General features: G+C 43.1%; 4 protein-coding genes across 7 annotated transcripts in view; 1 reads left to right on the forward strand and 3 right to left on the reverse strand.

Moving 5' to 3' along the window:
• PSMA3 (proteasome subunit alpha 3) overlaps positions 1–3323 on the reverse strand; it is a 38197-nt gene extending 34874 nt beyond the window's left edge. The window contains exon 1 of the mRNA XM_018562305.1: positions 3180–3323. Within this exon, the coding sequence (XP_018417807.1) occupies positions 3180–3200 (21 nt within the window). The 5' untranslated portion in view covers positions 3201–3323. The remainder of the gene's footprint in view (positions 1–3179) is intronic.
• A 6164-nt stretch (positions 3324–9487) lies between these two features.
• On the reverse strand, positions 9488–24413 carry ACTR10 (actin-related protein 10 homolog). Its single transcript, XM_018562295.1, has 13 exons — positions 24265–24413; positions 21095–21167; positions 19437–19519; positions 18431–18539; positions 17164–17271; positions 16018–16085; positions 15021–15100; positions 14896–14931; positions 14218–14297; positions 14062–14135; positions 13006–13087; positions 11136–11337; positions 9488–9929 (listed from the first exon to the last, which is right to left on the reverse strand). Exons 1-13 carry the CDS (start codon positions 24339–24341, stop codon positions 9748–9750), a joined length of 1254 nt encoding a protein of 417 aa, XP_018417797.1. The 5' UTR covers positions 24342–24413; the 3' UTR covers positions 9488–9747.
• A 2080-nt stretch (positions 24414–26493) lies between these two features.
• On the reverse strand, positions 26494–30143 carry TIMM9 (translocase of inner mitochondrial membrane 9). 4 transcript variants are annotated; one of them, XM_018562510.1, is made up of 3 exons: positions 30077–30143; positions 27967–28062; positions 26494–26641 (listed from the first exon to the last, which is right to left on the reverse strand). In XM_018562510.1, exons 1-3 carry the CDS (start codon positions 30113–30115, stop codon positions 26594–26596), a joined length of 183 nt encoding a protein of 60 aa, XP_018418012.1. In that variant the 5' UTR covers positions 30116–30143; the 3' UTR covers positions 26494–26593. The 4 variants fall into 4 exon arrangements, with proteins under 4 accessions (XP_018418012.1, XP_018418003.1, XP_018417994.1 ...); XM_018562501.1 differs by having other exon boundaries at positions 26494–26656; XM_018562492.1 differs by having other exon boundaries at positions 26494–26659.
• A 2505-nt stretch (positions 30144–32648) lies between these two features.
• On the forward strand, positions 32649–100363 carry KIAA0586 (KIAA0586 ortholog). The gene is made up of 32 exons (XM_018562187.1): positions 32649–33339; positions 36246–36307; positions 38789–38870; positions 40528–40597; positions 42759–42936; positions 45221–45457; positions 48660–48804; positions 50444–50590; positions 52738–52858; positions 56640–56763; positions 57573–57611; positions 59922–60142; positions 60563–60635; positions 62885–63142; positions 66850–67027; positions 67682–67873; positions 70958–71145; positions 72935–73051; positions 74773–74850; positions 76666–76847; positions 78174–78289; positions 78993–79130; positions 80006–80161; positions 80968–81175; positions 83374–83615; positions 84788–84864; positions 87041–87175; positions 87433–87613; positions 89927–90066; positions 93154–93241; positions 93735–93737; positions 100278–100363. The coding sequence occupies exons 1-32, from the start codon at positions 32649–32651 to the stop codon at positions 100361–100363; spliced, it is 4953 nt and encodes a 1650-aa protein (XP_018417689.1).
• The last annotated feature ends 14230 nt before the right edge of the window (positions 100364–114593 follow it).

Consider the following 114593-nt stretch of genomic DNA (forward strand, 5'->3'; position numbering starts at 1 on the left):
GTCGAACAAGCAGGCTTGAAAACCTGCCGGGAATCGTACGATTCTCGGCGGGTTAGTGGCCTGCTTGTTCGACAACTGCCGAACGGACCGGTGTGCGCACGCGCACACTGCCCGTTTGCAATCATCAGAAGCCCGCCCCTCATTGCAGTCATCGCAAGTACGATCTGCCTGTCCAAGATGTGCAGATCGTACGTTTTTTTAAAGTACTTTACAACCCTTGCAAGGCAAAAAAAGTCTTGTGAGGGTTGTAAAGTGTATGGGCACCTTAAGAGAAATATGGAGGCTGCCATTGCTGGCTGTTCCTTTAGCAAATGCCACCTCCCTGGTTGTCATTGTGTATTAATCCAATAGCTGTAATCATTTGAACTAATGACCTCTAACAAGCTGACCAGTTTTTCCTTCACTGCCTAAATATTTTCTTTTCGATCGGTGTTTTGGAAGGTATCGAAGCCACAGGATCAGCATGACAACCAGGCAACTGACATTTTCAGTTGTTTCTTTCATGATGGGCTTCCTTTAACCAGGAATAGATGATAACATTTTATTCCACAATCTGTACACTACACAAGTGCTGTAAACCAGATTGCATCACGGCACACAAAGGATCAACACACAGTATGAATCACAAGGGGTTTCCCACACACAGCACAAATACAGAAGATCCCTCAGCTCGAGTTCAGAGCCAATTGATTTCATTGTTGGGTGCGTACTGAAAGGTTGTATCAGCTGCCAACTAGTGTTTCTGCTCCACACTTACACAAGGCCTTAATGAAGATGTCAATGTCTGTCCGGACATTCATATTACTGGGTTCTTTTCACATTAGAAGATTCTGCTTATAAAATCTCCCCAATAAGGGCTTGTTCACACCGAAAGCGTGTGCGTTCCAGAGCGGCAGCTGTTGGAACGCATTGCGATCTCCCCCTCCCACCCCAAAATGCGGGGGGAAGTTTCTCAGCGATCGCGGTGTGTTCCAACAGCTACCGCTCTGGAACGCACACGCTTTTGGTGTGAACAAGCCCTTACACCACACATGTTACACATCACCCCGAACGTTGCAGTGAGAGGAATAATTCTAGGCCCATCAACCACTGATGACACTAAACTGATGAGCGGTAAAAGCTTTTAAAGCGTCGCCTATGGCCAATCTTGGGTGTGGTAGTTTTTTGCGATTTAGCGGGTGCACGCAATTTTATGGCTTGACATGTTTGGTGTCTACTTACCCGACGTGACCCCGTCCTTTATATTTTACCAAAAAAAATGGGTAAAAATTGTTTCCTAACATAATGTAAAAAATTGTTTAAAAAATTCTAACATTTTTTTCCTTAATATAGAAAAAAAAATAAACCCCCCAGTGGTGCTTAAATACCACCAAAAGAAAGCTCTATCTGTCCCCAAAAAATGGTATAAAATTCATTTCAGTACAGCGCTGCATGACGGAATAAACGTCAGTCAAAGTACCGCAGCGCTGAATACTGAAAAATGCCCGGGACAGGAAGGGGGTGTAACACCACGGTCGGCAAGTGGTTAAATAAAGTTTTTTAATTATTATTCTTACTTTTGGGACACTAAGTAGCACCGATCTACTTCTGTAACCTCAGATCACACTGAGGAGAGAGAGAAGCAGAGGCAGTGCTGACAGCCAATGATTTAATGTAGATGTTTTAGGTTTTAAAGCCCCATTAGGCCTCGTTCACACCAGATGCAGTGCGTTCCGCCCCAATTCAGGCCAAAACGCACTACACCGGATTGCGTCCGGCTCACTATGTTGTGGGGCAGGAGGAGGCGGTCCATTGAAGTGAATGGCACCAAAGCCACGCCCTCTGGCCGCACGGGAATGCAAGGCACATTATGCCTGCGGTCCGGTCCGAACAAAATGCTGCAAGCACTATTGTGAACAAACTGGACTGGCCGGCATAATGTGCCTTGTATTCCCGTGCGGCCAGGGGGCGTGGCTTTGGTGCCATTCACTTCAATAGACCGCCTCCTCCTGCCCCACAACATAGTGAGCCGGCCGCAATGTGATGTAGTGCATTCTGTCCAGAATCGGGCCGGAACGCACTGCATCTGGTGTGAATGAGGCCTTAGGGCTGAGCCTTTTATTGCTGTATGTCCATGCTGGAGAGTGTCCCCTTCTTAGCCCTGGTGACCACTGGCACCAGGACATAAAATGATGGGAAATCCAAAACTGTACAAAGGAAGTGACAAATAAATCTCTTGAAAGGGACACAAACGGCAAAGAAGAAAAAAACCTGACAGGCTATTACCATTCCCTATTCTACCTACAACTTCAAGAACTAAAGCCAAGATTTTTGGGGGGGCTTTAGTCCTCTTTTGGGTCACAGGAACACATTTACTAATGTCCTCCTGTGACCCAAAGTCAGAATCTAGTGGGCTACTGCACGTTACATGCTGAAAGCACAGAGCTCCACAGCCAGAATAGATCCGACAATATTGTCATGATCCACTTTCCTGGTTGATTGACAGCTGGATCTACCTCTCTAGAGCCCGCCCCCTCCCATCTGTCCCTCCAATAAACACTGGAGTATTGGAGAGGAGGGGAATCCCTGCAGAGAGTGATGACTGACAGTTACTGCTCTCTGCAGGGAGAAGACCCCAGCTGAGTGACGGCAGTATGTGATCATTCAGCTCCAGATCTATAGAGCCACAGCATCCCTCACCAGCTCTATGTATTGGGAAGAGTACATTTTACATCCTCCAATACTTCCCCTTTAAATCAGAACTACAGCCAAATATTACAAGATAAAAAATGAGCCGATCCGCGGAACTAGCCGACTGTTATAGCGCTCCCCCCAGTCTGTGCCCTCTTACGCGGCAGAGATGGTATGTCTCACGCTGTCCTAGACGCAGTATCCCGGGATATAGTGCGTGTGTTCCAGCTGTATACTCTCCCCCTCATGCTGTATACAGTCCTATCCCACAGACAGGCCATACTCCTCAGCCTGTATACAGCGATCCTATCTCTACGTACAGGCCACACTTCGGTACGTTCCCCTCAGTCAGCGCCATAGGCTCCCCGCCATACACACACACACAGTTTCACTTTCAGTCAGCACACTGCTCAGCTCCTCTCTCGGACAGGGCTCGTCTACACACAAAGGGCCCTGTCAAGGCCGGAAAAGCTCGCACTAAAGGCTATAGGCCCGGCCGCCACACTCACCCCGGTACCGATGGAGCTCATAGCTGACGGCGTACACTGTTCTTTGGCGGTGAGACGGCACTTTTACTCCGGTCTTGCTCCTGACTTTCACCGGCCAGTATCAAGCAATCTGATTGCGCCGCAGCAGGCCAATCACCGAGCTCCTTCCCGGGCGCATGCGCAGTACTGAGCAATCCTGAGTGGCTGAACAGAAAGCGCAGAGTCATGAGACAATGAGAGCGTGCGTCTCCTGCGCAGAGGATGGGGGCGGGACGTCACGTGTGCGGGTACACTCCTATTGGACAAACGCTGACAATTCTTACTTGCAGATGACATGTACTTAGTCACTTCCGGTATCCATTCCTTAAAGGAATATTCCCCTTTATAAAAAAAATATACATTAAGAAACATGTGAATGTATTATTTATTTTGCATTGCAGCCTTCAGAGCATTGTAACTGCTATCAGTGGGTCATGGGTGCAATGCTCTGACTTCTGGAGACTGTTCTCTCAGCTCCAGGTACAGAACTTTGATTATGGAGCTTAATTAAGTTATGAGTGGACTACAATGGTGGTGACGTCACCGCATTTGTTCTCCTTTAAGAGCTATAAGTCCCATGATGGCACACATGACATGGTCAGTACAGGATAGGTCTATGGATCTGTGAATTAAGGATGTGACAATGTGGGTGGAGCCACACACAGCAAAGGGGGAGGCGGGGGGGCTCTATGGTGGAATTAACTTTAAAGTGTATGTGAACCCCAAAATAATAGGTTTTTTTAGGCCTTTTGTTCCCCTTAAAGTAGTATTAAACTCTCAAACTGTATTTCAATAATGAATCCAGATCAATCAAATATATACAAATATACACATTGTCCAGCAAAGTATTTCTTTACATTTCCAAACAGCTCCAACTCAGCTCAGCTTCCCTGAACTTCCTGTCCAGCACAAGATCACAAAGCACAGAGCAATCTCCAGCAGCCATCCATCTACCAGCTCGGAGAAGGAAGGAGCAGGAGTGTCTTGCCTTGCTGTGTCTGTGTGTTTGTGGAGACACACACAGCTTACTAGCACACACAAGGGTGGCTCTATAGGACCCTGCAATAGAAAGGAGCCGCCCTAAGGCCTCATTTACACTAGAAACGGCCCGCACGTACAGCGTGCAGGGCCGTATCGGGCAGCTGCCGGGCAGGACAGGTGCTGCGTGTGATTGCTTTATAATGTGTCAACAAAGTTCTCTCCGCACTCCTGACCGTTATGTCCCAAGAGGGTGGGTGCTGCAGTGACTGCGGATGGTGCCGCTGTACTTGAAGCTAAAGGAGTTAGTCACCAGCACACCAGTGGTTAAATGTTCAAAATGTGCTTTATTTTATTTGCATAGGCTCATCTTGTCCATAGCAACCTTTTCGGGGCCACGCAGGGTCCCTTCATCAGGAATGCCTGGTGAAGGGACCCTGCGTGGCCCCGAATTTTTACTATGGACAAGATGAGTCTATGCTAATAAAATAAAGCACATTTTGAACATTTAACCACTGGTGTGCTGGTGACTAACTGCTTTAGCTTTATAGTGTGTTCCCACTTTTGCAGACAAATGGGGAAAACATTTACTTTAAATGTAAATTGATATTAGTAGGCGTGTATTTGAACATAGAGAGTAAGATTCCACACCCCAATTTATAATGAAGACTGTGTTGGATAGTTTCCACTTTAAGGTGTGCATATACCAAAAAGGGAAGGGGCTTTAAAGAATTACTGTAGCTCTCTTGATATATAAAAAAATGAGAAATTCATTTATTAATATCATATAATGTTAGGCAAATGATTAAAAACTTAGTAAAACATGATTGGTCTATTGCACATACAATGGTAGTATCATATAAAATTGACAATATAATGAATAATGATACTTAATAGATGACTCATTCAAGTAGCCCCGACATGTTGCACCCTACCGGGCTTTTTCAGGGGGATTTATATATCCTAAATGGGAAAAAGGAAAAGAGAACACGGAGAGCAGATCAGAGGCTGCACTTTTGTACAAAATAAATATACATATGTATGTATAAGTTGTCATATCCATAGATGTTTGCAGGCTTACATGGAGAAGTTCATCGGGATCGTCAGTCGACACCACTACGCACAGATGGAAAGGGACCAATATTACCCTCAGCCCAGGCGGAAGTAATCACGCACAGGAACCGTGTCAGAGGAGCAATTTGCAACACCCACACCCGAAAGCAACAGCAGTAAGGGGAGTGTTTATAATAAAAAAACTGGAAAATATTGGTCCACACTGGTTGGTCCACACTGGTAGTCGCCAGAAGATTTTCCAATTCTTGGCTGAACAGTTACTGCGGCCAATCAGCTCCAGTCACCGTGTATTCGGACGGCTGTGTATGGGGGAATCAAGTGTTTTTTTCTTGTTTAGCCTGCGGGGCTGAACATGAAAAAACGACTATTGAATGGCCAACTTAAAGTGGCCCTTTACCCCCTTTGACTAAAATTCACATCAGCATACAGCTCTGCATGTTAATGTGAACTCATCTTACATTCATTAACTAAACAAACATATTATTTTACTTACAATTTTTTTTTCCACTTCCTGGTCCACTTTGGCACACATGATGTAACTATGCCCAAGTGCTGCATCCTGGGAAGGTTACATCAGCAGAGCATTGCTGGGAAATTTCATCTGTAATCTCATGAGATCTCAATGAAAGGCATTTTCCTCCCTTGAGATGATATGCATGGTCGAATGTCCTAGTGCCAGAGTTCCAGGAAGTAAAGGGAGATCTAGTCATCTGTCCTTAGTTAAAATGGCCACTGTCAGAAGACTGAGGAAGAAAAGAAAATAAGATATGCAAAGAATAAAAAGCCGGCGTTCTATCATTCCATCGGAACCGTGACTTTATCAGACTTCCAGGGGTGTGTGTGGGGGCGTGTGAAGGGCTCGGCCGTGCACCCAAGCGCACTGCGGCACCAGGTTTACCAATCTCACGGACCACCACAGCTTCTATCCGACCCGTGACTTTATCAGACTTGGGGGGGGGGGGAGGTCTGTCATGCACACAAGCACACTGTGGCACCAGGTCCATAAATCTCACGACCAACGCAGCTTATAGGCGGCTCCAAGACCAGATGTCTGGACTGGCGCATGCGTGGTAGTCCGTAAGCGTTCTGGTCTTGGAGCCGCTGATAAGCTGCGTTGGTCCATGAGATGTATGGACCTGGTGCCGCAATGCGCTTGCGTGGGCGACAGAGCCCTTGCCACACCCCACGAAGCCGGAAGCCTTCACACGACCCCGAAAGTCCGATAAAGTCACGGGTCTGATGGAATGACAGAACACCGGCAATTATCTAGAAGTATGTGTGTGTAGATTGTCATTACTAAACATTTCTAAAGGTGTACTTTGTGAGCTGTTGTGTAACCAATATCAGCTCTTTACAGCGAAGGATGATTAGAAAACCTAAAGAAGGGGTGGGAAAACTCTGGCCCTTCGGCTCTGGTGAAACTACAAATTTCATCATGCAACTCTCTCTGGGAGTCATACCTGTGGCTGGCAATCTTGCAATGCCTTATGAGAGTTTTCCCACCCTGCTCTAAAGCAAGAACTGTTTGTGCTGTCCTTTAGATTCACCGCTTTGGATTCCTCATATTCTGGTGCGTTGCAGAGCGGTAGCTGCTAAAAGCAAAGAGATGGCCCTTTTTTTCGATTGATTTGGGCAACAAAGACAGTTTTTATTTCACTTCGATACATTAGATTCATGGCTAACGTGTTAAAGGGGAATTTCAGGGTAAGGCCCGGTTCACACCTGGGCGTTTTGTAGCGCGTTCCTACGCTCTGCAAAACGCTCAAACACCGAAATCCCATTATCTCCTATGGGTATGGTTCACACCTGGGCGTATTACAGGCCGTATGAACGCGCTACAAAACGTCCTACGCCCAAAGAAGTACAGGAGCTTCTTTGGGGCGTTTTTGTCGCGAGTATCCATTGGGATACAGCCAAGTAGCCCTCGGAAACGCGCGTTTTTTTACCTCGAATCGCGCGGCAAACGCACATATTCGATACGCCTAGGTGTGAACCCAGCCTCAAGTGTCAGTGCTACTAATGTATATGTTATTAAAGCAAAACTACCACCAACTATGTTTCTATACCTATATCCAACCCTTGTGCGGGGGACCTGTCACATAGCCCGACAAACCCATCACAACCCCTTTTTAGAGGAGATCCTATGATGTGTAGCAGGCTGGGCTGCAATGGCTTTGTCACATGTCATTTCAGAAGCACTTCCAGAAAATTCTGCATTGCCATATAGACTGTTTATTGTCCAGGACACACAAGCATATACAGTGTTAAAGGAACAGGATTGTTTAAAAAAAAAAAGTTAAACAGGAAAACAGTGCAAAGACACGACTGAAGTTACTTAAATCTAACAAATATTAATACAAACCTATACTGCATCCATCCCCAGACAAAGGCAGGGGTCACACTGGAGCACCGCTGCATTTTCTAGCTATTCAAGATTTAAACCATAAGCAATCTATGCAAATACAAAGTCCAAAGAACATTCAAAGAGCGATTCATAATGCCGCCGTTTTCATGCCTCAGGACACGTGTGGTTGTTAGTGAATTGTTAGGTTTGTATTGAAGCATATTGGTCCACGTTGCACATACTTTGCTTTTGCTGATAATCTACTCTTATCCTATTTGGAAGGAATAATAAAACTCAGTGATTTAAATATTCAATATTCCACAATACTCAAGTTGATTTGGACAGCCTATGCTTGCACGGATGGCGCTGCTCAAAAGATCAATTGCACTATCCACATAAAACTGGCTTCCCACTTCGCCAGGTAGCGTCTGCACAGTCAATGTTTGGCTACCGGATAATTCAGTACTTTAGTAACCATGAATGCTGAGATACACTACACTGTACCCAGGGCAGAGCGCAGCGAAGTGATGTCATTACGATCAGGCGCACGCACTCACATTACTGCTGGTGGTGCACTCTGTATAAGGAATCTGCTGTAGTTCTCTATTGTTGGGCTGAGCCCTTGGATTCTATAAGGTTTTCTTGTATGTGTTTTTATTTTTAGCAATTTCAATAAAGGGAATTTGAATCTTTCTTCTGCGTTTATTTGTAGGATGGGAAGTTTTCTAGGTGGATTAGGGAGGAAAAACGGGATCAGTCCATTGTGATACAGCAAGCACCATCTGACCTGCTTAGTATACGTAAGGGGTCAATATAAATTGGTGAGTTTATTTCCATTTAAGGGACCTCTGAGATTGTGGCACACACAAGATACAGTCCATATACCCATCACATTTAGAACCGCTGTTCCATCAATAAGAAGTGGGTGCAACTGTTGTAGACGGATGGCTACCGCCTCTGTATACAGATAGAAGAATGGACACCGGCCAGTGGCGTCACAAGGGGGTGCAGCCCGCACCCGGGTGACACCAAAATGACTTTGTCATTTTGGTGTCACCCCCTCTAAAAAGTTGGGCACTCGGTCATGGACCGAGAGCCTGACAGTGTCAGGAGGGGACCCGGCGTCATACCTCATCCAATGGGTGAATGTTCCCTCCTCTCTCTGCCGGCGTCCATCACCAAGATGGCCACCAGTAGGCGTCAGATAGCCGCGCATGCACGATGAGGTCACAGGTGTGACCACGCGTCATGGTGAGGTGTCACCCGGTCTGAAGACCGGGTGACACCCAGCCTCAGGATGCCCCTGACACCGGCACTGTGCCTCAGGATGCCCCTGACACCGGCACCCTAATGGCAAATCAAGTGCGTCTATTTATGGACGTGCATGCTGCAAAACAAAATACACTTAGTGCAACGTTTGGGCTTCTCATAGGTGTTTGCCTGATGAAGGGGATCCTGTGAGACCCCAAAACGTTGCACGTGTATTTTGCTATGCAGCATGTATGTCAATAAATAGACGTACTTGATTTGCCATTGGAGTGCCGGTGTCCATTTTTCTATCTGTGGGACACACAAGCCACACATTTAGGATGAAGTGCACAGTTATGTTATTATTGGATTGTTTTTGTAGCACAAGTTTTGTTCACCTTATGGACATTATAAGAAATAATGGACTTTGGCTATAAATGAACACTAAGATTTCTTTTGCAATATATATCACTTGCACACAATTTATTATCTGGGCACATATATGATAGTTTTATATGGGCTTGGTTTTATTAAGGTAACATAGTTTAAGGTATTATATGTTCAAGGGCTGTATTTTTATATACACCACACAGTTTGTCTTGGGGTGAGCACAGCCCATAAGGACATTCAGGGTTGTTCATGATAATCTCATCACCAGAGTGGTAAATTACCTCTACACTGACCAAAGAAAAAACTCTAATAGTATCCTGAATACTTGTTTGCTGTTAGGTAGCTCTTTACTGTAACACAACAAAATGCAGTATCCGCTGTGTAACTAGGCAAAATACTCCACACTCCACAGTCTCCCTAGCAGTGAAGGGTACAATAAATAGTGTTTCTTCCTCGCATATATAGTCTTTGACCAGGGCAAGCTTCCAATACAATGAAATTTCCAGGGTGGCAACATCACTTCTCAGTGGAAAAAGCTCTTTTCATCAAGGGGGGCGCAGACTTTCCAACATCGAACATAATTTCAAGAGGAGGGTTGTTTAAACAGCACCAATCGGGTATACGGCCAGTCTGGTTATAATATTCTTTAGATACAGAACGACTGCCGAGGATATCTTGTAAAGCACCAAATATTGCTCCTATGGAAAGGACAAAAAATTATTAATTAAAAGAGCATTCATATAGTTTGCACCATCATCATACGCATTGCACTTTATCAACAAATCCCAGAAAAATGTGCTTGGCTTAGTGACATTAGACAATGTCACTTTAAAACACCCCCCTCCCCCCAATGCTGCTGTAAGGACTTGCCTTAAATTATGCCTTTTGATCTGATCATCATCTTTTTTCCAATAGTTTTTCAGTAGTCCCTCCAGCGTTGGTGCCGGTCTCTTATCCAGCACTGACTGCTGTGTCTTCTGTGTCCCACGGAGTCTGTCCGTGTGCACGCTGCCTGCATTGACTTACACTGTGTCTCTCCTCTTTTCCCGGCCGAAGATCTCTTTTGTCCATGCGCCTGCCCCATCATGCTGCTCGGCCGCTCGAGAATCTTCAGCTCTTCGGACGGAAGCGAGTGGCGGAGACACAGGTAAGTAAAACCCTTTTTGGTAACTTTTTTTATTTTTCAAAAATGTTTTTGCATAGCTCTACTGCCTAGCGAGAGATTAAAAAGGAGTGCCACCTAACACTGTGACCAGAAAAGGTGCACCAAGATACATTGTGGTAAATGCCGTTCTAAATTCATAGCATATGTGTTGGTAGAAATAAATGTACCTTTTTCTTTAACCATGAATGGAAATGGAAAATGGCCACTTTACTCCTCCTCTCTGCAGCAGTATGTACTCAACTTTACGCACTACCCCACTGCACTGGTTGCCAGGAGTAAAGTGAAATATCCGCCACTTCTGTAAATTTATTTATTACAGGTATTTATATAGTGCCATCCAATTTACGGAGCACTATACATACTATTCATTCACATCAGCCCCTGCCCTCAAGGAGCTTACAATCTAAGGTCCCTATCTCACATGTTTACATTTAAGTACACACATACTATGGCCAATTTAGACATGAGCCGGTTAACCCACCAGCATGTCTTTGGAGTATGGGAGGAAACCTGAATACCCAGGAGAAGCACAGGGAGGACAGGCAAACGCCGTGCAGATAGCGTCCTGGCGGAACCTAAACTTGAGCCATCAGCCGGAACAAAAAAAGAGGAGCAAATTCCCCGAGCGAAGACAAAAAGCAATAAAAATTTGCCAGAGGTTCTCACTTTTCCCTCAATCGAAAAATAAAAAAAATGTCTCTACATACACTTTAGGTTTACATTACTCCATAGACATTACCTCCAAGCCAGGACACGCAGTTTGGTTTTGCAGGAGGAGTGTGAATCTTGAAGGACTTAGATGCCAGAGACTCCTTATATTTAGGTTTTTCCACCAAGTAACGAATCTCTGCCATTAACCGGTGAAGAAATCCTGGCAGCATGGCCGTGCCACCGATAACAACAATGTTTTCTGCCAGTTGTTTCCTGGTGTCTATTGGACACTGTTTAAACAGAGAGAACAAACAGAACTCAGTGGTAAATGAGGGGGATCTAAACAGGAGTTCATATCATTCTCCATGTAATCTCATACAGTAGATATCTATTAATGGAAAAAACAAAAACAAAGGGCAGCTGCAGTTGTTACTCAACTAGATTTCCCATTAAACCCAACAGATGATTTCATGAGGGCTGTTCACTTGTTCTCTAAGAATAAACAGAGGCAGGGCCCCTTCTTAAGATGCCATTGATTAAACTGAAACCTATTCTAACCACTCAACCATCATGTATCATCCTGCTACCTCCTCATGTATCACTTGGGCCTCCCTGTTAAGGTGCCCATACACTGCACGATTATCGTACGATAATCGTATGCGATCGGGATCAAAAATAATATTCTAGTGGCCAGCACACTGAAAACAAACCAACATCAAAATACCAGTACTGCTACTTATACAAATGTCTGCGAGTAGCCATATTGCCCTGGCACATATGCCCTATGACAGCTGCACCAAACAGCCATATATAAAAGATTCTATACTTAAAAAGGTAATACCACTCTTCATTCCGTCCTTCCTGAAGACCAATATTCTGATGGTCCTCTGCCAATCACATTTGCAGTCTGCAAGCTCAGTAACTGTGTCAGGATTAAACAACCAGGCTGCAAAAGTTACTTTTGTGGAACATAAGCTGAAGGTAACAACATAAGTAAGGGCCTGTGTCAATGGGATTCAATGGTCAAATGCAGTATGCTTTTGACATCAGTTTGAGGTGCTTAGGAGATTATTCAGAATTCACTGCAGTTACTGTTCACCTCCTACTGACCTGCTTCAGGCTACTGTACACTCTCACAGAGATGCCGTTCTGAAGAAAAGACTGGTGTGGTCCTAACAAATGTAAAGCCTCTTTTTCTGAAAATTCTAATTGTCTGGTTATCATGCTGACCCTCTGACTTTAAAGGAGAACTATGGGGTTAAGTCTTTTCCCCATAGTTCTCCTTAGAGTAACGGGAGGACACAAACTAGCGTCCTCCCGTCACCCTAGGCTCAGTGTACCGTAGCTCGCGGTATACTGAGACGCCGCAGCTGAAGCGGAATACTGTGGAGTCACTGACCTGGGATACATATGCAAACAAGGATTTTTCTGCAACTTTCCTTATTCATACTTGTTGCAGTTCAGCAACTCAAAATATAAATAAAGCCAATAGGTCAACATGACATAGAATTGATGATGAAGGAGGCGTGTCCTCAGAAACGCGTAAAACCATCAGGGAGGGCGTACAGCCGGCTGGCTAAGTCCCTCGTGTAAAGATCCTTTTCATGCCTGTTTAAACTCGACTTTTCTGAGTACCATTGCACTTGTTTTTATCTAGTTTTAATAAAAGTTTTTAGGCAATGGAGGCGCTCTCTGTGTTTTGTTTAATATAGAATTTGACCAAAAACAGCAATGTCAGCCCGTTTATTTCTAATATGAAAGGTTTAAATCAGAGTCTTAGCTTTAGATTTTACTTCAAGACTTCCCACTACCAGCCACACTGCGGTGTTGTCCTTTAAAAAACATTCAAGGGGTTCTAATTTTTGGCTAATTATGGGGACACTGCCTTTAGACCCCCTTAGTGGTTACACCACTGAAGACAAATTATGTATAAAACAATTGAATTCTTCAGCTGTTACCTGAACGAGTGAATCTAGGATCAATGTGGCAACAGACTTCTCTTCATTATCCTGCTCGAAAAGCAGCTCCACAACAGAGTCCCTATGAAAAGCAATACCCAGAGTTCACACACCTCTGAACACATGAATACATAATAAAAGCACACTGTTTTACCTACACCATACAAATCCTGAAATATACGTACAGTATGTCCAGGCAAAACAATTTTTTTTTTTTTTTTATAGAGTAGGAAAGGATTAGAAGCTCTGTCAGGTATATACTGCTATCCGGGGCTTTGTTAGAGAGATTTCATCTTACTTCCAGTCACCGTGGCAACTGTTTCACCAGACAGGAAGTGAGGGAAAGTCAGGAACAGGGACACAGACAGAAATAAAAATACAACTAACTGGGGTTCTAGTGTTCCCCTACCCTTCTTAAAATTGACCTTCCACATAAATACAAGGTCCACAATAATGAAAGTCCCTCACCTCGCAAAGTAAAAAAAAAAAAGAAAAATCATCTACAAAGGCATTTACAAAAAAAAAACAACTATCACAAGAAAGAAGAAAACTTGTTCTGGCTTCTAACGCTTCCAGGAGCAACATCAACATGCCTCATACCATCCTCCTGGGAAAGCTGGGGGCCAAATATCCAGCGAGAATGTGCTCCAGCTCATTGCACAGGTGCATTCTCAGGAGATTTGGAGTGTCCAACTTTCCTGAAAGGCAACAATAAGGAACAGTGACATCACTTTGATGTAGAAGATTCACTTTAACTCAATTTAAAAAAACCGATATTTTACTTTTCTGTGTTGGAGATTTTCCCACACTTCCTGTCTGGTGAAACCAAGGTCAATGGGATAATAAGGGAGGTGAGATTTGGAGCACTGGATTGAAGTGTAAAATAGACAGAGGTTTTATTTTTCAACTCTTTAAACTAAAAAAATTAAAACGTTTAAAGTCCTGGCTGGACACAAACTCCACTGATTCAAATTCAGTATACAAACATTTACAATGCATTACATATAATGAACTATTGAGGAGAGCTTCAATTTCGGGAAACAAAGTAAGCCAAACCTGATTGCTCCCTTGACGTGCAAAATCTTTTGTCCATCTAGTGGGTAATCAACATCAGGGGGTGGAGCAGGGCGCTGGAAAAAATTCAAGCAAGCAATCAGTAACACAGACATTTACAATTCATCATTACTAATAAACACACAGTGTATGCCCTACCTCTGAGCTGCCGTCAATGTTAAACTTGGCAGCCTGGAGTTTGAGGCCTCTCTGCAGGTCACTTACAAAGCAAACACGCACTGCAACAAAATAGATGAAATCACAGCTATGAAATAGATATTACTTTATTAGAATGTGCTGTGGTCTAATACTGGTGATCCTTCACCTGTGTCTTTTAATCTGGGATCCTTGCTAGTTCTGTACTGGTAGTTGGTTCTGGTAGTGTATATGGAGGTAGTTAAACCCAAGGGATTCAACACAGCACATGGCCTGGTAAGACACTAGCTGCATTGAACAGCTGCCATGCATGTGCACAATGCCACAAGCATAATACTGGTAAGGAAGGGTCAAAGGTTTTCATCACCAGGTAGGACTAAGCCAGGGCTAATGCAACCCATGGATGGTCTGTTACTATCCTTCAATTCCAGCTGCAGGATACAGCGTCTACTCCCTGACAATCAGTCCAAATAAGCAACATCGGCATTCTGAAAACCGAAACCTTGTTTTAACATGTGTCCAAACAAGACTAGAGAACAAGGACATCTGATGTAGCAGGCAAAACTAATGGACAGTAGTAGTAGTTACCCCTGTGAATTAGTATACAAAGGGGTCCAAACCAGACAAGATGTTGTCAGTTAAACTGAGAATCCCATTTAAGAGCTGATAGCATAACAATACCTTTAATCTCCTCCACTATTTCTTCTGGTACATTGCCTGCAAACATAAAACATAAGTTCTTCATCAATAACACAAAACATTACCAAAATAGAGAAGTTCTCCTACAAAAAGGAAAAAGATCTTACTCAATACAGAAGGGAGGCTCTGGTCCTTGGCTGTCCCTGTGTCTGCTGTGCATTGCTCCAACAACTGCGATTCCAGCTCCCTGTACAAAATAAAAATAAATGAATAAAAAGTATTTTTTTTTTTTTTAATTAGATAAACTTTAAAAGGAAAACTATGGGGTTAAGGCTTTTCCCCATAGTTCTCCTTAGTGTAACGGGAGGACACAAACTAGCGTCCTACCGTCACCCTAAGCTCAGTATACCGCGAGCTGTAGCTTGTATACTGAGACGCCTCAGCTGAAGCGGATCCCGACAATTGTGCCGGGATCCGCCCAGCTGCATGACTGACAGCTGGCTCTGCCTATATAGAGGCAGAGCCAGCTGTACCCGCCCCCTCCCCCGTCCGTTCCGCCAGTTAGCGCTGGCAGATCGGAGCGGGGAGGGGGGAATCCAGCCCCTCCGCTGTCACGGCACAGAGCTGTGACAGGATCGAGAGGTGAGCGAACGCCGGTATGTGTTCGCTCACCTCTCGATCTACTGAGCCGACCTGTGACAGTGTCATTGTCACAGGTCGGCTAGAACTATGAGGTGAGTGAAAAGCACTCGCCTCATAGTTCTCCTTTAAGCACACAAACAGATGGCTGTAAATGCCATAAATTAATCTGCAGTGTCCTGTTTTATATCATCTCATCACATCTGAGAAGACATGTCCTGAAGTTTAAATAAGCAGCTCAAAGCAGCGTCCAATCCGATACTGTCACAGATGTCACAAATAATAAGATACATATCATGATTTGAAGTGCTACAAAGCTGTTTCAATTATGGTTTGAGAACACAAATATTGCTCTCATACAAGACATTAGATGACGGCCCCTTTACTCCCTATGTATTTGCCCTTTTTAATTAGGAAAATTAGAACAAATTATCTGAAAGGTTTATTTATGTTATTGGATTCCCTACCCCTCACCTGAGCAACACGGACATAAAATCTTTACCAGCACAATGATTGAACACATACTTGTGAATGGCTTTTCCACCCAGAGGAAGCGCTCCCCAGCAGCTGAGAATTGGAATACCTTCATATACCTGTTACATGTTAAGAAATTAATAATAATAAAATAGGTAAACAGCACATTTAATGTGCATGTCAAGCCAAAACTTTATTTTTAGACAACCTTTTACCAAACAGGATGCGAGAGAAACTCTCCAACAATAAGGTCTTGTTCACAACATACTCAGTGCTTTCCGGCCCGCATGTGGTCGGAATGCACTGGAACGCATTGCAGCCGGCTCAGTTTGTTGTGGGGCGGGAAGGGGCATGGCAGTGCATTAAAGTGAATGTGACCGCAGCCATGCCCTCAGGCCGCAATGCAATCGGCCGCACGGGAACGCAAGGCACATCAATGCCTGCGGTCCGGTCAGAAAAAAATAGTGCTTGCGTTCCCGTGCGGCAGATCCCATTGCGGCCGGAGGGCGTGGCTATGGTGCCATTGAGGTCAATACAATCCAGTGCGTTCCAGCCGTGTCTGGTGTGAACGGGCCCTTAAAATTAATTATTTATTATTATTTTTAATCAGGGCAGAAAAAGGGCACAACCACTGATGGATTTTTATCTCTGCCTGCTGGGACAGAAAATGAGGCAAAATCGTGCTAATGATATGGGGTCTAATCTGTCCCCACTGTATTAAAAGCTAAAAAAAAAAGTTTTTGGCTTGACATAATACTGTACCCTCTCTAGTTTGCGATGGAAGAAATTAATTTTAACCTCTAGTCAAAACTTAAAGTAACACTAAACTCAGGAGTTAAATCTTAAAAAATACATTATAGTACCTCAACTATTACACAAATAAGATTTTCAAAAAAATGTTTTGTTATCACTCGGCTGTAGATCCTCAAATCATCTCTGAATTGGTGCTGACACTGTCCTTCCATCTGCAGGGTGGATACTCCGTGTTCCCTGTGTGTGTTGTAAAGTACTCACCGCTCCAAGCTCACTCCAGTGATAGACTATAACTTCAATACAAATTAGTAAATTATACATGAGATTGTAGTTCATCACGCAAGCTAGCTTGGAGCTGTGACTACTTTACAACACACACAGGGACCATGGGGAACAAAATGTCACCTTATCCATAACCAATGACAGTGTAAGAGAAAAGGATACAGGCAGGACTAGGCTTTCTGCATATCCACAATCCAGCACTATGGCAGAGTTGATGCCAAGTGTCAGAAGAGACATCAGGTGACCCGGAGCAAACAGAACAGAGGGAACCTGTGAAGACAAAAACAAGAACCTGAGCCAACCTGCAATCCATTATAAGTGAATGTGAAATCCTGGCTCCTATAACAGCACCTTCTCAGTACACAGAACCCTGCCGTAAACAAGTTCGTTCTACAGCACAGCAGATAAAAGGCATTCAGTATTCTTGCCTTGTAGCCCTGGCACCCTGAATTCAATTCCCCCTAAGGAACTTTCTGCATTTACAGCTAAGGTAAATGACTTTAGGCCAAATTGTATCTAATGTGTGTAAAGGTATGGCTGTGGTAGGGACAGATTCTCTGAGGTGCTGCACCATTGCATATTGTAAAGCATACTGGTTCTGTATAAATGTGAAAATTAAGGGAATAAGAATCAATAGTCATCTTGCACCTTTTTTTTTTTTTTTTTTACATACTGAAAATGTACAGGGCTGGACTGTTCTCTCCTGTATATCCCTATTGGCCAGTAAAGCAACCCATCATATTGAAGGGTCAATAGGAAAACGGGTGAGAGTGCAAGTTGGGATTTGGGACACCACCAGCGCTGAAGGAGTCATGTAAGTTATGTGCAGGCTTGGTGGCCTAAAGTTAACTTAAGGCTTAAAAAAAAAAAAAAACAACTACTATCTTCTGATATTGTTTAACCCTTTCGCTGCAATTGTCAATCATAAATTGCAGTACAAGCCATTTTGTGACCTGAAGAGCCGGTTAACACCACAAACAGTACGTTCTAGAGCAGTCAGGTTCTGGCATGCACTAAATCGCATTCCGGCTGGCTCCCTGCATTTAGAGGCGGGAAGGGGCATGGAGGTGCATTAAGGTCAATGACACCGCAGCCACGCCCCCCGCAGTGCGATCGCCCAGCACATCAGTGCCTGCGTTCCAGTCCAGTGCAATCTGCAAACATTTTGCAAGAACTAATTTTGCAGATCGCAGTGGACCAGAACACAGGCACTAATGTGCCACACATTCAGCCCCGCCCCTGAATGAAGGGAGGCGGCCAGAATGCAACTCAGGGTGTTCCAGTGCCTGGCCGCTCTGGAACGCACTGTTTGTGGTGTGAACCGGCCCTTAAAAGTAAATTTCCTTTTCAGTCTACAGTCGACCACAGGAACTTTCTCTGCCAAAATAAAATGACACATTTGGTGTCCGCTGAGGTGTAAATTATCTACCTCAAAATATTTGAAGAGAACCCGGGTGAGAGTTTCCCTAAAATGAGAGGGCGAGAGTACAGATTCTATAATCACAACCCGGCGGTCCCGAGGATTCACCAGAAGGTGCCTAGAAAATAAAACAGAAAAATGTAAGTGCAAGAAAAGAGACCAAGTAATGTAAGCATGAAGAATGAAGTAGTTTGACATCGCAGCACCCTTACCTTGTTACAGCTAGTGACAGGCAAACAATTTAAATACATACACAGCTCTGACACACAAGAGACTTGCTTTTACTCTGCTGCAGTTAAGTATCACATGTCTTCTTCCACACACCCCTAACTTGTAACTGGATGGGATGGAGAAGCAGCAGACTCTGTCTCTTCTCTCTCCTTCTATCAGCATGTTCCTTGTTAACACATAAGCACAACTAACTGAGTTTTGTGCTGCGTTACATCCTGGGAAGGTTACAACAGCACAGCATTGCTGGGAAATCTCATGAGATCTCAGGGAAAGGCATTTTCCTCCCCTGAGATGATGTGCATGGTCACATGTCCTAATCACATGGGCCAAAGTTCCAGCAAGCAAGTAAGATATATGAATCATGCCTCAGTAAAAATGGCCACTCTGAGATGCCATGGGGAGCAAAAGAAAAGGTATGTAGAGAACAAAAAGCCGGCAATTATCTAGAAGTATGTGCTTGTAGAATTTCATTACTAAACATTTCTAAAAGGTGTCTTTGTTATAATTTCAAAGATATGAGTAAAGTTCCTCTTTGTGTTTTTTAGATCTGCCTTGAGTTCAGGTCAAAGTGCAAATACATCTAAAGCGGAAAGCTCACTGGCAGAATCTGTTGCTATCTTACAACATTCAGGGAAATCTATTCGGGACCCAGGTCATGACACTCTGCTGTTGCTGATGTCACATATTTACAGCTGAATTCTACATATGACCCAAACAGACAGAAGGAAAAGCCCAGACCTTGCACAGAGTCACAAACATTATAGAAATAATGAGAATGCCTTACCTGAAATATAGCATGTGAATGAACTCTATGAGATACGAATAGAGTTCTTCTGTGTTAATATTGTACTGGACGACTTTGATAGGCTGTAATAAATAAAGGAGATTTCAACGTTAGCACTCAGCAGACATCTTGTAATAAAAAGGAACAAGTAAGTCACCACTGAATGTTTTCTTATTTTTAGGAGAAGCCATAAACCTTCAGATGCCAATATCTCTTGATTTACTGATTGTTATCAAATGAAGATTCCTCCAAGGTAACCTCTCTATCATCCTATGTGAATAAAATTGACCAGGTCTGTGACAGGCTTACTTTAACTGCAAGCATTTGTTCCTCATGAATCTGTATAACAGAAAATCATTATTTTATCTCCACCTTAAATTGCTCCAATCTTGGCTCTCCTCAACAGAAACCACAAAGAGCCTCACAAATAATGCTGGTCAGCTTACATTTTTTTAAAAAAAGCATAACAACCTGTGCAATCATTTTTGCGAATTTCTTTGAGAAACTGACCCAGAACAAGCATGCAGCAAGTGGCATCGGAGAAGTACCAGGCTCCTGATGTGCACACAGGTTCCAGGGCAGCATTGCAAAAACAACTGAAGCCACTAGTTTAGCATGACAGCCAGGGTACTAGGAAAGACCACAGTATAGGTTTCAATTAAAGTGACAGTAAACTCAGGGGTTAAATCTTAAAAATGCATTTAAGTACCTTAACTATCAACAGAAATGTATCTTATTTGTGTATCACTCGGCTGTAGATCCTTAAATCATCTCTGCATTCATGCTGACACTGGCCCCGATATGTGTTGCAAAGTATCCACCGCTCCAGACTCACTCCTGTGATGAGCTACAATCTTATGTTTAGTTTACTAGTTTGTATTGAGATTGTAGTCCATTAGGGGAGGGAGCTTGGAGCGATGGCTACCTTACAACACACACAGGGACCATGGGGAACAAAAGTAGCCACCCTCCAGAAGGAAGGACAGTTTCCGCACCGATTCAGAGATGATTTGAGGATCTACAGCCAAGTGATACACAAGTAAGATACATTTTTGTTTATAGTTAAGGCACTTCCATGTATTTTTAACAGATAACTCCTGAGTTTATTGTCACTTTAAGGTGAAGCAACAGCGCATCCCTTAAAGTGACATTAAAGTAAAAAAACATTTCCCCTCCCCCCCAATGTCAATGTTAGCACCTTAAATGATGTCTCTTAATCCGATCTTCCTATCCTTTCCTGATGTTTTCATCTGTCCCTCCAGCGGTGCGGCGGCTCTCCGATCCAGCGCTGACTCCTCTCTGCTTGCTGGCACTTCCGATCCCGCGGTGCCTGCATGCGGGTGCACGCGTCCATAGACTTACCTTGCGTCTCTGCTCGCCTCCCTGGCGAAAATCCGAAGTGCGCATGCCCCCACCCCAGAATGCTTTGCGGCCGCCCGAGCAGTTTCGGATTCTCAGGTGGGAGCACGCGGCGAAAACAGGGTAAGTTTAAACCGCTGTTAGAGCGTTTTTTTTTTCTTAACCTTTTGCCTATATCTACTGCTTGCTAGCACTAGATATAGGCAAAAAAACAAAAACGCAGGGTTTAGAAACCCTTTAACCAACTAGATTAATAAAAGCCATACTGCATCTGCTTGCAGCTGATCTCCTCTGATTACCTTTGCAAGGCCAGGTTTTCGGATTTCGCTCCGAATAATGCATCTTGGTCCTGTTTCGCCAGCAAATCCACATCTAAAAAAAAATAACAAATTAGATGCAAGTCTATAGCCTAATCTACTTAGCATCAGATATATCTTTTCATGTTAAAGTATATGTAAACTGTTATGTAATGCAGCTTGGTAGCTGCATTCGGTTTTTTTTTTTCAGGCTAATCACGTTTTCTGCAAGTTCAGAAAATATCTGCTGACTTTGCCAGAAACGCAGAATCCTCGTCACTTCCTGTGAGCTTAAAAAATACTTAAACAATGTTATCTTCTTTCCAAGCTCTCTCCTGTAAACAACAAATCCATCCATCCTTCATGTAATGGAATTGAAGAGAGGACACACTTGTAGTCCAAGTCAGAAGGGCAGCCTAGGGTGACAATGCATACCACGTCTCTTCTGCAATAAAGTCTGCTCAACTTCCTGTCTGCTGTCTTCTTGAGAGCTTACACTGAGCTGTGCATGTGCCAGGATAAATTAGTTCCCCCGTGCATTCCCAGGAGTTGCTTCATACTGTGCCATCTAATCAACATGGCCCAAGACGCTGAACCTTAGAGAAGCCTGGGCAAACATGTCATTGCCAGCTCGGAAGCTTGTGAGCGTTGGACTGAAGCGTAGGACAGCAGAGATTATTATTACTACTATTATACAAATTCATATAGTGCCAACAATTTGCTCAGCGCTTTACAAAATAGTGGAGACAGTACAGTTACAATACAATTTACAGTACAATACAGTTTCAGAACAATAAGGTTGGGAGGGCCTTGCTCGTGAGAGCTTACCTTCTAGTAGGAGGGGCAAGTGATACAAAAGGTAATAATTGTTTGGATTGAGTTATTGGAGGAAGTAAAAGCCAGTTATGTTGAGATGAGGTAGGCTTCTCTGAAGAGATGGGTTTTTAGGGATCGCCTGAAGGTGGGCAGCGTAGGAGATAGGCGGACAGATTGGTGTAAGGAGTTCCAGAGGATGGGGGAGACTCTGGAGAAGTCCCGGAAGCGAGCATGGGAGGAGGTAATGAGAGAGCAGGAGGTCTTGAGAGGAACGGAGAGGACGGTTTGGGTGATATTTTGAGATGAAATCAGTGATGTAGGTTGGGGCGGAGTTGTAGATGGCTTTGTATGTTGTTGTTAGTATTTTGAATTGTATTTGTTGGGCAAGTGGGAGCCAGTGGAGGGATTGGCAGAGGGGGGTGGCAGACACTGAACGGTTGGTAAGATGGATGAGTCTGGCAGCAGCATTCATGATAGACTGAAAAGGGGATAGCCTGCTTAGTGGTAGGCCAACAAGGAGGGAGTTACAGTAGTCGAGACGAGAGATTACAAAGGAGTGAATTAGAAGCTTTGTGGTTTCGTTTGTCAAAAAGGGGCGTATTTTGGAAATGTTACGGAGGTTGAGTCGGCAAGATTTGGATAGTGATTGGATGTGGGACTGAAAGGAGTGCTCAGGGTTGATCGTAGGAGAAAAAGAGGAGAAAAAATTATAAGCTCAGTTTTTGACAGATTGACTTTGAGGAAGTGGTGTGACATCCATGCTGAGATGTCACTGAGTAGATTTGAGATACGTGAAGAGACAGAGGGGGTGAGTTGAGGAGTGGAGAGATAGATTTGGGTGTCATCAGCATAAAGATGGTATTGGAAGCCATGGGAGGCTATCAATTGACCCAAGGAAGAAGTGTAGATAGAGAATAGAAGGGGCCCAAGGACAGACCCTTGGGGGACCCCCACGGAAAGAGGAAGAGGAGATGAATTCTACTTTACCTGACACCACTCTATCCTAAACTTAAAAACGGAAGGTTTTGGCTTTAGATACACTTTAATGATGTGGTTCCGAAGAAATAATCTTTGACCTGCTCTGCGTTTTGTTGAGCACAGAAAGCCTGTTGAGACCCATGTGGATTGTAGGCAACAAAGTTCAACAAAGTTCAGCATTCAGTTCAATAAACAAAAGCCTTTCTACTCATTTCTCTAATGCTCCTCCCTGACTCACATCGACTTTCAGGAAAATTCAGACACTTTCAATCAGCTATTGTTAAAGCAGAACTAAGACAACCTGTCATTATTAAGACTGATTACCCGGCAAACTCTGAATGATCTTACAGGTTAGAACAGACTGACGGTAAAGCAATGAGTTGAGGAATCAGTTAGACAATTATCCCATTTACCATCACCCTCAGTCAGGGTTTCTCCAAAATGATTGCCCACCAGTGAATGTATTTGTTTCCTTGAATATTGATAGAATGTCATCTAATGAAACAATGAGATCAGTACACGTTTGCTCACAGTGCACGAGTCTGGTGCTGGAGTTTACCATGCAATGGACACTTACATGTGGTTGGGCACTATGGAAATATGTATCTATAAAGCCCCTGTCCTAGTCAGGCTGGCAGGCCCCATATACCCCAATGACAGATCCTATATATCTGGTGGCCTAATGCACTCCAATGGCAGGTCCATGTATCCTTAGATAGAAGGCTCAGTGTACCCCAATGACAAGCCCCCATGTATCCCCAGCGGGCAGGTCACTTGCACCCCAATGACAGACCCTACGTATCCTCAGCTGGTAGTCTAATGCACTCCAATGGCACATCTCATGTATCCTTAGGTGGAAGGCTCCATGTACCCAAATTACCAGCCCCCATGTAGCCCCGGGTGTCAGGTCCCATGCACCCTATTGCAAGATCACATGTATCCCCAGCTGCCAGGCCCCAATGACAGATCCTAAGTAACTAATTATGATAGGTCCCATGTACTCCAACGACGGGCTTCATGCACCCCAATTACACATCCTATGTATCCTCAGCTGGTGGCCCAATGTACTCCAATGGCAGGTCCTATGTGTCTTTAGAAGGCTCCAAGTACCCCAATGCCAGATCGCATGTATCCCCAGCTGGCAGGTCACATGCACCCCAATGCCAGATGGCATGTATCCCCAGCTGGCAGGTCACATGCACCCCAATGCCAGATGACATGTATCCCCAGCTGACAGGCACTGGCCTCCCCAATGTCAGTTCGCATGTATCTTTAGATGGCAGGGACTGTGCACCCCAATAACTGGTCCTATGTACCCCCAGCTAGCGACCTCATGTACCCCAGACAGGCCCAGCACATGACTCTGCCCGGACACTCACTTAGTAAATGCCTCTCCCAGGTCCATGACCACCGCAGTCTTCTCTCCCCCACTGCCCAGCCCCTCGTACAGCGGCATCTTCTCCGGCTGGTGTTGTGTGCGGCGCACTGACAGGGGAGGCTCCGGAGAAACAGAGGTCCTTCCGGGCACACGGGCTGTCCTACAACCTGCCTGTCCGAAATGTACTTCTCCTGCGTTGGATCGCATTCAATGTCAATGTTGTTTCTATAGATACAGATTGTCAAGTAACGGACAGCTGTAAAACGGTGGCGTTGTTATGTTTTGATAATATTGCTGTACAGGCATTATACATGGTCACCCCTATAGGACGTCTCTTCCGGCAGCGCGAAAAGCACACTGGGAAGTGTAGTTCAAAATTAAATACAGATTCAGAATTGTGCGTTACCTTTACTTCTTGCACTGAAAGCCCAACTCCAGCCAAAACTGTTTTGTATAGGGTAAGAAGGAATATCTTTCAGGTTTAATTGCTGAAGATATCCCCCTCATACTTCCTGTTCCAGTGACAACATTGTCATCCCAGTAACACAGTGAGTGCAAATCTGCACTAAGGATACAGCCATCAATAGAAACCTGATGGGAATTTTATTTTCCCTGAATCAACGAAAGCACTATTCTAATAACTGTAGTAAAGTGTTTATTGCAGTTTGTGTCCAGGTTTGTGCTTTGTCAACATGTCACCAGACAAGTAGTGGGGACAAATCTACCCAACAGGGGCTGCAACAAAAGTGGCAGATCTAACCCTTCCTCAAAAAACACCCACATGACATCAGTCCAAGCTGATTATTATATTTGTTTAGTCCGGATTTGAACTTTAAAACCTCTCAAATATGACATATTGTCTGAATGATGACCTATGGAAAAATAAAATAGTAACTGCAAGGGATGCACCGATACCGTTTTTTCAGTACTCACCGAATACCGATCAAGAAGTCCCATTAAAGAAGCCGAGTGGCGTGTAACGAGTCGCTGCCCAGCTTCCTGATTAGCCGGGGGAGGGGGCAGTCATTACATGCCGCCTGGCTTCCGGATTAGCCGGGCGGCATGTAATGACTCGCCACTCAGCTTCCTGATTAGCCGGGAAGCCATCTCCATGTGACGAGGAAGCATGGAGCCGGCTTTCTGGCCAATCAGGAAGCTGGGGGGTGGGTAATGACTCGCTGCCCGGCTCTCTGATACCGGAAGTTTGGATATCTGGATATGCATAGGGAGAATTTGGGCGACTATTAGTAACGGTACATTCCGAGTAGCTGCACATTTTGCAAAAGTGCCTGAATTTAACCTGGTATCAGCCTTTCACAGTCCCCTGGGCAGCAGGGCTTCAGTGTAAGAGGAAGAAGCAGTTCAAGGAGCCAATCACCTCATCTCCTGACAAGAAGCAAGCTGACAGCAAGACAGAGCAGAATGACAGATGAGCTCATCACTGTGCTGGTTTCTCTTTCACTGTCCAGTCCAAAGCAGGGGGAAGGTACAGGACAACTTGGACTTAGGGAAACTGGAATGGGGGCTCAAGAACAGCTTAATGCAACACTGAACTGCCAAAATAGGTAGTAAAGATGATACAATTTGAAGTGCATCTAAACCCAATACAAAAATGTAATATATTCACATTCATAGTCCTCAGATGTGGTGGCTACATTAGTTTTATTTTTCATTATTTTCCACTGGTGATTCTGCCAGTAACACACTTCCTGTACTAGGGTGACAACATTCACTGTACCGTATCTATGGAGAAGCAGCAGTCACATTAGGACAGAAAGAATGTCAGGACTAAAGAACACCTCCTCTTCTTCTCATCTCCATATCAAAGGGGTTGGGGGTGCTCTGTAGTTCTCAGTGATGAACTGGCCAAGGATGATAGAAATGCTTGAGACTTGGGTGCAATGTTGTCAGCTCAATACAGGAAGTTCAGAGCTCTGGCACAATCACTAGTTATTTTTCCATACTTGCAGCGTTTTTAAAGAGACAAGACATGGCGCAGTGTGCATGTATTGGAGAGATGTACTGCATTTGGCTTTATTTTACTCATACATACACATACATTGATTTTTTTTATCTGTCACATGAAATAATATTTTATTAGAAAAGAATTGGTAATGTCATATTTGGGACTGCAGTTCATATAATCTCCCGCAAAGAAAAGACAAGTCTCTGCCGTTTTCTAATCTTCGTCTGCATTTTAATTCTCAGATTTTCTGCACGGTTGGGGAGTAGATCGGAGCACTATTACCTCTCCCGTGCAGCTTTCATGAGCACCACATATCGCTCTTTGCTAGGACGGTAGAATTCTGATCAGCAGATTCTTCCCACCGTTATCGAGGTTGGCCCATAAGTCCTGCTTTAGATGCCAGAGCCTCGTTCTGTTGTATATGGTACTCCTGAAATCTCATAGATATCCTCTGTGTCATCTTCAAATACTTCTGCAGACAGTGCTCGGAGCAGGAAATCTGAGAATGAAGAGTCAGAGCATGTCAGGTTCATACAAGAAAACACACTCTACAAACGTACAATATACACACAACGCTATTAAACTGTATTGCAGAGGTACATCTCCGAGTGTCCTGAAGCCTTGTCAACTCTTATATCAAACGTACTGCTAAGCAGAAGTGTCTGTCTTTATTATAACCACCTGAGCAGTGCTGTAATAAGTAGAGGTGCACCGAAATAAAAAAAAATAAAAACCGAAACGAAAAAAAAATATGTCAGGTCGAGACTGAAAAACTAACTTTTTTAAATATTTCATAATTTTTTTATAAACTTTTAACATTTTTTTAACTTTACTTTTAGGGGCTTCTGTGAAATATTAGGGGTCTAAACACACCCATGATAATTCCCTTTTAAAATAGAAAAAGAGATTGAGGACAAAGAGTCCTCAATCTCTTTCTCTGCAGCCCCTGTTATAAATGAACAGGAATCCTCTATACTGAGTTTTCCTGTTCATTCATAACATGAGGACAGAGTGTGTTTACTATAACTACAATCATGAATGAACAGGAAGTGATGTAGATCCCTTCCCATTCATTCATTGATAATTGAGGACACAGTAAACATACCCTGTCCTCAATTATTTACAAACACTCAGCGATCACTGACTGCTTGTAACCGCTCTCCACCCTAGATCGGCTACGAGAAGGAGATCTCAATCTGACAGCTGACTCCTCCCCCCCACACCGCAAGCCAGCCTCCTGTGAAAGAAATGAGAGCCGTCTCCACCCACACCGCCGTTCTCCTGATCTGTTATAGGAGGCTGAGCGGTGCGGGGAGGAGAGACGCCGGCCGCTCACAGTGCTCTCTTCCCGCACCGCTCGGCCTCCTGTGACAGTTTCTCTCCTCCCCGCTGGGACGCAGAGCCCAGCAGGAGGAGAGAAAGCACGGATGCACCGCTATTTCAGCCACAAAATGGCACTTTCGCTATTTTGCCAAAAGGGCCATTTTTGTCCGATACATTTTGGCGGCCGAAATGTTTAAATTGGCCCCTCGTACGTATGCATGTGAGATAGAGACTTTAGGGGAACCTTAAAGGGAAGGGACTGATGTGAATGTGCACTGTGTAAAGTGCTGCGTAAATTGTCGGCGCTATATAAATACCAAAAATAAATTCCAGCAAATCATTCAGGTTTTCCAGTGGCATGAATCTCCAGTATTAATTTAGTCTCTCATCAGTGGATACAAAATACACAGATACCTCCTCGGGGTTCACCTCTCGTGTTGTAAAGTCCTTCACACAATGCAGGAAGCAGTTCTCCGTCAATGAATTATACGTCCCAAGAAACTCTTTGAACTGTGAACAAAAGCATTGACTTCATTCATTTCTAACAGCTTGGACAGCGAGATGCACTGAACACAAATACATCAACAAACACTTCAGCGGATAACATATATAACCTCAAAACATTGCACTGCGTACATACATGTGTGTTGAAGTGACCAGTCATTAGCCTTGTACATGGTCTACGATAGCACATACAAGGTTGAGACGGTCTCCTCTTAACCCGTTCTCCAAATTCTTCAGTCTATGTGTGACCATAGCCAGGCAGATGTCTAATTAAAAACTGGCAGTGTGGTCACCCAGCCCATCCTAAAAACCACTGAGACCCGCTGCACTGTAATTCATGACTTGTTCATTGAGGAGAGACAACATATTTCAAAAACTAAAGTACCAGATCCAATCACAATAAGGTTTTCCAATAATATCAGTTTAAATCTTTGCCCAAACTATACAATCCCTTTAATGAAGTCCAGGAAAGGTTTTTTATTAACCCTTGCAGTGGGGCTAACCCCGCACTGCAAGTGTTAAGTGCTTGTTTTGGTCTACGGAGGAAAATAAAGTTATACTCACCTGATCCTCACACCCGGCTTGCTGTTAGACCAGTCCCTGGATTGGATCCTCTCTCCCCCTCCGCTGCAGAGGTCTAAGGTCACTGAGTCATCACGTTCTATACACAGTGAATAGAATGCGAGGACGCTGAGGGACATACCATTGCTGCAGGGAGGGGCAGACAGGATGGAGGGAGCGCTGTCACAGCCGGCCGGGTCATACGGTCAGACCAAAAGAGGCACTTAATCCTTGCAGTGCGGGGGGTAGCCCCACTGCAAGGGTTGATAAAAAAATTACCCAGAATTTTGCTTTAAAGTGGACCTTTACCCCCCATTTACTACAAATCACATCAGTTTGCAGCTCTGCTACTGATTTAAAATCACCTTACATTCATTAGTTAAGCACACGTTTTTCATTTACTTATGAATAGTTAATCTACTTCTTGGTCCAGTTCTGGCACAAATGATGTAATGTGCCAAAGCATTGCATCCTGGGAGGGTTACATCGCTCATGTCTACTGCCGCTGTCAGCTGCACACAGCAGAAAACTTTTACATAGAACAGAGCTGCTGCAACCTTCCTCTATAAACCAAGAGACCGTGAAGCAACCATTCCCATTTTTATTAAAGGAGAACTATGAGGTGAGTGCTTTTCACTCACCTCATAGTTCTAGCCGACCTGTGACAATGAAACTGTCACAGGTCGGCTCAGTAGATCGGGAGGTGACCAAACACATACCGGCGTTCGCTCACCTCTCGATCCTGTCACAGCGCTGACTGGCGGGTCGGACGGGGAAGGGGGCAGGTACAGCTGGCTGGCTGTACCGGCTGGATAGGCAGAGCCAGCTGTAACTCACGCAGCTGGGCGGATCCCGGCATAATTGTCGGGATCCGCTTCAGCTGCGACGTCTCAGTATACGGCGAGCAGTAGCTTGCCGTATACTGTGGCGTCTCAGTATACCGCGAGCTATACTGAGCTTAGGGTGACGGGAGGACGCTAGCTTGTGTCCTCCCGTTACCCTAACGAGAACTATGGGGAAAAGCCTTAACCCCATAGTTCTCCTTTAAGAAAATAAATACCATGAACTGATATTTCTGACATGTTGTAAAATCTCTGGGAGCAATAACTTCTGACACTTGGGCACACTTGTTATTGATCAGGCATTAGCCAATAAACATGTTTGTTACCCTATGCAGTGCTAGAATAATTTAAATTACGTTCAAAAATCAACCGAGGGAATTTATAAAATATGGGGGCAGACAGTATCTGGGGCAGTTTCTCATGGCAACCAATCTGCTTTTCTCTCAAAGCTTAACTGAACAAACTAAAGAGAGAAGCTGATTGGTTACTATGGACAACTGCTCCAGTTTTGATATTCCCCTAAATGACTGTTAGACCTCATTTAAACCTGCAGCTGACTTTTACCATCTTCTGAAAATGTTGTTATTCCCTTGAATATCTTCACAAAATGATATTACCTGTTTAATTTGATCCGACTCTGAAATCTGAGCAGCCATTATCGCTAAGGTTTACAGCCAATGACCTATTGAAAACATAAGAATAATTTAGATGACATTTGCATCACTATCTAAAGCTGAATTCCAAGCAAGCAGCTACATACACAGCTGAAGTCCACATATGTGAACTGTCTTAGCTGGCACAGGTTTAGTCATTCAGAGATTTATGCAGTAAAATTCTTGAACTTTACTGCAAGAAAACAGAAAAGAATGAATGGGTCCAAACACAAAATGAAAATAATATTCACTGTTCATCATATTGAGCTCTTTTATATGTACATGTATATCTAAAATAGACAATTGATGATGACCTTCCAAGGGCAGCAATGTATTTTGTCCTGTGAACATTGCTGCTGAGGAAATCCACATTTTAGTAATACAATTCTACCAGCCTGGTTTTATCCAGGCTGCTAAACTGTTCTCGGCAGTCTTTTCTCCCCTTCGCTCTGGCGGTCTAAGGACCGTTGACACCATCACATCTTATAAGGGGTTTACTGACCTGCATTAGACGTAAGGACGCTGAAGGACATTCCAAAATCAGTAGCATAGGGGGAATGAGGTGAGCGCTAATTGCCATTGGAGCCCAGATCAGGTAAATAAACAGCATTATCCGAGTCCCCTAGACAAAATGAGTGCTTAACTCTTGCCGTTCAGGAGAAGCCCCACTTCAAGGGTAAGTTTTTTTGCCTAGAGTTCTTCTTACATATATGTATTCAGTATAATATGACACTTTTATCTTAATGTCAACCTTCAGCTCATGTTTTTTTTATCTCCACTTACCTTGTTCGCTGGGTGATCGTGAAATGACATACTCGCACGTCCAGCTATTCCAGCGTTGTCCTGCTACAATCCACTGCTGCACACTAGCCCTGTGCTGCCATCTTACTTCATCAGGGAGTCAGCTGTCTCTTCCAGGTTCTTGCAGCCACCGCCTTGATGACGCACATGCGCCGCAGCACGTCTTCAGGGGGGACAGCTGGCCCCCTGATGATGCACAGCAGTGCATGTGCAGTAGAGCACCCCAAGGCCTCCTGGGATGCATGACATCAGTACTCCAAAATGATTGTATGCGAATGGACGTCATTCTCATCTAGCTTGGGAATCCCATAAGTGCTAGGAGGGGTTCCAAAGAAAAAATGTATTTGTTGGGGGAAACAAAATCCGATTAGGAGAAAGCAGGGGGGCAATAAGGAAAAGTGGGTAGGGAGGTTGATGGTCAGCTTTACAGTGATCCATTATAATTTATTTCATCATTAAGTTTGGCTGTTGTAGAGCTACATAGCCAAACATGTCCTAGCCATGTTTGCAAATCTGGGAATGATGTGATCTGTAGTTCCGCTCGACTAAATGCCAGTTGATGTCTAACCTTCATCTATATGAAGGTTATAAGCTAAATGCTGAGCTGACTGTACTTGATCCAATTATTCTGTACTCATATTTATCTCTAAATGAATATAAAACCAGCTGATCTCCAACCTACTGATATCACTCCCCTCCCCCCAGTCATATGAGAGATCAGATCACCCCAATACACACTGACCTGCTTTTACAGCCCTCTACTCTCCTTGCTGCAGGAACACGTGAGCGGAGCGAACACAGTTCGCTACTGCACATTCGTCAAAAATGTCACCTTCACAGCTTGACCAACAAGTAGAATGTAAACTACAATTGAAGTTAAAATTCAAAACACGTTGATTCATTCTTCATATGCTATTTACGAATTATTTTTGCTTTCCATTAAATCACAGTGCAGGAATAAGCAGATACATTTACTTACAGTTTCCAGGCGACTCGTGTGCTACACTGTACACCACCCCACGGAAATAGTACATTTTTTTGTGTAGTTCCGGATTCTTTTTACTCTACAATTTGCAGGAGTCACAGAAGGGATTTCTTTCAAAGTAAAGCAGAGCGGTGAAACGTTTTCACGACCACACCGTGAAAATATTATAGGACTATAGTCCTTGAAACACGTTTTTCCTTTTCCATCAAATTCTATTTCCTTGAGAAATCTTTTTAAATTAACAGTTGACATTATTAAACACTAATAACGGGAAAACAACACTAGAAAAAAAATAACGTTGATAAAAAGAACTGCTTGTTTAGACAGGTGAGTGAAGTTGCTATTTCCGCACGGAATGGAATGGCAGTCGGACCAGCTAACCGTCATTGATTCCTAGCGGCTAGCAACCAGCGTTCTATCCGCAAGAGGTCGAGGTTTGACCCCACTATGACTCTGCTTCGGATCCATTTTGCGTGTGATACTTTTTATTTTCCAAAGACGCCTTGGTCTTCGGGAACATGGCAGAAGCATGACGTGCAGTGTACGGTCTCCGGCGTCATTTTTTGAATGTTTTATCAATCGACCTTTTCTCTTGTGAGGAAAGCCATGCACCTTTAGTAAACATAGCAGCCCTGTGCTCTGGTGTCAGCTTCCTTTCAGGTGTTGCTGGTGCACCTTAGCAGCGGGAACTGGACAAATAGCTGCACTTATAGGGGGGCAGGGTGTCTCTGGGTGTAGAGCCATCGTAGGATGCAGGAAGAAACATCAGACATCAGCTTGGATTCGGTGGCCAGCACTACAGCCAGTGATGTGTTGATTCGTTCTACCAGTGTCCACAGGTCTGGCTCACTGAAGAAGGAAACAGCTGGGATAAGTAGAAGGTTTGATGCAGCAGATACCAGCCAAGGGCTGATGGATCTTCTGGATTTTGGGATGGTGGCTGCAAGAGGTCAAGACAGTTCTGCTCTGTCTGGGCTCTACAGTGGGAGAAGAGAGCACAGACACAGGGATACCTCTGCAGCATCCATGAGAAAGGAAGTAACCGATAGAGGGATGGAGATGAGCGCAAGCCAGGAGTCTTCCCAATATTCAGAACTCAAGCACAAACATCCTGATCTCTCGCATGGCTCCAAAAGGAAGAATGGCCAGGTGATGATGGATGTTCCTGATGGAGAAGGTCAGGAAGCCCTCCATGTGTCTGAAGTCCCAAGTCAAAGGGGTGTCCTCCATGGATCACTGAGAAAGGGCAGCCATGGAGAGACAGTATGTTCCCAGGACAATGACAGGAGCACAGTCCACATCTCGGTGAAGAGGCTGCGGGAGATTCCTGCTCCATTACCAGATTTTACCATGAAGAAGAGAGATCCGACATCTGTCCCTCCAGCACTTCCTGCTAACAAGTATCCCGCTGTCAGATTTACCTTCATGGAGGGGACATCAGGTAAAAACTAAATCTTACACACAAATGTATTTAAGTAAAGGCTGTTTTTTAAAACAAGTGCTTACATCTAAACTGCGAGCAAAACATTTTTTTATCTAAATATTTTACTCCGTTGCCATAAATGATGGAAATTTAGTTTGTGTGCACCAAATGCCTTTTCCAATCCAGATATTACCATGTAATGGTATCAGTGACATCATCACTGTGCGGTACATAACCTGTGTAGAGAACAGAGCAGTGGGAGGGACCCAGCAGGCCACACCCACTACAGGAGGGGGTGGATACAAGACCAGTCACCCTGCTCAAGGATGAAGCAGTAGTGACTGGTCTTTATGACAGGTAGCTCCTGCACAGAGGTAAATATATACACTATATTACTGCACAGATTTGGAAGACGTACACAAAGCACACCAAGATTTAAAGTAGTATTAAACTGTCAAACCTTTTTTTTTTTTTATAATGAATCCAGATCTATCACATATACATTGCCCAGCAACTGATTTCTTTACATTTTTACCCGAAGACTTAGTTATCATGTTTCTGAACAGCTCCAACTCTCCCAACTCTGCTTCCCTGAACTTCCTGTCCAGTTCAAGATCACAAGGAACAGAACAGACTTCAGAAGGAAGGAGAAGGAGGAGTAGGGGGAAGGGAGTGACTTGCCTTGCTGTGCCTGTATGTTTGTGGAGACACACACAGTTTACTAGCACACACAAGTGTGTCTCTATAGGACCCTGCAAGGGAAAGGAGCCGACTTAAAACAGGATATCAGGGCCAGTGCTCAGGGGACCAGCTAATTCTGCAGGAAACTAAAACTTTTAAACATCAAAGGGCAGCGTCCATTGTAAGTGATTTAATTAGCATTTGAAATACCGGTAACAAACATTTTGACTTAATATAATATAAGTAAGAATACATATGATGCATTTAGACAATATTTGTTCATCCCGGTGTACAGATTTAACCACTTCAGTACCATTATGTGACACCCGCTACATTACCAGGCCATTATTTTAGTTTTCATGGTGTGAATGACAATTGCTCGGTCATGCAACACTATTTTAGAGTGGAATTAAAGAGTAGAATTAAAGTAAAACTAAAATGAAACTTAATTATAAGTTCATCTAAATATGCAATTTTCTTTCTAAGGGCTAGTTCACACTAGTCACAGTGCGTTCTGGCCGGAACGCACTGGATCGCATTGCAGCCGGCTCAGTCTGTTGTGGGGCATGAAGGGGGCGTGGTGGTGCGTTAAACTCAATGGCTCCGAGCTACGCCCTCCGGCTGCAATGCGATCGGCCGCACGGGAAAGCAGGGCACATCAATGCCTGTGTTCCAGTCCGATCTGGTCAGAAGAAATAGTGCTTGTCGCATTTTTTCTGACCAGACCGCAGGCATTGATGTGCCTTGCGTTCCCGTGTGGCAGATTGCATTGCGGCAGGAGGGTGAGGCTACGGTGCCATTGAGTCTGCTGTGCATTTTGATTGTATGTGATGCCACTCCAAGCACTTTAGTGTCAGTGATGGGAGCTGCCATTTTGACTGTAGCATGCATTCTAGAAAACCACAAGGTGAAAGCAGAAATGCTCTCCACAGCTCTACATAGAGGCAGTGGTATCCTTGTTCTAATATGTAAGAATAATCCTTGAAGTATAACCTGATCATTTCTGATGTGTCACCGTTTTAAAGTGGGTCATGCCTACAAATATACACACTGCTATTTGTTATAATGTGTTGTTAGTGTACAGTTATATACAGTTTGTTGTTGTTTTTCATCGAATGAATGTGCAGTGATTTTTTTTATTTATTTGTATTTTTTTTTTTGCTTGGCCTAAAAGTGATAGAACAGTGCCATCTAGTGACCAAGCTGAGACATAGCATAGCACTAACAGGGTGATGATGCTACTAGAGCTGCAGCTAACGATTATTTTCAAAATCGATTAGTTAGCCGATTATTACGTTCGATTAATCGACAGGTTGGTAAACATTTACAGAGTCAGGCTGAGTACATAATTGTGAAAAATGTTCAATTACAAAAGTTAAGTAATGCTGCTGCGCTGCCTGCACACATCTGAACTACATTTAGTGTTGGGCTTCTCATTTGTGGATCTCCTGCTCCTTTGTGATGTGTAGCTGCAGGGAATGTGCCTCTTTGCAACTTATTGGGTGGGTCTGCAGGAGGGGGTGGCAGTCAGTTTTGAACGGGCTTGGGTAAACTCAGGTGAACTGGCAATGTGGCGCTGCTCCTCTTTTGGGTTGAATGACAGCATCCCCGGCCTCTTTGTTTACATTCAGCTGCCGGCAGGGCAATCTTCCTGGTCAGCAGCTGAATGGGACGGGGGGTGCATAATTGGTTGCTGGGATGCTGGTGGCCTGGTGTTGAAATGCTGTTGATTTGCTTCTCCCCAGTGTCTACACTTTGTGGGTTGGATACCTGCTTCTACACCCACATGCTCTGGTTCCTTCCGCTGGCTTGTGCATGCTCTATTGACATATAAACTGACAAGAGCTAGCTTTAGTTTTGTTCAGTGACACGTCCCCAAGCTCCTTTGTTTGGCGACTGAAAGTTGCTACATTACTGGATTTGCTTACCTTTTTGATTGTTTTTCTGGACCATCAGCTCATTTTTGGAAGTAACCCTTAACCCAGATCATCCAATGGCAGCATGGTCCTTAAAGACCATCCCAGTTTTAGAACAGCCCATTCTCTTTAAAGGGTGTAGAGTATAACTAAAACCAAGGTAAGGAATCTACCTCTTGCTTTTTCTCTCGCTTGGCTTATAACAATGGAGGAGAAGAAAATGATACTTTAATTACCCCACAAGCAGAGACACGTAAGTATGAATATACTGTATTTGCATGTATTTATGCATGACTTAAAATCTTTACGCAATCATTGTTTTTTCAGATGCTGTTATTGGTTCAACAGTACAGAAAAATGTAATATCCAAGAACTCCAAATCCCCAAAGGTAAGAAGGATTAACTCTTGGGATAAGAATGTGTGTGTGTGTGTGTGTGTTTGGACAGGTGGGAAACTCCGGCCCTCCAGCTGCTGTGAAACTAAAAGTTCCATGAGGCAATGCAAGACTTGACAGTTACAAGCATCACTCCCAGAGGCATGTTGGGATTTGTAGTTAAAGCACAGCTGGAGGGCCGGAGTTGCATAGGGGTAAGTTAATCAGCTTCTGGCCAACTGGTCCTACTGCATTAATGGTTGTGGTAGGGAAAACTGTAAGCTTCTTCACAGTCAGGGACTGTGATGTAACTTGTGCCATGTTCTCTGGAAAGGCCCGGGGGATTTATGCCTGTTACATCAATGTTACAAATAAAGAAAATATTTTATAATATGTGAACAACAGATTGCCAACTATATGATTTTCTTGAAAGCTGAACTCCATGCAAAGGCTAAAGAAATAGTTGAATGACATATATGTGAATTGGTTGACCCACCAGAAGCTTTGAAATCCTGTCCAGCCAGTCTTGGGATACAGACATCACAGCTAGGTCCCTACTCTGCAATACAGTTAAGCTGCGCAGTCTAGACAAGCACTAACCTCCAGCCTAATTTGTCTTCTATGCATATTCATTTTATTTCCAGAGACCCGTGGGAGCTTTGAAACCCATGATCTTCTAATGTACAATGCTATCCCTACTCCCCCCTTTCCCTTTACTGGCTTCCACTTTCTAAGATTGGCCACCTAGCGAAACATTTGCAGTCACCAATGCATAATGAAGTGTGGGAGGCATGACCGACTTCCTATATAAAGTCATTATTTGCACATCAGAATTCCTTGGATTTTTGGCATCATGGGGAGATCTAGAAAAAACACTGGGTAGGCACCTCCTAGGTGCTCATGTTTAAAGTAAATTCCACAAAGGCAAAAGCCAGACAGGGCACCTTCCCTATTGTAAGACCTTTATTATGGAACATAAATAAAATACCATTGATTATACTCCCAAAGGAGGATGTTGATAAAGCCTTGTAACCTGCATTCGACAGCAACAAGCACTGTATTAGTTGAGGGGTACAAGTGATCACATCGGGATAATGACAGACTCTGTCTTCATGTCTTTAAACCCCACTGCTAGATGATGACGTGTTTCCGGGGCCACGCCCCTTTCCTCACAGCTGATTATCTGGCTTTTGTTTTTATAGGTATATTCAGTCTCCCTGACCTGTAATGGGGTTGCCTCCATTAGTGGTACCTTTACAAGTGTTTCTGGGCTACAAACCAGGTCCTGTGGTGCTGATGTGGATTGTTTTTGATAGAAAGGGTTTAAATAGAATCACTTCTGCACATGTAAACCACAATTTACCAGTCTTTTGGATCTATAGCTCCTTAAACTCTGCACTCACCATCATACATCCGTTGCCAGAGACTTTTAGTCTGTGTAAATGAGAGGAAATGCTTTCAAAGTCCCCTCCTAATTGTCATCAGAACAGTTGCCCCCCCTGAAAGATTTCCCCTTTACTCCTGTTCTGGTGACAGCTTTAGAATTTTGGATTTCTCCACAATTTCTGTCCTGGTGACTATGGCCACCAGCATATATAGAGAGTGTGCATCTCCACACTGGAGACATAGACAGCAATAAAAACCTGAAAAAAAAGCTTAAAGGGTTAATAAACCCTCAGCGTGTTTTTGCATATATCTACTGCTAGCAAGCAGTAGATATATGCAAAAACCTAAAAAAAAACCATTTGAAATGGGTTTAAACATACCTGTGTCTTCGCCGCGCACTCCAGTCCGAACATCTGAAGATTTTTGAGCAGCCGCAAAGGATCCTGGGGGGGGGGGCGCCTGCTCAGTTCAGATCTTCGGCCGGGAGATGAGGAGAGACACAAGGTACGTCTATGGAGCAGTGTGCACCCGCACAGACCCCTTGGGACAGGAAGTGCCAGCTAGCACAGAGGAGTCAGCGCTGGATCGGAGACCGGCACCAGCACTGGAGGGACAGCTGAAAACTACAGGAAAGAAGATGATTGGATCAAGAGGCATCATTACACTAACATGGGGGGATTTATCCTTTTAAGATCACTTTAAGTTTCACTTTAGTCTGGGGTTTTTTCTTCTCTATAACAGATATCCTTGGCATATGACATGATTCTGTGATGTGCGACGTGCCTCTGATGCTCCAGTGTATGTGATTTGGGACTGGAGTAGTCTTCCAGAGGGTAGTGCAGTAACCGTGGGAGCCTGTGTTTTATTCATACTGTAAGTTGCATTTGTGGGTCCATACAGTAGATGAAGACATTGCATCTTTTTTTGCCAGGTAGAGGAAATGAATGCCAAGATAGAAATTGGAGCCTTTTAGCAGAGATGATGAGTCAATTTGCTTAAAATATATGTATAGGTTTATTTCTTCTCAAAATGGCATTTCTGAAGCAAAACAAAAATGGAGAACTTTAAAAGTGCTTTCATGCTTGATCATTATGTTTCTTGTTTTAAAAGTCTCTGGTGACAAAACATTTTCAAGATGGTACAGATGAAGTTGTGACCAAGAGGAAAACACTGGAGGAAATCGGGCAAAAAAGTAAGTCACCCTTGCTAAATGTCACTTTGATGTATATACTTAAAGGGTTTCTAAACCCTCATCTTTTTTTGCCTATATCTATTGCCAGCAAGCAGTAGATCTATGCAAAAAGTAAAACCCCCCCCCCGCTTTAACCCTTTCGCTGCCAAGCCCTCCGGAACATTTTTCAAATCAGCTGAGCGCCCGAAAATGTGAAAGTTCTCGGGCGGCCGCAAAGGATCTTGGGGCGCGCGCATGCGCAGTTCACATTTTCGAGAGGGACGCAAAGTAAGTCTATGGACGCGTGCACCCGCATGCAAGTCTAGAGGAGTCAGCGCTGGATCGGACACCCGCCGCAGCGCTGGAGAGAAGGCTGAAAACGACAGGAAATAAATAGAAGATCAGATTAAGAGACATCATTTAAGGTAAGTGCTTTAATTAACGTTGGGGTGAGGGAAAAAAAAGTTGCCTTTAATGTCACTTTAAGGCTAGATTAAACTAGAGTCTGATGTAAGATTTTATTTAAAGGGAAACTTTTTTTCTTAACCCTTGCAGTGAGGGTACCCCTGCGGGTTAAGTGCTCAGTTTTGTCTAGGTGATAAAATAACCAAGTTATACTCACCCGATCATCCAAGCCATCCAGCTGTCACAGTGATCCCTGCAGTGTCCTCATGTCTATACACAGTGGGGGGAATTTATCAAAATCTGGAGCAGCTGTGCACTGCAACCAATCAACTTCTCTCTTCAGTTAAACTTTGAAAATGAAAGAGAGAAGCTGATTGGTTGCCATGCACAGCTGCTCCATATTTTGTCTGCTCCAGTGTTGATAAATTCCCTTCAGTGTATAGAATGTGATGATTTACAGGGCCTTACACTGCCGCAGAGTAAACGGGGAGATGATGGAAGGACCGGTCTAAGAACAAGCTGGCTCATAGCATCGAGTGGGTATTACTTATTTTTTTGCAACCTAGACAAAAACGAGCACTCAACCGTTGGAGTGTGGGGGTAGCCCCACTGCAAGGGTTAATAAAAATGTTTCTTCTTTAATTGTTTTGGCTTAATGGGTTAAAGGAGATGTATTGAGAGAGTAAAATATATTCTTACTTAAAACTAAACAGGTGTGGGACACTGCAGCTGTGCCACACGGTCTCTATATACCGAGAGCTCACAAACCGCCGATCTCTGAGCTCACAGCTTCTACCTGCCGAGGGTGGAGACTGTCAGTCACTGCTCCATGCAGAGATTGCCCTCTCTGTTCCTCCAGTGCTTATGGGAAGCACAGAAAGGGGAGGGGGCGGGCACAGCTGGCTCTAGAGAGGCAGAGCCAGTGCCAGTTGTCAATCAGGTAGTCTGGTGGATCCCGACAATATTATTGTGATCTTTCCTGGCTGCAGCACGGCTGAACTGTCGGCATATAGTGGGCAGTAGCCCTCATGATAAGGCTGTCAGTTTACACTAATGCAGTATATGCTCCCGAGACCACTGTTTATATTGTAAATTGGATACACTCTTTACAGGGCATCTTTGCTGGTTAGTAGAAATGAGTTCTGGGTAACTGCACTTCGGTTGTCCTACTTCCATTGCACATCCCGTATTCCAGTTTGAGATAATTGAGCTGTTTCTATTTCTTTCTTTTTTGGGAGTTATAATTGTCTTTTTTTTTTTTTTGCTTTTTAAGACAAAGAAGTCCAAATTTCACAGTTTACCACTGGTCAAAAAGAATCTGTGTTGGCAGCTTTAAATAAAAGGTAAGCATTGCATTCCTAGTATTGTTCTTATAGCCTACGTCACCGTTGTATGAATGACGCTCCTTGTGAAGTTACCTCATTAAATAGGCTGAAAAAGGAATCATATCTGGTCATTCTAACCTTTCAAAACTCCTGCAGTTTTGTTCTACATCAAGTTGTTATATATATTTTATGAAAGGGGGAAAAGAGTTTTCCGTCAGTCATGTGACTGACCTCTCCTCCAATCATGGCGTTCTCTGCAGGGTTAAGCAGACCACACTATGGTCACTAAAAAAAAGTGGATAAACGCACAGCTGAAACAGGGCGGTTTTTAAGGCTTTATTCAAATTGGCAGATGTTTTCAGATGTATTTCTGCACTTAAGTTTCTGCAATCATTCTTTTCAATGATGAGTTTTCCCCATTTTTATTTCTTTTTTGTGGCTCTCTTCCTGCCCACCATGTAGTTTAGGATGTTTCCATTCACCTTTATCATACTCCCATCCAATTTATCATACTGTAAAATAAATGAAGAATGCAGCAGCGACAGTGGGAACCCCTCGAAATGGTTGCTGCAGGTAAGCTGACCCGGTCACTCAAGTGCAGAGCTCTCACGGGCAGAGTCTCTGAGAGATTTAAAGCGTATTTCCACTTTTGCAATCGACTTTGAGAAAACCCCACTATATGTTTGTTTTGGCTTCCCAGTCACACGGCATACCTAAAAATGATTAAACAAAAAAAAAAAACTTCTTACCTTTTAGATATTTATGTAGACAGACTGCATGCTTCTCTGTACAATTTTCAAGTGACGGGAAGCACATGGCTGTCCTGTCCCCATAGAAAGACTGGGGACACACGGGAATTTATCAAAACTGGAGCAGTTGCCCATGTCAACCAATCAGCTTCTCTCTTTCATTTTTAAAGCTTAACTGAACATACTGAAGAGAGAAGCTGATTGGTTGCCATTCACAACTGCTCCAAATTCTCTCTGCTCCAGTTTTGATACATTTCCCCTACTGAGTTTCCTCTAATTTAGTTAGTGACTCAGGAAGTGCTGAAGCTATTGGATCAGCATGACGTCCAGATAAATAGTATTTTTAGCAAAGGTAGCCTCCATACTTCTAAGGCTGGCCATACACTGATCAATTTTATTTTTTTTCTTCAACCCGTGGGCTGAACGAAAAAGATTGACCCAATTCCTCCATCAACACAAACCGTATGTTGATCGAGGAATCCCGCTGTTGACGTTGTATTCTGACAGGTGCCTCTGGCACCTGTCAGAATACCCAATCAGAGTGGGCAGCTCACTGGCTGCCGACTCTGATTGATTAAAATTTTTTCCAGCCGGCTCCTTCGATCAGTTGATTGAGGAATGCCGGCTGAAAGGTAGCCAACAGCCCCACACAGTGTGCAAATTTCGTCCGGTACATTTAAAAGCCGCCCGAAAATCAGCCAGTGTATGGGCACCTTAAGTATAGTTTTCTTTAACTCCCCGGCATATACCAAAAACTTAAATACTAGTTTAAAATGGGCATAAAGTGGATGGGACCATTTAAATTAAAAGTGACAAACTAACATGAGCAGGAGATGGCCCACGGCATGAGCTGTCAGGACGTACGTATGTCGTGTTGCAGAATTGGTGCAGTCCAACACTGCCTACAGCCTTCCTACTTCAATATGTAAATAGCGACTTTCTCAAAGCTGCTATTTGCATAAAAATAGGCATGTGCCCTGCCCCCAAATGACAATGGCTGGGGATTATTCTAGCACCAGACATTGCATTGTGGGATCAGAGTAGAGGGGTGTACCTAACAGTGCTGGGACAAGGTCTTTTAGCACCCAAAATGGAAAGGCCAAAGTGTGCCCCCTCCATGAGCTGTCAAATACTTCAGCAGCATAGGATGTAGACCTTGCCCCTTCGGGCCCTCCTCCTACTGAAGCATCTAAGATGGCCACCTCTTCTGCCTACCCCTCGGCCTAGCCCTGGTGCCTAATCTCCACCTGGAACTGAAAGAAAAGCAGGGGCTCCAGGCAATGCTGTACTGCACTACAAGAAGCTGCTTTTGTAGAAAGCTACCTCCTGAGGATGTTGGCTTTTGATTTATCTCGGCCATTTCTTTAACTGTGCGATTTATATTTCATATGTACCAATGTCTGTGTTGAATATATGTTATTATACTACAGAGTACAGAGCGGCACAGGGACTAAAGAAGTTCGTGTTCAGTTGCTTCAGGATGTTGCCACCAGCAGTAGGAAGTCTACAGGCTCAGCAGATGAGAAGGCAGGCCACAATGACGTGCAGTCAGCCACTATTGCTGCTGTCACTGCTGCTGCTATCGCTGCCACTGCCCCAGTCATGAAGGTAACACATGCATATCACTGCATTTAAACTGTACATTCTAGTTATGACCAGTGTGTTGTGTGAAACAATAGATACATTAGAACTTATTGTAAACATAAACTTTATTACCTAATCTCAGTGGGGGGAATTAACTTAAACCGGAGCAGGCTGAATCTGGAGCAGCTGTGCACAATAACCAATCAGCTGCCATTTGCAACTTGTTCGGTTAAGCTTTGATAATAAAAGCTGATTGGTTGCCATGGACAGCTGCTGCAGATTGTCTGCTCCCGTCTTTAAAAATCCCCCTCACTCAGTGTGCTTTTGAGTAATTATTGTAATGATTACTTGGAATAAGCACCGATATCATTTAACATTTTTACTTCGTTGTTTTGTCATATTGTCATGCTGATATTCTATGTGCAGATTTGCAGGTATTTCCTTTCAGTGGCCATCTGTATGTTATATCAGCAATCTGTATCTTTGCTGAATGATTGGTCTGAGAAAATCAAATACAGTATAAGCCACTCAGGGAGTATATTATTTCCAATTAAAGTACATCACATCCTCACCCCTCACAGTGCATCCCTTTCTAGCCACCTCACATCCCACTCAAGCTTCATCCCTTCCTAGCTACCTCACACCCCACTCAAGCTTCATCCTTTCCTAGCCACCTTTCATCCCTTCCCAGCCGCCTCACATCCCACCCACACTTCATCCCTTCCCACCTCACATCCCACTCACACTTCCTAGCCACATTTCATCCCTTCCTAGCCGCTTCACATACCACTTACACTTCATCCCTTTCTAGCCACCTCAAATCCCACTCATACTTCATGCCTTCCCAGCCACCTGTCATCTCTCTCCCACTTCATCCCTTCCTAGCCCTTTCATCCCTTCACAGCCGCCTTACATCCCACTTACACTTCATCCCTTCCCACCTCACATCCTACTCCCAATTCCGCTCTTCCCAGCCACTTCTCATCCCACTTACACTTCATCCCTTCCCACCTCACATCCCACTTGTACTGTACCCCTCCCCATCCACTCCTGTTTACACTGCATCCCTCTACCATATCATCCCCTGCTCACAGTGCATTGTTTCTCATCCCCCAGTCATAGTCCATCACTCCCCAGTCACCTATGCACCCTTTTAGTCACCACACATCCCAGTCACAGTGGATATTTCCACCTCCTCTGCTTACAGGCCATCTCTCCCCTGCCACCTCACCCCTGCCCATAGTATATACCTCCTTGGCAACCTCAGCACCCCCCGCTCCAGTTACTGTAAATATTTTTCTTGTCACCTTACTAAATCTACACCCCCTACTTAGAGGGCTCACCTCGTGGGATCCAAAATGATCCCTCTGGTAACATTGTCCCTCGTAGAATTTAGCATTAAGCTTAAGCGCCCCTCATGCTATCAGTGCAAACTGTTCCTCCAGTCCTTCGTATGGGCATGGATGGGAGGAACTGTCTGCAGAAGCCAGAGCATTGCACCTAGGATCTACTGATCATGGTTGCAATGCAAAAAGAATGAGTGCACATGTTTTCTTTTATGAAGAAGTGTGCATTTATTATTTTTACTTTCCTTTTAAGTGATCCCTGTCCTGCTCTCTCCCCCAATCACCTGCATACTGCACTTTGCTCTAACGATCAGATCTGCTCCACAAACTTAATGATGCTGGAATGGGATTACTTTTTCTGATAGTAATAATTTAGAGGCTCCCATTGCCCAATACTCCATGTTTTGTGTAAATCTGTGGGTATAATCACCTATTGGCTATGTATGTATCAGGAGCAATCCAGCCGTGATATTTTTTGCTGAGAATGCATTTTGTCTTTCAGGCCTCTGAAAGGTGTAAGAAGCCAGTTTGTTAATCGGCTTAATTCTGTCCACCCTTTCATGAAATTATGATTTTGTTGGACTGACCATGTACATGTCTGCATTTTATTTGCATGCCAAACCCTGTTGCCTTTGTTGGTGCTGTATAGATTTTAGTGGTGAGTGTAATTAATCCTCCCATCTGAAAATGGAAACTTTACTGCAGAAAGGTTATCTGGGATTTAGAATATTCCAGTCTGTGTTTAGAAACAGAAGGACCAGAAGATATACTGAGTGGAAGTCATTTGGGAAACCAGTATAATAGCAGCAGAGCTGTGCAGTGTAACGCATGGCAGAAGAGGTAATGGAGCGCAAAAATGTGATAGGGATATAGCAGCTTGTCCGTTCTGGGATAACAGATCTGGGGTTTTAGCTGAGAGTTAGTGTGAACGTTGAGGTCATCTGTCATTCTTGTTTCCGCAGGCTCAGAGTGATCTGGAAGTCCAGGTGAACTCTGTTTCACAACTGCTCAACAAACTCCAAGAGGCAGACAGGCAGCTGCAAAAGCTTACAGAGCAGCAGATCAAGATCCAAAGTCAACCACCAGAAAGATTGTATCATCAGGAAAGAGTGAGCGAGCTGGAGAGGCAGCTGGCCCAACTGACAGAGCAGCGCCTTCAGCATCTGGAGAAACTCCAACAGCAGCAGCTGGAGATGCAGGTATGTACCTTGAGGATTCTGCTTGTGCTTTATAAGAAAAGGCTGATAAAAGGGCCACTTCCAGATACCTTCCGCCGGGACTCCCCCCTCCCTGATACAGTCCTTCCCTTTAGGAATTCTGCACACAGCCTGGGTCTTCTAGGGGCCTGTCAAGTCATTGAGTAAAATGTATTGGCATCCTGCCCAGTAGACAAACCAAAAATTCACATGGGGCTAGAAGAATCTTTTATAGCCTGGACTTCCAGGTCTCTAAAAACATACTGCTGGTGTCTGCATTTTCTGAACCATCTCTGTTGGTGTCAGTGGAGCAACATATCTCATGACTCTTTATAGTTGCCCGTTGATGTCTTGATTTAAAAAAACATTTATAGTTTTTCATGCTTTTCCTTTAATATATTTAGAACTAAAAACAAATATATTTCCATTTATTAGTAAAATATGAAATGTTTCATATGAGTATTTCAAACCTCCCTAATTCCAGGCAGCAGATGGAGCCCACAGGCTCAATTTCACACATTTGCCAGGCTAATCTGAACTGCTTCCCAGGAAAAATCTTGTGATTTACAGAGCCCAAGTTCACAATACACAAACGGCTGTATGAGATACATCTCTCTCCCACCTCCTCCCTGTCTGCTTGGCTTTGTACAGGCTTTTAATTGGAGACTTTTAGTTGCTATCTCCAAAAAATGATGGTAGACATAATAACAAGTCGTTTTTGCATCATGGTAACTGCTTATCAGAATAGTCTTTAATTTCTCCTCCTAGAGCTCACTCACAGACTTCCATAAAAAACATATCACTTAGTTCAGAGAGATGTTAATAGTCCTCCTCTGTTCTGTGGCCAGCAGTGGGGATGGAGTATAGCGTAGGAACCACTTCCAGGTGGTACAGTCTGCGTCCTTGTTGCAGGTTAGCAACCTCGCAGAGTGGAAGAAACATCAACTTGCAGGTGTCTTTATCCATGACAAATGCTTTTTGGAGGAACTGCTCCTTTCTAAAGCCAGTAAAGAGTGTGCAGATGCAGAAGGTCTATACAAGCTAGGAGGATTGTGAAAATAATCCTTCACAATTTTATATATAACATTCACATTGTGTGATTGGAGGGGGGAAGGAGTAATATTATGGACAGTGGAAAAAGAGCTCTGCTTTAATTTCTCATTGAAACTGCTCCTGCTATGTAAACCTCACCTCCTCTTTCTGTCCCCTTGCTTGTATCCATACTGCTGCTGCTTAAAGGCCCATTCACACCAACATATGCTTGATGTACGCTGAATAACACATGCCTGCTGGTGTGCACTTGTTCACATGTTGGGCAAAGCTGCAGGGAATCCTAGTGATCATGTGATCAGGAACTCCTCCTACTCTCTTCCAATCGTTAGTTTGAGACCCGGAGCTGTCGGTCTCCATACTGGGGGCAAGCAATTGAGCAAAACACTTATCTTTATCTGAAAGCAAACTGTTCTTAAAAGCAGTCTGCAAGCAAACCGCTTCTGCTATTCTCTCACTTCCGTGAGCTTGTGACTTCCTGTTGTGTGCGAACAACACTGCCTCGGCTGCGCTAGAATCCCCAGCAATGTCGTTAGCCGTATCTACTTCTTAGTTGTGGACCTCCTCTCTGCTTTTCCTCATCTCCCTAACATGTTATGATTCAACAAGTCTAGTGTAAGATTTATGATAGCGTTGATAATGTTCAGATTGATAGAAATGGGAAAATATTCCTTCCAAGTCCCGAATATAAGTTTGTTGTTCTGTCCAGGATAAAGTAATAGATCTCTTGGTTGGCACCCTCTTTCTTCCTTTTCCGATGAGCTGGGGCATTCTGTCACCTCAGAAATATAAACCAGTGTCCAGTCCGTCTCTTTCCAATATCAAATGTTTACACTCCTATGATAAAGCTATTTTCAGCTTAATGACAAGTCTGAGTGTTGCTGTATAAGGTCATTGCAGTAAGACAATACCCATTTGGTGACTTATCGGTGTAATGGGCTGAGGGTCTCAGGGAGTGCTTGTTTTTCTTGGCTTGTGCGGTCTTCCAGAAACAATCATTCTTAATGTCCAACCTTCCTCTTCCCGTCTGAATCCTTTCACCATGCGCCAGATAGCTGTCAGGTTGTCTTGACCTGGCACAAGCATTGCATTCCTTCTCTCCCAGGCTGTCAGTTGGTGCCATTCCAGTCTTTCCACTGCAGGATTTTTTGCTCTGCGTTCTTTTATTCTACGATTTCTAGGGGGATAATAGGATTTTGTTTGCATCTTCCACACTTAAGGTGGTGCATCAGGTTTTCAGTGGGGCCGAGTTATTAAAACTAGTCATACTGACATTTAAAAAAAAAAAATTTTTTTACCAAGACATATACTTTTAAAGTAGAACTCCAGGAATTCACAAAGTGTACCCATGCAGTGGGGCACTGCAATGGTTAACTGCTCATTTTGTTCTGGGGCTTGAATTAAAGAAGGTATACTCACCTGATCCACGATCCCGCCTGGATGCTAGACCGGTGCTTGCAGCCTTTTCTCCTCTCTAAGCCCTGCTGACATCATCACGTCTAATGCATGTCTGTTCACCTGCATTACTGCATTAGATGTGAGGACAACTAGGACACAACACAACCAGAGCAGATGGTTAGATAGGCGAGTGCTGACCACCGCAGGACCAAGGATGAGGTGAGTATATCTTCTCCTTTTTCTCTAGGGGTTAGAATACTGCAGTTAACCCTTGCAGTGTGGTGGTAGCCCCACTGCAAGGGTAACTTAGTTAAATCCTCGAGTTCTTTAAGAGAATACCATGATGGGGAGCAATAGATTTCACTCCAAAGACATGCTGGTAGGTTAATTGGCTGCTCTCTAAGTTGGCCCTAGTATGTATGCATGTGAGATAGGGACCTTAGATTGTAAGCTCCTTGAGGGTAAGGATTGATGTGAATGTGCAACTATGTAAAGCGCTGCGTAAATTGTCAGCGCTATAGAAATACCTGTAATAAATAAATATCTGCCGTGCAAAGGATTATGACAAGTTGTTATGGGTTCAGGTAGTTTTATATCAAAATTATTTAAGACCTGTTTTTAATGATTTGTTATTTAACTTGCCAAAAGGTCGTTTTCAATGTTAACATGTGGTCTGCTTTAATAATTGTTGGTCTTCAGTTCATGGTAAAGTGTATATATATTTTTTTGTCAGTCTAACGCTCTGCTCTCTTATCAGTCCCATTTTATTAGGTCTGCAGTCAAGGCCAATGTAAACCGTCCTGAACCTGCTTCTGGATGGACTCATGTTCCCAGTGCAGTCCTTAAACCGCAATCCCTCCACCAGCCATTGAACACAGCACCTCCCAGGAACAGCGACAGAGGTCAGATGTCATTCTTCTATTGTTAAACTGTTTGATGGATTGGATTGTAATCTGGCCATACACTGCTTTAATTTCAGTCGAGTAGGTCAAGTCCTGCTGACTAGGTAAAAATTCATCCTGTGGGTTTCCCTGGACTTTTTTGTCAACAGAGCTGGGCTTGAAATCTGCAGTCACTGGTCGACTATTCTGAGAGCTGCAGATTCTAGCTGTCAAAGTACCATAGTCTTACAGGGGAAATTCCCCTATCCATGTACCCAAGCTGTTTAGTGTGGCTGTTTGTTTGTTTTTTATGGGGAGGGTGGTTAGCCTGCAAGCTGAACGAGCAAAAACTACCAGTGCATGGCTACCTTCAGATGCTAGTACGGTTCAGTATCACTTTCTATTTCTGTATCACTTGCTTGGTGCGTCAATTATAAACATGACACAAAAGCAGCCCTATGTTTGCAGAAATGAAAGTAAGCAGTTGTAAGGTAGCTTGTCACAAAATAAATATGGGGCTGTTATTGCTGACTGACTCCTGATAATGCTAGTTACCTGGCTGTCTCTGGCTTCATTTCTTTCTGATTCACTGATACAGTGCAAGCATGTGATGTTAGATTGATGACAGAGTTCCTGATCAGCATAATTGTTACTACTCTGTGACTTTGTGAACACATCGGAGACACGTGGTCCTTGCAAGTACATTTTCAGATAACGCGTAGCAAAGCCGAAATATTAACTCCCGTAAAGGTTCCATGAACTCTCAGCTTTAAAGACAACTTGTACCGAGACAAATATGTGGCCAGCCACTACTGACCTTTTTTTTTTCTGATTATGTTGCCTGGCTCTCCCACTGTCTCTCTGGCTTTCGTAGTCTATAGGGTCTATTCACAAAGCTTCCGAAGGATCCAGCCATAGCTCCGGCTGATCCTTCGGTTGCGGGAGCCCTTCGGTTCAGTCGGTTCATGCAGAGCATGTTCAGCTGACCTAAGTGCAGCTGATGTATGGCTGAAATCAGCCGTACTGAGCCATAGTGAATATCTGAAGGTTGTTCGGCTCACTTCACTACGGCTCGGTAATTCACTTTGTGAATAGCCCCCTATGACTTGGGAAACAAGTATATAGAACAAGAGTTATGAGTACCCTTATGGATGCATGATTGTTCTGTGTTGGTGAAAAGTCCACAAATGAAACTCTCATATTTCTCTCAGTACAGGTTTCCTTTAAGGGAAAACTTTAGTACTTTTTGATTATTTTAACATTTTTATGAACTAATACATTTCATTATTTATGTATATTTTATGCATAGACTTTTATTACAGGAAGCTTCTATGCTTCAGTGCATAAGAAAGCCCAGCACTAGCACTGGACTTGTTTTTTGCTCCTGCAGACTGAGGATTTAGGAGTCATTTCTCCTTTTGGCTGTAACCCAAGATCTTGCTATTGTGTCTCTAGTGATAGTTCAGCAGTATACCAACTATCTGACACCTTACAATACCGGATTTGTCCTTATCATCTGCAAGCAACAGAAAGGCTTTTAGAATATTCAAAATGTGCTTTTTTTCACTTCTGAAAATGATAAATATGTAAAAGAAGTTTGTTGGCAAAATATTCACTTTAATTTTCTGTGTTTTTTTTCATGTCCTCCTCCCTGTGACAGAGACCAGTGATTCGCGGAAGTCCCCCCTAGAGACTCCAGCTCCCCGCAGGTTTGCTCCACAGCCAATATCTATGGATGTGCAGCCTCCATCAAAAGCAGTACTGGGGAAGGAAAATGTGGAGGACTCCAAAAATCCCACAAGTGCAGGTGATATTCCATGTGTTTTTATGGCAGATATTACAGAATACTTGCTGAATCTGGACAAAATCCAAGCTGTGGTCATGAAAATACCACCCAGCTCAACACAAGTAGATTTAAAAATTGACTGAGCTGGGTGGACAATTATCGGCCAAGCAATGAATGCATCTTATCAGATGCAATCACTGTTCGGAAGCACCACTGTATTGATTACCACCAACCTCCATCTACACTGTTTAGCATGGATGGGGGAATCGACTGATTTTAGCCATGTATGGCAAGCTTTAAGTTGATTAATGCTAGCCATAGTTGCTTCCTACAAGAGCTTGCACCCGCTACTCTTCCCTCTCCATAGGCACACTCATTCCACCATATAAATTTCCAAAGCTTCTGATGTCCGTAGACGGTCTTGGGGGGATTGCCTAGCATCCATGTTCTTGAAAATAGCTAGACTACACCTAAGAAAAGAAATAATGCTGATAAGGTCTATACGAAGGCCTACACTTTGCTGATTATGAGTGATAACAACTTTGTAATCAAACTCTGTTTGTATATCATATGAGTGATGCACAATCTTCTATGGTGACCACATACAAAAGGGTTTTTGATCATTGCACAACTTCTTCTGTTGTTTCCTGTGCTATTGGATTATTCAGCTTGTCTCTGTTATATGTAGAATTTTTTTCAGCATCCTATATTGAAAAACTGGGAAGGAGAGCGCTGCCTGTGAGCCACGATGTCACAGGAACCTGAGCTCTCCTCCCGCACCACCACCACCCCTCAGCCTCCTCTGACCGATCAGGATGGAGAGCGGTGTGAGGGTGGAGACAGCCGTGCACTGTCACAGAAGCCCGAGTCGGCAGTGAGGGGGAGGAGATGGCTGTCAAAATAGACCAAGCTCTCTTTCCCGCACTGCCGTCTCACCCTCCCGTGGCAGCGAGTCAGGAGCGAGAGCGAGTACAATCAGTCAGTGATCAGTGATTGTTGACTACTTGTAATAACTGGACATAGTATGAGTTACTTTGTACCAGTTATGAATGAATAGGAAGTGATCTACATCACTTCCTGTTCATTCAAAATTGTGTGCATGGCAAACATACTATCTCCACAAGTTATGAATGAACAGGAGCACTCAGCATAGAGGATTCCTGTTCATTTATAACAGGGGCTGCAGAAAAAGAGATTGTGGACTTTGTGTCCTCAATCTCTTCTGTTTTAAAAGTGAAATATCAAGGGTCTGTTTAGGCTCCTAATATTTCACCGAAGCCCCAGCAGTAAAGTTAAAAAATAAAAACATTTAATAAAAATAAATAAAATTAACATAAACTCTAAAAAAAAAATAGAATTTCAGGCCGAAACTGAACCTAATTTATTTTTCTAACCTTTTTACATTTTTTTACATTATTTTTATGTAAACTTTGTAAAAACATTTTTTGTTTCAGTCTAAAATTTTAATTTCGGTGCACCTCTACTTTAAATGATTAGTTAATCATTTATTCCTAGCTACCAGGCTAGGGCCTGGAGGTCTCCGACGCAGAGGTTCGAAGCGGTTAAAAATATGCTTTCAGTGATTATGATCAATGAGAATCTTATAGCTATTTTGGCTGGCAGACATGCTAGATTTCTCAAGATTTGGAGACCATGGATTTCTTATGTACATTCACCTAGATTTTACCCTCCTTTGCTAACTTTATAGTTTTTTTCATATCTTGACCCTTCCCCAGGGCCTTCTCTGTCTCTTCTCTTTCTTTTTCCTTGCTCTTCCTTTCCTTCTTCCTCCTTTTCACTCCTCTTTTGCCCCATTCTTTTTCTTTTTTCGCTTATTTTCTCTCTTCCTATTACTGCCTTTCCCTCTGCTTATTTTTTGGGAGGGGAACTTTTGACTACATTTAATGTGGTTGTTGTTGTTTCCACAAGCACACCGCATTATACCTCAGGGTTTTTACCTCTTTATCCAACGGCACTATTTGGCTGTTTGTTTTATATGCATTCTACTGTTGCACTTTTGATTTGCACTCGGGGATTACGATTGTTGTTATTATTCTGTTCGATTTGATTACTTTTTATAGTGCTTTATCATACTGTGGTGTGCTTCCATTTTGGCAATACAATTCTTAGTAAAAGAAAACTTTAAATTATATTTTTTTTTTTAACAGGCAAAGTTCACTTCCTGCAGCAGATTCTTGGACATGATGGCACACCCATGTCTAAATTGTCATACAGAGCACACAATCCCTTAAACCTGTCAAAGGTTGATGGACAGTCATTTAGTGACAGGTAATCAGATGTTTACCGCATATTACAGTTTCTCCGGCTCTCTTGTAGAATGAATAGAAGACTTTGGACTGAATAGGTAGATTTAATCACCAAGGTAGAGGCACTGGTCTTCAGCGCAGCAGATCCTGGAGCAGTAGATTTGTGTATGCACACGAGATAAAAGCCCAATGAAGGTCTCACACCTTTATCACTATCTATTGGTGGAAATGCTGCTTCCTGCTTCACGCTGCAGTGCTTTATGCAAGCAGAGCTGAGTAACAGCTAAAGCCTTCAGTGTTAGAGTCCTCAGGCAGACTTTTACTAAGGGATGCCTGGCAAGGTCTGTTACATTACAAAGTGTACAAGGTTTAGCTTGGATGCCTATTGAACTTCACAGTCATATTTAGACTCATCTCGCTTTGCGATATGACCATGTTTCATGTTATACCCTAAACATGGACATAACATGAAACATAGTCAGAAAGGTAAACTTGGCCTTCAAGCTCTACAGCCGTGGAGAGCCTTGGTAGTAAAGCTTGCCACACACTCTGCACTTGATTTCCTCATCCACGCTATGCAGCAGGGAGGAACCTTCCGTTCTGGGCTATTTTATTCTAACATTGCCCATTGCTGCCAGAATACCTGAACAGTGACTGCATCTGATTAGCTGCAGACACTGTTTAGCCAACAATTTTTGGCCTGGCTCATTAGACAAAAGGCAATTGGAAAATAGCCTTTTGTTGAATGGAGGGGTACCAGCAGGGCCACACACTGCTCAAATTGTGTCCAAGTCAGCAGGAATTGTCTGAAATTCTAGACATGTATTGCCAGCTTCCACTTCTTTTTCTTAGCTTTAGAGCTATGGATATAGGGTTCAGTCAAGGTATTGGGTATAAAGGTGAAAGCCATCACCTCAAATAACAAGCATAGAAGCAGTCAGTATGCACTAGGTACAAGAGCAGGTGCTTGTGAATTCAGTCCCTCATTGGGCTTATATACCATCCACATTGGAAGAGAACACTACTCTTTTAGACTTTGAAAGGTTACCTATAGACATGAAACATCACACACATTGTAGATAATGCGTACCTAAGTCTACAATATGTCCTGTACTGCGTTTTACCAATAATATATCTATAGATATATTACACACAACAAATCTAATAACTTTTCTAAAGAATCACCCACATATGTAATCCTTGTGTATCACATTTTTTGGTGATTAAAGTCCCATGTGTCCATTGTGAAACACACATTAAAAAACAGTGATTCGATCTTCCAAAGTAGCTGTGTAGTGAATCCTCCTAAAACCACCGTGCTCCTTACTTCCTCCAAACAAACTCACCAAACGGTTATGGATACTCGATACAGGAGATGAGCCTTATGTGGTGATATCATTAAGGACCACAGCCTTTTTCCATTCGCCTCTCCAGATGGACTTGGATTCACAAATCATTAGGGCCATTCCATCCCTCTCCTCCTCCTTTCACTTACCAGCTCGATCAATGCGGATGAGAATCCAATCCACCAGTATTATTATATATAGAGGATTTATATAGCGCCAACAGTTTGCGCAGCGCTTTACAATATAAGGAAGACATTACAATACAAATCAAGACAAGATAGTATTGTGTATATATATATATATATATAAATATCAAACAACACAGTCAAAATCAGTCTCCTCACTCTCCTCGCAACCGCATGTATCCAGCAGGAAGCGATGGTATGCCACGTCTTGATGCGTTTTGTCACTAGACTTCCTCTGAGGGTTGGCATGCATGATAATGCTTACCTGCTGTCTTTATGTACTGTAAAAAAGAAATCTAAGAATGCAGGTGACGGTTACTACAGTTGTCACACATTACTATTTAGATGTACAGTATATGCTGAAATCCCGGTAGCATGATGCAAGCTGTCTCTGTCTGCATGTCTGCCACTTCTCCAGCTGCCTCTTACAAATGTGATTAAAATACCACTTATTTTTCATTAAGAAAAGAAGGTGTTCAAGGTTATAAATGCAATTAGTTCTGCCACTTTTGTATCCATGACAACCAGCGCTACAATCCGCTCTGCTCTAGTGAGTTAATGAGAGATGCGAGTAGCTGGCAATGCTCCAAGCCGGTTTCACAGGAAACGCAGAGTTATTGGCATGTTTTAAAAGTTGTCTGGACTGCTTACTGTTTATAGTGTCTACTTAGATTGCCTTGTGCCTGCTTCCTACTGGAATGCTTCCAAGACTGAGGCAGGAGCTAGAAGAGGCCATTCTTTGTAATCAGATACAACGCAATGTAGAAGTATTCCTTCTATACAAATCATGTAGTCCACGCAGCTTTGTTAGAACAGGTGTAGAGATCAGCTGCTGGCATGCAGAGTTGTGATTTTTGTTCAATTCAACTGCCCTTGACTAGGGATGAGCACAGGTTTGGACTGGGCTCATCTTTACTTGGTCTAAACATGAGCTTATCCCTAGTCACCCCCTCTTCAGAACCGGAAGGGGACTTGGGGCCACCGGCCCAATCCGCTGTGGACTGGGTCATTTTCCCACCCTGCAGCTACACATAAACTAAGGAGCAGTATGCTTGTCCTGACATCACTGCCTTTCTATGTCCACGTGTTCATATTGGGTCATGTACCTGCCCTATTGATTAAGCACAGCTGCTAGTGGGGAATTCCCTGGCTGCAGCTGATTGGGTGGCAACGGAAGAAGCTTTATTTCTGGCTCCAGAAGATCTCCGGTTTGGTCCGAACCTGAGCTTATCCCTGCTCTTGAGCTGTGTGTGCAGGTATGAAGGTGTTGAACAGCATAAGTGCTTCTTAGCACAGGTAAATATGGTTTTGGTTAAAATAATTTGTTGTATCATGACAAGTAGATTGTCATGAGGGACAAGTAGATTGGGCCTGGTTTACATATGGGCGTCCCGGGACTACTCATACGTTTGTGTGCCGCAGTTGCGGTGCGGCCCTGTTGATTTCAATGGGGCAATATCCGTGCGGCAAAAAGGCTCGTGCACCTTTTTGTGCGACGAGTGACGCGCGTTTTTTTGCGGGGATTGCTGGCCGCCTTTGGGGTGGCATTAGAAATGAATGGCACCGCAAGCATGATTTGCATTTGTGCGCGATCGCATGGCAATAGCGTAGGAAACCAAACGCATCGCCACGCGATCTCTGATCACTCAGATGTGAATCGGGTCCAAGTTCTTGAACAAGTAGTTTTTTTTTTTTTTTTACATTTCCACACCCCTGAATACCTCATTGTGACTTGTAGTTCCATAACAGCTGGAGTTTGCCTATATACCAATACATCTCTGTTGTTGTGTTGTTTTAAATGTCTGAACCCTCTTTTCTAAGTGATATACAGTATGTGTAGATGTAGAAGTTTGAAAAGCCATCATATATCACCCCCCTTGTTACCTGGGACCACTGGCGGAGGGTATGGGATAGAGGCTGTTAGGAATTAGGTTAAATACTGTTCACTGATCACCCTTGTAATAAATAATCCTGGAAGCACTTGGCTCTAAGAACTTCCAGGTTCACAAGCTTTCATTACGGCATGCCCGTATGAGTTGCAAATCTGGTACTGTCCCTGATCCATATAGTCTGGTTGCAGAGCACACATTAAAGGCCCAACATATTTCTAATATCTCCATAAAGCATACCTCTCTCTTCCTCAGTACTATCTCACAGTGGACTTTATAGCAATGTACACACTTATGTACCCAAATGCCTATTGAATGGCACACATTTGAAGAATTAACAAGAACCTCTCTTCACCTAGTAATGCCAATGTCTTCTATTCCAGCTTTCTCCAGAGTGATGGATTCCGCAAGACAACCAATGTTGCCTCTAGAGTTGCAGTGCAGAAAGCTGATGATGTATTGCAGGATCTGAATACACTGAAGCAGGAGATGCAGAACTTGGTAAAGGTAAGGTATTGCAGGTCCGGTCTTTTTCAGTATTGTTACTCTCCGAGCAATTAGTAATCGCAGCCCAATCTGGTCCTATACTCTCATACCATATGTCAAATATTGGGCTCTGGAAAGTGTTTGTAGGTTGTTCTAGTCAATTCTTGCCAACAATTATGCCAAAGCTACACATTACACCAACAACCTTTATGTCAATGATGTATTCCCTTAAATCAGTCTAAAGAAGAATTATGGGGAAAGTAAAATACACTCATCCCCATAATTAGAGCCGACGTGTGACTGGCGGTCACCGCTGACCCACAGGGATCCTCCCCTCCCCTCGCTATTCCTCCGGTGCTGACTGGAGGGACGGACATGGGAGGGGGTGGGCCAGCTGTCAATCAGGTGGTGGGGTGGATCCCGACAATGTTGTTGGGTACTTTCCAGGCCACAGCGTGGCTCTGTGCTACCAGCAAATAGCAAGCAATAGCCTGCTATATGTTGAGTTTTGGGTCACAGGAGGTCATAGTAAATGTTCTCCTGTGACCCTAAAGAGAACTATGGCCAAAAAAGCATTTTTGGTTGCTAAACTTTCTTTTTACTTAGTTGATGCAAACAAGCTGAACATTGATATGAGGCCTACAATAGTAAGGCCTGTTCTGAAAGCTGATGGGTGGAAGTGGTAAGGCTTATAAAGGAAGAAAAGGTTTAGGTAGGCTTATAAAAGGAAGAGAACTTAGTGTGAGTGTCACCATATAGTACTGTTCACTGAATTGAAAAACATCTTTGACTTTAACATGTAAAAAATCTTTTTTATTTTATTTATTAAGGATGCAAAGCAATGGAAGTCACAAGCTGAAGATTTCCAGGTATGTCTGATGTGCATTCGTTTTCATTGATTTTGGTGCTGGCCATGTTTTTATAAATCTCTGTATTGGCTTCATAATCTATAATACGTTCCTACAACCATATACTTATTGAATAATTAAAGTAGATCTAAAATCTGTATTGCATTTATTTCCCTAAAGCCCGAAGTATTTGATACATTTGGCTTGTTTTTACTAATAAATTACTACACTTTTTGTTTTTTTTGTTTTTTAAATCCTGTGTTGCATGTTAGTGTTGCTGATCTCCTCCAGCCCCTTCAGACACTTCCTGTCTACTTGTACTCTCCACCATTGGCTGGAAATCATTGCTTTGGACCGGCTTCCTGATAGGGACAACAGTGGATCGTGTCTGTCCAATGGGTGTTAGGATGACCACTTGTAGTCTCCACCAGGGGCAAGTGTGAGAGGTGACAATGCAGGAACACAACTGGGAGACAGTTGTCACCCCATAACAGAAAGTGCCTAAACAAGGACCTTCATGGCAGGAGCACAGAGTATTTTTTTAACAAAAGCTGCAGATTTAAAAAACAAAGGTGTTGTAAACTGCTGTTCAAATTAAATTATCATGTTAAAGCGGAAGTAAACTGCTTTGCATTTTTTATGTTTTTACCCTAATGTGCATATATGCAAAGCATACTCACACATTAGGGCACACTTGCCTTAAAAGTGTGCTCTACTCAGCGTTGTTGGATCCATCTTCGGTTCTCAGCAGTGTCCTCCTGCCACAACCATCTCTGCCGCTAACACATCAGGTTTTCAAAAGTCCTCTTTGGCCATTGGGTGACCATTGATGATGTAACTCCTTGGAATGCGCACAGGAGTTGCATCATGGCCAATTTGCATTGGTACCTTGGAGTTGCATTGGCACCTGGCCAATTCACAGCATCTCAGAGATGCTGTGAATGGGTTGAGTGCATGCACTGTACAGCGCATGCAGTACTGTTTTTATATACCCAGCTTTGCAAGTCTCTTATGCCAATATCCCTACCTTCCAGCAATTTTTTTTATTTATTAATTTCTTTTTATATTTTTCCCCTTTACTTCCACTTTAAAGCTTGCAGTGCATGAGATTTCCGTGACTTGAGTTCAGATCTACTTTAACTAAAATAGGAGCTGTGGATGGCTCCTCCTCAGAATTTTGAGTTGGGAACAAAAATGATCTTCCCATGCAGCAATGGGACCTTTCTACCTTATGTGTGTTAGTTGTCATGGCACAATTATAGGGACAGGAACAAACATCTAATGGTTTTAACTGGCCACACTACAGTGGTCTTAAAGCATACTTAAAACCAAGACTAAAAAGTTAATAGATTGCACCTTCCCAGTCCTTAGATGTGGAGGCTGCATTAGTTTACCTTTTTTAAGCCAAGTACATTTTCTAGAAGTACAGAAACTGTTGATCCTGTTGGAAATGCAGTCCTTGAAACGTTCCTGTGCACTGAACTGAAATCCTAAACAATGTTATGTTTCTCATCTATCTTAAGTGAACTGCAGAACACATTACCTGCTATATAATGGAGGCCAGCTGGATGTGCATGTAGTCTGAATCAGGAGAGCAGCCTACGGTGACAACGGTGCTCCTCCATAGATACAGTGAAGTGTGTGAGAATTGTTCTTAGGATAGGAAGTGTGTTGCTGGCAGGATCACCATGTGAACATAAAGGGAAAAAAAGCAGTGCCACATCTGAGAACTGGGACGAGGCAACAAATTATCCTATGCGTTTGGTTTAGAACTTTGGATAAAAGATTAACTCCACTATTGTTAAGGTGAACTGTATCCATTGCAAGAATTTTAGACAAGTGTGCATAATCTGACCTTTTTAATAGTGCATTTTGGGATATGGGTAATCTACGTTATACATAGTTACATAGTATTTGAGGTGAATAACGACACTGGTCCATCGGGTTCAACTTTTATGTTTGTGTCTGTGTGTGTGTGTGTGTGTGTGTGTGTGTGTGTGTGTATGAGTCCCTGTGTCGTCTTAGTTTTTAAGAGTACCTGTACCCCTGTATGTTACGCTCCCTTGTGTGGGAAGTAACATTATTTCCCTCTACTCTCTCAAACTGTGGTGATGTGTGGACATTTGTACTTCTTGCATAATGGGAGACCCAGATTTTATTTATCTGTCCTTTTGGCTGTTGTAAAATGTTGAAATGTAGTGAAAAAATAGGTGCATTTAGCTGTCTTTTTCGCTGTCCAATGTACTGTATTGCCTTTCCACATATTGAGTCTTGGTTGTTTATAACTACGTTAATAAATATATATAAATCAATAATCTGTTTTGCCTTCAGCCAAGAGTATCATCCATCAGGACCTCTGCACCTGTAATTGCACCCCTTTCCTATCAGCGATCAGCAGTGAATCCACCAGAGTCAATGTTTAAGGATGCAAAGCGCATCTTGAGCGAAGTGCAGAATAGGAGGAAAGTCTTTGATGACAACTTGGAAGCCATTATCCGGGCCAAGGATAGCGCTGCCTGTTACTCCACCATCAGTGCTTTGACCACAGACAGGTAATGGTAACATTGTTCTCAATTATGCTTAGAATTAAAAGCTTTGTTTGATTTTTATTGCTGTCTGTGGTCCCTTTGGAGAATTCTCTACTCATTAATTGTGGTTACAGGGACAGGAAGTGGGAATAAATCTCCTTTATGGCACCGTCACACTTATGCAATGTTTTGTGTTACTGCATGTCAATGGGCCACCAACAAAAGCAAGTAAAACCTAGACTTGCACTTTTCTTTTCATTGCACCGCACCAAAACGCAAAGATGGTTTGCCCCACACCGTCGATTGTTCATTAACACAAGCATAGGTGTGACTTGGGGGTTAAAGTTTATTAACTATAGCTGGTCTGCAAGTGGTTAAAGGAAAAACATATGAAAAGGTGTATATGTAATCTGACCTGACACTCATAGCTTCTACTTTTTCCAGTAACGGTGCCGAGAGAATTCGAATTCAGAGATCTGTGGATTCTTTGATTGCTACAATTACCTCTGAAATTCAGGTCAGTAATGTACAGAGCTCTGTGAAATCATACATATATTATCTGTTAACAGAAAAGTAAATGATTCTTCCCCATGTTACCTGTTTTGAATGTGTACACGCATGGTTTTCAAATCACAAAGTACAACAGGCCTCAAATGTGGCCCTTGACATCGCCAAAAGGCCACACATAATGTTCAGCATATGTAATGCTAAAAAGTATTGTCAGAGACTGCAGATATACTAGAGAAAATGATAGTTGGAGACTGGGGACGTACCTCAGAAGACAGACAGTGACGGGGACATATTGCATGAAGATAGTGGAGATCTTGCTAATACCCCTTTACCAATCAATGCTCCCACTAACCCTACAGACTTCTATGGTCTGAGAACCGCAGAACAAGTACCAAAGAACCGCATGTTGCCCTTGGGCTGCAGGTTGAGCACTAAGGGTGTTCTCAGCCACAGCAAAAATTGATAACTATTATACAGAATACAGTTTCTGCAGCACTTTACAAAATAAAGGCATACAGTACAGTTACTAGAGGTGCACCAAAATGAAAATTTCAAAAATGAAATGAAATGTCAGGCCAAAACCGAAAATGTTTTTTATTTTAACTTTTTCAATTTTTTCAATTATGTTATTTATTTTTTATAAACTTTTTAAAAATTTGTATTATATTTTATTAAATATTTTTTACTTTACTTATAGGGGCTTCGGGAAATATTACGAGTCTATGGTGTGGGAGGAGATACGCGGTGACAGTTTCTCTCCTCCCCGCTGGGACACAGAGCAGCGTCAGCGGGGAGGAGAGAAATCACGGATGCACCGCTATATTGGCAGAAAAATTGCAATTTCGGCATTTAGCCAAAAGTGACATTTTCGGCCGATATGTTTCGGCGGCCAATATATCTGTGCATCCCTAACAGTTACAATACAATTTTTAAGACAAGTGGGTTGGGAGGGCCTGGCTCATGAGAACTAATAATAAGTTAGAATAAATAAAACTAAGAATAATCTATCTATAACCATGTGTTAATTGGTTTAGGTGTTTTGCTTATTTGATGCTTTATACCCTTAATATGTTTCACTTTTCATGACCTGTGTGGTGAATATTAGATATACTGTCATTTTTGTATAAGTCTGGATAGCATTATACAAGAACTTGCTGTATACTCCAAAGGGTAAAAAGGAAAGGTAAACCAGCTGCTGCTTCTCCTTTCACTGTCCAATCACAGGCTGGGGACAAGACCTGCAAGTGTTAAGCTTGTCTCCAGGGAAAACAGGGAAACAAAAAAAAATCCATCTGCTGTACCTTGCAAGGGTTAACTTTCCGTTTATGTCTAGGGGATTGTGTTAAAGTGCAATTAAACTCTCCTTTTTTTTGCTAGCAAGCAGTAGATATATGCAAAAACATTAAGAAAAATAAAAAGTTACCAAAAAGGTAATTACTTACCCGTGTCTCCGCCGCTCGCTCCCGTCCGAAGATCTGAAGCTTCTCGAGCGGCTGTGTAGGATGATGAGGCGGGCGCATGCACAGCAGAGATCTTCAGCAGGGAGAAGATGATAGACGCAGTGACACAGTGGAGGTGCATGCACACAGCCAGGAGCGCGCACGTTGGACAGACACTGTGGGACCCGAGGAGTCTGCGCTGAATCAGAGACCAGCACCAGCGCTGGAGGGATTGCTGAATATAAGTGGAAGGAAAAAAATGATTGGATTAAGAGGCATCATTTAAGCAAGTCCTTCCAGCATTGGGGGCGGGAGAGAGACGGATGACATTTGTGACTTTAATGTCACTTTAAGCACTTTTACTTACCTGATCCCCGCTCCTCTGGCAGTTTGGACTCGCCTTCTCCTCTCCTCCACCTTGTGGACTCTCCTTCGGCTTCATTATATATAATGCAGGGCTATAGGTCTGAGAGTGGGGGATAGGTAAGTAGAGCTGGTTTACACCGGTTCGCAACAAGGTTTTTGTTTCCCCAGCGATAGGCTTTAGTTAACTGCAGCAGAGAATATCAGGTCTCCTACTCAGCCAGACAGGAATATGCTGTGTGGCAAAGTTGTGTAAATCTTTGCATTGGATGGACAGAACTACAAATGCTTTGGCAGGTAAAACATCTCCCATACATGTATTTCATCTGTGTATTTAGCTGTTTGCCGGGAGTTCATCTTTAACATTTATCAAGCTGTACATGTGCTAGTATGAATTCAGCTGTTTGTTATAAAAGGTGCTTTGTCAGAGACATCAACTTGCTTTGTTCTCCAGGATGAACTGGCAAGAGAGGATATTAAGAAAAAGAAACCCGAAGACAGAGTTCAGGAGCCTTCACTTAGACAGAAGACAGGAAGCGCCAAAGACATAAAGAATAATAAAGATCGGGAGATCAAAGCCCCAGCAAGGGGTGCACTGAGGAGTACAAAGCCTTCAAGTGGGGTCTCAGCCAAGGTTCAGCCCAAGCTCGGTGCTGAGAAGCTCACAGGACAGCAGAGCAGAACTTCCCTGAACAAAGGTGGAAAGTCCAAGGTGAGGTCCAGTGGGGATTCACTACTGAAGTGTTTCTTCTGCAGACATCTGCTCTGCCTTCACCGGTGTTTTCTGTCACAATACACAATGATTACAGTTCTGTGTTATTCCTTATGTCTTTTACATGGATATCAGGTTTTGAAAAGGTTTTAGGGCTTTGCTTATTGTGTGGTTACGTACTCATTCTAGCGGTGAACGTTGCCTTGTTGTTCATTATTGCACAGCTTACAGAGACACCTGGTGGACAGAAAAAGGCAATTCAGTGTAACAATTCCTCACCAACTGTCAAGTCAACTGACAAGACATAAGTTTATGTTTGAGCAATATAAGGAAAACATGTTCAGTACATCTCTGCAATACTTCTCCAAAACACTGCACGTACAGAAAGATACCTGCTGTTCCTGCCAGAAATCCAGTGACCTTGTAACTTCTTGCAGTGAGCTGTCTGAAATCCCAAGCAGTGCTATCCATTCTGCCTAAGCTCTCTGCTGGACTACAGAATGCCTTCTATTCTCCTCATCTCCATAATGTAAATGTGATGTGTCCTGTCATCCAGCAGGACAGAACTCTGGCTGGGCTAATACCATTCCTTGGGATTTCAGTGCAGCAAAATTAGAATTATCTGGTTACCATGGAAAGTCAAGAGTTCACTAGATTTATAGCATGAACACCAGATATTTTTCTGGTTTGCAGGTTTTTTTCTTAGCACAGGATTCTTATGCGCAGCATAATTTTCAGTCTGCTCAAACCCAACCCATAGACTTGTGAAGGAAGAAAGCATTAGAGCACATTATGCAACACTGCTAAGCTTGCATATGTAATTGTCAAATTTGGCTGTTCCTACGCAGGGTTACACAAATTTTATAAAGAGGTTTCTATTGGAAGCACTAACTTTTTACTGATTAGTAGTGATGCACCCATATATCGGCTGCCGAAACATATCGGCGGCCGAAAATTGCACTTTTGGTTAATGACAAAAGTGCCATTTTCCTGCCGATACATCGGCGCATCCGTGATTTATTTCCTCCCCGCTGGGCGCTGCTCTGTGTCCCAGCGGGGAGGAGAGAAAGTGACAGCCGGCCGAGCGCTGCGGGACAAGAGCGCTGTGAGCAGCCGGTGTCTCTCCTCTCACACCACTCGGCCGCCTATCACAGTGCGGCAGAGCGGTGTGGGGGCGGAGACAGCGCTGTCACAGTAGGCTGGATTAGATTAAAGCCGAACTCCAGCCCCACAGGTCTACTTCAACACATATTCTGTGTCCTAAGCTGCTTATAGCTGCTTATAGCAATCCATCCCTCTTGTAATTTCCCGCTCTCCCCCTCTGCTGTTGGCCCTCAAACCTTCTGTTCTTAGTGTGAGAACTGCTGCACATCCAGTCCACATGATGATGCCTTGTTTTAAAAGCATTACGTTTCCCTTAAATGCAACTTTGTAGCTGCTTTCAAAAGATGAAATAAAGTACTCCCTGCAAAGAAATCAGTTTATACTTACCCATCATGATGCCCTCACTTCTGGCTTAAAGCTTGTTCAAAAATCTTCAGCTTCTGGCACCTTTTCTGGATATGTCAGATGTGTTGACCCACACTGCATTTTGGGGTTGCTTATACCAGCCCCTGTGTCCTGCAGCACATCGGAGGACGCCAGCATCAGGCATTTTTAGACTTGTCAAATACAGTAGATCTTTGAGCAAGATTATTTCTTCAACCGAGGGGAATTAAGTGGAGTGGGCAGCCATGCAGGTCAGTTTGTTTGTTTGACTTTATTTGATCTTTTAAAAATAGGGACATACTGTATTTGCTTCAAAATTCCTTCTACAGCTATTTTTGTTTCCTGGTTCTCCTGTAATTGCTAATGTTTTTTTCCCCCACGTTCAACATATTAAATATGGATGGATCTGGGAATCTATTTTATTCCCCAGTTCTGCTTGATAGTTCTATATGTCATATCACTTATAAGAGCCGCTGCCACTTGAAGGTCCTGTGTGGTGGAAAATACATTAGAATCCGGTAAACACTGCCCTCGCATGACACAGGGGCCATCCATCATCACTAATCCATCCAACACTTCTACTCATTGACATCCGCAGTGCAGGAGATGTTTAGATAAAGCCTGAGCTATTAAGGACCTGCAGAAGGTAGCCTGTAAATCATTGTCAGCAGTATTACTGAAGGAGATCCATGGGGCCCTAGTGTTGATGTGTCATCAGTGTTGATTATGTGTTGATTATGTGAACTGCTTATGTGCTATATTACCTTCTCTTTGTCTGTAGGTCTACACTTTTCGTGGCAGAAATCGATTTGGAGTTCAAAAGACCACAAATGCTATAAAGCGATTATTGCTGGGGTAGGCAACTATGGCATTCCAGCAGTTATGGAGCCACAAGCCCTATGAGGGATTGCAAAACTCTGGCAGCCACAGCATGACCCTCAACTTGTACATATTGTCATCTTTGCAGTAATAGATAAGATTCTCATGCCAGATGGTCATTTTTGTTTGTTCACCCCTCACACCACCATGTAAAAGAAGCCCATTGTTTACAGAACAGAATAGCTCAAGCTAAATGAATGTGCCTTTCTTTAAGTACCAGCAGAAAACTCTCTAATGCCCGTCATTATTGAAAAATATTAGCCAGCACTTGTGTATAAACCCTGAGATAAGATAATGAATTAAGGGTAAGGGTATTTAAGGGTATTGTGTAATTAAGGGTATGTGTTTTTCTAGTGAGCTTAGATTTTAAGTTACTATAGCAATATTTACCTTAAAGGAGAATTATGAGGTGAGTGCTTTTCACTCAGCCTTATAATCTGAGCCGACCTGTGACAATGAAGCTCACAGGTCGGCTCAGTAGATCGGGAAGTGAGCGAACACATACCGGCGCTCGCTCACTTCTCGATCCTGTCCCTGCAGAGAGCCGTGACAGGGGAGTGACTGGATTCCCCCCTCCCCTATCCGATCCTCCAGCGCTGACTGGCGGAACGGACGGGGGAGGGGGCGGGCACAGCTGACTCTGCCTCTAGATAGGCAGAGCCAGCTGTCACTCACGCAGCTGGGTGGATCCAGACAGAATTGTTGGGATCCGTTCCGGCTGCGGCGTCTCAGTATACCGCGAGCTGCAGGTCGCGGTATACTGAGCTTTGGGTGCCGGGAGGACGCTAGTTTGTGTCCTCCCGTTACCCTCAGGGGAACTATGGGGAAAAGCCTTAACCCCATAGTTCTCCTTTAAAATAACCTTTAATGCAACCTTACCATTGCTACATGCTTGTACTTCTTTTATGATTATATTAGATATAGGGATTTGTATTAGATATAGGGATTAACCACTTTGACTCCGCCTCCCTCATCATACTGCTTATTAACTGTTGAGATAATAGGATGTGCATAGTTTGCAATTAGCCAGCTGACCCTTACCCATAGACTTTGTCATTGTGAAAATGAGCAGTAAGCTGCAACCCCAGGGGAGGATTAATAAACTGTTCGCTTAGCAAACGGCTATGCGAATGAGATTTGCAGTGTATTATGGCTGCTAAGTGGAGCTGAGGAGCATAGGAATTTCCTATGCTTCCAGACTCCACCTAGTGAAGAGAACTAGCTGCAAATCTTGTTTGCATAGCCCTATACTATATAAATGGTTATATTAATCATCCCCATTGTTTTGCCCTTGAAAGCAATAAGCAGAGCCTGGTAAAATGTTATATATATTTGTCTAGGTGCCTCAGAAGGTTGAAGAGTCCTCCTTGATTGATGAAGAAACCATAAACAGGGTTTATGGGACTCCAGTGTATCGAGGACACCGTAGCACCCTCAAGAAAGGACCGTACCTTAGATTTAACTCTCCCTCTCCCAAATCCAAACCAAGGAGGCCTAAGGTTTTGGAGACTGTAAGAGGTAAGTGGCTTCCAGTCAGAAAAAAGATCTGTCTTCTTTATGCCAAAACTGCCCAATAATGATCCTGTGCCTGTAACTACTGGTGTTTTTTTATTTATTAAAATTGACATAGTTTTCTTTTTTTGTGGTTTTGTGAATAACATTTACTTTTGAACCCCAGCATTAAGCTAAATACCTTTTTTGGGTTCTTATTGGTGCGGTGCACACCACTCTAAAGCTAGAGGATCAGCCTGTTACTTCTACCAGTGATGTTTTTAGCCTCGGGTCTTATAGAACTCCTAAGGCCACAAAGACTTTCCCTTTAAACCTGTTCTTGTGGTTATTTCTGTACAAAGATTGGACACAACAGTCATTGTTTCCAGGATTTTGTTCAAGTGTTTTTTCCCCCATTGTGAATCCAAATGTTTTTTGCCATAACAAGACAAGTATACCCATCAAAGATGCTCCTACATTTAGGGACCCAACCAATAAGTGACTGAAGGCCATTTCCAGAACTGTTCTTGTTAGCGGAATTTGCCTTTTTCTTGTTTGCCAGTGTCCAGTCCTCTATGGGTGGCAGTATAACACGAAGGTTTAAGATCTTTGTGTCCCTCAATGGATTCCCACACACTATATTCTAACTAAGATCTTATGTTCTCTGTATACATTTTACAGGTGTGAAGGTAAAGTCAGCCAAGATGCAGACAGATTTTCCTGAGACTAAGAAACCGGTTATCGAAGCGAAAGCACCAGAATTTTCTGTGGCGAAGGATTATAGGCCTCAGTATGTGTTCATTCCCTCTGCTGAACCCAGTACATCATCTGTTCCTATGGAGGGACACCTTATCCCAATTGCCATTCCTCTAGGTAAAGTATCCTGAACTGCAGCGAAAGTGGGAAAAATCCAACGAAATTTGCTTTTTTGTTTTTGCAACTGAACAGATGCCTGGTCTCATTTCTAAACACAGCCAAAGTAAAAGTGGAGGTGTTAAACCCTAGAAATCAGTGGTCTGTAATGTTTCCTTTTCCATTTTGGCCTCTATCTGACTGGTTGCTTTAGTTGGTATTGGGGAACCCAGTCCGAACTTGACCTCCTCCGAACCCGAAAGGGATATGGGGCGACCTTCCCAAACAGCTGTGGGCTGGGACTTTTCCCTCCCCACAGCTGCACATAAACAATGGGGCGGGATGCTTTTGGTGACATAAGGCCATATTAGGTCATTGTCATCGACTGAATATAGCCCTGTGGCCATATAAGGTCAATGACGTCACAACATCCCACCCCTTTGCTTACATGCAGCTGTGGGCACGAAATTCCTCAGCAGCAGCTTATTGATCATCAGCAGAATGAGCTTCCTTCTTGGTTTAGAGGAGCTCTTCCCTATAAGGGAGTCCCACAGTTCTAAAAAAAATTAAAGTGTACGTTCAGCCAAAACATTTTTTTCAGTTTTTAATAGAGTGGAGAAGAACTAGAACTCTTGTTGTGCTTTAAAATTTTATCTAAAGCTCCATTAGAGCAATTTCCACCTCATTTGCCTTTCTGGATGACAATGGTTTCACCAGTGAATCTCTGACAGCAACATAAACTGAATTATTTTTTTGTTTTTTGTTGCATAGTAGAGGAAGGCTAGAACCCTTGTCTGCTTTTATTGCTCTGTATCCTGATATGGTTTCAACCCTTCTCCACTCCATGCAACAACAACAAAACATTTGGATGGACATATACCTTGTGCATCTGCTGGGTCCCTCCCACAGCTCTGCTCTCGGCCCAGGCTACGTACAGCACATATTTATAAAGTAATATCTGGGTTCAAAAACATAATTGTGCATTGAGAATTTGGCATTTGAACTGACTTAAGAGATGCAGCCTTCTTGCTGTGTGGCATTCAAGTGATTTATAAAAAAAATGAGCCATCTGTATTCCCACTTCAAGCCCATCATAAAACTCTTTCCTGCACTTTGCCTCTGTGCAGGAGCTTCCTGTAATAAAGACCAGTCACTGCTGCTCTCTCTCCTCGTGCAGGGTGACTGGTCTTGTATCCGCCCCCTCCTGTAGTTTTCCACAGGCAGCCTATACCTTGTGCATCTGCTGGGTCCTTCCCACAGCTCTGCTCTCTGCCCAGGCTACGTACAGCACATATTTCTAAAGTAATATCTGGGTTCAAAAATGAACTTTGTTGTGCCTTGAGTTCAGCTTTAACGTAGCTGCAAACATTTCTGGATAGATGGAGAAAATCACAGATTTTGATGTGGTGTTGCACATAAAAATTCTCTGTGACATTATAGTGCAAGGATTACCTTATTTTTAGTAATTTGCAGGGTTATAATAAACGGGGGAAGAAATTGTCTTTTGTAAGAAAAAAGGAAATGTTCTGGTTAATACATTCTGGTGACATTTAACACAAAGAGCCATGCAACACAGGAGTGCTATTACTTCCAGTACCTGACCTTTAAAATGTGTATCGCCTATAGAGTTCGTATTGAGGAGGGAGCTTCCATTCTGACATGTATTTAGAGGTGCAATGGATGCAATCCTGATCCTGACCTCACTGCCTAGTGTGTCACTGGCCCTAAACAAACCTATAGGACTGGAGTGGTTTCTAAAGTTTTCATTAATTTTATACTTTTGCAAAACTCCCATTAGCCAGTAACAAATGTCTTATTAAAATAAGCGTGTGTAAGCTCTATTGAGCGGATGCTGGAATACTAGATTCCAGCCTCATCAGCCAGTGTCCATTACAAACAGATAATTGTAGTGTTGTGCTTCAACCCCATCCCTCTGCTTAGCCATTTACAAAGCGCAACCGCAGCTTCATCACAGGCTGTATGAAAGGCTAAAACAGGCCGTAGTTAAGTGAGCCGTAGTTAACCGAGCCGTAGTTAAGTGAGCCGAACAACGTTCGGCTATTCACTATGGCTCAGGACGGCTGATTACAGCCGTACATCGGCTGCACTTCGGTCAGCCGAGCATGTTCGAAGAACTTCGACTCAGCCGATCCAACACCTGGATCGGCTGAGCTGAAGCTCCGGCAGCTCAATCGCTGCCATTTGCCCCTCTTCACATAGGGGCCGAACGGCAGTGAGTGAATAGCCGGCATTCGGCTCGGCTATTCTGCTCTGTACCTCCGTGGTACCGAGCAGAATAGGAAATCAATGAAAAAAGTGAAAAAAGAAAAGTTGAAAAAAAGATTTTAAAAATGTAAAAAAATGACAGCTCGCGACGCCCAACTGCGTCCTATTGGCCGGCACCTTCTAGAGTCTTCTAGCAGGTCCTGGCCAATGAATAACAACTGTGCGGAGCTGGTCGTGACGTCACAGCCGGCTGCTCCCAGTTGTCATTGTTTAATGACCGTTCAGTATCCCCAGGTCATTTGGGGACACTGATCTGTCATTGCAACTGGGCGGAGCCAGTCATGAGATCACAGCTGGCTCCTCCCAGCTGTCATCTGCTGAGCCAGCTCGGCCGCCTTCAGGAGCTGTACGGGCTATAGTGAATAGCCCGTACAACAGCCCTTCGGTTCGACTGAACTGAAGGGCTCCCGCAACCGAAGCTAGCCGAAGGATCAGCCAATGCTTCGGCTAGCTTTGTTAATGACCCCCTAAGGGTTAATATATAATGTTTGAAAGCCAATTGCCAATCGCAGGGCACTAGCGCCCCTAGATGGAGCTGATGAGTAAAGGAAATTATACTCAGCGCCATCTAGGGGAAAACAAAATGAATGGTTTATGTCAAAGCCCAGAGGCCTTTGTAATGTTAACCATGGTTGCCATTTTAGAAATGTATTTTCTCTATTATTTACGAATCTTTCCAGTTTGTATTATTGCCCTCTGGAATTTCAATCCTAACATGACATGCATATTATGTATTTTCTTGTATATATAAAAAAAAAAGTATGCATCCACATACATAGAAAGGAACTTGTTACGCCATTTATATTTCTCTAATTTCAGGAAGACCACAGATGTCTAGTGCAGGTCCTTTGCCTTCAGCTGTAATTCGCACTAGACCTCAACCAGTTGTTGTCAATGTGTCTGTCCCACCACAGTCCCCTAAGGCACAGCCCAAAGTGGTGAAGCCCAACATAGCTGTGGTGGAGGTGAAGTCTGAGAAGAAGGAACCGCCACAACTCAGTGTCCAGGTATGGCTCTTATTGTATCATCTTAAAAAAATATACATTTTCGTGTTTTATCTTGTTCTGCTCTTTGATTTATGAAAAAGTCCTTTAAACTAATAAATTATGTTTTTTTAGCTAAGCTTCATTGGGTGAAGTTACTGGCAGGATCAACAAGTATTTGTGCGACTTTTCAGGGGGACTACAGCTGGCCAGACAGTGTTATATTTTTTCGTTCCGCCTGTGGGCTAAACAAAAAAATATAGTGGATTCTTTTAAACAGTGTTGATGGCTGAATCTCCCGCTGTGTCCTTTGTATTCTGATAGCTGTCGGAATACTCGAACAGTGACAGCAACTCATTGGCTGCCGTCGCTGCTCACCTGAAGACTTTCCATCCGGCTCCTTCGTATTTTTAAATTTTTTTTATTAAAGGTTCCTGACAAGGCCACCCACTGGGAATTTCAAACGGTTCACCAAGAACCAGCCCAATTTCACACAGTGTATGACCAACTGGAGGAAACTGAAAGTGCATCTACAATTATAACTACGTGTTGCAACACATTTTTTTAATGGGAGGCCATAGTTATACTCAAATATCAGTCTGAGTGTATGGGGTAGAGGCCACGATTGGCTGCTTTTGCCTGAGCAGTGTCTGAGCCTATGTCTCGCTCAGATCTGGTCCTTTGCCTAGGGATCAAGACTTTAAAGTGTATGTAAACCCTAACGATTAAAATCTGGTATTTGCTCTCTTTTTGATTTGTTAAATATTTCATTGAAAGTGTTTTGTTATATCTGTTTGATAAGTACAAAAAAAAACTGTTGCTCCTGCCAGAAATCCTGTGAGCTGATAACTTTCTGTCCACTCGGCCATGGCTGCACTGTTATCAATTAGCATTGTTCCCAGTTCTCTCTCTGTCCTACGGAATTCCCCCACGCCCCCCCACTAATAATATGGAGAGGGGGAGGTGTTTGGTAGTCCTAACACATGTCCTGTCCTGGGGTGACAATGCTGCTCTTACATAGATACAATGCAGTGAGTGTTGTCATCTTTGGACAGAAAGTGTGATACTGGCAAGATCACCAGGTGAAAAAAGCATGACAAGGGAAATTAATGCTGACACCACATCTAAGGACTGTTTATCTGAAATGTATTACATTTTTGTTCCTGTGATTAGGTTTCAAATAGCGATTGCTAGGAAGTAAAGATCTGGGGTGGGTGGGGGCATTTTGGTGTTGACAGCCTTAAAGGAGAACTATGAGGTGAGTGCTTTTCACTCACCTCATAGTTCTAGCCGACCTGTGACAATGAGACCGTCACAGGTCGGCTCAGTAGATCGGGAGGTGAGCGAAAACATACCGGGTTCGCTCGCCTCTCGATCCTGTCACGGCTCTCTGCCGTGACAGGGGGAGGGGCTGGATTCCCCTCTCCCCGCTCCGATCTGCCAGCGCGGACTGGCGGAACGGACGGAGGAGGGGGCGGGTACAGCTGGCTCTGCCTCTAGATAGGCAGAGCCAGCTGTCACTCACGCAGCTGGGCGGATCCCGTCATCTAAGTCGTGATCCGCTGCGGCGTCTCAGTATTATACTGAGCTTAGTGTAATGGGAGGACGCTAGTTTGTGTCCTCCCGTTACCCTAAGGAGAACTATGGGGAAAAACACTGACCCCATAGTTCTCCTTTTAAGGGGTAATGCCAAACCTAAAGTCTACTTTTGATTTTAGGGGCCTTTTAAAGAGTCTTTAACCTTGTTTTTCCCTTTTCTAAATAAAAAAATTCTACTCTGACATCTGTGCTAACATGCTTGCTCCTTTTCTAGGTTTTACCGTGTGTTGATATTGATAGTATAGCCAGTGACAGCCCAAGCACAAGCCAAAGAACATCAAGTGCAGAATTGGTGACTCCTACCCCCAGCCCTGTCCAGCCCAACATACAGGTAGGGATATTAAACACTAACCATTGATTTGTTTACCTTGCCTTACTTACTCTGACCGTCGAATAAAGTGCAGTGATCCATATGAGTGGACATGGGGTGGTTTGAGATCATGTGTGCTATTCCTCCTATTGTGTAATCTCTACCTTTTGCATTAGTTTACATGACAAGAAAGAGTTGCATGCATCTGTAATCTGTATAGCAGAGAAGCTAATGGGTTAACGTCTCTCATTAGAACCAGCATTGATGAATTATTCATATTTTAATTACTCATACAGCATAACAACCATACTTCCCGTGAGCACCGCCTGCTTTTAGTGGTAATGTATTCATTCTTCATTGAGGTCCTGGCAACTTTTCAATAATGTCAGTAAACCTTGTGTCTGAGTAATGGAAAACATCTGTGTGAATTGTGATAAAACAAGCCGTTTCCATAACATAAGACAACAGATTCAATTACAGAATGAGGCTGGACTGGAATTAAACTCCGACGGCCGGGAACAGATCTGCGTCTCACTTTTAGATACATTTAAATGGTCGTTGCTCCAGTTTTTGTATGTAACGTATGCAGTAAACGCAGTGCGCAGAGCAGTTCTGTGACCCATAAAAACCAATTGGATATCTTCTCCTCGCTGAAGGGTCTAGAATAAGCTGAAGTCTGATTGGTGACTATGGTTTTTATAAAGAAAATGAACATTCACTGATTTGGTATTATCAGTGCCAACAACAACAACAGTAACAATACACACATACACCTATCCACTCACACATTCCCTCTCATCTTCTTCTGCACCACCAAGAAAACAACTTAGGGCTCAGCCATTGATATATATGGGCAGCACCTGTGGCTCCTGGCCAGGAAAAGTTCACATTGTACAGCCTCAGATGCCCGTTTGTTTGAACTCTTGCAAGAAAGCTTGTGAACTGAAACACAGCATTGTTTTTTTCCAGTCAAGAGTTCCATATTTGGTGGCTATGGTTTAATGCTTTTTGTCTTATACAATGGACCCATTAAACATTCACAAAGCTTCTTATGGTATTTACTACAGAATTATGTATAAAAGGTAATTTCAAGAAAAACTCCGGGTAAACATTTTATTAACCTTTGCAGTGGGGCTACCTCCGCACTGAAAGGGTTAACTGTTCATTTTGGTCTAGAGGGGAAAATACCGGTTATACTCACCTGATCCTATGAGACGGCTGGCTGTGACAGCGCTCCCTCCAACTTGCAGCAATGTTATGTCCCTCGGCATCCTCATGTCCTGTACACTGTGTATAGAGTGTAATGATTTATGGGACCTTAGACTGCTGCAGCGGAGGGGGTGAGAGGCTCCAGGGACCGAGCAGGCCGGCTCTGAGGCTCCAGGTGAGTATAACTTTATTCTCCTCCCTAGACACAAACGAGTAGTTGACCCTTGTAGCGTGGGCGTAGCCCTACTGCAAGGGTTTTATAGTGCTTGTTTTTTCCTAAGGTCAAAAATAACAAAGTTATACTCGCCTGATCCTCCAAGCTTGCCGGCTCTGACAATGCTCCCTCTTGCCTGTCTCCTCCAATGGTTTGTTCCTTGGCATCCTTGTGTCCTATACACTGTGTATAGAATGTGATGACTCGTGGACCTTGGACCGCTGCAGCGGAGTAGAGAGGCTTTTGTGTCTGTATCCCTTACACCAAATTACACTTGATATTTCATTTCATCCTTTTCTTCTGCTTTGCTTTATTTAAGCTGCCTTTAAATGTGGAAACTGAAGAAGAAATCCTGGCTATGCCTGGCACTTCTTACCAAGGAACAGATTTCCCAGAGGTAATACACATATTCTGACTCCGATTCTTGTAATAGCGATTTATCCCTTGCTCAGACCTCTATGCCTGGCCTGTATAAGCAGATATAATCACTGTGGACAATCCTTATCAGATAGCTGAACTCACCAAATACCTTTTCATCCACAAAGAGCTTTATTGCATGCAACAGGTTACAGCAGACAACGGGATACAGCAGATGAATGAACAGATGGTATTTGAAGATCAGAGATGGTAATGTTTCCAAGCATGCATGCATACCATGTTACAGTGAGCCATTTTGATGCCAGAAGACAAGTCTCATGCAGAAAGGGAAATACATAATAAATTGGAGGGAACACAGAAAACATGCTGCAATAACCAGAATGACCACCAGCTGGCAGTATAATAACCAGCTATACTACCAAAGATAATGGCTTAAGGAAAATTAACTATGTGATTCTCATTTCACATTAATATGAATATTACCATGACTATGAATTGTGACAGCACAACACAGCGGGACATGGCCTGCTATCTTCCAGTTAAGGTCATCTTTGGCGGACAGTGGGGTGACATAAATCGAGCGGCTGAGAGGGGAAAATACAGTTGTTGGCATTACATCCAGACATATATGCAGTTCTCTTGTGACCACATTTATTTTTCTCACATATTGTAGGTGGTTGGCACCCATGCTAAAGCTACAGAGTAGATAGATAAGTATTTTGCAAATCACCCCATTAGTAGCATGTGAAATGGCCTGATTTGCAATTTTCAGGTTTAAAGATCAGTATAACATTATTTATGTGTTCTTTCAACATGCGCTGTTGTTGCAACACTGTGCTATAGTATGTACATTAGCTCCTAATATCTCCAGGAAGACCTAGTAGATACTGCTGTGCTGCCTCATTGCCCAACTCCATAATTCAAGCTGCACCCATCGCTACACCTATATTTTCTTATAAATTGAAGCATTTGTACTTTAAATCCTGGTGTCTTCCATGTGGTCACATGTTGTTGGTGGTCCTAACTGCTTCTTAGAGTCATCCAGCTACTTCCTGTGAGTTCAGGCTGTCAAGGACATACCCCCTGGGCTGACATCATTACTGTGTCTGGGCTCACAGTGGAAATCCTGTACATGGTGGCGCTCAAATGTCACAGCTAGCATTTTCAGATGAGAGTTCAGCAATTGCAGCCTCTGTGTTTCTCACGTCTCAGGTTTCCTTTAGGCAAATCCTCGCTTTGCATAAGTGCTCTCCCTGTCCCAAAATCAGACACGACATCTCACAGTCCCTCAGATTGGGCAATTCTTAGGTGATCTTCACTACAGTCAGAGGGCCTCTATTCTACTCCTCTGTATAGCCAAAACTGGGAAGAAAAGAGGGGTGATCACCTGATCAGTAGAAACCTGAACAAATTGCCAAATAACAGCAGATTGGGAAGTTTCACTTCCAGTTTTTAACTTAAAAGTGACGACAAATGAAACATCCCATTTAATAATAGATTTGACAGACACATAGAGCACATCATCCTCTGGGCTCAATAGTATCCAAATAGGTAAATGTATAGAATTAAGCATTTTTATATCGGTTTTGGTTGGAACATATGATCTGCAGGGCTGAGGATCTGAACTGTGTATTTACCTAAAATGCTTTTTTTTTTACACGACCTCTTTATTTTAATTTTCAATTTTGCTGAATGTAAAATGGACAAAAACGTTGTTACGAAATATTGTTATTCATCCTATTAAGAAAGATCATCTTTTGTATTTGCCTTTACCCTCACTTATGTGCATTTAACCCTCTTCTCCCTTCAATAGAGTTATCTTTTTTTTTGTTAGGATGATCAAGAAGACGATGCACCTGAACCATTGTTGGAATTAAGTGGTAGAGGAGAGACAATTGCACCCCAACATGGTGGAATTTCATTCCCTCCGCCTGTACCCCCTCTACAAACCGGCGCTGACATTCTAGAAGGGATCATTAGTAGGAAGGAGACCCTGGAAAACAAGGTCATCAGCTGGTAAGTCATTCTGATATTTTGAGTATACTATCATGTATTATGTATCTGTGTATGTCCACACAAAACCTGATATTTCCCTTTTTTAATGTATGCCTCTAAGATGATGCGCTTATTGGCGTCTCCTTTCTCAGATACTCGACTAGTGAGATCACCATGTGTTTGTCCCCAGCTTCCCATGTGATCACACATTCATCTCACTGTATTTAGAAAGGTTGCACCTTCTGTATTAGAGGCCTGCACACATTTTCTCTGCATGAAGCAATTTCCTATGACTCAAGCTGTTAACAGGGGTCATTAAATGATTATCTTGCACAGCAATAGTATGTTAGGAACTTCAGTTAACTGCTGCCATTACAGGAGTTGCCGTAAACTGGTCCACATCCAACCTCAAGGGTAAGGGGCAGCTTACCTACTATGTTTCCAGCGTGTTCTGCTGTTCTATGTGCAACCTATGCCAGGTCTTGTAGTTTAGATTTTAAAGAGTATATGGAGCCAACCTGTGCAGTCTTGGAGCTGTATCATATTCTGATATGGTGTCAGCAAGATGCCAATGTCAGACTTGGCTGAAAATGGCCATATATGAAGACTGTGTGTCCTAACACATGCAATAAGTACTTTGATCCAGTTACTGTAATAGTCAATGATCATAGTGAGAGTATAGACACTTCTGAAGGTCAAATAATAACCTTCATCCCTGTTGTCTTGAATTGTATTAAAACTGCTCTGTCTCCCTTTATTGTGTAAAGCGCTGTGCAACCTGTGGACACTATACAGCAGGGCTCAAAATTTCCACTCGCCCCCTCGCAATTGGCGAGTGAAAATTGCGTGGGGGCGAGTGGAAATCCAGGGGGGGGGGACTTCCGCCGCTTCGGCAGCGCTGATCGCTGTCTGTTTCCTCCACCCGCTTCTTGGAGCGGCATCGCAGCCTCCGACGGCCGGGCCGCTTCTCCCTCGGCCCTGGCCACGCCTCCTCGTACACCCAGATCCAATAAATTAATAAGTATCTTCTTATAACATTACAATGACTTTGTAAGGTCTCATTTGTATAGTCACCTACAAAAGTCCAAATTTGCACTATGTGTAGCAATGACTAAACTTAGGCATCACCTAAAGATGATTCTGTTGTCTTAAAGTAACAGCATAATGCAGAGATGAATATAGATAAACTAGAGGAGCATTGTATGCCCCTTAGGGAGAAAAGAGCCGTGTTATGCCAGGTGAATTGGATGTTATGCAGGGGACACTTTTTGAGTAATGAGATCCTTTCTATAATATATCTACTGGTTGGAGCACCAAGCAGTTACCATCTCTTGTATTTTATGTTAGGGTGGAACAAGAAATAATGGCTCGTGTTATAAGTGAGATGCATCCAGTGAGACGAGACGTAGTCCCTGATGTCACCATTTCCAGTGCGGACCAGTCTGACGCAGCCTCAGATACTGGTATGTATGTGTTTTATTTTTGTTCATTTACACTACATGGTCAAAAGTTATAGACATCTGACCATAACATCTACTATATGGCCAAAAGTATGTGGACATCCCTCCAAATGATTCCAGTTAAGGATACTGTTAATTCTCTAGCAAAAACATTTTAGACTATTACATACTTTCCACTTTATGACAACAGTTTGGTGAGGGCCCTGTTCTGTCTCACAACTGTGACCCTGTACACAAAGTCAGCTTCATTAAGACCTGGTTTGACCAGAGTGGTGCAAGGAATTTGAGTGGCCTGCACAAAGCTACTGACCTCAACCTCAGTGAACACCTTTGGGATGAATTGGAATCCTGATTGTGAGCCAGGTCATCTAGTCCACCATCAGTACCTGACCTTACAAAAGCTCTTTTGGACAAATAAGTGCAAATTCTCACATTTGCATTCCAAAATGTTGTAGAAAGCCTTCTCACAAAAATGAAGGCTGTTAAAGCCACAAAGGAGTTGTGGGCAACTCAATATAAATGCCCATGGTTTTGGGATGGGATGTCCAGCAAGCTCATATAGGTGTAATGATCCTCACACCTTTGATTAAATAGTGTATAGCACATTACTCTTTACACATTCATAATGTACAACCAGCTCCTAGCATCTCAAAAATAAAAACCTTGGTGGTCTTTGTGTTTCTAATGTCTTCTTAATGTATTCTAGTTGAATCTCCTGTGGATTCCAATTTGATTCGCAAGTACATTGAGGACACTCTGGCAGACATTGTAGCCACCATGCTGAGAGAGAGAGAGACTCGAGCTGTGCCAACTCCCCCTCTGGAGCAGCCTGATGTTCAGGTAAATAATTATTGCATTCTTACATTATATATTATCCTTGTGCTTTATTCCTTTATATAACAGTAAGGTTCTAAAGCATTATATTATTATCTATGAAGACCATTCTCATCAGTCTGATGTCCCTACCACTGACGGGTATATAGTAAGCAATTTTGGGTAGAATCTAATTAACTCGCCAGTATATTTTCGTCATGTGGGTGAAACCTGGGACACCTGGAAGAAATGGAAAGTTTTTCCAATGGGGACAAAAAAAGCAACAAAAGCACCTTTTTATTCAAGTGGAAAGGATTAGAACCACGGTCTGGTTTTTAATGCTGTGGGTGTCTTCTTATACCAGTGATACCTTTCCCCCTTATTTCTTGCCCTGATGTCACAAGATGGGGGGGTCACAGTCCACAACAAAAAGCTACCAGATCAACAGCATCCAATACAAAAAGAGTGAAGGAGAAGTGAGCTCATCAGCCTGCTGCTTCTCCTTCCACTGTCCAGTCACAGGGTGGGAGGATGCATATAAGGGAAAGTGAAGCTGCAGCACAGAAAGATCAGGTCCCATCCCCTGCCAGGCAGGACTGTGCTGTGTGGAAGACATCATTGTTATGTTTAGCTGTTTTCCTGGAGTTCAGATTTAAAGATGAAGGAATTGAGCAACGTTTGTATTCAAACTGACCAAGTGACACAGCCCCAATGTTATTGTAGGTAAGCATAAGCCCCTTTTCTAAATGAAATATTGCCCCTGTTTTTGGGGTTCACAACCTTCTGACAGTCCGGCCCCCTGGAGGAATATAAAAAACAAATGAGAAATGACGTGTTAACTACAGTTGGGAGGGTCTTAATCAGGGACAAAAATGACACTTCATTTTCACTCTTTACAGCCTGTACCTGATGAGATTTCTCCAGTTCCCACTCCTCAGAGCACACCTTCTGCCTCTCCCCTGCCTTCTGCAAGAGAGTCATCCATTGTGAAAACTCCTGAACTGTCCGTGCAGACGTCAGTGGAAGAGCCAGACGTTCAGCAGGAAGAGCTTGATGAGCCCGGTTAGTTCCAAATCCTGCACACTGCCAGATTTTAAGTACTTTGCTTTTTTTGGTATCTTCACATATTTGTGATTTCCGAACAAGGAGTATATTATGTTTTTATATTGTAATTTATGATGGAATATGGCATCATAAAGTTTATGCTGTTTCTGAAGGACAATTGAAGCCAACATTGCCCCTAGATATTGGATGATCATCTCCAGATTTGGCTAAATGTACGTGTATCAGCTGATGGTCCTCACACCTTTTGGGTACTGGCAGACAGTAGCAGGCATCTTGGCTGATCATTCATATAGGAAATGGTAATGTGCAGAGTGGAGGTACCCATAGAGTTTCCTCTTTGTGCTTCTTCAAACAGATTGGATGATGATCAATAGTCTATGGAGTACCCGTAGACTTTGCTATTCCCCTGAGGACACACACACACTCTCTCTCTTCAAGCTGCCATTGTAAAATGTCTTCCACCCCTCTGAATAGGCTAAACACTGATGGTTAGCAAAGTCCACCTTTCATGTCCGTGAACCTACTCGGGTGCCTGGAGATGGTTGGATCATCCCTGCATGTCCGACTGCCTTCTAACGCGTAAACTAGCCTTTAATTTTACAAATCAATATGGTTTTCTGAGGCTACTGCTGATGCCTGTGATGACTATTCGGTCTCCCTTCTTCCATAGGCATGAACATGCACACAACATGATTATGATTATTAGGTATTGGATTTTGCAAACACATCCAAAATCTCTCTAATGTCTACATTTGGTTGAAGAAAGAATAATGTAACTTTTCCTTATCTTTCCTTTGTAGAAGAGAGGAGCCTACCGGTCCATGTTGACACACCCCCAAAAACTCCAGTGCCTTCACCCCCCCGAGTTGCCTCACCTGTCCCATCAGAAGAGAATGAAGAGCCATCTGTCATTCAGGCTCCTCCTCCTAATCCTTGGGGCGAAACAGAACTCCCATTAGAGGAGGAAAACCCACACTCTGTCATGGAAGACGTTGAGTATAATGATGCAGCGTAAGTATAAATTTCACCAACGCTAAGTCTAGATGACTGCTGGGCATTACCATATCATACTCTAGATCTATATTTCTTCTAAAGTCTTCACTTACAGCTTTGTTAATATGAATTTATTACCATACATCCAGTGTAATCTATTATTTTATTTAGGCATTGAGAGATATTTCATTGAGAACCTAGATCATTATATTGCTTCCTAATTGCTTCCTATTATCCAGCATGGATAATAGACAGCTCCTGCCTTCAGGAGCTGTCTATTATCCATACTGCAGCAATGGACAAACACGTGTTTTATGGTGGCAGACTGACATTAATTAAAACATAATTGCAGTTACACTTATACTGTAGTCCTCCCTGCTCCCAGACCCCTGCCAGTCTTGTACCCTCCTGTCTCCAATCCAGTGAGTTATCGCAGATGGGACTGAAAACCGGCTTCAGAGTGTTAAGCTGTCATATACTGTTAGAATTCTTAATGTGTTTAACCTCTGCCGGCACCAACCCGCTCAACAAACTGCAACTGGAAAATCCATTTAACTGCAGTCACTGTTCAGACATTCTGACAGCCGCAAGTGCTTGCTGTCAGAATACAATAGTCAGCAGGGGGATTTCTACATTCATGCTCTTTAGCTGAACAATAAAAAACACTATACATGTATGGCCAGCTTTAATCTGGAGTACTAGCTTTTACCCCAGAGCTGTCTGTACGAATGAATATGAGTGCTGAGCACATGCATAGACCCAGTCTGGAAGAGTTTGATAAGCAGCTGTGCAATCCAGTCAGCAATAACTCCCTGGATCTGGGGCACATGAGTATGAGACTGGCAGGGAGGGTTAGTGGCAGGGAGGACTAGAGTATAAAGCTAGCCACACACTGTGTGATTTTTCTTGTTCAATGTATGTTTAATTGATTAGGAATACAATCAGACATGCATATCAACAGGCCAATGTATTCTTTTATTGGCTTGAAAAAAATCTGTATATACCTGACTCAATTGTATTTAATATTTCCCCATATTGCATCTCTTTAAAAACCCTGCAAGTGCAAGAAATACATGTTAATCTGCCAGAAATGCACTCGGCTCCTAAACACACAGCATTTTTTTGTGGATTGTATGGTGTCAGCCCTGCCTGGTTTCACATAACACAACGTTTCTGGCACGCAGGCTCCACTGTATCACACATCGCACAGTCTCCTCTGCTGACACATATACACGGCTGTGCAGCTTTCATAGACTTTTCCTTGGGTCCATGGACTTAATTTTTATATTTTTTTATACTTCAATCATGAATTTTGTGAGTATGTTTTATATTTACCTTCAATCCTGATCTTAATAAATTTGTCTGCACCAGGAAAGGCGCCCCTTGTTTGTGTTTTTTCCCTAGATTTTACAGTCTCCCTGGCTGATTTGGGGCAGCATCCTACAGACATTTTTTATAAACGTGTTTTGAAACGTGTTTTTTATTCATGCACCAATTTTTATTTAATCTATCAAATTTTAAACAGACTTTGATTCTGACTATATTCATGTGTACATTGGTTTGTACTGGTTGAGCAGTCCTCTCTGGCGCTTTTTAGTGTTGTTTTTTTCTCCACTGTATCACTGTTTTGCCTGATGAAGGGGACCCTGCGTAGCCCTGAAACATCATGTTATGAGATACTGAGCATGCGTCAATAAAGGTGCATTGGAGTTCCAGTGACCCACTTCTTTTCTGGTACTCAGCGGCGCCATCCATTTGTCACTGTAGCACCCACCTATTCCACAAGGGACTTGCCGGTCAGGAGTGCAATGGGACTTGGACATTAGCCCTGCCCAGTTGTCTTTTGCTAAACTACTAACTCCCTCCCACTGTCTCTTTCTACACAACATAGTGATACAAACTTTGTTTTGTAGTCCAAGGTAAAAATTTGGAGGGGTTATTACTCTTCTTGAGGTAACGCAGAAAGGGTGCCGAGCGAGCAGGACAGCTCTAGATTCCTGACATGATCAACAGGTATTTTTTTGCACGTATCAAAGGATATAAGAAAACACTTTGGCATATTTAACAGAGCAAAATATAGCAAATAAGAGAAGTTCAATGTTAAGGTTTACATACACTTTAAAGAGTTGTCTGCAGATGGCATACATGCTTGCTGGAAAAGTGCGTATGTGTTGAGCTGCATCCTGGGTCAGTTACACAAATACTTCTTTTTTTAGTGTAATGACTGTGGCTGTAGAAGAAGAACCAAGAAGCTTAATCTCTGCTGCCTCATCAGAGAAATCTCTCCCAGCATCACCGAAACAGAGGACCCCATCACCTGTACCTTCTCCATCCGTGTCTGCACCCTCAACCGATGAAAGCAGCCTGACCGTCACTGCCACTGACTCGGATACCACAGACAAACCCATCTCAGAAGGGGAGATTGTATATAGCTATGGACAGATGGCTGCTGCTCGAGGTAAGTTCTTCTGTTTGTTGCCTGGGGAAAAAAGAGCCAAAAAACTAACCACACTTTACAATCTGATTGCACAATCTCCCTCCTTTATGTAATGCAAGGGCCTACCCAATTTCATACAATGAATGGATTGATTTATTATTGGTGTTTATATAGCGCCGACAATTTACACACATTTGCACATTGCACATTCACATCAGTCCATGCCGTCAAGGCGCTTACAGTCTAAGGTCCCTATCTCACATGCATACATGCAGGGTCAATTTACACAGGAGCCAGTTAACCTTCCAGGATGTCTTTGGAGTGTGGTAGGAAACTGTGCGTAGTACCCGGAGGAAACCCGCGCAAGCACAGGGAGAACTTGCAAACTCCTTGCAGATAGTGTCCTGACCGTGTTAGTCCTTGCATTACATAGTTTTGGTAAATGTAAAGGACATTGTATGGAGATCGTACAATTTATCTGTGCAAACAGTCTTCATAAGTCAGCCAGATCCCTCGGATTATGTAGATAAGGAGGCATGTTGGCTCTCCTTAGCATTTTCTTACTAGGAAAAAAACGAATCGCAGGCAATGAAAGATACGTGTCGCTCAATTACCATATCTGCTCATGTTATCCAGTGCAGCTGCTGCTGACCATGGCACACCAGAGATTTGTAGCTCTACAGATAAGCAATATAGCCAGAGTGATTCGTAGCTGCTACAGAGTTGCCCTTGCTAAGCACATTGAGACCAGCTGATTACAGAGGGTGTTTGATGGTGGATTTACATGGAAGGCATGGAGCAGCGCAGGAAGTAATGGCTTTGTGAACACTTTTTGAGTGTAACGAGCTGCAGCTTAATGAGTACAGAGAGTTAAGCTAGCTGTTCTATTTTGTTTGCTAAACCTTCGGACTGAATGAAAAAAAAAATTACTGAACAAATCTTTCCAGTTCAGGTTACACACAGTCTGGAAAACAATATAATTTCCAAGCCTTATCCTTCAACTAATTTCCTTACAGGAGCTGTAATTTTAATGACTGTTATACAGATTAACCTCCTTAAGAAGTATATGTTCAGATTAGCATGATTCCCAGCACTGGACATATTGTTAGATTAACTGGCCACCTTTGTGTACAGAATGTTTTATTGTACATTCATCTTCATTGTGGATTTACAGTTTCTGTGTTTTCTTGCAGCCTTAGCAGAAGGTGGTCTTGTTTATCCGAACCTGACTGAGAGCTTGTCCAGCACGCTACGGGATGCCAATGATATGGTAAGAGGCCCCCTAACTCGACTTTTCTCAACTGGCGTGCCATCTGTAAAGGGGGTTCCTGATTTTAAGGGGATTCTGGTGTGAAAGGTAGGGACTCTGAAGTCAAAGGGGCTCCTGATGTGGAAAGGGGGGCTCTAAAGCAAAGGCGGGAGGACCCTTACAAAAAGGTGGCATGATTTTAAAGAGTGCCATGACTGAACAAAGTTTGAGAAACCCTGCCCTGACTAATCAATTACCTTCTTTTTAAAGAGGATCAAAACCACTAAAGAGGAGGAACCCCTAAAATTATTTTTATGTCTTGGGGGACTCCTACTAAAACCATATCAGTGGAAAAAATGCAACACTTTCAGTGGTGATCAGAATGTTACCCTTCCATACAACTAAATATGTATGGTGTCATGCTGCTGGCTCTGCCAAATGGCTTTGGCCCTAGAACTATGCAGTCAGGGCCGGTGCAAGGATTTTTGCCAACTCAGGCGAAGCTGCATTTTGACACCCCCCCCCCCCTTCCCGGCACGCACGCACGCGCACACACACCACTCCAACATCCCCATACAGGATACATTATATCTGTGCTCCATTAAGCTTTAAACCTCTTGCCGTCCGCCCGTTAAGAAAAAACGGACGGACGGCTGACTCCTATCTGCGGGTTGCCGTCGCCAGACGGCATTTTTTTCCTGCTCGCGCGCGCACGGGCAGGAAAGACCCGCTAGTTACTACAGCCGTCAACGGCTGTTTCACATACAACCGATCGGTTGTATGGCGTGAATTTCGGAGGACTGCACAGGTCAGCGCCGCTGCGGCCAGGACTCGTCCTTCAGATGCCGCCCGCAGAGGCAGCCCACACTGGTCTCGATCGGACGGCCGGAGCCGGACTTATGCCGGGCGGCCGACTGTCAATTTTCCGCCCTATTCCCTGGCGCCGTAAGGCAAGTGCCCATGTTGCCTTGCGCTAGCGCCGGCCCTGTATGCAGTCACCATTAAATAGGAGGTCAGTCAGCCACAGTTTAAGAAACGCCTAGCAATCTCTGGATGAACCCGGTGGTACCACGGAACCCTGGTTTGCGAATTCTTTCACCGACTGTCATATATGTCTCATAATGAAAACATACATTCACAGCTGGCATCCTTTGCAAAGTTTATTCACAGTTGTCAAGACCTTAGCAGTGCCATTTATATGCCCTACAAATCACATCTTTATGGTTGGCATCTAGGATGTTAAAGAGGAACTGCTAATAGCACAGTTGGAATTTATACATATTTACTCTTTTACCTGCCAAAGGATTGGTAATCTTGTGCACGCAGTCTTATGATATGCCCACTGCACAACCAGATAGGTAACACATCCTGGTTTAGCTTTGTAGCTGCTACTGACTGCTTTCCACCTCTAGCCATTGGCACCCTCACCTTTGTCCAATGAGCAGAGATCTGACCCAGAAAACAGAATCTTATACCAAGAAGTAGCAACGTGATCATTTTGACTGGCAGAGGTTATGTATACCACAAGAGTCCCTGGCCAAAATAACAAATCCTTTGGCAGGTAAGGGCCATTGTCAACTGGCACATTAGAACTGCTACTTTACTCATACAAGTCTATGGGAATGCAAACGCAGCTTGAAATGGGTGAAATGCAAGTTAAATACCATCTTGTCTTGAATTGTATTGTGATTGTAATGTCTTCCTTATATTGTAAAGCGCTGTGCAAACTGTTGGCGCTATATAAATCCTGTATAATAATAATAAATGCACCTGTCAGTGAACTTTTAGTGATCTCAAAAGCCTTTCCCAACATGATTTTTAAAGCAAGCAGCGTTTACCCATCGTCAGTGGCCCCAAGGCAATAAACATCCGTGTAGTTGAGTTTTCTATTAAGTGGTTTGCCTGGAGTTCTGTTTTAATTTGCACTAGTGAGTGTGGATTCCTTCTATATCATGAGTTGTGATATACTGTTCATTGACTTTAGCATGTAGCTTTCTTGTATTATTGGATACTCTTGCCAGACTTCCTGACAACTCGGTTGTGTAGCTGTAAAAATCCATTAAACCTAAATTCTTCATATGAATACATGTGACTGTTTTTACATTAACATTCCAACTGAAGTTTTGTCTGGCTGCAGCAGTACTTAAGTGAGAAAGTCATACTACCAATAACAGTCTGCCTTGTTCTCCTCCTGCAGGAATTTGACCCCCCAAGTGAAGGACAGGTAATACGGGGACCTCACAGAGGAGCACATCGTGACCCCGTCCTCTCGCTTTTAGCCAAATTTAATCAGGATCTTGTTGCACCACATGAGGCTTTCTACCATCTTGAGGTACGTTCCGCTCCTCCACTCTGGCATCCAGCAATAAAACACCGTTATGTAAACTGATAGCTTCTTGGAAATATATGTGTGTGGCCTTCATGTATTAGCAATTTTCACCTCTATTTTTAGCAGATTTTTTAACAGCAGCTTGTTATTCATGCCTCTATCCCCACATGGCATGCTTCCACCCGCTTCCACAGAATAGTTTTCATTTTCCTTTGGAAGAGATTGTTTATATTGCTCTTTGTCTGTCTTTTTTTTCTTAGAGCTCAGGAGAGGACAGCAGCTCGGGGCAGATTAGTGAAGGTCAGAGGCCAGGACTGACCACGGCTGCGGAGCAAGTCCTGGTGGGACACTCTGTGTTTATGGGAAGACCTAATGCTGGTCAGATTGCGGGACATCCTCAAAACCGTCCATCATCCCCGGGACAATACACCAATGTGCCAGGTTATACACGTCTTCTAGAATTTGCAAAGCATTAAGGCTGAGAACTCCAGATAACTGCTACTTCTTTTTGTGATTTTTGGATAAATTGGGGAAGGGTTGCATCATGGTCTGTTATGTTTTTTTTGTCTCCCCTCTAGAGAGGGGTCCACTGGCATTTCATTGTGTTCCTTGCAATGTTCAGGTCGGCACGGAGAAACTTAATGTCAAAAGTGGAAATCTGGCATCCTTTCATACCCACCGGCTGGGGGTCACTTGGCAGGCATTGATTACACTTGTCAGACTACACTTTTGGCACCATTGTGAACCAGCTTAAAGTGTATTTCCATTTTTGCAGCCAGACTGGGACAACACCCAAGCTGCTTAACTTTTTACTTACTCCTTTCTGAAAACTCCAACACTGATGTTTTTCTTTTGCTATGAAAGCTAGGGAGGTATGTTTACCATAATGAACCTGTCTGTACTGTTCTGGCCGATGTCATTATCAGTTGTGAACGAGATGTGCAGGACTGTCTGTCTTAACAAAGGGTTAAAGAGCTCAACTTATGTTGTGAATATTATGCTAATGAGAGGAAATGGAGCCTGCCCCCACTGTGTCCCTCTCCACTTTCAATTTGGACAAATAAACAACTTTTTTTTCCCCCAAGTATGCTGTTTGAATGGCAACACACAACAAACCTAGTGGGGGCTTTCTCAAATTGTACTGCAAAAGTGGAAATACATTTTAAGGGGGTGATGTATAAATGTTTTACCCAGCGTATAACTGGGTGAATGCCGTTTGCATGGCATTACAGCCGCTAGATGCTGCAGAGGAGCATAAGAAAATCCTATGCTCCATCTAGCAGCTGTAATGCCATGCGAACGGCATTCGCACAGCTACATGCTGGATAAAGCCTTTATACATCAGCCCTATGTGTGGCATACACCCCACAGAGGAAAAACGTTGATACGAATTTGTCAGAGGTTTCTTAAAAAAAATAAGACACTGCATTGAAATTGAAAAGCTTATTTTTACAGTCATGTGGACAAATCAATAAGAGTTTGAAAAAAAGGGGCCCGTCAAAGGAAATGACTTGCAGTGATATACCTGTGAAAAATTGTTTCTGAAATCTAAATCCATACATGCTACAATCTGATTGTGTAATCTCCTTTTTAGATTTACCAAAACTTTTGTTAATAGGGCCCACCTAAACAATCTATTCAATTTGCATATGGTAAGGCACAAAATAATAAAAAAAAGAGAACTGGATCAAACTTTTTTGGCCATAGTTCTCTTTAGGATCACAGGAGGACATATGCAATCTGTGACCCAAAACTCAGCATATAGCAGGCTATTGCCTGCTATATGCTGACTGTGCAGAGCCGTGCTGCACCTGGGGTGGATCCTGACAATATTTTCAGAAGCCACCCCGCTGCCTGATTGACAGTTGCCTCTCTAGAGTCAGCTGTAACTCCCCCTCCTGCAGTGGGGACTGTAGGAACAGATTGGGGAATCCTTCGTGATTGGCGGTATGTGTTCACTGAGTTCCCAATCAATAGAGCCGACGTGTGACAGCTTCAGTGTCACACATCGGCTCTAATTATGGAGAAGAGTGTATTTCTCCCCATAATTCTCCTTTAAGAGGACATTTTACAGTCAGACTGTAATGTGTATGGTCAGCTATATAGTTTGTTTCCTTTGGAAGACAGTCATTGCCTGAGCTGAAAGACCTTTCCACTGCCAAGATGCTGTAGAGAAGTGTTCTAGCTCTCGATGTTGAATCAGTGGTCTCTCTGCAGAGGTCAGACATACCCCCTGCTAAGTTAGACCTAAAGCTCTGCAATCCGCAGAACTAATACTCCCTGCTGATTGGACAGCTTTAGGTCTAAATCAAAGGGGGGTGGGCACTGTTTCCACGCAGAGAGCACGGGTCAGCATGATGGCAGGGGGCAGGCTTTTCTACTCAGGTTGCAGCTGCTTTATAAAGAAAAAGAACTATTAGATGTTTAACACCTATAGTTTTGATGCACCTAAAATGTATTTAGCCGATTAAAATGGAAAGTTTATTTGGGCTTTAGTGACCATACACTAAACAATCTGTTTGTAAAATCTCCTTGAGATCTGCCATCCACACTGTAGTACAAGGGCCTGCTTGAATGAATTGTTTATAATGCATAGTTTTGTTGAATCCAAAGGAGGTTGTATGGGGGGTTGTACAATTAGATTGTATAGTTTATGGCCAGCTTGAGGTTTTATTCCATCAAAACAGGTTCCTAAAGTATCTATCATGATATGATGGTATATATGTGGGCTTAATCAATTGTCTTACTTTACAGGAGTGATGCCTGATGATGGAGATAACATTAGCTCTGGTCCAATGAGCATCAGGGATCTGGACGCACAGCTCTTGTCTGTTCATTATCCACATGCTGACAATGCATACCAAATACCATCTGTGCCCAGGCACACCTCGCAGGTGAGGACATGAATGCTTTGTTCTGTACACACTATTTTCTCCAACATATGCTTTACATTTGGGTCTGCTTCTACTTCTGGAACAAACAAGGGTCTCCAATTGCATTTTATGATCTGCCAAGAAAATAAAGACCTGTTTTTCCAACTCTCAGAACTCAAAAACAACTATTTTTATAGAGGTTTTTCTAAATATTTATGCTTTTAATATTCTTCTTTCTTAAGCTGGCCAATTCCTTTCAAGTACTCTGGTTGCCCTTTGCTTTTAGTTATACAAATATGTCCAGTTTGAATGTTCAGACTTCAGTGCAGTCGGACCTTTTCAACGTCTACTAATTCCAAACGTTGGATTAGCGGATGGTCTTGTTTTATTGCAGCCGTGGTCACAAGTCAGCTGAGTGTCATTCTTGTGCTCGTTAGCCAGGGAGCTGCAGGCCGCCTTGGTCTAAATATAAAAGGGAAAGAGTGAGAGCTCCACAACCATATAATTAGTCCAGTACAACTTTAATAATCTTGACACGAAGTCTATAGAAAATATCCAACGGGTTTAAGGAGTTCACGACTCCCCCTTCATCAAGGTTTATACTGACAATGATTGGTGTAAACTGGACAATAAGAACAAAAGAACGCTGGACAGGGCGTGGTTAAAGGAGAATTTTGGAATGAGTGGAATCTACTCATCCCAATAGTTAGAGCCAAGGTGTGACCATTGCAGCGGTCACACCTCAACTCTATAGATCGAGAACTAAACTATCACAGCACCGCTGACTGTTTAGTTCACCATCTTCTCCCTGCAGAGAGTGGTGACTGTTAAACCCCCCCTCTGTATGTCCCTCTAGCACTGACTGGAGGAACAGACAGGGAAAGGGGCGGGCACAGCTGGTCCTGTCTCTTGAGAGGCAGAGCCAGCTGTCAATCAGACAGCTGGGTGGATTCCAACAATAATGTCAGGATCTTTCCTGGCTGCAGCGTGGCTCTGCACTGTCACCATAAAGGCGGGCAATAGCCCGCTATATGCAGAGTTTTGGGTCACAGGAGGACATTAGTAAATGTCCTCCTGTGACCCTAAACAGAACTATGGCCAAAAAAGTTTTGGTTATAGTTCTCTTTGAAATGCTTTTTCCTTGTTGCCTGCTCTCAAACAAATTAGTTACACTACACAGGCTACAATCCTATTAACAACTATCCAAAGAGTTCCTGTCTGGTTATTTTCTTTTAATTCTACCTAAAATCATTGATTGAAAATCATTGCAAATACGCCGCCCAATTTCAATTTTCATAAATGCAATCATACTATCAAATTGGAGTGCAATGTATGTGGGTACCATAGGAGGCTGTAAGTCCCTTTTTTGATAGTTTTTACTCACCTTTATAAAAACTGACATTTTTGAAGTTTGAAATAATGACCAGTATTTGTAATATGACCAGTATTTGTAATATAACTCCTCCCCTGTTGCGAGCTGTTACTGGAAAAGGTGGGGAAAGAGATCATGTCAGCTGTATCTTCATGTGTATTAGCACATAACTGACACCAAGTCAAAGCCAATTAACAGATACATGCAACTGACTCGTTTGAATATAGACGGTCTCCAGTGCAGCAGCTGTTGTTGAACTGTATTTACCAGACAGAACATTGGAGAAGGCCATTCGACACTCTTTATATCTCTACAGGCCTTCTAACATAATTTCAGCAAAACTTTAAACTTTAGACCCTGTTACCAGACCATTAGTTTCAGCAAAAATCTCTCTATAAGGTTATTTGCATTTAGCATATTTTAGGCATGTTATTTACCTGTAAAAACTTCCCTTGTGTAGACGTCCGAAAGCCCTGGGACTGCTGCTGGCTGTCACTTAAGTTACAATCTATAGTATTCTCCTTCACTCCTCCACCTGCTGCTACACAAAAACTTATATAGTGAAGTGAGGGGCAGAAGAACTGGGCATGCACAGATGCTATGCTGGGGATTTGACTGCTCCCGAAGAAGTCAAATTTTCTAGCAAGTTCAAAGGTACATGAAAAGCTGCGTGAACGTGTACAATCCTCCATTTTACTTTTGGATTCGGGTCTTTTTAAAAGTCGATCTGATCTAAGAGAGGCCGGAAGGCTACCATTTACTGACCTTATTTCGAAAATGTGAGTTGCCTGGTTGACATGCCGGCTTCGATACCTAACGTCGGTGACCCAGCACAAGCATGCAGATAAAGAAAGTCAGAAGTCTATATTCTGCATAATTAGGTTAATAACTCAAGGTATTGAACCCAAGCAACTTACATTTGTAGAATGAGTAGCCAGCAATAGTATCCTGCAGCTTTCTTCTGAGGGGCCCCCATGCCTCTAACAGCAAGGCAGATGTCGGGTCTGTGTGCATCCATGTGCAGATAAATTCTGAATCAGGAGAGACGTTATAATTTCCTTTATGTAATCGGTGTTAATAATTATCATGATTCTGTAAAGGGAGTTGGGCACAGACTTATTGTTCAGAGTGATCCCGCATAATCTCCACATGGCAGTTAGTGGGGAACACTCTGATCTCTCTAGAATTGCATCATGTTTTCTTTGGGTAGAAATGCCGGTATAACATTGCTGCTATTGAAAGTTCTCATGTGACCCCAGACAGACCTGGGTTCTCCTTTAAGGACAAACCATCCACTAGGCATGTGCTGAACCCTCATGGGTTAATCTTTGCCATTGCCGTACGTTTCATACAAAATCCTCTTTTATGAAATATTACAGGATGTGAATCACAAGCTCGATTAGTCTCGGGGATTTGCAAAGCAGTCTATAGGCTAGCTTGCTACATAAGGGCCCTAGATGGTTTGTTCAGAAGCGAGAGTGTGAATTGGGTTTTAAGTGACAGTGAGGCTTTCTTTACACTTGCATCATGCTACAAGTAAGCAGGGTGTTTATAAGGGAAGATCTTTTATGGCTGCTTTAACTGCTTTGCTGCCGGCATAGTGCTTATTGGCCCTTCCTGGAAAGGAGAGTGCCACCAGTTGTCAGGTTATAGGATGCACTGTTTTTTTCTGTTTTTTCTTTTCCTTCAGCTTCCCATTCTCTGTCAATTTTTAACACATACTATAATTATCACAGGGTCCCGGACAGCCTCAAAAGAAACATCAACCAGTGCCTACCCGCTTTATACAAGTCGGCGTTAAGTCAGCTGAGGATCTTCCTCAAGGTAAATGTTTGTCTTCGTTTTAACAGGCAGAGGTTTGGCAGAGGAAGTTTTGCTATGCATATGCTAAGTATTCTGACACTGATGTGAAAGTGCATTCTGCTTGGAGGTGTCAGACACCCCTGCTGAAAGAATGTGTAAGATATTCAAACTGTCAACCCCTGAGCTGGCCACTAGATGGCAGCACTGTTTCTTCAACGACACGCGCTGAAGTCATCCAATGTGGTTTTGGCCTATTGTCTGCGGGTTTTTAAGAATTTTAGTCACATTTTTTATTGAGTGCCAAGAAACAATATATTTTGCAACAAAAATTCTCTGCAAAAACGTATTTTTATTTTATTACGACGCTGTTCCTCTGCAGGCGAACAGATTGAACGGTAAGTGGTTGTACTGTATAAAACACCATTTCTTATCTAGCCACAAATACATTGTACTCCAGACGTTTCTGCATGTAATCAACCTTTGGCCTTATGTATGAAGTGTCTAAAATAAAAAGTCAGTGTTCTACTTGGAAAACCAAGGGAACAATCTGGATTCCTCCTCCACACTAGAGAAAATAAATATCATTATTTGAGAAAACAGCGGAAGCCAGGAAACAGTCTCAGTTTGCCCTTTTAGTTGATATAGGTTTTTAATTCTTCTTCTTCTTTTTTTTTTTTTAAGAGGCCCTATGTTCATTTTAAAGAAGAACTCCGGGCAGAATAAATCTTAACCCTTGCAGTGGGGCTATCCCTGCACTGCAAGGCTTAAGAGAACTATGGGATACGTTTTTTTTTATCTCCATAGGGTGACAGGAGGACATATACTAACCTCTTCCCATGACCCAAAGCTCAGTAAGCTCACCATATACTGAGAGCGCCGCAGCCGGGACGAATCCCGACAATACTGTCGAGATCCACCGGGCTGGCTGATTGGCAGCGGGCTCTGCCTATCTAGAGTCAGAGCCAGCTGTGCCCGTCCCCTCCCCCATCTGTTCCTCTAGTCAGTGCTGGAGAATCGGAGCGGGAAGGGGGGGAATCCCTGCGGGGAGCGGTGACTGATCGTCACCACTCTCTGCAGGGAGATGATCGGGAAGTAAGCGAGCGACGGTATGCGTTTGCTCACTTCCAGATCTATTCCAGAGCCAACTTGTGACAGTTTCAATCACTCAACTCATAGTTCTTCTTTAAGTAAACACCTGACAGTTTCAATGTCTCACGTCGGCTCTAACTATGAGGATGAGTGTAAATCACTTACTTCGTAGTTCTCCTTTTTAAGTGCTCGTTTTCGTCTACGATCACAAATAACAAAGATTATACTCACCCCAACATTGGATCTGGCTGGCTGCTAAACTAGTCCCTGCAGTCTCCCTCCCCCCAGGGACCGGTCTAGCAGCTGCGGTTTGGGTGAGTGTTTCTTTGTTATTTGTAACCCTCGAAGGAAATGAGCACTTAACCCTTGTGGTGGGGATACCCACGCACTGCAAGAGTTTAGTAATTTTTTTATCTAGGGATTTCATCTGCTGGGAGTTCTTCTTTAAACTTTCTAAAATGTCACTAGGTATGAACAGCAGACACCTTCCCCAATATAAATTTTGAGCTGAGGTGCTTGGCCATATTGCCCTGCCTCCTCCCCCACCTGCTCCATAATGTTGATAGATGGTATTGCCGTTCAATACTGAGGTGTACGAGGAAGAGGACGTGCGTTATTAACCACCATAGCTAGTCAATAGACATAAGAGTGACCCCACTTTTAGGGATGGATGGTTGAGATTTGGGCATTCATCTTTAGAGTTCCCTGGTTGAAGGTATGCAACCCTTAGGGCTAGTTCACACCAGCCCCAGCGCGTTCCGGCCCGATTCGCTGCAAGCACTATTTTTTCTGACCGCTCCGGACCGCAACGCAGGTATTGATGTGCCACGCCTTCCGGTGCAGGCGATCTCACTGCGGCCGGGGGCGAGGCTGCGGAGCCATTGACTTCAATGCACCATCATGCCCCAGAACGCAGTGAGCCAGCCAGGATGCGATCCAGTGCGTTCAGGCACCAAATCGGGCCAGAACGCACTGGGGCTGGTGTGAACTAGCCCTCAGGCTCCATCCACTCATCTGCAATTCAGCAATTTTATATAGACGCATGTTTTTCTGCGCGTTTGCCGCTACAACTATACTCTTTTATGGACAGAACCCGCTGACATCGCCCGGAAAAACACGCTTGTACTTTTTGCCATGTTGCACATTTTTGTGCCCACGTACAAATGCACAGGTGTGAAGAGCCCCACAGGATTGCATTGTTTTATTGGGTTTTGCGCTTTTACGCACGGAAAACACTAATCTGTGAATGGAGGCTTATACAGCCATCTCTCAAGGTGCATGCTTGACTAGTGATTGTTCAGTGTTCAGTGGTTTAGGTTCATGCCTGTCCTCGAAAATGACAGTTGTGACAGTCTGAATCTGATTTGGTGGCTATGGAGCAATGGTTTTTATCATGCCACAGATACTAGCCCAATGTTTAGTATAGTTACCTTTTGTAGTGGTCAGTTTACCTGTTGTATGTTGTAAAACTACAGCTGGCAAGCGGAGTCCCTTCAAAAGAGGTTGTTTAATAAATCAATTGCATCTTACTAGTAAGGCTGTAGATGCTCTTATGATTGTCACATAGTCCATCTGGTTACTTGTATATGGGTTTTGCTCAGATGAGTACCTTAGCAGAAGAATAGGTCAGGCAGGTCTGATTACTGCTTTTCTCCCTAGATACAGCATGTACAGAAATTAATTTTCTCTTTGTTGACATATATTGCTAATTATTTTATTCTAATAACAACCGATTTCAGTTTGGGTGGATGGGAGCATGCCAAATGTAGTATATTTCTCAGGATCTCCAGTAGTGATCTCTCTGCACCTAAATATCCTGAAGGTGGAGTCATCTCACCTTTGGAGTCCCCTGCAGATATCAACAGAACCTACTGGGCGCTTTTTCTGCTCACCACTCTAAATCTAAAAAAAAAAATGCCTTTAGTTTACTTTAAATTGATCCACAATGCTTATAGAGACCGAGGTGGCTGATGGTTTATTTTAAAGTACTTTTCCTGCTTGTTGAGAATTTGTCAATACTTTAGTGTGCATGATCTGGGAACACCTTCAGTTTACGTTACATGGGCAATATTCATTGGCTCAGTCAGGCTGCTATAATTTGTAGTGATTAATCACTAAACAGATGGGAAAATTGGCTTCCTATGGATTAGGCTACACGCGATTGTACTAGCCTACAGTGGTGTGTGATTTCTCGCTACTACTTGCTACTTGTGTAGCTTACTCCAAAGGAAACCATTTGTTCCACCTGTGTAGCAACTGGCTGCTGATATTGCTGTTTAAAGCAACCCTGTCAGGGCTATAAAAAAAAAATAGAGCCCCTGCAGGAGAACCGGTATTGTACTTCTCTGGAAGCCTATGTCGTCTTCTTCACCATTACAGAGCTGTAGTTGCATTTGTCTCTTCAGCATTGAACCGATGTAGGAGCATTGGATGCCTGTGTGCTCCACCATTCACTGTGGCTCCATGCACCAAGCACTATGTCACCGCTGAGTTCTACAGTGACTAGGAAGTCGGAGTAAGGAACCACGCTGGTGGTGGTTTTGGGAAGGGGGAGAGTCATGGAGGGAAAAGGTGACACAGGCGGCATCCGACCCTCCTGGAAGTTTTGAATACTAAGGTGGTGGAAGCTGCAGCTCTGGAAAGGAGGATAGGTAGGGGAACTGAGCTGTTAAAGAGGGGTGCATATATAATACCTCTTCTATTGCACAAACCATTTACCTCCATTTTATAAGAACCTGACAGGGTCACTTTAATCACTAGCAATTTTTGCAGGTTGATTTAAGCTATTCAAAATCACTTCTGTAGCTCAAATACTCTATACGGTACACCTGTAATCTAGTCCTATTTCAGCATGGCCCCTACATCTCCCAGACCAGAAGCAAACTGTTCTCCATCCTTCTTGCTCTATGTACCACCAAACTCGTAAATCATATCATGTCATTTTCCTAATGTCAAGGTGTGCTTAAACCCTTCCCATCACAAATGCTGTTCTTCGAAACCCTATCTACTTGAGTGTTTGTTCTTCACATATACTTATAGTAGTATTTTCAGGAAGAAATGTGATTTATTAATGCGTTTTATTCTTGAAATAACCCATTTAAAGAAAGTTTATCATTAGCAGAAAAATGTACTGTAGACAAAGTGGAGACTTTGGTACAAATTATGTCTAATTTTGGTCTTTGTGGCACGCTCGAGTCTTTGCTCAGTTTATCCAGCTGTGTTCAGTGATTTAATGCCCTATTATTTATTTAGTGGCAAACCCACAGAGACTGCTTCTATAATGTGACTTTTTACTTTTGGCCGATGCAATATTTTCGTTTATTTGAGGTCTGTGGAAGAATGGCCCCGACCATTTTTCATTTGATTGATGATGTGGATCGGCTAGAATGAATGCTTTTTCTTCTTACTGCGTGCAGAAAAAGGATTTAAGATCTGGCTGCGTGACTCTAAAATTATAAGGAACCCTTTCACACTTATCTAAAGGGTATATTCATACCAAACACATCTTAACCCCTTTGCTTGCCTATCACCCTATTGCTATCAATCTCTATGGAGGCAAGTATGGAGGGCACATTCTTGCAAAGACCAATGCGGATTTTAAGGCTAAAATACTAATTTGCAGGAGCCAGATGAGCACAAAGTATCCTCCATAAGAATCTGTTGGCAAATCATTAAAGTGATGCTATGACTAAGGCTTAGCAGGACTAAAACGTGTTTTTATGGACTTTACAGTATGAAATAAAGAGGCATTTGGAGGAGATTCCTTGTTTGCTCCCATCCTGCTTTAAACTGATGTGCATCCTTGGAAAGCGGATTGTTTCCTTGCACCATGGTGGTTAAGTGCGGGGTGTAATACGAGGTCAGAGCGGTGTATTCCAGGACTAAATTATTAAAGGGGAAAAATGTATCTTCACCCTTGCAGTAGGATTACCCCCACACTGCAAAGGTAAAGTGCTCGTATTCGTCTTGTTTGTAGAATAAAAAAGTTATACTCACCCCAACCTCGGCTGGCTCTTAGACCAGTTCCTCCAACCTGTCTCCACCTGTCCCATACACTCAGTGGGGAAGCTAGACATTCTGTCATCCATGGCAAAGGCTCAGAGAAGTTCTCCATCGACACACCCAGTGGCGCGCCCCTCCTCAAGCTTATTGCAAACACACACATTGCTGACATATTGGATTTCGTCCTCTCTCTCTAAAGAGGCGTAATCATTCAAATGTATGTCTGAGAAAATGTTAATGCGTCCAGTACATCTACATCCATACAGCAGGACTTGGGAGCTGTGTGCACTTCTAGCAGATCAGTAGGTATTTTTGTGTACTTGCAGAGTCTTTTAAGGTAAAAGCCGCATGGCTACTGGTGTGCGTGTGCCCGGGCAGTGCTGATGCGCTTAAAGAGGAACTTTACCCATATCTTCAAAATAACAACAAAGACACCTTTACGAATGTTTAGTAATGACATTCTACAAACACATACTTCTAGATAATTGCCGGCTTTTTATTTTTGCATACCATTTTTTTTCTCTTAGTCTTCTGACGGGCCATTTTTACTAAGGGCAGGTTACTAGATCTCCCTTTACTTCCTGTAACTCTGGCATATGTGATTAGAACGTGTGACCATGCACATAATCATCTCAGGGAATTAAATGCCTTTCCCGGAGATCTCGTGATCTTAGAGATTTCCCAGCAATGCTCTGCTGATGTAACCTTCCCAGAATGCAGCGCTTTGGCACAATTACATCAATTTTGCCAAAGAGGACCAGGAAGTAGAAAAAAAGAAATTGTAAGTAAAAGAAAAAATATTTGTTTAGTTAATGAATGTAAGATGATTTCATATCAGCACGCAGAGCTGTATACTGATGTGATTTTTAGTCAAAGGAGGTAAAGGTCCACTTTAATCTAGCAGCACATCACACAGTTTTTGTTATAACTTTATTGAAACGTTACAAGTTTTCTATGGGCACAAAGTGGTGCAATGCGGTTGTACCTCATTTCAATTGGTGTGCTTAATAGAAGTATTGCATGCCATACTTTTTTTATAGTGCACAACACTGCAACACGATGCCGTGAATTGTACCCACCTGTAATAAGGCAAATGTGCCTTGTATTGCGCTCGGGCTGCGCTGGAAAAAAGGGCCAGCACAGCCTGAAAGCATATGGTGTGAATGGGCTCTAAAACATGGGAAATTACTATGTATTGGAGAGTTGTACTGTTTATTTTATTTTTTTCCCCTGGCTTACACTTTAATTTGCATTCACTTAGCAATTACAACAGCTCCCATTCAAAACCATATCCCCCCTCTTCCATTAGAGCGGTGTTCTTCTTTAAACAGCCTCTTCTTTCTGACACTTACTGGAAGACATATTTTGAACAGGTGGATCTCCCCTTGTTCCTGGAAAAAAAGAAATACAGAAAATAAAAACTTGCTTCTTTACTTTTTCTACCACCTTGCTTCCTTTCTGTTTTTGAAGGACTTATGCGTGCGGAAAGCCAGTCCACGCTCCATTTAAGATCGGCTATATTTCCATCAGCAATGGAACAAATTGAGTCTTGTATTGTAGGAAACAGTGCAGAGGATTGACAGGAAACATTAACTCTTAAGATTTCCTAAATCGTACGCACACAACAATTAGGAATAATGAGGGATGCTTGTACATTTGGGCTGACAGAAACAGAAAAGGCTCTGTCTTTTATTTTGACCAGCTTGTGATTGCTTTAATGCCTTCCCTGCTGTAAGTCGCTGGCTCGGCAATCCTCCAGTCTGGACCGAACGGCTGAAATAAGACATTCTTGTTCCTGGCTTTGGCAAATCATTGTCCCTATGGTTTCCTACTGGGTTTGCGCTGGAACAAAGTCAACAAGCCTCTGTCAGGCTCACTTTTCAAGTTTTAATAGAGGTTTTTTTTTGGATGTGGGGACAGTGGGAGACGGAGTCCTGACCGTCTGAGCGCTCATTCTGCGGTTAAGCACACAGCGCGGCTTGTATGTGCAGGTCACAGAGCTACAATGCGGCTTCCTCAATGAATTCTTCATCCGCTGATTCTGACAAGTAGAAACCGTTTGTTTTGCTTCACGACCGCCTGTCATGTTCTTTATAGAGCAAACCACCCGTAGCATGCATGAAAAGGACAGTTTTGCTTTGCATTTCTTACACTCCAAAAGCCACCATTTAAATTTGATGACAAAGCCTTAAAGCCTCCTGCCAAAAGCAGGGTTTTTTTTTTTTTGTTTAAAGTAGAATTTTGGTCTCCCATTTAGAAAAACAGATATTTTGTAACACTTCATTATAATGGCATCTGCACTTAGTGTTCTTTGTCCTCTTGCAAAGTTCTACAAATACTGAGCCAGCCAGTGAAGGCAACCTAATGCAGTTTTCTGTGATGGGGTGACAACGAAGCTGCACTGCTCCTGAATTCAGAGTAGAGTTGCTACTTCCACTCCAGTGGGATGAAAAGATGTTGCAGGGGGTGTCACTATCAGCATTGTTACTGGTAAGTAATAAGCCTGTAGATTGTAATTGAGCACCTGGCCACACCTAGTCCCGCTCACTGCTTTCTAGATTGACAGCACTTCCTCTGTTGCTGAAACCCTCCCACTGTGATCTGCAGTGTCTGGGAGAGAATCACGTGAGACACAAATGAGTGACGATTTAGCTCAGTCATTGAAGGTAAAGGAAGTTTTTTTGTTTAGGCTTGTGAATCACATATTAACTGAACTAAAGACTTGTTTAGACTGTCATGCAGAAGCCTTCAGATGTCCATTAGGTTGGAAAGCGTTGGGATCTCTGTCAGGTGTTTACTTAAAGGAGAACTATGAGTTGAGTGATTGATTGAAACTGTCACACGTTGGCTCTGTTGATCGGGAAGTGAGCGAACACATACCGTCGCTTGCTCACTTCCTGATCAACTCCCTGCAGCGAGAGGTGACTGTCAGTCACGGCTCCCCACAGGGATTTCCCCTCTCCGATCCTCCATCACTGACTGGAGGAACGGACATGAGAGGGGGCCGGTACAGCCTACCTTCTCAATGTGCCATGTGAAGTAAATAAACCAGTTAATACTGCCAAAAACCACTCTGGTATATTATTTCCTTGGATCAGGTGACAGCGCTGACACAGTCCTACTGAAATGGCAATCCAGCATTGTCACCCTTGTATCTGCAATGCACCGTAGAACCACAGAAGCATATGCCAACGCCCCCAATATTGGCACAGTACCTTGGTAGAAACCCTCCCCTCTATGTCTGGCATATCACCTACTGTCTGTATGGCAAGGGATGCTGCGAGTTAAAGTCCAGGTAGTTAACCCACACCTATACCTTGTATTACATGCCTCAGAGACCCAGCAAGCTGTAAAATTTGTTTATCATTTGTATATAGTATACCTAGTTTGGTTGTGACAGTTGGAGGAAGAATAGACTATCTGCAGTCTCTAATGACAGGAGATGCCCACAAATCTGATGGTATTGAGATCATGTGCTGATCTTTGGCCAGGCGTAAGCTCATATAAGCTTCAAAGTTGCCTGAAAATGACCAAATGTGAATGTGGAATAAATCAGTATTAAATCAAATGATATTAAAAATCAGATGGTTACACACATGTAAACCTTTAAAACAAAGTAAACTTTTTTGACCTTTAGTGAAAAGTCTGTGTTAATCACATGGCGATATCTGGGCTCTGTAGCAGGCTTCACATTGGAGTGGTGCCTATGTATGGCGTGTGGTGACTAATATGCTCAGTGAATTACGTCTTTGGACGCAGTAAAGTGTAGGTTGCATTGGCTGGCCTCCTGCAGCATAATCTTAAATGGGAGCAGATGGCAATAAAGAGATTGTGACCGATTCCGTTATCATTGTACGCACATTCCTTTTTAATGAAGGAAAATAATGTGTTATTGCCAGCCAGCGTGGCATTTCTACCCACGCGTTAAATGCTTAGCTCATGATACATTTTTTGCTACCCTTTTAATGACTACATAAAGCTTTTAGGGCAGTTTTAAAAAGTGTTATTTTTAGATAAAGGATACTCAGTGGTAAAATTGTTGCCTGTTGTGAGAGTTGTTTTTTTAAGGTAGTCTCACATGACAGCAGTTATTAGAGGTGCCATTTCCCTAATTAGCAGTATAAATCAACCCGGCTTATTTATGAAGGTTGTGGATAGTGTGACCACAATGGCCAAAGTGCATTAACCAATGGTAATACATTAAGTTTTAAGTTGCTGTACTTAGATCAGTTGCAAATAAGCTCAGATTGGTTGTTAAGGATTTCTGCAATGTGTGTATAGTCATTACAATCTGTACTGCCTTATTTATTGAAGGCCAGATAATTGATCTGGTCATTTACAATCTACTATTCAGCCAAAAGTTTGCGGACACCTGACCATCACACCTATGTGAGATTGTTGGACATCCCATTCCAAAACCATGGGCAATAATATGGAGTTGGCCTCCTTTTGAAGTTATAACGGCTTTTACACTTCTGAGAAGGATTTCCATAAGATTTTGGAGTGTCTCTGTGGGAGCTTGTGCCCATTCACTATTCAAAGAATACTAATGCTGGATGAGAAGACCTGGCTTGCAATCAGTTTTTCTCAAAGGTTTTTGGTGGGGTTGAGGTCAGGGCTCTGGGCAAGCCACTCATTTCCTTCACACCAAACCATGTCTTCATGAACCCGACTCTGGGTACAGGGCTACCGTCATATTGGGCTTTCTCCCAAACTCCCACGAGTCTCAATATCTGGTACAAAAGAAGTATGCAGTGGTTCTCCAAGAGGATGACTGTTACGCATTGTACTATACACCAAATTAACCATATGCAATGCGACATAAGTTAATTTAACATGCAGTGTGCCAAAATAAGATGTCACATGCGACCGTCCACAACTAACAATGTTCGTTTATTTGGCCCATAGTGTTTTCTTTCTGATTTGTATTGAGCAAGATTTAACAAAAGTGATACAAAATATATCAGATCGGGGAGGGGGGAATCTCTGTGGGGAGCTGTGGCTGACAGTCACTGCTCCCTGCAGGGACATGAACGAGAAGTGAATGAGCGACGGTATGTGTTCGATCACTTCCCGATCTATTCAGCCGATGTGTGACAGTTTCATTGTCACAAGTTGGCTCGATCTATGAGGATAAGTGATTTTCACTCACCTCATAGTTCTCCTTTAAGATGCTAAAGCTAATGCTTACAATACACATGATAAGGCTGGAAGTCACAGGGATCACGGTGTATAATTAGGAACACATGAGAAAGTGATATAAGCAAGAAGTATAGGGAGAGAGCCCAGTTCAGTCAGAGGTGGAAAGAATTGACGATTTGGGGCTGTGCCCCTTCATCATGCCCTTGCAATTTTGGATACATAGTGTATGCGACCATTAGGATGAATGAACAGCATTTTTCTGCATGGCTCATCTGACATTTTGATGCAGCACAGAAGGGGAGAGAAGGGAAAAATGCTGATTGATTACAGACTTTTATGCATTAACAATCTTTCACAATGCCTGTAAGTGTTTAGCACTCAGTAGTTAATCCTTAACATTGGCAGATTTCTCGTAAATTACATAGTTACATAGTATTTGAGGTTGAATAAAGACATTAGTCCATCAAGTCCAACCTATTAGGATCTCGTTCTAGGAGTAAATGTACCCCTGTATATTACGGTCCCTTAAAAAATCATCCAAAAGTTTCTTGAACAATTCCACGTTTTTTCCTGAAATCACCGCCTGTGGCAGTGAGTTCCAGACCCTAACTGCTCTAACTGTGAAGAACCCCCTTCGCCCCTTGTGCTGGAATTTTTTTCCCACCAATTTTAGGTGGTATGATTGAGTATGTTGCATGTCTTTTATTACTAGGCTGCATGAGCAACCATAGAATCCCATATATGATTTCTGAATAAACTGCTTACAAGACCATCAAGAGCCAAGTAAGGACAATAAATGGTCAGTCCACCCAGAATAGATACTAGGGATGCACCGATACGGTTTTTCGGAGTACAAGTACTGATATTTTTTTTTCGATAATCGCCAGTACAGAGTACTTGTGCCCCAATTATCGGGAAGTTGGGCAGCAGATCATGACCCATCGTCCGGCTTCCTGATTGCCTGTGAAGCCAGTGTTCTTGCAAAAGAACACCGGTTTCAGAGGCTGCCTGGCTTGCTGACCAATCAGTAAGCCGGTACACGAGTCATGATGTGCTGCCCGGCTTCCTGATTGGTTAGGAAACCAGGCTGCCTACCAACACGTGAAGCTGGCTTCCTAGCTAATCAGAAAGCCAGGCGGCACATCATGACCTGCCTCCCGGCTTCCTGATTGGCTAGGCAGCCTGCTTCACGTGTTGCTAAGCAGCCTGGCTTCCCAACCAATCAGGAAGCTGGGTGGCACTTAATGACCTGCCTCCCGGCTTTCTGATTGGTCAGCAAGCCAGGCTGCTTGGCAACAAATGAAGCCGGCTTCCTAGCCAATCAGGAATCCGAGAGGCAGGTCATAACACACCATTCGGCTTCTTGATTGGAAAGGAAGCCGGCTCCATGCTTCCTCGGCACTGCTGGTCAGAGGGAGATCTCCGTTTGACCAGAAGTTCCCTTATCGGAGGTAAATATCGGAGCATTTGGGCGAGTTGGGTACGTGTACTCGCCCAAATACTCGGTATAGGCACCAATACTAGTATCAGTATCCCTAATAAATACTCACATTTTTGAGTGGACATAGGTGTGCTGAATTATCCATTGGCTTGTATCTACCATGGACTCTGGATTTGGTTATTGCTTCCTCAGTTACTGTCTCTGCAGCAGCAAGAGTCTTAGTCGCACTGCTGTACTCTCCATGCTGTAAAATAAATCCAGTGGGTGTAGTGGAGGAGACGGACATCAAGGCATTGGATAAAACCAAAGAGCCTTTTCACATCGACTTTCTGATCAGATCTGTCCATCAGTTTTTCATGCGGATCTGATTGGAAGCCCAATGTTAGTCTATGGGCAGCCAGATCTAAATGGATGGGCAGCCAGTTACCCCCGTCTCCAATCGGGTCAGGAAAAACAAATAAATCAGAGTCCCATTTCGCCAGACCTGATCATGCTGGATCAGGGCTAATCTGATGTAAACAGACACAAGTCCATTTACATCCGACTCCCCATGGGCCAACATGGGTCTGGTAATTTAGTTTTTTTCCCCTTTTCGAAAGATGAAGGAAAAAAACTGGATGGACATGATCTGTTCTGATCAGTAGGGGATCTGTGCATGGATGCCCTCCTGTTCAGACCATGTGAAAGGGACCTAAAAGTGTTGTGCTACATAACTGTTTAATCAGTGTAATATTGTTCTTTTATACAAAAGAACAAATCTATACTCCAGAGGGTGACAACATTATTTAAAGCCTGCACCCTCTGCTTCCAGCTTGTGGAAAGCCTACTACCCCTGCAGTTCATTAGGCTATGAATGATTGTCACACAACTATAAGTATAGCTAAAGCCAACCCTTTATTTTTAATTTTTATAGAGTAGGGAAGGGTTAAACCCAGTCTATGTTCTATTGGAGAGATTTCTCTTTACTTCCTGTCCAGGAGATACAACAGGAAATTAGAGGACATCTCTTCAATGTAAGAGAAATCCTTTTTTATAATGTTGCCACTGCAACAAATGTCCCCATTGGAACGATTTACATTTCATACCTGTTCCAGTGACTTCTCCCTCACTTTTGGTCCTAGTGACCATGTCATAAGGTGACATAGAAAGCAATAAAAAAGAAAAACTTGACAGGGTTGCTAATGCTAACTGTTCTCTGCTCTAGCCAAAAAAAGCTTTTGCTTTAGATACACTTCCATGTATCCTCCCTGTACTCGTCTCTTGTAAGCTTTGTAAACACCTTTTGTATCCAGCTCCCAGTGCCTGAAGCATGTAGTAGTGTCTGCTTGGTAATACTCCCACTTCCAAAAGTAGTTTCCAGTTTGCAGATAACTATAAGAACTAGTGTAAATAATAATTTCAGAGTGTTAAGCTAGTTGTAGTTAAAGCAATGTTTTCCTTGATCCTTCTTAATATGTCAGTCTGTACTTTTTTCTATATGAACCATCTTGTGATTTTGGTTTAATGGCCCTTCAGTAGCTAAATGACAGAAAGAGGGAGAGGACCGGGCTTTCCGAAGATCAGTGAACAGTGAAGCAGTGTTCTCTGCACACTTTCTTTTTATGGTGTCAAGACGGATCACCCTAAGGTGCCTTTTTCATCTTCCCCAGATATAAACAAAGTTTGTATATTAACAATGAGTAGTTCTGTTCCAGCCTGTCAGTATGGTGGATGTGCAGCTGTAGAACATCACAGACATGAAAGCATATCCTGTCCACCCCTTCGCACCCTAACCTCCCCACCTTCCTAGCACACAAGAGGAGATCTATCCTTTTCCCCTGTATTGATCATCTAAGCCAGAATACTTTCTCATGTTGTACAAGAAGACGGTGAATATTTTTATTATATTCCATGGGGTGCTTGTGTTTTACTAGATGGTGACACTTAGTATAATTTAGGTACCGAATTTGCACCAAATACTTGTATGAAACGTCTATATGCAAAGCAATATACATGTAGATACACTCAACAAATGAGAAAGAAACCTAGAAGTAAAAGTAAGTAATCCAATTCTTCTTGTACAGCTAGAGGTGCCCATAAAAGATGGCAGTGAAACAATCCAAGTACCTTGCAATTCTTCTCTAAGACGAACATAAATGGGCATGCTCTGCCCTGTGGAGTTCTAGGTTTTATCCTTGGGTCTGGCTGCATTTCCCTCTGGCATGAAGGTTACTGCTAGACCAGAGCTGGACTGATCACCAGGTAGAGGCGTATGTACTTTAAAATGCGTCTATGGCGTCATGCCCAACTCCTGGCAAGCAGTGACACCAATGGCTGCCAGCAGCTGGACGGGACACTATGGTCTGTGTCCCGACAAGCTCCTGGCAAGCAGTGACATCACTGGTTGCCAGGAGCTGGGCAGGATGCCGGCCACAGTGAAAAAAAGTCAATTGTCTCCGTAAGTCAGCAAACTTTTGATGACTCACGGAGTGGCGCCCCACCCCTTCAAGTGGCACCCAGGGCATGTGCCATACCCTGAATACACCCCGGCAGTAGGCCTCATGGTCTACAGTTTATTTTCCTTGCATAGTGATTTTCTCCCAAGTAGAGTACTGCTTGGCTTTTTTGAAGCAAAACTCCAGCCAGAAATAATGAGATAAAAATAAATAGCTCATTAACTGATAACATACCTAAACCAGCTGCAGTTTTCAGCTTCAGTTGAGAGATTTTCCCAGCAGTCTGATAGTCAGTATTATTCAACCACTTCCTCTAAACCCAGGTCATCCTGGACCCGCCCCAGCCTGTGACAGGACAGTGAGAGGAGAAACGGCACAGTGATGAGCTCTCTTCTATCGGCATGTGTTTTGTCAGCCAAATGATTGGCTCCTTGTGCTGCTACTTCCTCTCAGACATCAACCATGTTGTGGAAAGCAATCAGACAACTGGAGGGTGGTGCAGATGTGCACCTAAGTAGATGAACTGACATTTAGTCACTTTGAAATATTCATTTATTTATGTTTTGCTATTTGGTCACATTTCCTATTAGTTAATTTATTTCCCTTTTAAATGCAGTTTGTTATACATGACTATTTGAGTATTTTTCATATATTGATCATTCAAAGCATTTATTTTCCTATGTACTGTACGTGTTTGATCAACAGGGACACAGTATTATAAAATAAGCGTGGTACAATCATTTTTTTTTTTTTTTTTTCAAATTTTTGGTGATTATTGATGGATACAAGTGCTAGCTACTACAGTTTAGGTCCAATAACCAGAACACGGAAATCATTGTCTTTAATAGGAATTATATAGCACCCCTGTTTGTGTAGTGCTTTATAATGTAAAGGGTGACAGTACAGTTACAATACAGAGAGGGTTAGAAGGGCCCTGCTCGTGAGAGCTTACAATCTAAAAGGGAGGGGCGAGTGATATAGAAAGGCAATGACTGAGTCGATAGAGCAGGTAAAAAGCTCAGTTATTGGGTAGAAACTGAATAGGCTTCTCATGGTTATGCACCTTGTATATTATCATATTGTATTATTGTAATATTTATTACCACTAACCCGGAAACTTCTGTGATTGACGTTATTTATGTGATTTATCTGTCTACGCTGCAGCCACACATTGCCTTCGCACCCAGACATTCCCTAACCTGATACAGCTGAAGATCTTATCAATACCTTCATTGAGCCAGCGTGCCTCGTATGTGACGGCTGTGACACACTCTGATAAGTTGAGATCACCCAGCTTTGTGTCAGCTGGTCCTCATTTCCTGGCTGAACATTCAGGCATCGTGGCTACAACGCATCGCACATACACTTGCTGATTAGATTATGAGTTTTCTTTTTCAGCACCATTACATTCCAGAGACTAAACAATAACATTTAAAGCAGGGACAGCAATTCGGTTCACAGTGCCTCCTAGTAGTGTTCTGTCTGCTGTGCCGGACGGGGCCACACACAGGCAAATTCTGCTGCTGGGTTGGACAGTCCAACAAGAGATTGAGTGTTGGCCAGTGAAGGCTCATAGAACAATGGCCAAAGTAGGTGAGATCTTATTTTTTTGGGACCAAGTTTGTTTATGGCTTCTATCTTCACTGTATTCCATTGGAGGGGATTTCCATGTCTGGTTTCAGTACCTAGAACCTCTGACGCAGAACAAGAATATAGAAAAGGACAACTTTCGTCTGACTTTCCTGACCTCTAGACTTGTTGCAGGCCTTTGACTTCGAAATGATTAAAGCTAGAAGGCCCGACAGTGTAATAGCCAGGGAACTATCCTTTGTAGAAGGAGGTCAGCAATTGCAGCTTCCAAAATGCATTCAGGAAAGGGCCACTTTTCAGGGCTTGTTCACACCAAGCGTGGAGCAGATGCAGAGCAATTACAGAACGTATCAAACTGTGTCCAATGGTATTTTGGGCTCTGGTTTACACCAGAGTGTTCAGTTCCAGAGCATGTGGGAAAAGTGCAACATGCCCTATTTTTTCTGCTCTGGAATGCACCAAAACGCATGCAAACACATCAAGAATGCATGCAAACACCCTGGAACACACTGAAAGCCCATTTTAGGCAAAAAAAAAAGTCCAGAACGCAGCAAAAATGCGGCAAAGCACACTGCAGTGCATGTGCAGAAACTAATGCAGATTTGGTATACAGTTGGTGTAAGCAAGCCCTTATGGGTTAGGTGTCCAAATAAGCGCAGCGCCTTTAACTGTTGGAGCTCAGAGCCCAATGCTAAAAACTACCATTATATTAAAGGGGGGTTGTTAGGATGAGGCAGCAATTAGTATGTGGTTGGGCATCTTCTGTCGTCATCATTGATTCCCATCTAGTATGCAATGTTTGTCAATAGCATTATAGCAAACTGGCAGTGGATCATATTTACCCTATCATGCGTGTTACTATATCAGGTATTGTGGTCATTATAAGGGGTTTCCACTGTCACTGTTGAATTTTTTATTAATTTTATATAATGGAGATTGTAACAAGAGGAGCTGGAACACACAAAGGTTGGTGGAGCACTGAAAACTCCTAAGGGGACCTAGAGAGTTGGGAATTATGGTAGAGATCTCATTGTTGAGTACCCAAGACCTTTAAGTTGCCAATTACTTTCTTAGCCCACCAGGCTCCTAAAACTGATATGTGACTTTTGGGGGGACTGAACCTTTAGGGCCCATTCACGCCACATCCAGATAATCTCCAGACCAGATTGCTTCCTTAGCCAAAATGCATCCTAATGTATCCCTATGCTATTTCTGGCCTCTGTTCACACCAACACAGTCCATTCCAGACCAGACAAATACTGCATGTCTCATTTTGTCTGGTGGGGAATGCACTGGAACTCATGGAAACTCATCAAAACCACATGCAAACGCACATGAAGGCCCCTTTTAGGCTAGCAAAAAAAAACACAGCTCGGAACGAGGTAAAAACACAATGCACTGTGCGGTCCAGATTTGGTCCGGAAAATGGTGTGAACCTGCCCTTAAGGGATGAACTGCACTTGATTTGTGTTTATTAATGAGAACAATAACATGTCTAGGCAGTTTGAGCTAAACCAGAGATTGCTCTGTTTTGGAAGTGTTTAAAGTAGTATTAAACTTTCAAACTTGTTTACAATAATGAGTTCAGATCAACCAAATATACATTGCTCAGCAAAGTATATCCTTACAAGTTTACCAGAAATACTTAGTTATATTTACAAACAACTGACTCTATCTCTCTCAGTCCTGTTTCCCTGAACTTCCTGTCCAGTACAAGATCACAAGGTAGAGCGCAGTCCCCACAATTATCTATCTCCTAGCTGGGAGGAAGGAGGAATGGGAATGGATTGCCTTGCTGTGCCTGTGTGTTTATGGAGAGACACACAGCTTACTAGCACACAGAAGGATAACTCTATAGGACCCTACAAGGGAAAGGAGCCACCCTAAAACAGGAAATCTGGAACAGTGCTCAGAGGACCAGCCGCTTCTGCAGAAAGCTAAAACTATTAAACATCAAGAACCAGCATCCATTGTAAGTGATGTAATCAGCAATTGAGATCCTTTTTGACTTTAATATTACTGTGTTTCCCCGAAAATAAGACAGTGTCTTATTTTTTTTTTTGCACAAAATAAGACACTAGGTCTTATTTTTGGGGGATGTCTTACCTGGCTGGGGGAGGACTGGACGAGGTCCCGGAAGGCGGCGTGCTGTTGCCGGTCCCGGCGGATGTCGCTTCCATCGTGCGTGCGTGAGCTGCGGCCGGCGGGCGTGTGGGCGGGGCAGGAGCTGTGGCCGGCTGGCGTGTGGGCGGGGCTGGAGCTGCGGCAGGCTGGCGTGTGGGCGGGGCGGGAGCTGCGGCCGGTTTTTACACAGTTATGTGCCGCTTCCCCGAAAGTAAGACCTAGCGGATTTCTGTAATATAAGACCTACCACCGAACTAGGTCTTATTTTCGGGGTAGGTCTTATATTACAGAAATCCCTGAAGATAGCGCTAGGTCTTATTTTCGGGGTAGGTCTTACTTTCGGGGAAACACGGTACTTAAATTATAACATTACAGGAGGACCTGGATAAAATAGGGAAGTGGGCAGCTATATATATGGCAGATGAGGTTTAATGTTGATAAATGTACAGTAATGCACTTTGGGGTTAAAAATAGGCAAGAGGAATACACATTAATGGGTACTCCTCTAGGGAAGTCAGAAATTGAAAAAGATCTAGGGGTCATTGTAGACTACAGATCGAACAATAGCTTGCAATGCCAGGCTGCTGCAAACAAAGCGAGCAGAGTACTGTCTTGTATCAAAAAGGGAATGTACTGCAGAGACAAGGCTATAATTGTTAGACTTGTGCGCCGTCAAAAGATTTGTTCTGTTTCGTTTCGGAATATCCGTTATTTCGTAATTCGTAACTGAACTCAATTCGGATTCGTACGAAATACGAATTTTCGTTAGTGGTGGTTATATTTTCGTCACGTTACGAACATTCGTTATGATAAAGTTACCATCAACCATCAACTTTTTACCTTCAATATAACGAATGTTCGTAACGGAACGAAAATACGTCAACGTAATTTCGTATTTCCTGCCTGTATTGTAATGCAACTCTCAGCAGCAGAAGAGAAAACCTCTGATTGGTCAACCAAAACGAATTCCGTTAACGGATTCCATATCCGAATTTCGTATTAAAAAGAAAAATACCATCAACTCCAATATAAATGTACTTTGCTTCTTAACTTTAATATAACGAATGTTCTTAACGCAGCGAAAATACGTCAACGGAATTTCGTATTTCCTGCCTGTGTGTGTAACTGTGTATTGTAATGCATCAGCGGATCCGTATCTCGGATTAAAAAAAAATCTTGTCATGTTGTTCAACCTCATTTACAGGGGTAATATTAGTTCCTGTTTCAAAGAAATTCGGATCCGAAATTCGTTAACGGAATTTCGTATTTCGTATATAATTCGGAAACTGCCATTCGGATTTCGGATGCTTCGGAATTTCAGGAAAATTCGTACGAATATCGATTCGTAACGAAACGAATCGCACATGTCTAATAATTGTGCCACTTTATAGATCACTAGTAAGGCCTCATCTGGAATATCCAGTTTTGGTCACCAATACACAAAGGGTGTCCTTGAGCAGGAAAGAGTCCAGAGAAGGTCAACTAAAAAAATTAAGGTGAGATTAAGTGGGGACATGATTTTGATGTACAAGATGTTCAATGGGGATAGCAACATCAGCAATAAACTTTTTACAGTAAACTCCATAACAAGACTAGAGGCCACCACCTAAAATTAGTGGAGAAAAGATTTAACCACAAGGGGCATAGGGGATTCTTCTCAGTTAGAGCGGTTAAAGTCTGGAACTCTCTTACACAAGCAGTGGTATCAGCCTAGAGTATTGAATCATTCAAAAAGCATTGACAATTTCCTTAGAGACCATAACATACAGGGGTACAGGTACCCTTAAAAACAAGATCACACAGGGACTCATACACACATATACACATGCAGAATCACATACATACACGCAATCGGTTGAACTTGATGGACCTATGTCTTTATTCAACCTCAAATACTATGTAACCATGTAATTTTAATTTATTTTGGTGGGGTTCTGCCATCATCTGCTCTACACATAGCATGTTCTGCCCGACCAAACTAGGAACAGTAGGCACATGACCAGGCCATATACCAGTACGGCTAGAACTTACAGCCCTATATTTTCCAATTATACTAAACACATCACTTGGGGAGAACAATAGAATTGATTGTCCCATGCTGCAGACACACACAAATGCAGTCCGATTTTCCATCCTTGTGTTGTATTAGGTAGGAGAGTTATTTGCTCTTCCGTAACAATGACGACAACTTCTTGCAGTATAAAGGGGTAAAGAGTGGTAAAAATTTAAAGCCGTAACAGTTCTATGCTGCCCTTGTGCAGACATGGTCTCATACCTTGCTGTGTATGTGACAGATTCTCTGCTGTGCAGAATGACAAGCCTGTGAGAGTTGTGAAGTGTTTTTCCAGGAAGTGCGGTTTGTTACTTACTAGTCAAATGGTAGAAGTGAGGTCAGTATTTTTTTTTTTTTCAGTCAGTGTGAATCTCAGTATGAAAGGTAACACTGTGCAAATTACAATGTGTTTGTTTTACACCAGACACCTTTAAAGTGCTTTGACTGGATCCAATTTGTATTGCATTTACTGGCTCCATCAAAGTCGTGTTTGGAATTTTGCAAAGCAGCATCCTCTCCAGTGCACTGAATTATTTACTATATGGTGACATGTAGCAAATACACCTGGCTTTGTTCTGCCTTTGAAAATAGAAGTAAACTCCTGTCATCATTACCCTGAAGGCTGCTTTAGAACGTTCAGTCCTTGTTCCAACAGTTTGCTTACAGTATATTTAGATTACACGAGGCTCAATTCAAGAAGCTTCAACACTAGAATAAGGATCTTTATTGTAAGATCCTTATCCTGGTGTTTGAATTGAGCCTAAAGTCTGTTCTTTTGCAACTTGTATAACATCTGTACTAAACTTCTCCTGCCTGGATATTGCTGTCCAGCTATGCACAAAGAGATTGGGCCACCCAACCCCTTTTTCTTTTAATCTGTGAGTGGCAGGATCTGCTGAAGATTTGTCTGAACAGATACACTGAAATTACTTTTCTGATTCTGGTTTTTCTACCTAGTATGTCATTGTCCCAGCATAAATACAGTAAGGCCCCATGTTGCCCCGTACAGCATGAAGGGCCATTTATTGATGCGCTCGGAGGTGCAGGAAGAAATGTGTAGACAACTTCTGTAAGTCTATAGAGTCGCAGGAGCTGTGCGCCCTCACACGCTGCTGCCCGCAGCTCTGAGTGCATGGAGCTGCATGGACCTAGATCCATCATGTCTGTGTCCAAGGCCATATACTGTTCATGTGCGACTGTCAAAATTCTGAGCTGCTGAAAGTAGCATGTGAGGATGCACAGCTCCTGCATCTCCATTGACTTACATGAGCTGCCCAGACACATCTTCCTGCAGTTCTAGGCACATCAAAAAATGGCCCTTCATGCTGTATGAGGCAATACACGTCATGTGAATTAGGCCTAAGGTACAAACATCGATTCTAGAGCTGCAACAGTTATTCGATTAAGTCGATTAAAATCGACGATGGAAAACGTTGTCAACGTTTTCCATCGTCGATTCGTCGGCTAAAATTCAAATTTCCCGCTCGCCGCTGCTTA

The sequence above is a fragment of the Nanorana parkeri genome, unplaced genomic scaffold, assembly GCF_000935625.1.
Source record: "Nanorana parkeri isolate BGI_ZX_2015 unplaced genomic scaffold, ASM93562v1 scaffold20, whole genome shotgun sequence".
NCBI lineage: Eukaryota > Metazoa > Chordata > Amphibia > Anura > Dicroglossidae > Nanorana > Nanorana parkeri.

Excerpts from the sequence above, each read along its gene's own strand:
- ACTR10 (XM_018562295.1), bottom strand. The coding sequence starts at position 24,341 with ATGCCGCTGTACGAGGGGCTGGGCAGTGGGGGAGAGAAGACTGCGGTG. Across the intron at positions 11,338-13,005 it reads TCCTAGATTCACTCGTTCAG|TGTCCAATAGACACCAGGAA; the intron begins GTAACAGCTGAA and ends CTGTTTAAACAG. Across the intron at positions 9,930-11,135 it reads CTGCGTGTCCTGGCTTGGAG|GAGCAATATTTGGTGCTTTA; the intron begins GTAATGTCTATG and ends TCCTTTCCATAG.
- TIMM9 (XM_018562485.1), bottom strand. The coding sequence starts at position 30,115 with ATGGCTGCTCAGATTTCAGAGTCGGATCAAATTAAACAG. Across the intron at positions 28,063-30,076 it reads AGTCGGATCAAATTAAACAG|TTCAAAGAGTTTCTTGGGAC; the intron begins GTAATATCATTT and ends TTTTGTTCACAG. Across the intron at positions 26,729-27,966 it reads GAGAGGTGAACCCCGAGGAG|ATTTCCTGCTCCGAGCACTG; the intron begins GTATCTGTGTAT and ends CTTCATTCTCAG.
- KIAA0586 (XM_018562187.1), top strand. The coding sequence starts at position 32,649 with ATGCAGGAAGAAACATCAGACATCAGCTTGGATTCGGTGGCCAGCACT. Across the intron at positions 40,598-42,758 it reads TTGGCAGCTTTAAATAAAAG|AGTACAGAGCGGCACAGGGA; the intron begins GTAAGCATTGCA and ends ATTATACTACAG. Across the intron at positions 42,937-45,220 it reads CCACTGCCCCAGTCATGAAG|GCTCAGAGTGATCTGGAAGT; the intron begins GTAACACATGCA and ends TTGTTTCCGCAG.